The sequence below is a fragment of the Pseudopipra pipra genome, chromosome 26 (genome assembly GCF_036250125.1).
Source record: "Pseudopipra pipra isolate bDixPip1 chromosome 26, bDixPip1.hap1, whole genome shotgun sequence".
Taxonomy (NCBI): domain Eukaryota; kingdom Metazoa; phylum Chordata; class Aves; order Passeriformes; family Pipridae; genus Pseudopipra; species Pseudopipra pipra.
In genome coordinates this window covers 794876-907456 of record NC_087574.1, presented here as the reverse complement: position 1 = coordinate 907456, position 112581 = coordinate 794876, and the positions used below count along the sequence as shown (strand labels likewise).

Genomic DNA, 112581 nt, shown 5'->3' with positions numbered 1-112581 from the left:
GGTGCAACTTGAGGCCATTTCCTCCTGTCCTGTCCCTTCTTACTTGGGAGAAGACACAACAGCCACCTCGCTCCAACCTGTTTCCAGAAAGTGATAAAGAGTGATAAGGTCTCCCCTGAATCTCCTTTTTTCCAAACTAAATAAATCCGGTGACTCTCTACAAGGTAGACCATGGGTGGAGATTTCATCATGTGAGATTGGGGAGGGGCGAGAAGGCTGGTTGAGAGCTACCATTGTCTGTGCCCAAAGGAGCTGAGCTCTGCTGGGACAACCACTGAGCCGAGCATTCCTCCACAGAAAATAATTCATTCATGAAAACATGACATTTATTTGCCATATTGTCAAGGGAAGGACTCACAGCTGTTGCTTTGTGTTTGGGGGAACCAGCCTGACGACGGAATGGATGGAAAGCTGTCCCTTTGGGGTTTGAGGCATTCCTGAGACAATGCTGCCTCACCCTAACAGACAGGCCAAAAGATGCAAATTTGGAGAAAACACTCTGATCCCTTTCCAGAGAAGTAAAGGAAGGTGGTGGGCATGGCCTTTCTTCCTCATCCCATGCACAGACCAATTGACTCTCCACATGGAAGAGAGACCAGGCACGGCTCTTCAGTTCCTACAGGAGGGCAGCACCTCTGACCAATAATGAGAGGATGTGCTTGTGGAAAGGTCAGAGCACTTGGCCATGGATGCCAAATCCCAGTGCCCTCAGTCCCAGCAATGACCTGTCTCCCAGCTCTTGGGCTTGCATGTCATGGCCCTCCTCTTTCCTCCATAGGGAGTCCAAGACATCCAGCACCTTCCTGCTCTACTCACCAAGTCTCCATCTCACCCAGAGCAAAGAGCAGGCTCTGAAACTGGGCTGCTCATCACTGGCCTGGAGCCACTAAACATCAAGGCTCTGCAGAGGAGATGCAGAGGACCACCCTGGCAGGGCAGGACTCCAGCACACCTTGGAAGGACAGAGGACCCAGAGAGGGCACAGAGGGGGCATGACACGAAGGACCCAGTGCACTGATCTGAGAGTACAGAGTTGCCCCAATAGGGTCAACCCCCCAGCAGAAGCCCACTTGAGTATAAGAGTGACCAGCACAGAGACAAGGTGGAAGCAAAGGGAAAGGATGTGTCATGTCCCCTCCCATGGCAGTCCTTGGGCACATGTACAAGAAGCACAAGAGCAGTGTCCATTTCCTGACAACTTTGCCAAAGACAAGACCACAGGAATGACCTTGGGGCAAATCACCTGCCCTCAAGCCTTGCCAACAGCCCTTCATCTAAAACTTCTTCCTCTAATGGCATCTTTCTGCCCTACAAATCCTGGAGTCACTCATCCTGGCACTTAGAGAGATGGTGCTTCATGTAGGAAAGCACTTGGCATGTACCAGGAAATGAAAAGGCATCAGTGCAGGAAACCAGGACACAGCCCCTACCATTAGCTGGGATGGTTCACAACTGACATGAGCTGGTCAGAAAATTATGACTTGCACAAAGGTGCCTGTGGGCCTGGGGCAGTGCAGGACTGCTATAAAAGGCAGCCCAAGTCTCTGCTCTCACATCCACTTCTCTCACCTCCTTCTCCTCGGGAATCAGGTGAGTGGGAAGCCTCTTCTCCTTCTCCTCCTGCTACAAGACCATGTCTTTCCTCACTGCAGGTCTCAGCTGATATGGGCTGTGTTAGCCCAGGGCTGGGAGCTGCTTCTGCTGGGAGAGGGAAGGGGAGAGAAGGTGTTGTGCAGAGAGAGGCTGGGACTTGGCTGAGGAGGCTGCTGGGCTTTGGGCTGGGCAGTGTCATGTGGTGCAGGAGGTGCCTTGTCTGCAGGGGGGTTGGGTGCAGGGCTGCTTCTCATGTGTGTCTGCTTTGTGCTTCTCCCTGCCCCGTGTGCCAGGTGCCCCTGTGAGCCAGAGACATGTCGTGCTGCCAGCCCTGCAACCCCTGCTGCCAGCCCTGCGGCCCGACCCCGCTGGCCAACAGCTGCAATGAGTGCTGTGTCAGGCAGTGCCAGAGCTCCACTGTTGCCATCCAGCCCTCTGCTGTGGTGGTGACCCTGCCCGGGCCCATCCTCAGCTCCTTCCCACAGAACACCGCCGTGGGATCCTCCACCTCCGCTGCCGTTGGCAGCATCCTCAGCTGTGACGGAGTGCCCATCAACTCCGGGGGCTTTGACCTCTCCTGCATCACCAACCGCTACAGGTGTCGGCCCTGCTAAAGCTGCTGGCAACGTCCTGGGGCAAGGCCCTCCATGACCTCACAACATGGGGCTGGACTGAAAACAGAACTCCGGCACATTGTGTTTCGAGCTTCAGGACATTATTTGCTTTTCCCACTCTTCCATCTCTTTCCTTTGCTTCCTGTGTCTCCCCAGACCAGCCCAGAGGGATCTGTTGTCCTCTCTCCCTCTGCAGTGCAGGCAGATGGACACTCTGCAGGAGCTGCACTGCATCTTAGTGGCTGCTCCTTTTGCTCTCGGTGAGCCACCTCCTTTGCTTCTTTAGACTCATTAAAGTTGTTGTGCATTCAAGCCTGAGCCTCAGAGTCTTCTTTCAATCTGTGCAATTATTCCAGTATGTTTAGGGTAAAAGTTGCAGAAAGCAGAGTGTGGATCTCCCTGCATCCATTTTACTTTCTTCTTTTCACATTGGAGCTCTCAAAGAGATCCCTAGCTATTCCATAGGAAAAGGTCTTTATGGAGACTATGGCTCCAAAGCGTGGTAGAAATGGGGAAGAGAAACAACAGTGTCAGGGGACAGCTCACAGCCTCATCTCTTCCGTTTCCTCACCTCCATTACCCTGTTCAGGGTCCATGAGCAGCACACATGGCCAATGGCAGATGACACCCATACCTCTCACAGTCCTTCAGGCCCTGGCAGGGCCCAACTGCTCTCCAGACATCCAGGGCTGAGATAACTCTTTGGCTGCGATCAGTATCTGCCATGATCCGGCTACGCAGTGCAGTCTCCATTCCTTGAACCCAACACCCCCAGGGCCAACCACAGCTCCAGCTGAGCACCCAGTGCCCAAAGAGCCACTTTCTGGCCACCACACCTCCACTCACAGGCAAAGGGGAACTGGGCAGATGATGCATAGAGCAATCCCACAGTCACTTTGGCTCTCTGCAAGACAATTATCCCTTGTTTCCTCATGGATTTTTTTCAGGTGTCCATCTACCATGAATTGGAGCAAATGACTTTTCGCTTCCTCATTAATTCACGTTTGCGTATGGTTTTCAATGGCATCTTTTTACACCTCGGACTTCAGTCCCAAGAAAAACTCTAAATCCTGGCATCCCTTGGCTATCTGTGGTCTCCTGGCTGCAAAAAAAGGGACTCCTGAAGGCAAAGCTGGGCTCAAAATAATGGCTCAGGCACACAACACCCCATGGACCATGTGAAGTTCCCCTTGTGCTTTCCTGCACAGGCACCATCCTTGTCCACCTCACTGGGCACTGGGCAGCTTCAGTGGTACAGGACGGGCACCAGCCCTACCCCAGCACAAACACTGAGAATGACCCTGCTCGTACTCATCTTCCCTGGTTCACCCAGTGCTCTGAGGCAGGGCCAGCCCCAGCTCTCTTCACACCCCAGTGCTTCTCACTTCCTGGCCAGGCTGTGCCTGCTCTTCCAAGAGTCCCTGGCCACGGGAGATCTGTCCTCCAACACACCTTGCACTCCATGGGCAACCACATGGGAACACTGAGGGGCAGGGCTGTGCCGTCAGAGGAGTATTTCTTCTCCCCACCATGGGCTCTGCAGGGAACAGGACCAGTCTGGGCAGTTCCAATGTGTGGACCAGTACTCACACTAAGCCCAGGAAGGCACAGCCCAGAATTGATCCAAGCCACACTGTACTCTGGGCTTGGGAAATTGGACCCCAGGTACGCCAGGATGGTGCCCTTCCAAGTGCAGCAGGACTGGCCTCTGCAAGTGCTGGATAATCCATACATTCCTCTGGGTACCTCTATCTGCCACCTGAGACAGAAGTCTAATTGGTCCTGCTGACTCACCCATTGGTCGTTCTCATTTCTTTCGAGATGACAAGAGAAGTAGTTCAGTTCCACAAGCACTTTCTTGTTATTCCCTGTCACCAGTTTGTGTATCTTTAGGTGATCAATTCCAGGACATAAATAGAACATCAGCCAAGCACATCCCAATTTCTCCCAGCTATGGATATGTGTGTTCTCCACTGGGAATTCCATGGGTGAGTGAAGGGCAGGGCTGTGCAGAAGGGCCAGTAGTGGTGGGACAAAGGGGAATGGGGTTAAACTGAGAGATGGTAAGTTTAGATTGAATATTAGGTAGAAATTCTTCCCTGTGAGGGTGGTGATGCACTGGAGCAGGGTGCATGGAGAGCTTATGGATGCTCCATCACTTCAAGTGTTCAGAGCAGAGTGGATGGGGCTTGGAGCAGCCTGGTTGAGTGAAACTATCCTTTCTCTTGACAGATGGGTGGGGTTAGATGATAAATATAATCCACTCTATCCCAAACCATTCTATGACTCTGATCTGTGGGCTGTCCATTACAGACCACCTTTGTTCCCCAGTTTCTGTCTTCCTTGACTGCTCCTCTTGGGCATTGCTTTGTTCCAAGGATTCAGTCAGGAAGACATTGATAACAGACATCCATACATGGGAGGGATGTTTTCAATTACTAGTGAAGCCATAAGTCATCTGTAAAAATGCAGTAAAAAGTTATTTATCACTGCACAGCCTGAGTGTGGCTGATACCAATCCCAAGCTGTGAATTACCTCAGCCCTTCATGTCTGCACAGAGGCTTTGCCTGCCTGTGCTGAGGGACTGTAGGAGGTACGTATCTCATCTGCCTGTGCTCCTGTGTGCTGGGCATGGACTCCAGACAATGGAATGGAGGGGAGGAGAAGGAGGAGACAAGGTTGTGGGCTGTCTCCAGGAAGTGTTCTTTTCCTTCTCCACTCCTGATAGCCTTTGGGGTCAGTGTTTCCCTGATGGCTTTTGTCCGTCAAGCAGTCAGGGATATTTTGGACAGCTCCAACAGAAAAGGCACAAAGTAAAATGCACTACAGGGACTCCCAAGGTCTGTTTTGTGCAACATTTTCCTTGAGCACACTGCAAGAGTTGCCACAGAATAAAGGAGGAGTTCGGTGCCCAGGCTTGGATGCACAACAGATTTATTGAGTCTAAGGAAGAAAAGGAGGTGGCTCACAACAAGCCCCAGGAACAGCCACTAAGATGCAGTGGAGCTCCTGCAGGTTTTCCATCTGCCTGCCTTGTAGAGGGACGAAGGATAACAGAAAAAAAAGGAAAGAGATGGAAGAGCGGGAGAAGGAAACATCATCATGAAGCTCCAAATACAGTGTCTTAAAGTTCTGTTTTCAGTGCAGCATCATGTTGTGAGGTCTTGGAGGTTCTTGCCCCAGGACGTTGCCAGCAGCTTTAGCAGGGGGGACATCTGCCACGGTAGCAGTTGGTGATGCAGGAGAGGTCAAAGCCCCCGGAGTTGATGGGCACTCCATTACAGCTGAGGATGCTGCCAACGGCAGCGGAGGTGGAGGATCCCACCACGGTGTTCTGTGGGAAGGAGCTGAGGATGGGCCCGGGCAGGGTCACCACCACAGCAGAGGGCTGGATGGCAACAGTGGAGCTCTGGCACTGCCTGACACAGCACTCATTGCAGCTGTTGGCCAGCGGGGTCGGGCCGCAGGGCTGGCAGCAGGGGTGGAAGGGCTGGCAGCACGACATGTCTCTGGCTCACAGGGGCACCTGGCACACAGGGTAGGGAGAAGCACAAAGCAGACACACATGAGAAGCAGCCCTGCACCCAACCCTCCTGCAGACAAGGCACCTCCTGCACCACATGACACTGCCCAGCCCAAAGCCCAGCAGCCTCCTCAGCCAAGTCCCAGCCTCTCTCTGCACAACACCTTCTCTCCCCTTCCCTCTCCCAGCAGAAGCAGCTCCCAGCCCTGGAGTGTAACACAGCCCATATCAGCTGAGACCTGCAGTGAGGAAAGACGTGGTCTTGAAGCAGGAGGAGAAGGAGAGGAGGCTTCCCACTCACCTGATTCCCGAGGAGAAGGAGGTGAGAGAAGTGGATGGGAGAGCAGAGACTTGGGCTGCCTTTTATAGCAGTCCTGCACTGCCTCAGGCCCACAGGCACCTTTGTGCAAGTCATAATTTTCTGACCAGCTCATGTCAGTTGTGAACCATCCCAGCTAATGGTAGGGGCTGTGTCCTGGTTTCCTGAACTGATACCCTTTCATTTCCTGCCTAATTCCTCTTGCCCTCCTATATGAAAGCTTCTGGAAGTGCCAGGATGAGTGGGTCAAGGATTTGCAGGGCAGAAAGATGTCAGCACAGGCAGAAGGCTCAGATCAAGGCTGGTGGCATCTCTTGTTTACAGGTGATGTTCTTCTGGGTCATTTCTGTGTGGTTTATTTGTGGCAAAGATGACAGGAAATGGGCACCACTTTTGTGCTTTTTGCCCATATGCCCCAAGACTGCTGTGTGAGAGGCCATGAGTGCACATGTGAGGGATGCTGGACTTTTTGTCCTTCTTCCACCCTCCTCACTCTCTTATATATGCTGTCTGTGTCTGCTCAGCCACCCAAGTTGCCACCTGTAACCCTCCCTCCCTCTACAGGGCAGGCAGATGGACACCCTGCATGAGCTCCTCTGCATCTTGGTGGCTGCTCCTGGGGTTCTCTGAGCCGCCTCCTTCTCTTCCTTAATCTCATTAGGTTTGTTGCACGTCCAAGGCCTGGGCCTCTAAATCCTCCTTTGTTCTGTGGCAACTCCCCCAGTCTCCTCTGGGATGAAGTTTGACAAAGCAGAGGGTGGGCCTCCTTGCAGTGATTTTCCTTTGTGCCCCCTCCCTTGGAGGTGGATGGAGACATCCCTGGCTACTCCATGGCCAATGGCCATCAGGGAGAGCCTGACTCCAACGATTGGCAGCAGTGGGGATGGGAAAAAACAATGCCTTGGACCAGCTCACAACCTCATTTCGCTTCCTTCTCCTCCCCTCCATCACCCCGTGTAGGGTCCATGACCAGCCACAGGAACTGATGACTTGCACCTCAGGTGGTCCTTCAGTGCCTGGCAGGGCCCAGGGGTTGTTGATACAGTCAGGCCTCGGGGGATTCAGCAGTTCGGATTGGTAACAGTCACACTCCAACTGTGCCATGAAGTCCCTATTTCTTTGAAGCCAACATATCCAAAAGGCCCAGATGGCTTGCGTCAGGTGTCCATCTTCCCTGTGCATGTGACCTCTAGCCTCACTATTGATGACAACATTTATCCCTTTTTATTAAGACTTTCTCCTCAGACCCTGGCCTTCAGCCTTGAATAATGCTGTAATTTGTGTCATCCCTCAGATATCCGTGGTCTCCTGTGTGCAGAAGAGGAACTCTTGAAGGCACTGCTGGGCTCAAAATAACAGCTCAGGCACAGAGTGTCCCGTGAAGCCTGTGAGGTTCCACACATGCTCCTGCTGCCCACAGTTCAGGGCAGAGACACCACCTTTATCCACATGACTGGCCACCGGGCACATTATGCTGTCCAGAGACCGAGGCTTCACTTTCTCCTTCAGCTAGTGAGACCGGCTGCCCAAGCACTGGTGTCTGTTGCCAGCACCCAAATCATCTCCAGTTCCTCTTCACTGTGCCTGTGACCCCCACAGACAAACCCTGCACGTGGGTCCTTGTTCCGAGAAAGTCTCGGTCCTCTTGGCAGACCCCACTGAAGTACTAAAATACTGGGAAGAGGTCCTCCCCAGGTCTCCTGTTCTCCAGGGAGAAAGGCCACACTCCTTCAGCCTTTCCTCACAGCACAGGTTCTCCAGCTCTCTGGTCATCTTTTGAAAACACAATCTGGTGGGAGCAGCTGCTGGATCAGGATAAGCACCGGCCAAGCCAGGGAACTTGGGTCTCAGTGGTGTCTTTCCTGATGCAGAACAGCCAGCCAGCAGGAGAAACACCTGGGTTGAGATGACAACAAGCCCAATGTCCACGGGGTTGGGGCATGCAGGAAGCAGGTTTTGTTCTTCATGGGGGGGGGGGGGGGAATGGAGCGGTGTGCGGATGGTGACATCTCGATTACAGGACATCCCTGAGAGGATCATGAACTCAGTGGTAGCCAGGAAGAAGGAGAAAATGACGGTTTGCTGTTTCTTGCTGAGGTAGAGATAACTTCCTTCACAGGTTTTGGGATGGGATTATGTTTTGAATTTTTGCTCAAAACAGAGTTGATAATGCAGAGGTGTTTCTGCTATTGCTAAGTTTGCAGAGAGCCTAGGCCTTTTCAGCTTGTCCTGCTGCCACGCTGGCAAGGAAGTTGGGGGTACATGGGAGGCTGGGAGAAGACACAGCCAAGACAGGTGACCCAAAGTGATCCAAGGGATATTTCAGACCATGTGGCACTATACTCAGTATAGAAAGGTGTGGGAAGAAGGAGGAGGGGGGGACATTTGGAGACATGGTGGTTTTGTCATCAGAATGGGGCTGAACACTGCCCACTCCACCACTAACCCCTGTTCCCTCGTGCCACATCTAAGCTTTCAAAGATTTTCAGAGCAGAAGTTTATCCTAAGATCCAATCTTAACTTCCCCGGGTGCAACTTGAGGCCATTTCCTCCTGTCCTGTCCCTTCTTACTTGGGAGAAGACACAACAGCCACCTCGCTCCAACCTGTTTCCAGAAAATGATAAAGAGTGATAAGGTCTCCCCTGAATTCCTCCTCAGGGAGTCCAAGACATCCAGCACCTTCCCGCTCTACTCACCAAGTCTCCATCTCACCCAGAGCAAAGAGCAGGCTCTGAAACTGGGCTGCTCATCACTGGCCTGGAGCCACTAAACATCAAGGCTCTGCAGAGGAGATGCAGAGGACCACCCTGGCAGGGCAGGACTCCAGCACACCTTGGAAGGACAGAGGACCCAGAGAGGGCACAGAGGGGGCATGACACGAAGGACCCAGTGCACTGATCTGAGAGTACAGAGTTGCCCCAATAGGGTCAACCCCCCAGCAGAAGCCCACTTGAGTATAAGAGTGACAAGCACAGAGGCAAGGTGGAAGCAAGGGGAAAGGATGTGTCATGTCCCCTCCCATGGCAGTCCTTGGGCACATGTACAAGAAGCACAAGAGCAGTGTCCATTTCCTGACAACTTTGCCAAAGACAAGACCACAGCAATGACCTTGGGGCAAATCACCTGCCCTCAAGCCTTGCCAACAGCCCTTCATCTAAAACTTCTTCCTCTAATGGCATCTTTCTGCCCTACAAATCCTGGAGTCACTCATCCTGGCACTTAGAGAGATGGTGCTTCATGTAGGAAAGCACTTGGCATGTACCAGGAAATGAAAAGGCATCAGTGCAGGAAACCAGGACACAGCCCCTACCATTAGCTGGGATGGTTCACAACTGACATGAGCTGGTCAGAAAATTATGACTTGCACAAAGGTGCCTGTGGGCCTGGGGCAGTGCAGGACTGCTATAAAAGGCAGCCCAAGTCTCTGCTCTTGCATCCACTTCTCTCACCTCCTTCTCCTCGGGAATCAGGTGAGTGGGAAGCCCCTTCTCCACCTGCTTCATCTAACACAGACTGTGCTACTCCAGGGCTGGGAGCTGCTTCTGCTGGGAGAGGGAAGGGGAGAGAAGGTGTTGTGCAGAGAGAGGCTGGGACTTGGCTGAGGAGGCTGCTGGGCTTTGGGCTGGGCAGTGTCATGTGGTGCAGGAGGTGCCTTGTCTGCAGGGGGGTTGGGTGCAGGGCTGCTTCTCATGTGTGTCTGCTTTGTGCTTCTCCCTGCCCCGTGTGCCAGGTGCCCCTGTGAGCCAGAGACATGTCGTGCTGCCAGCCCTGCAACCCTTGCTGCCAGCCCTGCGGCCCGACCCCGCTGGCCAACAGCTGCAATGAGTGCTGTGTCAGGCAGTGCCAGGACTCCGTCGTTGCCATCCAGCCCTCTGCTGTGGTGGTGACCCTGCCCGGGCCCATCCTCAGCTCCTTCCCACAGAACACCGTGGTGGGATCCTCCACCTCCGCTGCCGTTGGCAGCATCCTCAGCTGTGACGGAGTGCCCATCAACTCCGGGGGCTTTGACCTCTCCTGCATCACCAACCGCTACAGGTGTCGGCCCTGCTAAAGCTGCTGGCAACGTCCTGGGGCAAGAACCTCCAAGACCTCACAACATGGGGCTGGACTGAAAACAGAACTCCGGCACATTGTGTTTCGAGCTTCATGATGATGTTTCCTTCTCCCGCTCTCCCATCTCTTTCCTTTGCTTCCTGTGTCTCCCCAGACCAGCCCAGAGGGATCTGTTGTCCTCCCTCCCTCTGCAGGGCAGGCAGATGGACACCCTGCAGGAGCTCCACTGCATCTTAGTGGCTGCTCCTTTTGCTCCCTGTGAGCCACCTCCTTTGCTTCTTTAGACTCATTAAAGTTGTTGTGCATCCAAGTCTGGGCCTCTGAGTCCTCATATCTTTTGTGGCAACTCATCTATCTGCTCATGGTAGAAACTGGTGAAATTATAGGTTGGAATTCCCTTGAGTAGATTTTGTTTTGTGCGTTTTGTGACAGAGATGTCAAAATCTTCCCCTCTAACTGCACAGTGAAATTGCACCTTTAGGGCTTTAGGGACACCATGGCTCAAAGGGTGGCAGCAGTGAGAAATGGAACCAAACTGCCTTGAACCAGGCCATTACCGCTTCTCTTCCTTCTCTCCTCCATTAGAGCCTTTAGGGTCCATGAGCAGCACACATGGCCAATGGCAGATGACACCCATACCTCTCACAGTCCTTCAGGCCCTGGCAGGGCCCAGCTGCTCTCCACACATCCAGGGCTGAGACAGCTCTCTGGCTGGGATCAGTATCTGCCATGATCTCCATTCCTTGAACTCCAGTCTCTATTCCGTGAACCCAACACCCCCAGGGCCAACCACAGCTCCAGCTGAGCACCCAGTGCCACTTTCTGGCCACCACACCTCCACTCACAGGCAGAGGGGAACTGGGCAGATGGCACACACTGCATCCCCAAAGCCACCTGGGCTCTTTCCAGGCTACTGACCCCTTGACTCCTCATGGCTTTTTTAAGGTGTCCATCTTACCTGAGGTGGAGAAAATTACTTTTGTCTTCATTGTCAATTCACATATTTGGGAACAGTTTTCAATAACCCCTGAAAATATCTTTTTTCACCTGGGACTTCAACCCTAGGCAAAACTGAAAATCCTGGCATCCCTTGGCTCTCTGTGGTCTCCTGGCTGTGGAGAAGGAACTCCTGAAGGCAAAGCTGGGCTCAAAATAATGGCTCAGGCACACAACACCCCATGGACCATGTGAAGTTCCCTTTGTGCTTTCCTGCACAGGCACCATCCTTGTCCACCTCACTGGGCACTGGGCAGCTTCAGTGGTACAGGACGGGCACCAGCCCTACCCCAGCACAAACACTGAGAATGACCCTGCTCGTACTCATCTTCCCTGGTTCACCCAGTGCTCTGAGGCAGGGCCAGCCCCAGCTCTCTTCACACCCCAGTGCTTCTCACTTCCTGGCCAGGCTGTGCCTGCTCTTCCAAGAGTCCCTGGCCACGGGAGATCTGTCCTCCAACACACCTTGCACTCCATGGGCAACCACATGGGAACACTGAGGGGCAGGGCTGTGCCGTCAGAGGAGTATTTCTTCTCCCCACCATGGGCTCTGCAGGGAACAGGACCAGTCTGGGCAGTTCCAATGTGTGGACCGGTACTCACACTAAGCCCAGGAAGGCACAGCCCAGAATTGATCCAAGCCACACTGTACTCTGGGCTTGGGAAATTGGACCCCAGGTACGCCAGGATGGTGCCCTTCCAAGTGCAGCAGGACTGGCCTCTGCAAGTGCTGGATAATCCATACATTCCTCTGGGTACCTCTATCTGCCACCTGAGACAGAAGTCTAATTGGTCCTGCTGACTCACCCATTGGTCGTTCTCATTTCTTTCGAGATGACAAGAGAAGTAGTTCAGTTCCACAAGCACTTTCTTGTTATTCCCTGTCACCAGTTTGTGTATCTTTAGGTGATCAATTCCAGGACATAAATAGAACATCAGCCAAGCACATCCCAATTTCTCCCAGCTATGGATATGTGTGTTCTCCACTGGGAATTCCATGGGTGAGTGAAGGGCAGGGCTGTGCAGAAGGGCCAGTAGTGGTGGGACAAAGGGGAATGGGGTTAAACTGAGAGATGGTAAGTTTAGATTGAATATTAGGTAGAAATTCTTCCCTGTGAGGGTGGTGATGCACTGGAGCAGGGTGCACGGAGAGCTTATGGATTCTCCATCCCTTCAAGTGTTCAGAGCAGAGTGGATGGGGCTTGGAGCAGCGTGGTCTAGTGAAACTATCCTTTCTCTTGACAGGTGGGTGGGGTTAGATGATAAATATGATCCGTTCAATCCCAAACCATTCTATGACTCTGATCTGTGGGCTGTCCATTACAGACCACCTTTGTTCCCCAGGGTCTGTCTTTCTTTGACTGGTCCTCTTGGGCATTGCTTTGTTCAAAGGTTTCAGTCAGGAAGACATTGATAACAGACATCCATACATGGGAGGGATGTTTTCAATTACTAGTGAAGCCATAAGTCATCTGTAAAAATGCAGTAAAAAGTTATTTATCACTGCACAGCCTGAGTGTGGCTGATACCAATCCCAAGCTGTGAATTACCTCAGCCCTTCATGTCTGCACAGAGGCTTTGCCTGCCTGTGCTGAGGGACTGTAGGAGGTACGTATCTCATCTGCCTGTGCTCCTGTGTGCTGGGCATGGACTCCAGACAATGGAATGGAGGGGAGGAGAAGGAGGAGACAAGGTTGTGGGCTGTCTCCAGGAAGTGTTCTTTTCCTTCTCCACTCCTGATAGCCTTTGGGGTCAGTGTTTCCCTGATGGCTTTTGTCCGTCAAGCAGTCAGGGATATTTTGGACAGCTCCAACAGAAAAGGCACAAAGTAAAATGCACTACAGGGACTCCCAAGGTCTGTTTTGTGCAACATTTTCCTTGAGCACACTGCAAGAGTTGCCACAGAATAAAGGAGGAGTTCGGTGCCCAGGCTTGGATGCACAACAGATTTATTGAGTCTAAGGAAGAAAAGGAGGTGGCTCACAACAAGCCCCAGGAACAGCCACTAAGATGCAGTGGAGCTCCTGCAGGTTTTCCATCTGCCTGCCTTGTAGAGGGACGAAGGATAACAGAAAAAAAAGGAAAGAGATGGAAGAGCGGGAGAAGGAAACATCATCATGAAGCTCCAAATACAGTGTCTTAAAGTTCTGTTTTCAGTGCAGCATCATGTTGTGAGGTCTTGGAGGTTCTTGCCCCAGGACGTTGCCAGCAGCTTTAGCAGGGGGGACATCTGCCACGGTAGCAGCTGGTGATGCAGGAGAGGTCAAAGCCCCCGGAGTTGATGGGCACTCCATCACAGCTGAGGATGCTGCCAACGGCAGCGGAGGTGGAGGATCCCACCACGGTGTTCTGTGGGAAGGAGCTGAGGATGGGCCCGGGCAGGGTCACCACCACAGCAGAGGGCTGGATGGCAACAGTGGAGCTCTGGCACTGCCTGACACAGCACTCATTGCAGCTGTTGGCCAGCGGGGTCGGGCCGCAGGGCTGGCAGCAGGGGTTGCAGGGCTGGCAGCACGACATGTCTCTGGCTCACAGGGGCACCTGGCACACAGGGTAGGGAGAAGCACAAAGCAGACACACATGAGAAGCAGCCCTGCACCCAACCCTCCTGCAGACAAGGCACCTCCTGCACCACATGACACTGCCCAGCCCAAAGCCCAGCAGCCTCCTCAGCCAAGTCCCAGCCTCTCTCTGCACAACACCTTCTCTCCCCTTCCCTCTCCCAGCAGAAGCAGCTCCCAGCCCTGGAGTAACACAGCCCATATCAGCTGAGACCTGCAGTGAGGAAAGACGTGGTCTTGAAGCAGGAGGAGAAGGAGAAGAGGCTTCCCACTCACCTGATTCCCGAGGAGAAGGAGGTGAGAGAAGTGGATGGGAGAGCAGAGACTTGGGCTGCCTTTTATAGCAGTCCTGCACTGCCCCAGGCCCACAGGCACCTTTGTGCAAGTCATAATTTTCTGACCAGCTCATGTCAGTTGTGAACCATCCCAGCTAATGGTAGGGGCTGTGTCCTGGTTTCCTGAACTGATACCCTTTCATTTCCTGCCTAATTCCGCTTGCCCTCCTATATGAAAGCTTCTGGAAGTGCCAGGATGAGTGGGTCAAGGATTTGCAGGGCAGAAAGATGTCAGCACAGGCAGAAGGCTCAGATCAAGGCTGGTGGCATCTCTTGTTTACAGGTGATGTTCTTCTGGGTCATTTCTGTGTGGTTTATTTGTGGCAAAGATGACAGGAAATGGGCACCACTTTTGTGCTTTTTGCCCATATGCCCCAAGACTGCTGTGTGAGAGGCCATGAGTGCACATGTGAGGGATGCTGGACTTTTTGTCCTTCTTCCACCCTCCTCACTCTCTTATATATGCTGTCTGTGTCTGCTCAGCCACCCAAGTTGCCACCTGTAACCCTCCCTCCCTCTACAGGGCAGGCAGATGGACACCCTGCACGAGCTCCTCTGCATCTTGGTGGCTGCTCCAGGGGTTCTCTGAGCCGCCTCCTTCTCTTCCTTAATCTCATTAGGTTTGTTGCACGTCCAAGCCTGGGCCTCTAAATCCTCCTTTGTTCTGTGGCAACTCCCCCAGTCTCCTCTGGGATGAAGTTTGACAAAGCAGAGGGTGGGCCTTCTTGCAGTGATTTTCCTTTGTGCCCCCTCCCTTGGAGGTGGATGGAGACATCCCTGGCTACTCCATGGCCAATGGCCATCAGGGAGAGCCTGACTCCAACGATTGGCAGCAGTGGGGATGGGAAAAAACAATGCCTTGGACCAGCTCACAACCTCATCGCTTCCTTCTCCTCCCCTCCATCACCCCGTGTAGGGTCCATGACCAGCCACAGGAACTGATGACTTGCACCTCAGGTGGTCCTTCAGTGCCTGGCAGGGCCCAGGGGTTGTTGATACAGTCAGGCCTCGGGGGATTCAGCAGTTCGGATTGGTAACAGTCACACTCCAACTGTGCCATGAAGTCCCTATTTCTTTGAAGCCAACATATCCAAAAGGCCCAGATGGCTTGCGTCAGGTGTCCATCTTCCCTGTGCATGTGACCTCTAGCCTCACTATTGATGACAACATTTATCCCTTTTTATTAAGACTTTCTCCTCAGACCCTGGCCTTCAGCCTTGAATAATGCTGTAATTTGTGTCATCCCTCAGATATCCGTGGTCTCCTGTGTGCAGAAGAGGAACTCTTGAAGGCACTGCTGGGCTCAAAATAACAGCTCAGGCACAGAGTGTCCCGTGAAGCCTGTGAGGTTCCACACATGCTCCTGCTGCCCACAGTTCAGGGCAGAGACACCACCTTTATCCACATGACTGGCCACCGGGCACATTATGCTGTCCAGAGACCGAGGCTTCACTTTCTCCTTCAGCTAGTGAGACCGGCTGCCCAAGCACTGGTGTCTGTTGCCAGCACCCAAATCATCTCCAGTTCCTCTTCACTGTGCCTGTGACCCCCACAGACAAACCCTGCACGTGGGTCCTTGTTCCGAGAAAGTCTCGGTCCTCTTGGCAGACCCCACTGAAGTACTAAAATACTGGGAAGAGGTCCTCCCCAGGTCTCCTGTTCTCCAGGGAGAAAAGGCCACACTCCTTCAGCCTTTCCTCACAGCACAGGTTCTCCAGCTCTCTGGTCATCTTTTGAAAAACACAATCTGGTGGGAGCAGCCGCTGGATCAGGATAAGCACCGGCCAAGCCAGGGAACTTGGGTCTCAGTGGTGTCTTTCCTGATGCAGAACAGCCAGCCAGCAGGAGAAACACCTGGGTTGAGATGACAACAAGCCCAATGTCCACGGGGTTGGGGCATGCAGGAAGCAGGTTTTGTTCTTCATGGGGGGGGGGGGGAAATGGAGCGGTGTGCGGATGGTGACATCTCGATTACAGGACATCCCTGAGAGGATCATGAACTCAGTGGTAGTCAGGAAGAAGGAGAAAATGACGGTTTGCTGTTTCTTGCTGAGGTAGAGATAACTTCCTTCACAGGTTTTGGGATGGGATTATGTTTTGAATTTTTGCTCAAAACAGAGTTGATAATGCAGAGGTGTTTCTGCTATTGCTAAGTTTGCAGAGAGCCAAGACCTTTTCAGCTTGTCCTGCTGCCACGCTGGCAAGGAAGTTGGGGGTACATGGGAGGCTGGGAGAAGACACAGCCAAGACAGGTGACCCAAAGTGATCCAAGGGATATTTCAGACCATGTGGCACTATACTCAGTATAGAAAGGTGTGGGAAGAAGGAGGAGGGGGGGACATTTGGAGACATGGTGGTTTTGTCTTCCCGAGCCACCATTCATCAGAATGGGACCATGCTCTTCTGGAGATGGCTGAACACCTGCCTGCTCATGGGGAGCAGAGAATAATTAATTCTTTGTCTTCCTTTGCTTCTGTACACAGATTGTGCTTTCCCTATTAAACTGTCTTTATCTCAACCCACAGATTTTCTAGCTTTTCCCCCTACCACTTCTATCCTCAATCCTGTTGGTGGGGGAGTGAGTGAGTGGCTGTTAAGCCTTGGTTACTGGCTGGGGTTGATGTTTAGTTGCCAGCCAGCAGGCAAAACAAATGGTTACCCGGGTGACAAGGAAGGTCTTCATCGCCTTGGATGCAGCAGTGGTGATGGACCAGATCTCCACATGGGAAATCCAATGGGGAAGAACAAATGCACGAAGGTCTGCAGGTACTGATTGCTCCACACAGTGACAAGGAGGAGGCCATTCCGCACCAGGGTTAGAAGATCCATGGAGAAGAAAAGGCTCATTGCATGTGTGGTAATTCCTGGTTGCACTGACTTCTTCATTCCCTCACAATTATTTGTTCAATTCAAATGCCCACTGCTGCTGGTAGCTACACAGTCATAGAAGGAGGAAAATGCTTTTAGGATTGTGGAGTCCAATTGTAAGCTGAACACTGCCCACTCCACCACTAACCCCTGTTCCCTCGTGCCACATCTAAGCTTTCAAAGATTTTCAGAGCAGAAGTTTATCCTAAGATCCAATCTTAACTTCCCCGGGTGCAACTTGAGGCCATTTCCTCCTGTCCTGTCCCTTCTTACTTGGGAGAAGACACAACAGCCACCTCGCTCCAACCTGTTTCCAGAAAGTGATAAAGAGTGATAAGGTCTCCCCTGAATCTCCTTTTTTCCAAACTAAATAAATCCGGTGACTCTCTACAAGGTAGACCATGGGTGGAGATTTCATCATGTGAGATTGGGGAGGGGCGAGAAGGCTGGTTGAGAGCTACCATTGTCTGTGCCCAGAGGAGCTGAGCTCTGCTGGGACAACCACTGAGCCGAGCATTCCTCCACAGAAAATAATTCATTCATGAAAACATGACATTTATTTGCCATATTGTCAAGGGAAGGACTCACAGCTGTTGCTTTGTGTTTGGGGGAACCAGCCTGACGACGGAATGGATGGAAAGCTGTCCCTTTGGGGTTTGAGGCATTCCTGAGACAATGCTGCCTCACCCTAACAGACAGGCCAAAAGATGCAAATTTGGAGAAAACACTCTGATCCCTTTCCAGAGAAGTAAAGGAAGGTGGTGGGCATGGCCTTTCTTCCTCATCCCATGCACAGACCAATTGACTCTCCACATGGAAGAGAGACCAGGCACGGCTCTTCAGTTCCTACAGGAGGGCAGCACCTCTGACCAATAATGAGAGGATGTGCTTGTGGAAAGGTCAGAGCACTTGGCCATGGATGCCAAATCCCAGTGCCCTCAGTCCCAGCAATGACCTGTCTCCCAGCTCTTGGGCTTGCATGTCATGGCCCTCCTCTTTCCTCCATAGGGAGTCCAAGACATCCAGCACCTTCCTGCTCTACTCACCAAGTCTCCATCTCACCCAGAGCAAAGAGCAGGCTCTGAAACTGGGCTGCTCATCACTGGCCTGGAGCCACTAAACATCAAGGCTCTGCAGAGGAGATGCAGAGGACTACCCTGGCAGGGCAGGACTCCAGCACACCTTGGAAGGACAGAGGACCCAGAGAGGGCACAGAGGGGGCATGACACGAAGGACCCAGTGCACTGATCTGAGAGTACAGAGTTGCCCCAATAGGGTCAACCCCCCAGCAGAAGCCCACTTGAGTATAAGAGTGACCAGCACAGAGACAAGGTGGAAGCAAAGGGAAAGGATGTGTCATGTCCCCTCCCATGGCAGTCCTTGGGCACATGTACAAGAAGCACAAGAGCAGTGTCCATTTCCTGACAACTTTGCCAAAGACAAGACCACAGCAATGACCTTGGGGCAAATCACCTGCCCTCAAGCCTTGCCAACAGCCCTTCATCTAAAACTTCTTCCTCTAATGGCATCTTTCTGCCCTACAAATCCTGGAGTCACTCATCCTGGCACTTAGAGAGATGGTGCTTCATGTAGGAAAGCACTTGGCATGTACCAGGAAATGAAAAGGCATCAGTGCAGGAAACCAGGACACAGCCCCTACCATTAGCTGGGATGGTTCACAACTGACATGAGCTGGTCAGAAAATTATGACTTGCACAAAGGTGCCTGTGGGCCTGAGGCAGTGCAGGACTGCTATAAAAGGCAGCCCAAGTCTCTGCTCTCGCATCCACTTCTCTCACCTCCTTCTCATCGGGAATCAGGTGAGTGGGAAGCCTCTTCTCCTTCTCCTCCTGCTACAAGACCATGTCTTTCCTCACTGCAGGTCTCAGCTGATATGGGCTGTGTTAGCCCAGGGCTGGGAGCTGCTTCTGCTGGGAGAGGGAAGGGGAGAGAAGGTGTTGTGCAGAGAGAGGCTGGGACTTGGCTGAGGAGGCTGCTGGGCTTTGGGCTGGGCAGTGTCATGTGGTGCAGGAGGTGCCTTGTCTGCAGGGGGGTTGGGTGCAGGGCTGCTTCTCATGTGTGTCTGCTTTGTGCTTCTCCCTGCCCTGTGTGCCAGGTGCCCCTGTGAGCCAGAGACATGTCGTGCTGCCAGCCCTGCAACCCTTGCTGCCAGCCCTGCGGCCCGACCCCGCTGGCCAACAGCTGCAATGAGTGCTGTGTCAGGCAGTGCCAGAGCTCCACTGTTGCCATCCAGCCCTCTGCTGTGGTGGTGACCCTGCCCGGGCCCATCCTCAGCTCCTTCCCACAGAACACCGTGGTGGGATCCTCCACCTCCGCTGCCGTTGGCAGCATCCTCAGCTGTGACGGAGTGCCCATCAACTCCGGGGGCTTTGACCTCTCCTGCATCACCAACCGCTACAGGTGTCGGCCCTGCTAAAGCTGCTGGCAACGTCCTGGGGCAAGGCCCTCCATGACCTCACAACATGGGGCTGGACTGAAAACAGAACTCCGGCACATTGTGTTTCGAGCTTCAGGACATTATTTGCTTTTCCCACTCTTCCATCTCTTTCCTTTGCTTCCTGTGTCTCCCCAGACCAGCCCAGAGGGATCTGTTGTCCTCTCTCCCTCTGCAGTGCAGGCAGATGGACACTCTGCAGGAGCTGCACTGCATCTTAGTGGCTGCTCCTTTTGCTCTCGGTGAGCCACCTCCTTTGCTTCTTTAGACTCATTAAAGTTGTTGTGCATTCAAGCCTGAGCCTCAGAGTCTTCTTTCAATCTGTGCAATTATTCCAGTATGTTTAGGGTAAAAGTTGCAGAAAGCAGAGTGTGGATCTCCCTGCATCCATTTTACTTTCTTCTTTTCACATTGGAGCTCTCAAAGAGATCCCTAGCTATTCCATAGGAAAAGGTCTTTATGGAGACTATGGCTCCAAAGCGTGGTAGAAATGGGGAAGAGAAACAACAGTGTCAGGGGACAGCTCACAGCCTCATCTCTTCCGTTTCCTCACCTCCATTACCCTGTTCAGGGTCCATGAGCAGCACACATGGCCAATGGCAGATGACACCCATACCTCTCACAGTCCTTCAGGCCCTGGCAGGGCCCAACTGCTCTCCAGACATCCAGGGCTGAGATAACTCTTTGGCTGCGATCAGTATCTGCCATGATCCGGCTACGCAGTGCAGTCTCCATTCCTTGAACCCAACACCCCCAGGGCCAACCACAGCTCCAGCTGAGCACCCAGTGCCCAAAGAGCCACTTTCTGGCCACCACACCTCCACTCACAGGCAAAGGGGAACTGGGCAGATGATGCATAGAGCAATCCCACAGTCACTTTGGCTCTCTGCAAGACAATTATCCCTTGTTTTCTCATGGATTTTTTTCAGGTGTCCATCTACCATGAATTGGAGCAAATGACTTTTCGCTTCCTCATTAATTCACGTTTGCGTATGGTTTTCAATGGCATCTTTTTACACCTCGGACTTCAGTCCCAAGAAAAACTCTAAATCCTGGCATCCCTTGGCTATCTGTGGTCTCCTGGCTGCAAAAAAAGGGACTCCTGAAGGCAAAGCTGGGCTCAAAATAATGGCTCAGGCACACAACACCCCATGGACCATGTGAAGTTCCCCTTGTGCTTTCCTGCACAGGCACCATCCTTGTCCACCTCACTGGGCACTGGGCAGCTTCAGTGGTACAGGACGGGCACCAGCCCTACCCCAGCACAAACACTGAGAATGACCCTGCTCGTACTCATCTTCCCTGGTTCACCCAGTGCTCTGAGGCAGGGCCAGCCCCAGCTCTCTTCACACCCCAGTGCTTCTCACTTCCTGGCCAGGCTGTGCCTGCTCTTCCAAGAGTCCCTGGCCACGGGAGATCTGTCCTCCAACACACCTTGCACTCCATGGGCAACCACATGGAAACACTGAGGGGCAGGGCTGTGCCGTCAGAGGAGTATTTCTTCTCCCCACCATGGGCTCTGCAGGGAACAGGACCAGTCTGGGCAGTTCCACTGTGTGGACCAGTACTCACACTAAGCCCAGGAAGGCACAGCCCAGAATTGATCCAAGCCACACTGTACTCTGGGCTTGGGAAATTGGACCCCAGGTACGCCAGGATGGTGCCCTTCCAAGTGCAGCAGGACTGGCCTCTGCAAGTGCTGGATAATCCATACATTCCTCTGGGTACCTCTATCTGCCACCTGAGACAGAAGTCTAATTGGTCCTGCTGACTCACCCATTGGTCGTTCTCATTTCTTTCGAGATGACAAGAGAAGTAGTTCAGTTCCACAAGCCCTTTCTTGTTATTCCCTGTCACCAGTTTGTGTATCTTTAGGTGATCAATTCCAGGACATAAATAGAACATCAGCCAAGCACATCCCAATTTCTCCCAGCTATGGATATGTGTGTTCTCTACTGGGAATTCCATGGGTGAGTGAAGGGCAGGGCTGTGCAGAAGGGCCAGTAGTGGTGGGACAAAGGGGAATGGGGTTAAACTGAGAGATGGTAAATTTAGATTGAATATTAGGTAGAAATTCTTCCCTATGAGGGTGGTGATGCACTGGAACAGGGTGCATGGAGAGCTTATGGATGCTCCATCACTTCAAGTGTTCAGAGCAGGGTGGATGGGGCTTGGAGCAGCCTGGTTGAGTGAAACTATCCTTTCTCTTGACAGATGGGTGGGGTTAGATGATAAATATAATCCACTCTATCCCAAACCATTCTATGACTCTGATCTGTGGGCTGTCCATTACAGACCACCTTTGTTCCCCAGTTTCTGTCTTCCTTGACTGCTCCTCTTGGGCATTGCTTTGTTCCAAGGATTCAGTCAGGAAGACATTGATAACAGACATCCATACATGGGAGGGGTGTTTTCAATTACTAGTGAAGCCATAAGTCATCTGTAAAAATGCAGTAAAAAGTTATTTATCACTGCACAGCCTGAGTGTGGCTGATACCAATCCCAAGCTGTGAATTACCTCAGCCCTGCATGTCTGCACAGAGGCTTTGCCTGCCTGTGCTGAGGGACTGTAGGAGGTACGTATCTCATCTGCCTGTGCTCCTGTGTGCTGGGCATGGACTCCAGACAATGGAATGGAGGGGAGGAGAAGGAGGAGACAAGGTTGTGGGCTGTCTCCAGGAAGTGTTCTTTTCCTTCTCCACTCCGGATAGCCTTTGGGGTCAGTGATTCCCTGATGGCTTTTGTCCGTCAAGCAGTCAGGGATATTTTGGACAGCTCCAACAGAAAAGGCACAAAGTAAAATGCACTATAGGGACTCCCAAGGTCTGTTTTGTGCAACATTTTCCCTGAGCACAATGCAAGAGTTGCCACAGAATAAAGGAGGAGTTCGGTGCCCAGGCTTGGATGCACAACAGATTTATTGAGTCTAAGGAAGAAAAGGAGGTGGCTCACAACAAGCCCCAGGAACAGCCACTAAGATGCAGTGGAGCTCCTGCAGGTTTTCCATCTGCCTGCCTTGTAGAGGGACGAAGGATAACAGAAAAAAAAGGAAAGAGATGGAAGAGCGGGAGAAGGAAACATCATCATGAAGCTCCAAATACAGTGTCTTAAAGTTCTGTTTTCAGTGCAGCATCATGTTGTGAGGTCTTGGAGGTTCTTGCCCCAGGACGTTGCCAGCAGCTTTAGCAGGGGGGACATCTGCCACGGTAGCAGTTGGTGATGCAGGAGAGGTCAAAGCCCCCGGAGTTGATGGGCACTCCATTACAGCTGAGGATGCTGCCAACGGCAGCGGAGGTGGAGGATCCCACCACGGTGTTCTGTGGGAAGGAGCTGAGGATGGGCCCGGGCAGGGTCACCACCACAGCAGAGGGCTGGATGGCAACAGTGGAGCTCTGGCACTGCCTGACACAGCACTCATTGCAGCTGTTGGCCAGCGGGGTCGGGCCGCAGGGCTGGCAGCAAGGGTTGCAGGGCTGGCAGCACGACATGTCTCTGGCTCACAGGGGCACCTGGCACACAGGGCAGGGAGAAGCACAAAGCAGACACACATGAGAAGCAGCCCTGCACCCAACCCTCCTGCAGACAAGGCACCTCCTGCACCACATGACACTGCCCAGCCCAAAGCCCAGCAGCCTCCTCAGCCAAGTCCCAGCCTCTCTCTGCACAACACCTTCTCTCCCCTTCCCTCTCCCAGCAGAAGCAGCTCCCAGCCCTGGGCTAGCACAGCTCATATCAGCTGAGACCTGCAGTAGAGGAAAACCATGGTCTTGAAGCAGGAGAAGGAGAAGAGGCTTCCCACTCACCTGATTCCCGAGGAGAAGGAGGTGAGAGAAGTGGATGCAAGAGCAGAGACTTGGGCTGCCTTTTATAGCAGTCCTGCACTGCCCCAGGCCCACAGGCACCTTTGTGCAAGTCATAATTTTCTGACCAGCTCATGTCAGTTGTGAACCATCCCAGCTAATGGTAGGGGCTGTGTCCTGGTTTCCTGCACTGATGCCTTTTCATTTCCTGGTACATGCCAAGTGCTTTCCTACATGAAGCACCATCTCTCTAAGTGCCAGGATGAGTGACTCCAGGATTTGTAGGGCAGAAAGATGCCATTAGAGGAAGAAGTTTTAGATGAAGGGCTGTTGGCAAGGCTTGAGGGCAGGTGATTTGCCCCAAGGTCATTGCTGTGGTCTTGTCTTTGGCAAAGTTGTCAGGAAATGGACACTGCTCTTGTGCTTCTTGTACATGTGCCCAAGGACTGCCATGGGAGGGGACATGACACATCCTTTCCCTTTGCTTCCACCTCATCTCTGTGCTGGTCACTCTTATACTCAAGTGGGCTTCTGCTGGGGGGTTGACCCTATTGGGGCAACTCTGTACTCTCAGATCAGTGCACTGGGTCCTTCGTGTCATGCCCCCTCTGTGCCCTCTCTGGGTCCTCTGTCCTTCCAAGGTGTGCTGGAGTCCTGCCCTGCCAGGGTGGTCCTCTGCATCTCCTCTGCAGAGCCTTGATGTTTAGTGGCTCCAGGCCAGTGATGAGCAGCCCAGTTTCAGAGCCTGCTCTTTGCTCTGGGTGAGATGGAGACTTGGTGAGTAGAGCAGGAAGGTGCTGGATGTCTTGGACTCCCTATGGAGGAAAGAGGAGGGCCATGACATGCAAGCCCAAGAGCTGGGAGACAGGTCATTGCTGGGACTGAGGGCACTGGGATTTGGCATCCATGGCCAAGTGCTCTGACCTTTCCACAAGCACATCCTCTCATTATTGGTCAGAGGTGCTGCCCTCCTGTAGGAACTGAAGAGCCGTGCCTGGTCTCTCTTCCATGTGGAGAGTCAATTGGTCTGTGAATGGGATGAGGAAGAAAGGCCATGCCCACCACCTTCCTTTACTTCTCTGGAAAGGGATCAGAGTGTTTTCTCCAAATTTGCATCTTTTGGCCTGTCTGTTAGGGTGAGGCAGCATTGTCTCAGGAATGCCTCAAACCCCAAAGGGACAGCTTTCCATCCATTCCGTCGTCAGGCTGGTTCCCCCAAACACAAAGCAACAGCTGTGAGTCCTTCCCTTGACAATATGGCAAATAAATGTCATGTTTTCATGAATGAATTATTTTCTGTGGAGGAATGCTCGGCTCAGTGGTTGTCCCAGCAGAGCTCAGCTCCTCTGGGCACAGACAATGGTAGCTCTCAACCAGCCTTCTCGCCCCTCCCCAATCTCACATGATGAAATCTCCACCCATGGTCTACCTTGTAGAGAGTCACCGGATTTATTTAGTTTGGAAAAAAGGAGATTCAGGGGAGACCTTATCACTCTTTATCACTTTCTGGAAACAGGTTGGAGCGAGGTGGCTGTTGTGTCTTCTCCCAAGTAAGAAGGGACAGGACAGGAGGAAATGGCCTCAAGTTGCACCCGGGGAAGTTAAGATTGGATCTTAGGAAAAATTTCTCCTCTGAAAATCTTTGAAAGCTTAGATGTGGCACGAGGGAACAGGGGTTAGTGGTGGAGTGGGCAGTGTTCAGCTTACAATTGGACTCCACAATCCTAAAAGCATTTTCCTCCTTCTATGACGGTGTAGCTACCAGCAGCAGTGGGCACTTGAATTGAACAAGTAATTGTGAGGGAATGGAGAAGTCAGTGCAACCAGAAATTACCACACATGCAATGAGCCTTTTCTTCTCCATGGATCTTCTAACCCTGGTGCGGAATGGCCTCCTCCTTGTCACTGTGTGGAGCAATCAGTACCTGCAGACCTTCGTGCATTTGTTCTTCCCCATTGGATTTCCCATGTGGAGATCTGGTCCATCACCACTGCTGCATCCAAGGCGATGAAGACCTTCCTTGTCACCAGGGTAACCATTTGTTTTGCCTGCTGGCTGGCAACTAAACATCAACCCCAGCCAGTAACCAAGGCTTAACAGCCACTCACTCACTCCCCCACCAACAGGATTGAGGATAGAAGTGGTAGGGGGAAAAGCTAGAAAATCTGTGGGTTGAGATAAAGACAGTTTAATAGGGAAAGCACAATCTGTGTACAGAAGCAAAGGAAGACAAAGAATTAATTATTCTCTGCTCCCCATGAGCAGGCAGGTGTTCAGCCATCTCCAGAAGAGCATGGTCCCATTCTGATGAATGGTGGCTCGGGAAGACAAAACCACCATGTCTCCAAATGTCCCCCCCTCCTCCTTCTTCCCACACCTTTCTATACTGAGTATAGTGCCACATGGTCTGAAATATCCCTTGGATCACTTTGGGTCACCTGTCTTGGCTGTGTCTTCTCCCAGCCTCCCATGTACCCCCAACTTCCTTGCCAGCGTGGCAGCAGGACAAGCTGAAAAGGTCTTGGCTCTCTGCAAACTTAGCAATAGCAGAAACACCTCTGCATTATCAACTCTGTTTTGAGCAAAAATTCAAAACATAATCCCATCCCAAAACCTGTGAAGGAAGTTATCTCTACCTCAGCAAGAAACAGCAAACCGTCATTTTCTCCTTCTTCCTGGCTACCACTGAGTTCATGATCCTCTCAGGGATGTCCTGTAATCGAGATGTCACCATCCGCACACCGCTCCATTTCCCCCCCCCCCCATGAAGAACAAAACCTGCTTCCTGCATGCCCCAACCCCGTGGACATTGGGCTTGTTGTCATCTCAACCCAGGTGTTTCTCCTGCTGGCTGGCTGTTCTGCATCAGGAAAGACACCACTGAGACCCAAGTTCCCTGGCTTGGCCGGTGCTTATCCTGATCCAGCAGCTGCTCCCACCAGATTGTGTTTTTCAAAAGATGACCAGAGAGCTGGAGAACCTGTGCTGTGAGGAAAGGCTGAAGGAGTGTGGCCTTTTCTCCCTGGAGAACAGGAGACCTGGGGAGGACCTCTTCCCAGTATTTTAGTACTTCAGTGGGGTCTGCCAAGAGGACCGAGACTTTCTCGGAACAAGGACCCACGTGCCGGGCTTGTCTGTGGGGGTCACAGGCACAGTGAAGAGGAACTGGAGATGATTTGGGTGCTGGCAACAGACACCAGTGCTTGGGCAGCCGGTCTCACTAGCTGAAGGGGAAAGTGAAGCCTTGGTCTCTGGACACCGCAAGATGCAGAAAAAGTTGCCACAAATCAAAGGAGGATTCATAGGCCCAGGCTTGGAGGAACAACAAATGTAATGAGATTAAGGAAGAGAAGGAGGTGGCACAGAGAGCCCCATGAACAGCCATTAAAAGACAGAGGGACTCATGTAGGGTGTCTATCTGCTTGCCCTGCAGAGGGAGGGACGGTGACAGGACCCCACGAGGGTGGCTGGGAAGACACAGACAGCAGATGTTAGTGTGAGAGGATGGTGGAAGAAGGAAAAAAGATCCAGAAACTTTGTAATGTCCCCAAACATGGCAGTTCTTGGGCATGCAGGAAAGAAGCAAAAGAGTGATGCCCATTTCCTGACACCTTTGCCACAAACAAGACCACAGGAACAACCCAGGTGAACATCACCTGCCCACACGGAATGCCAACAGCCCTTGATCTGAGTCTTCTGCCTGTGCTGACGTCTTTCTGCCCAAGAAGTCTTTGTGCCTCCTATTCTGGCACTTCCAGAAGCTTTCATATAGGAGGGCAAGAGGAATTAGGCAGGAAATGAAAAGGCAGCAGTGCAGGAAACCAGGACACAGCCCCTACCATTAGCTGGGATGGTTCACAACTGACATGAGCTGGTCAGAAAATTATGACTTGCACAAAGGTGCCTGTGGGCCTGGGGCAGTGCAGGACTGCTATAAAAGGCAGCCCAAGTCTCTGCTCTTGCATCCACTTCTCTCACCTCCTTCTCCTCAGGAATCAGGTGAGTGGGAAGCCTCTTCTCCTTCTCCTCCTGCTTCAAGACCACGTCCTTCCTCACTGCAGGTCTCAGCTGATATGGGCTGTGTTACTCCAGGGCTGGGAGCTGCTTCTGCTGGGAGAGGGAAGGGGAGAGAAGGTGTTGTGCAGAGAGAGGCTGGGACTTGGCTGAGGAGGCTGCTGGGCTTTGGGCTGGGCAGTGTCATGTGGTGCAGGAGGTGCCTTGTCTGCAGGGGGGTTGGGTGCAGGGCTGCTTCTCATGTGTGTCTGCTTTGTGCTTCTCCCTGCCCCGTGTGCCAGGTGCCCCTGTGAGCCAGAGACATGTCGTGCTGCCAGCCCTGCAACCCTTGCTGCCAGCCCTGCGGCCCGACCCCGCTGGCCAACAGCTGCAATGAGTGCTGTGTCAGGCAGTGCCAGAGCTCCACTGTTGCCATCCAGCCCTCTGCTGTGGTGGTGACCCTGCCTGGGCCCATCCTCAGCTCCTTCCCACAGAACACCGTGGTGGGATCCTCCACCTCCGCTGCCGTTGGCAGCATCCTCAGCTGTGACGGAGTGCCCATCAACTCCGGGGGCTTTGACCTCTCCTGCATCACCAACTGCTACCGTGGCAGATGTCCCCCCTGCTAAAGCTGCTGGCAACGTCCTGGGGCAAGAACCTCCAAGACCTCACAACATGGGGCTGGACTGAAAACAGAACTCCAGGAGATTGTGTTTCAGGCTTCAGGACAGTATTTGCTTTTCCCACTCTTCCATCTCTTTCCTTTGCTTTCTGTGTCTCCCCAGGCCAGCCAAGGGGGATCTGTCTCCCTTTCTGCCTCTGCAGGGCAGGCAGATGGACACTCTGCAGGAGCTCCACTGCATCTTAGTGGCTGCTCTCTGTGATCCACCTTGTTTTCTTCTTTAGACTCATTAAAGTTGTTGTGCATCCAAACCTGAGCCTCAGAGTCCTCCTTCAATCTGTGCATCTCTTTCAGCCTATTCAGGGAAGAAAGGTGGAGGAAGCAGACTGCAATGGGTTTTGTTTTGTGCATTTTGTGATAGAGCTGTCAAAGTCATCCCCGCTAACTGCACTGCTTTAGGGACACCATGGCTCAAAGGGTGGCAGCAGTGAGGATGGGAAACCACAGTGTCTGGGGAAAGCCCACAGCTTCATCTCTTCCTTCTCCTCTTCTCCATTGCCCTTTCTAGTGCCCATGAGCAGCACACATGGCCAATGGCAGATGACACCCATACCTCTCACAGTCCTTCAGGCCCTGGCAGGGCTCCTCTCCAGACATCCAGGGCTGAGACAACTCTCTGGCTGGGATCAGTATCTGCCATGATCCGGCTACGCAGTGCAGTCTCCATTCCTTGAACCCAACACCCCCAGGGCCAACCACAGCTCCAGCTGAGCACCCAGTGCCACTTTCTGGCCACCACACCTCCACTCACAGGCAGAGGGGAACTGGGCAGATGGCACACACTGCATCCCCAAAGCCACCTGGGCTCTTTCCAGGCTACTGACCCCTTGACTCCTCATGGCTTTTTTAAGGTGTCCATCTTACCTGAGGTGGAGAAAATTACTTTTGTCTTCATTGTCAATTCACATATTTGGGAACAGTTTTCAATAACCCCTGAAAATATCTTTTTTCACCCGGGACTTCAACCCTAGGCAAAACTGAAAATCCTGGCATCCCTTGGCTCTCTGTGGTCTCCTGGCTGTGGAGAAGGAACTCCTGAAGGCAAAGCTGGGCTCAAAATAATGGCTCAGGCACACAACACCCCATGGACCATGTGAAGTTCCCCTTGTGCTTTCCTGCACAGGCACCATCCTTGTCCACCTCACTGGGCACTGGGCAGCTTCAGTGGTACAGGACGGGCACCAGCCCTATCCCAGCACAAACACTGAGAATGACCCTGCTCGTACTCATCTTCCCTGGTTCACCCAGTGCTCTGAGGCAGGGCCAGCCCCAGCTCTCTTCACACCCCAGTGCTTCTCACTTCCTGACCAGGCTGTGCCTGGTCTTCCAAGAGTCTCTGGCCACGGGAGATCTGTCCTCCAACACACCTTGCACTCCATGGGCAACCACATGGGAACACTGAGGGGCAGGGCTGTGCCGTCAGAGGAGTATTTCTTCTCCCCACCATGGGCTCTGCAGGGAACAGGACCAGTCTGGGCAGTTCCACTGTGTGGACCAGTACTCACACTAAGCCCAGGAAGGCACAGCCCAGAATTGATCCAAGCCACACTGTACTCTGGGCTTGGGAAATTGGACCCCAGGTACGCCAGGATGGTGCCCTTCCAAGTGCAGCAGGACTGGCCTCTGCAAGTGCTGGATATTCCATACATTCCTCTGGGTACCTCTATCTGCCACCTGAGACAGAAGTCTAATTGGTCCTGCTGGCTCACCCATTGGCACTTCTCTTTTGTCTTGGTTATCACAAGAGAAGTTCCCTTCCTCAAGTCCCCTTGTGTTACTCTGTATTTGTACTTAATTAGATGCTGCTATTTTTTGGTCTGTGGTTGGTCCAGCCACCCGTGAGAATTTATTCTTTTCCTGCCAAGTGATGTGAAAACAAGCACTGATAAACGAGAACTTTAGTCTTTGAAGGGAGCATCTTGTATAAACTGTAATTAATTGGTACCTCACTATTGGCTGGTGGCCCTTCAAGGGCATTTGAAGAAGAAAGTGAAGAGGAGGAGGATGACGTAAGCCCCCAGATTCATTTAGGAAAGCCCCCCTGAGGTGCAGCATGCAGGTGCAGGGACATTCCAGAGTACCCACACATGTGCAGAAGAGATGCCACTTGTATAACGGAGGGAGAGACCGAAGGCCTCTAGTTGGGCGGTGCTGGCCACACCTGCCCAGGTAGAACGTCATCAATTAATTGTATAAAAAGCAGAGAGCTCGTGCTGGGAGCAGAACTCAAACTTCACATCAAAGGACAATGCCGCCTTTTGGGGGACACCCGCTATCTTGTGAGCCTGCTGACACTCTGAGGGTGCAGCTCCTGCTATGGGGAATTCTAGGCATTCTGAGGTTGGTAAGAAAACTTCGTAAGCATCATCTGAGTGAGAGGGGGAGTCGTACTGAGGGCTTATTTTCCTCCCCTTTCGTCTCTCTCGTGTTCTTGTTTTGTTGGCCACCTCTTGGTAATAAATATTGTTTTTGTTGAGCTTTCAACCGTGTATGGTTTCAGTTTTGGCATCCTTCGCCGCTCCATACTCCCTGCCTGCAGTGTATGGCATCTTCATGTCATCAACACCGGGAGATAAATAAGACATCAGCCAAGCACATCCCAATTTCTCACGGATATGGTTATATATATGTTCTCCACTGGGAATTCCATGGGTGCACTAAAGGGCAGGGCTGTGCAGAAGGGCCTGTAGTGGTGGGGATGTAGTTAAACTGACAGATGGTAAATTTAGATTAAATATTAGGAAGAAATTCTTCCCTGTGAGGGTGGTGATGCACGGGAACATGAGGGTGCATGGAGAGCTTATGGATGCTCCATCCCTTCAAGTGTTCAGAGCAGGGTGGACGGGGCTTGGAGCAGCCTGGTCTAGTGAAAAGCATTTTTGCCCTCAGCAGGTGGGTGGGATTAGATGATTCTTTCAATCCATTCTATCCCAAACCATTTTATGACTCTTTGATCTGTGGGCTGTCCATTACAGACCACCTTTGTTCCCCAGGGTCTGCCTTCCTTGACTGCTCCTCTTGGGCATTGCTTTGGTCAAGGGATTCAGTCAGGAAGACATTGATGACAGACATCCATATATGGGAGGGATATTTTCAATTACTAGTGAAGCCATAAGTCATTTGCAAAAACTCAGCCAAATGTCATTTACCATTGCATAGCCTGAGTGTGGCTGATACCAATCCCAAGCTGTGAATTACCTCAGCCCTGCATGTCTGCACAGAGGCTTTGCCTGCCTGTGCTGAGGGACTGTAGGAGGTACGTATCTCATCTGCCTGTGCTCCTGTGTGCTGGGCATGGACTCCAGAGTGGGTAAAGCAGGGGGGAGAAGGAAGAGGTGATGTTGTGGGTTTTCCACTGACATTGTTGTTTCCCTTCCTCACTCCTGCCACCCTTTGGAGCCATGGGGTCCCTAACGATCATTGGCTGTGGAGCAGCCAGAAATGTTTTCTCCAGCTCCAAGGGAAAGGGCACAAGAGGGAGTTCCATTGTCTGCTTCCTTCACCTTCTTCCCCGATCAGATTGGAAGAGCTGCTAAAGAAAAAAAGGAGCATGTGGAGGCCCAGGTTTGGATGCACAACTTTAACGAGTCTAAAGAAGCAAAGGAGGTGGCTCACAGGGAGCAAAAGGAGCAGCCACTAAGATGCAGTGGAGCAGGGTGTCCATCTGCCTGCTCTGCAGAGGCAGAAAGGGCAATAGATCCCCCTTGGCTGGCCCAGGGAGACACAGAAAGCAAAGGAAAGAGATGGAAGAGCGGGAGAAGGAAACATCATCATGAAGCTCGAAACACAATGTGCCGGAGTTCTGTTTTCAGTGCAGCACCATGATCAAATGTCTTGGAGGTTCTTGCCCCAGGACGTTGCCAGCAGCTTTAGCAGGGCCGACACCTGTAGCGGTTGGTGATGCAGGAGAGGTCAAAGCCCCCGGAGTTGATGGGCACTCCGTCACAGCTGAGGATGCTGCCAACGGCAGCGGAGGTGGAGGATCCCACCACGGTGTTCTGTGGGAAGGAGCTGAGGATGGGCCCGGGCAGGGTCACCACCACAGCAGAGGGCTGGATGGCAACAGTGGAGCTCTGGCACTGCCTGACACAGCACTCATTGCAGCTGTTGGCCAGCGGGGTCGGGCCGCAGGGCTGGCAGCAAGGGTTGCAGGGCTGGCAGCACGACATGTCTCTGGCTCACAGGGGCACCTGGCACACAGGGCAGGGAGAAGCACAAAGCAGACACACATGAGAAGCAGTCCTGCACCCAAACCCCCTGCAGACAAGGCACCTCTGCACCACATGACACTGCCCAGCCCAAAGCCCAGCAGCCTCCTCAGCCAAGTCCCAGCCTCTCTCTGCACAACACCTTCTCTCCCCTTCCCTCTCCCAGCAGAAGCAGCTCCCAGCCCTGGAGTAACACAGCCCATATCAGCTGAGACCTGCAGTGAGGAAGGACGTGGTCTTGAAGCAGGAGGAGAAGGAGAAGAAGAGGCTTCCCACTCACCTGATTCCCGAGGAGAAGGAGGTGAGAGAAGTGGATGTGAGAGCAGAGACTTGGGCTGCCTTTTATAGCAGTCCTGCACTGCCCCAGGCCCACAGGCACCTTTGTGCAAGTCATAATTTTCTGACCAGCTCATGTCAGTTGTGAACCATCCCAGCTAATGGTAGGGGCTGTGTCCTGGTTTCCTGCACTGCTGCCTTTTCATTTCCTGGCACATGTCAAGTGTGGTTCATTTCTTTATGTGTCCAATTAGAGGCCAAAGCATTTCCAGGGCAGAAAGATGTCAGCAGAGTCAGAATGCTTAGAGCTGGTGACATCCTCTGTGAGCAGGTGATGTTCACCTGTGTTACTTCTGTGCGTTCATTTATCCTAAAGTTGTCAAGAAATGGGCATCAATCTTGTGCTTCTCTCCCACATGCCCGGGAACTGCTGTGTATAGGGACACGGCAGCATCTTTGCAGAAGAATTTCCAATTCCTGAGGTTTTCCTGGTCTTATATCAGCATACATACTTTTGCTTGGCTCCATGCAGACATGCATTTGTCACATGACACATTTGTCAGTCTGTGCTTGTGAGACCCTCATCATGACAGCATGTGCAGGTCAGACAGTTTTGCTGGTGACTGGGATGAGACACAGGCTCCTCATGTCCAGGCCAATGCCAGATGCACTTCTACAGCTCATCATCCTGGTGCTGATTGAGGCAGTGGCTGCACCTCTCCATGTCTGTGATGGAAGAACATGAGACTTGCCCAAGGTATCTTTTCCCTTGGATCCATGCCATGCACCCTACCTCTGTAGATGGGTGAGAATGTGAAGAGGAGAAGGGGACTCTGGGCTCAAGCCAAGGTTATTTCTCTCTTATTGCCATCTTCTGTCTGAGCCTTCTTCCACAACACAGCTCCACCCAGAGCAAGAGGAACTCCCTTCAGTGATTGTGGTCCCCTGACCTCCCAGGAGTCCTGCAGCACCAGGGTCCTCCCAAGAACACAGCACAGGTTGGGCTCACCATCAGCAGGGCACGTTCCAAGGACAAGGGGAACATTTCTGGGCTGAGATTCAGGGGCTGATAATCACTGGCTGTGGAGTAGCCAGAGCTGTTGTCCTCACCTCCAAGGGCCAGGGCCTGAAGGAGGCCAACAGACAGTGTGTCCTTCCCTTCTATTACACTAAGGAATGAGAAAGGGTCCACTTGCTTACCCATTTGTTTCCTTACAGCATATCTTCCTTCTCCCTGGACAGCTTTAGTGAGAATCTAAACAGGAAAGAACCCAAAGCTTGGATGCAGAAGAGTTTGTCTCTGTGAAAACACCGGAGTGAAAGGATCATCATGGGCAGGCAAGGGTCAGTGTCCTACACAGGGAGAGAGACAGGCAGGTCCACCCTAAGCTGGTATTGGTGGGGCTTCAACACTGAGGGAGTAGAAAACAAGAAAGGACAAGGAAGGAAAAGGGAGGTGGCAACATTCTCCACCTTTCAGTCTGACATCAACTTCTTGGTTTCCAGTGCTCCTTGTCTTGTCTGTCACCAGTGGCTTTAGCAAGGGGGACACCTTCTGCTGCCACAGCAGTGGATGGTCTTGAATTATGGTCAAATTACAGGAAACATTGGTTAACACGTGTTGTTTTGCACCTGTTTTCTCTAGATGCCATTACTACTTGAAAATTTTATAAAATAAGAGAGAGAAAAAACATCTCCTTATTATCTCAGACCCCTTATCTTGTTTTTTTTTCTCCAAATAATTCTGCTTCTCCCTTTGATCTATCTGGACCCAGTTTTTAGCAGACAGGTGTGAAGAAGAAGTGTTGTAGAAGCCCTTTTCTCTCTCTGCAGTACGTATTTTCTTACCTTTAAACCAAAACAAGCCAGGGGAGGGAGGGGACGTGTCTGTGCAAGGCTGAGCTCAGGGAAAGGTGGGCTCTTCTCTTACAGAATTATTTCCTTAGTGCACCCAGAGACCTCCAGGCCATTGTGTTCTTCCAGAAGGGGTCAATGTTCATGGCTTGAGAAGCAGGAGAAGGTGGTGAAAGAACCCCTGCTTTGGAACTGGTTTCTCTGTGTGCACCCTAGGACAGGAAAATATTTGTCATGTGCTGTACAGAGAATGCCTGTCCATTCTCCTCTCTGTGTGCTCTGCACAGCACCAAGGGCTGGAAGGAACCAACTTGAGCCTTGCAACCGGTTCCTGTCAAAAAAGCTTCTTTTTTCTCTGAATAAAAAACTTCATTTTGTTCTCCGAGTTTTCCTCAAAACCCCATCAGGGTGGACCTTCCCACAGTAGACTTTTCTTGAGAAGATAATGGTGCTGACACAGAGCTCCAGAAGAACTGCATCCCCTAACTTCCATGAAAGTGGAAATCCCTAAATGGAGAGGAGCATGAGCACTAAGGTTTCTTAGTGCCTTTGACAATGCCTGTGACGATTTCCATCCCTCTATTCTGTCCAGGCTGAGCACAGGAGAGCATTCACATGAAAATTCATCTTACAGCAGACATATTTTTCTCAGGTCATTGTGGAGGCTGAGTTCAGCAGTGTGAGATGATCTGAGTTCTGGCTGAACTTGAAATCCTTCTTTTGAATCCTTGTAGGTCTGCAAAGGACTAATGTATATCAGATATTGATGCTTTCAGCCTGGCAGGATCAGGAATGCATGTGTGCATGCATAAGACTGTCATGGGGTATATGTTGATAGGTCTTGGTCCATGGAGAAAAGAACACACACACAACACGGTGATGAGACAAAGGGATGTCTGCTGCTCCAGAGAAGCAGCAGCTTTTATTTAGTTCGCTCGCTTCTACTTTCCCACACACACAGAATATAAACATATTCTTGCAAAAACACCCAGGAATGTAACACCTGCACACAGCCAAACAGCTTTGCCCCTGTACTCCTTAAAACTCAAGGCTGTGTCCATGGAAACATCCAATTAGCCTCACTGTTCTCTTGGGAAAAGGCCTAACTCTGTAATATTTTAAACTCTTCAAGCCCCACGGATTTCGTGGAGCTGCCACTTCTCGCCACATAAGACTTCTCTGGACCAGAGAGCTTCTTTGCACAGAGGGACAGGCCTCAGCCAAGCAGGGCATATGCTGGCAGGGATATTTTGCTTCCCATGTACTTCTGATACTTCCTGGCCTTGTGCCCCTTTAGGGACACCTCGTTCTACTCTTGCTCTTGCTGCATCTCTGGCTTCTCCCGCTCCTTCACCTCACCAACGAGGAAGGGGAGAGGATTTGAACCAAGCCTAATGACAGCGTGAGGTCTGTGACACCAACAGCCCGATCTCAGACGGGGCCACCCACCTGTGGCGGTTCATATTACAGGAAAAGCGTAGCAAAGCATCTTGGGACCTGTAGTCCTTGGTACTCTATCGCACATGCGCAGTGGCATGCTTTAATGCCATTGGTTAAGAGCTCACGTGTCACGACTCAAGCATTGTATTTAAACGCGTTCTTTGTAATTAACTCAATTCAGGTTGGGTCCACTTGTAGTTTGGGTTCGTGCCAAAACAGGTATCACACCCATCCTCCTTTGGAGCAGTTTTGATATCTCCTCTGTGGCTGATAGGAATAACTACAGATCTTACCACTTCCTGGTGGCCTGGTAATATTCTTAGGAGTGAAATGGTGTTCTGGGACCAGCCCCAGTTCCTATGGAGGCAGCAATGCTGCACTGACATGCTCTTATGGCTGGGCTTGGGGCAAGCTCGGCTCCCAGTAAGCTGCTGTCACCACCACGGGGAGGGCTGGATGAAGATATTGGAGTCCTGGCACTGCCTGACACAGGGCTCATTGCAGCTGTTGGCCAGCGGGGTCGGGCTGCAGGGCTGGCAGGACATGTCTGGGGCTGGAGCTGCACCTGGGAGAAACACTTGAAATGAATTAGAGCACTGAGACACGTGAGGAGCAGTTGGTCACAAGTCACAAGCCCATCACCCCACTGTGAATGTTTCAAAGGCTAGGAAGTAGAGGCTGGGTGGTGAGACAAAAAAGTTTCTTGGCCTCATCCAAACACGATACTGCAAAGTGTCACCAGGCCCAGTGGGGCTGCTGCCTGTTTCTTCAATGAAGGGCCTCCTCAGGCAAATTCCAGACAGTCTCTGAGTCAGATCTTTGCTTTTTTCCCCTTCCCATGATAAGGAGCACCAAAATCCCGGATGGAAGCGTTGGATGGAAGATCATGCATCTGCATGACCAGAAAATATGTTGGGAGGAAAGGACTTCAGACTCACCTAGATTGCAAAGGAAAAGAAGAAAGAGAGGTAGATGACAGAGCAAGGAGTTGGACTGGCTTTTATGGTGGCTCCAATCTGCCCCAGGGCCAGAGGTGGCTGTTGTGGAAGTGGCAATTTCCTAGGGTGCTCAGGATGAATGGAAAACCTCCCAGCTAATGACATGGGTGGTTTTTCTCCCCAACACTACCTGTTATTTTCCTGGTGTATGTCACACACATTCCCTCACAGAGGCTTCTGAGTGCAGGGATTGAGAGGCTCCAGGATTTCCAGGGCAGGATTATTTTATGCCAGCAGAAGACTCAGCTCAAGTGCTGGATGGCTGCAGGGCAGGCAAGTGATGTTGGCCTGGAGCTCGCTAGTAGTGTTGCCTGTGACTGTATTGAGAGGAAGGGGCCCTGAAATCCTTGGCTGGTCACCCTAGGGATTTCCTTATGTGAGGACATGCTGTGTCTCCCTTCTCTCTCTCCCTCCCTCCCCAGTGAGGATGTTACCCTGTGGAGGCTGCCTTTTGCACTCCCAAGTTCTGAGACAGCTTTTGAGAATCCATTTTGGCCCCCACCCTCAAATGCAACAGGGGCAGAGGAACTGAAAGTCCATTTCACAGCCTCCATGGAGCACTTTCGTCAGTGGCACTGGCTGATCCAGAGGCTGGAGCTAGAGTTTTACAATCAAACACTCAACTTCCCTGCCAGACCATTGCCTTTATCTTGACACAGACCCTGTTACATCTCTGAGTCAGTCAGGGGACTGGGATGCCCCTGCTCAGTGAATTGACAGGCAGGGTCTTGGCAGATGAATATATTGTGGATTTTGTGTCACTAGTCCCTAAGCCCCTATGGCTTCTTGCAGTCTAGAGCAAAATATAACTTTGAGGTCAAAGGCATCACTTTAAATAACATAACAAATAGAGGAAAGATCTGTCTTGAGGCACTGAGGTATCCTGTGTTGGATCAGTCACAGTGTTACAGTACTACAGTGTAAATATAGACAGTAACAACCCTAAAAATATTGTGATAGTGCACCACTGTATCACTGTATCACCAGAAACAAGCAGAAGCGGGCAACAGACACCAAGGCCCCTTTGGAGGATGCAGAAGGTGATTTATGACCAAAGAGTACAACATGAAAATTTAAAAGCCGCCTCCGTAGATTTGGGTCATGGGCGTGCACTGGAAACACTCCTTCTCTGCTATCTTGGAAGTCCAGAGCAACTGTGGGAAAAGTTATTTTGTAAAAAGCCCTTTGGAGAACCATTTCATGGGATGGTTGAGGTTGGAAGGGGCCACCTAGTCCAATGACCCTTCTGATTCAGGGCAAATAGAGCAAGTTGCCAAGAACCATATCCTGATGGCTTTTGAAGATCTCCAAAGATGGAGACTCCAAGACTTTTCCAGACAATTTGTTTTCCAGTGCTCAGTCAGTGTCTTGTTGTTCCAGACACAGCCTCCTGTGCTTCAGCCTGTAACCATTGCCTCTGGTCCTGTCATTGGGCACCTCTGAGAAGAGTCTTCTTTGCACCTTCCCCTCAATTTTTTATATAAAGAGTGTATCTGCTTTATGTAACAAGGTTTTGGTAGTGAAGGGGGTCCCAGGGGTGGCTTCTGTGAGATGTCAGATGAAGACAATTCCACTGGCTCCAAGGTGGACCCACTGCTGGTCAGAGCTGAGCTAAGCTGTGATATTGGTACTGCTTCCCTGATATCATTTTAAGAAGAGGTAAAAAACTGCTGTGCAACAGCAGCTGGGAGAGAAGGGTGGAATAATTAGAGAAAACAGCTGTGCAGACACCAAGGTCAGTGAAGAAGGATGTGGCACGAGAGCCCCAGGCACTGGAGCAGAGATTTCCCTGCAACCCATGGAGGTACACAGTAGAGCAGGTATCCACCTCATGACAGAGCAGATGGATGTACCCTGAAGGAAGCTGTGACACCATGGAGATCTGGAATAGGTTCCTGGCAGCAAGTGTGGCCCTATGGAGAAAAGGCTTTGCTGGAGCGGGTTTGCTGGTAGGACCTGTGGAGGAGCCACACTGGAACCCAGTCTGTTCTTGAAAGGTTGCACCCTGTGGAAAGGATCAGTGCTGGAGCAGTTTGTGAAGAATTGCAGCCTGTGGGAAGGTCCCATGTTAGAGAAGTTTGTAAAGGAATCTTCCCATGCTAGAGCTGGGAAAGAGCATGAGGAAGAAGGAGCAGCAGAGACAACACACTGCAACACCTTGTCCCCCTGTGCCACTCAGTGGGAGAAGGTAGAGAAGTCAGGAGTGAGGCTGAGATTAGGAAGAAGGGAGGGGTGGGAAGAATGTGGTTTTAGATTTGTCCTTATTTTATATTATCCTGCTCTGATTTTGATTAGAAATAAATTTAATTATTTTCCTGGAGTCTACTTTGCATATAATGGTAAAGTCTAGGTGATCTCTCACTGTCCTTCTCTCAAACCATGAGCCCTTCATCATATTTTCTCCCCCTGTCTAGTTGTGGAGGGCAGTGGTAGAGCATCTTGGTGGGCATATGGCAGCCAACCTGTCTTCAGTCCAGCACCAGGATTGGATGTTTTGGAGGTTGTTGAACAATGTTGCCAGGGGCTTTAGCAGGGGGGACATCTGCCACGGTAGCAGCTGGTGATGCAGGAGAGGTCAAAGCCCCCGGAGTTGATGGGCACTCCATCACAGCTGAGGATGCTGCCAACGGCAGTGGAGGTGGAGGATCCCACCACGGTGTTCTGTGGGAAGGAGCTGAGGATGGGCCCGGGCAGAGTCACCACCACAGCAGAGGGCTGGATGGCAACAGTGGAGCTCTGGCACTGCCTGACACAGCACTCATTGCAGCTGTTGGCCAGCGGGGTCGGGCCGCAGGGACAGCTCTGTGCAGGACACGTCTTGGGGCACAAAGGGCACCTGGAGAGAGGGCAGGGAGGAAGCAAAAAATGGGGATGTGTGAGGAGCAGCTTGTCACCACACCATGAGGGAGACAAGACACAAGACAAGCCAGGAGGTGGAGGCTGTGCAGAGATGTACGAGGGCTTATTGCCCTCATCCTGCCAGGGCCCAAAAAGAGCCCCCCGCTCCTATGCAGCTACTGCTCAGCCCCCGAGTGCAGATGCCACCTGCACACAAGTCCCAGCCTTCCTCCATTTCTGACCTTCTCCCTACTTCTCTCTCCCATGAAAAGCAATCCCAAGAGCCATCCTAGAAGAGAGCTGGAATCAATTGAGAGGTCCATGGAGGTGAGATCTCCTTTAGAGAAAGCAGAGAAGGAGAAGGGGCTTCAGACTTACCTGATTCCTGAGGAAAAGGAGGCGAGAGAAGTGGAGAAGCTGAGCAAGCATTTATTATGGACCTTTACTTCCCCAAGCTGCCAGAGGCATCCCTGGTAGACATGATCATTTTCTGAGAAACTCATCTTGATTGCAAAACATCCCATTTAATATGCAAAACATCCCATTTAATTCTATGGTTTGTGGCTTGGGTTCCTGAATGTCTGTGTTTCATTTCCTGCTTTGTTTCAGGCACATTTCCTTGTGAACGCTTTTCTTTGCTTTTTTGTGTGACAAGATGAGAGGCCCAAGCCCTTCTGGAGCAAAACACATCAGTGTAGGCAGATGACTCAGAGGACTCATCTCACATGCTGGAAGAGTCTAGTAAAAGCAAATTATGTCAGTCTAGATCACTGCTTTGGGGGTCTTTGGTGCTCCTGTTGGCAAGAAGTGGCTCAGCTCCTGGATTTTGCTCTATCCTGCCTAAAAATGAACCCAGAAAAATTCTGCTGGACTGTTTCTCATACTTCTCTTATTCTGCACCTGAGAGGTCTGTGAGGCCCATGCCTTGTTCTTCTTCAGAATGCTCTAGCCCTGCCACTATCATCTCCACTTGTCTACTGAAGAGGCCACAGTTCACTGTGATTCTTTCACAGAATATTCTGAGTTGGAAGGGATCCACAAGGATCACGGAGTCCAACTCTTAGCCCTGCACACCATGTGCCTGCAAGTATCATCCAAACACTTATTGAACTCTGTCAGATTGAGGCTGTGCCCAACCATCCTGTGGGGGAAGAAGCTTTTTCTAATATCCAATCTAAACCTGCCTGACACAACTGCAAGCCATTCCCTGGGATCCTGTCCCTGGTCCCCACAGAACAGAGTTCAGGGCCTGCCCCTTCTCTGCCCCTCCCCAGGAAGCTGGAACTGCAATGAGGTCTCCCCTCAGTCTCCTCTTCTCCAGCTGAACACACCAAGTGCCCTCAGTGTCCTCACACGCCTTCCCCTCAAGATCCTTCCCCATCCTCGTGGCCTCCTTTGGACACTCTCTAATGGCTCAATCCCTTCCTTCCATTGTGTCCCTCCAAACTGCCCCAATATTGAGGTGAGGCCACCCCAGGTCAGAGCAGAGTGGGACAATCCCCTCCCTGGCCCAGCCAGCGATGCTGGGCCTCATGCCCCCAGGATAGGGTTGGCCCTCCTGGCTGCCAGGGCTGCTGACTCATGGCCAACTGGCACCCACCAGGACCCCCAGGGCCCTCTCCTGACACTGTTTTCCAGCATCTCATTCTCAGTCTGTCCATAGATCCAGGGTTGCCCCATCCCAGGGGAAGATCTGGCACTTCCCCTTGTTGAACTTCCTATGCTTGGTGATTCCCAGTCCTCTGATCTATCGAAATCTCTCTGCAGGGCCTCCCTGCCTTTAAGGGAGTCAACAACTTTTACTGTTTATTGTCTGTCTGTTAATTTACTGTCATCTGCAAACTTGCTCAATGTCCCTTCCAGTCCTGTGTCCAAGTCATTGATGAAGATGCTGAAGAGCACAGGGCCCAAGATGGAGCCCTGTGGAGCCCCACCAGTGACAGGTACCCATCTGATGTCACCCCAGTCACTTCCACCCTCTGTGCTCGCCCCATGAGCGAATTGCTCACCCACCACATGATGTGTTTATCCAGCTCTGAGCTGGACAGTTTGTCCAGAGGGATCCTGGGAGAGACAGTATCAAAAGCTTTACTGAAATCCAAAAAGTTTACATCAAAGGGCTTCCATTGATCAACCAGGTGGGTCACCTTGTCGTAGAATGAAATCAGATTTGACAAGCAGGACTTTCCTGTCAGAAGCTGTGTTGTCTGTGACTTTCTGTGTCCTGTGTGCAGCTGGGATTGTGTGAATGTACACAGGTGCAAAAATTTGTGCATGATTCCACTTTGATGTGCACAAGTGTGCATGTATATGTGTCCCTCCTCGTGAGAGATTGCTCTACTCATGGCAGTGTCACTCTCCACTGCTCTGTCAATAAGCTCCACAGAGCAGCCAGAGCCAGGGGGAACTTCAGTGCAGCTGAACAAGAGAACAAACCTGGCAGATAATTGTCCTCACCACAGGCACTGAAATGCAAGCTTCTGTATCTTCAGTCCTCCTTTTCCTACTCCTTCAAAGCTCACAGTCTGATGATGATGATTCCAGGCCCCAGCAAGGATGTTTTCACACTGTTTTGGACCCTTAGATTAATTCAGTGTAAACAATATTGGGAATGCTAAGCATGGCTTGCAGTCCCCGCTCCCTGCTTCTCCAGACCAGGACATGGCTCTCCCCCAATCTAGGGACTTCAAAAGTGTGAGTTTTGTTCTGTGGACAGTGAGAAAGGCTGAGAAGTTCTGCCAGATTCATCCAGGCTATGCCCGAGTGAGTTTGCATTCGCTGCAGTGTCAGTGCTGTCTGGTGTGAGACAAGTCCCTGCCTCATGTCCAAGCCAATGCCAAATGTACCAGTGCAGCCCATCAGCCTGGTGCTGTGTCAGGCAGAGGCTGAGACCTTGGAATCAACATGTCCTGAGCTAAAGGAACACGGCATACGGAAAAGAAAGTGCTCAATAGATATTTGTACTCACTTTTTATTGGGTCGTGGAAGGAAGAGGAAGATGGAGTAGAAGTCACGATCCAACATGAAGGCTGTTCCTCAAATTCCAACTCCTGATATTCTACAGAGCAGATTGTGTCCAAAACCCTCACACTCACCCCCCCAGTGCAGCTCTGGCCATAACAAGAGGAACACTCTTCCTGAAGAGCTCATGGGGCTGCTAAAGCTTCAGGGTCTCCCAATTTCCTGGGAATTTATGGGGAGAGACACATCAAAACAAGGCTTGATGGTGTCTGGAAGCAGAGCAGCCAGGGATGTCTTCCTCCAAGGGATGGTTCCTTAAAGATCTGCTCCTCCATGGTGCCCCAAAAGGCCATTCCTCTGTGAATAGGTAAGGGTCTCTTATATGCTCAGCCCCTTCCACCACTGAGCAACACCTTTCTCCTTTGGCATTCAGGAGTATAACCAGAGGAAAGAACCACATGGAGACCAGACTTGAATGCAGCAGAATTTTATTGAAAAAAAAGACAGAACCAAGGTTACTGCAAGTGCAGATCAGCGGTGCAGGGAGTACCAAGGGCAGCAGAGAGTCTATGTTCCTTGGCTGTGGAATAGTTCCTGCATGATATTTGTCTACCTGTCCCAAAAAGGGGGGAGAAAACAGATGGTCCCCACCAATCTGGCATTTGGAGAACATTACAGCACCGATGCAAACAATGAAAAGGGAGAGAAAGGCAAGTTCGGTCAGCTATCCTGCAAACAGCACCCAAAGCCTAGATCCTCTGCCTGACACCATGTTCTGAATTTCTCAAGATATCTCATCAGGGCTTTCCCAGTATCTTTAGCAGGGGAGGCCCCTCCTGCCACCATAGCGCCTGGTGATGCAGGAGAGGTCAAAGCCCCCGGAGTTGATGGGCACTCCGTCACAGCTGAGGATGCTGCCAACGGCAGCGGAGGTGGAGGATCCCACCACGGTGTTCTGTGGGAAGGAGCTGAGGATGGGCCCGGGCAGGGTCACCACCACGGGGGAGGGCTGGATGACCACGGTGGAGTCCTGGCACTGCCTGACACAGGGCTCATTGCAGCTGTTGGCCAGCGGGGTCGGGCCGCAGGGCTGGCAGGGCCGGCACGGGGTGTAGCAGGACATGTCTTGAGCTTGGAGCTGCACCTGGCACACAGGACAGAGAGCAAACAGAGCACAAGGGTGGATGGGTGAAGAGCAGCCTGGTTATCCCATCACAAAACTGCAAAGGCCATCCATGAGTGGATGCTGGAGACTGTGCCAGCAGCCACACAGTCTTCATCGCCTCATCTGGCCAGGGCGCTACTAAGAGCCTGGCCCAAGGAAGCAAAGCTCTCTTCTGGTGCAAAAACCAAAAGCCACCACAGTCGTGTCTCACTCAGTCTCTCTCTGTGCCAACCTCCTCCCCGCTTTCATCTCTCATGAAAAAGCACTCCAAACCCCAAATATGAGAAAGCCAAAATCAGCTGAGATGTCCATCAAGTGATGGAGACCTCTGTTTGGAAGAGGAGGAGAAGGGACTTCACACTCACCTGGTTCCCAAGCAGAAGGAGGCAAGAGAAGTGGATGAGAGAGCAGGGACTGGGGCTGCCTTTTATACCTACCCTTCACTGCCTCAGGACCAGGGGCAGCCTTTCCAGAGGTAACAATTTCCCCACAAGCTCATCTTACATGCAAACCAGCACAGCTGATGATATGGGCTGTGCTTTCATTTCCTGCACTGCTGCCTTTTCATTTCCCGGTTTGTTCCATGCCCATTTCCCAATGAAGGCTTCTTCTGATCCCTGGGATTAAAGGCCCCAGGATTTCTAAAGCAGGAATGCAGCACTGCAGGTGGAAGATTCAGTTTATGTGCTGGATGGGACCAGAGCAGGCAAGTGATCCTATCCTCATCACTCTGGTGGGGTTGTTTGAAGTGTTGTTTTCAGACAGAATCTGCAGCAGTCATAGAATCATGTAATCATAGAATGGCTTGGGTTAGAAGGAACTCCCTCATCACGGACAAGGATGCCACACACTAGATCAGGCTGCCCAGGGCCCCATCCAACGTGGCCTTGAACTCTTTCAGGAGTGGGGCAGCCACAGCTTCTCTGGGTCAATGGTTCCACTGGCTCACCACCGTTTGTGTAAGAATTTATTCCTAACGTCTAATCTAAATCTTTCCTCTTTTATTTCAAACTGTTCCCCTAGTTGTCCTATCAGTATCTGCCTCTGTAAAAAGTTGCTCTCCATCTTTCTTATAAGCCCCTTTCACATCCTGAAAGGCCTCAATGAGATCTACCCAGAGCCTTCTCTTCTCCATGCTAATAACCTCAAGTCTCTCAGCCTGTCTTCAAAGGAGAGTTGCTCCAGCCCACTGAGCATCTTTGTGGCCTCCTTTGGACCTGATCTAACAGGTACACGTCTTTCTTCTGCTGAAGACTCCAGGTCTGGACACAGTACTCCAGGTGGGGTCTCATGAGGGCAGAATAGATGCAAAGATTCACTTCCCTCAGCCTGCCAGTCACACCTTTTCTGATGCAGCAGAGGATGCAGTTGGCTTTGTGGGCTGCAAATGCGAACTGTTGGCTCGTGTACATCTTTTCATCTACCAGAACACCACAGGGCTGCTCTTAATGTGAATGTGACTCATGTCCCAGTCTGTACTCATGTCTGGGATTGTCCTGATATAAGTGCTGCACCTTGCATTGAATTTCTTAATTTTCATGAGGTTTTCATGTGCTCACTTCTCAAGTTTGTCCAGGTCCCCCTGGATAGCCCTATCCTTCTGTAGTGTCATCTGTACTGCTCAACTTCTTGTCATCTGCAAATGTGCTGAGGAGGCACTCAATCTCATGTCTCTATCATTGAAGAAAAATATTAAAAAGCACTGGTCTCAAGACGGAGCCCTGAGAGACATCTCTCATGATTGGCCTCCACCTGATCATAGAGCCATTGACCAAAACTCCCTGTCTGTGTCCATCCAGCCATTTCCATATTCACAATAGTACACCCTTCAAATCCATGTCTCTCCAGTTTGGAGATAAGGATGTCGTGTGGGACCATTTCAAAGACCGGACAGAAGTTCAGACAGAGGACATTGGTCAGTCTTCCTTTGTTGACTGTTTCAGTCCCTCCACCATAGAAAGCCACCTAGTTGCTCAGACACGAGTTGCCCTCAGAGAAGCTTTGCTGGCTGTTGTGGATCACCTCCTTGTCTTGTATGTGATTTAAAATTGCTTCCATGAGGATCTGCTCCATGATCTTTCCAGGCACAGAGGTGGGGTTCACCAGACTGTAGTTCCCCATGTCTTTTGTTTCCCCTCTTTGAAAATCCAGTCTGCAACTGGATGCCCAAGGACTTCTGTGCATGAAGATGGTCCATGTCCTTCTCTATCCCTCCCTCCTCAGCTCACCCTGATGGGTGATCCTGTGTTATCTCCACATGTGTGCATTGGGCTGCTGATTTTGACTCTGTCCTGCCTAACACTGCCCTCAGGAAAAATTTCAGGCTTGTTTTGACTTATCCACTCTCTGGTGAGTACATAAACATTGCCATGGGCTTGCCTGGGGACTTGTCCTTCCCCACAACGCTCCAACCCTGCCTTGGTTGTCCCCAGGTGTCCTCAGCAGAGTTCACAGTAGGCTGTGTTCCTACATGTGTGTATGTCTTGGGTGATTTGTGTGCAGCCAGACTTGTATGAATGTACCAAATATTTGACAGGTCTACAAGAGCTTATGTCTTTTTGTGTCTCTCCTCACAAACAGACTGTGTTGCTCATGGCAGGGGCACTCTCCATGGCTCAGTTCATGAGCTCTGCAAAGCAGCATTTTCCCAGCATCAGCAGGAGCTCAAGTGCAGTTGAAAGGCAATGGCATCAGCCTCCTAGAAATCTCTCCAAGAGGCACTGTAATCCAACCCCTGTTTGCTGAACCCTCCTTCTGTTCTTATGAAGCTCACACTCCACTGCTGCTGATACCAAGCCCCAACAAGGACCATTTCCCACCAATTAAGATCCTTAGTTCATTTCAGTGTACCAGCACTGGGACTGCCTCAGCATGGTGGGCAGTCCTCCTCTGCCTGCCTCACCAGGCCAGGGCACAGCTGCTAGAGAGTTTGAAAGGATGGGGTTGGCTTTATGGATCTGGAGAAAGGATAAGGAATCCTACCCTCCTTGTGCAGGCCATGTCCAAATAAATCTACTTCCAGTGAATTACTGGTGCTTTCAGGTGTGGGACACAGCTCTCCTTCATGCCAAAGCCGATGTCAAATGTATTTGTGCGATTCATTGACCTGGTGCTGTGTCAGCCTGAGATCTTGGCCCAAACAGATACAGAATTTAAGAATCACTGTACGTGATATCACTGTGCACTGGAGTGAAAGGGCAGAGCCACTGCATGTTGCCCAGGGAAAGCCAGGGAGGTGCTGGGGCTACTGGGTAGACAAGTGTTGGTGGGGATGCCCCAACATTTGCTCTGTGGTTGGGCTGGTCCCTGCATGTGCCATTGCATCCCTGGGGCAGGGGTGGTGCCAGTGCCCTGGGGCACTGTGGAGCAGAGAGAGAATGGGGGACTCCAGGAGTGCCAGGTAGAACAAGGAACTGGATTGCCCATATATTGCCAATTCACCCAGTGACCGCGGTGCAGCTCTTGTGGGGGAGAAGGTGAGGCATGGGCATCACAGGAACATGTCCATTGGCCAAAGAGGTGGAGGGGTTCAGCGACTTTGCCCCAAATTTCCGGCAGGAAGAATGTGCAGGGAAGTTTCGCTGTTGGTCCCTTCATGCAAAATTTAGCTTTGCCTTCATCAGCTCCTTCCCTGCATCCAGGCAATTGTAGATGTCTGAGATGTGCCAGCCTTTTAATCGATCCCTTAAGCTGAGAATGAAGGTTGAAAAAGAAATTTCAGAGTAGTACACAGAAAAAATCCCTAAGTGTCTGTATTAATAGTGAAGCCAGATGTCCTTCACAGAAACTCAGAGAAGATGAATGCCAGGAGCATGTCATGGAAAGGAAGAGGAATGTGGGGCACTGATAGGCCCAGCTTTCTGTAGGGATACTCTGTGCTGTGCTGTCATCAGCCCTGTTACCCACCATCTATAAATTGTGAAGGGATGGCTAAAAAGCAGGGATTTCCAACAGATGTGCACAGGGTACAGATATTTTGTGGCACTGAGGCCTGCAGAACTTGGCTTACACAGCCTCCATCAACCTTATTGCCAAGAGAGATGTGTTCAGCACCTTGATACCTCTGTCATCCTAGTTCACCCCTGGTCAAACAGGCAAGAGGAGACAATGTTGTCAAAGGAGTTCACAACCTGACCCTCTGGAAGAACAGAGCATCTGCCTGCATTTCAAGTTCCCAGATGGGGAAAGGGCAATTTACACAGTCTCCCTTGTGGATGGAAGGATGGACGGATGGATTCTGTTTATCAGGCTCTTCCTGACTGAGGTCTCTAAAGTGCTTTTGATCAAAGTGCCCAAGAGCATCAGTCTAAGCAAGAGGGACTCCCATGGACAAAACTTGTCTGCCACAGAGAGCTCACAGATACGACTGAGTGTGTCCCATTGTCACCTCCACAGCTCAAGGGGTCTAGAATGACCTTGCACAGAGCTTTTCTGGAGCAGAGCTGGTTCTGACGCAGCAGGACCTTGCAGGTGCTGAGCTTGAACATAGCTGCTCCACCCGAGCTTGGGAGTGACAAAGCTCCACTGGTCAGTGATGGGCCTGTGGGCACCAATTACTGTCCTTGGACTGCCCTGGCCCGTGGGATTCCCGGGGACCCAAGCGTGAGACCCAGAGTGGTTAATCCCAATACTGACTTGTGAATGAGCTCTGCCTGCCTGCCAAAACCTGGCTCCTGCCATGGGCCTCAGCAGTGGTAGGGCTGGATAGGGGAAGTGACCCTGGCTGCCCATGCCCATGTGTGCTGGCCAGGCCCCAGACTGGGCAATGGAGGGGAGGAGAAGGAGGACATGAGGCCATGGGCCATCCCTGAGGCAATTCCACCCATCCACAGTCCTGCTTTCCTTTGGGAACATCTTCTGTCTCCCCTGCCACAGCACTGACCAGAGCAAGAAGTGCCCCATTCCCATGATCCTACAAGGTGGCTTGTCTCCATGAGCTTCCATGGAATTCTAGCTGTCACTTGAGGACAGTAGAGGTTCTTGTAGGACCTGTGGGGAGATGTCTGGGCAGAGACACTGCAAGGCAAGGGCTGATTGCCACTTGGTCTGGGGTAGCTGAGAATATTTTACATACTGCCCTAGGATAGTGCCCTGGAGAGGACCCTCTGCAGCATGTCCCAGTCTCACATTTTTCTGGGTGAAGGATCTCCCTACATCGTCACCTTGACAGGATCAACACCATTACCCCAAGGCCATACACTGAGGGAAGGACCAGCTGGAGACTCAGGCTGAGATGTAAAAATCTTTATTGAGTTGAAAGATGGAATCAAGGTCACCACAAGCACAGGACCTCAGTGCAGTGGTCTGGAGGGACAAGAGACTTCACCTCTTGGTCATGGCGAAGTCCGTGCAGGGCATCCATTTGTCTTTGCTGTAGAGTGCAGGCTGGCTTGGAGGAGCCTTGCAGCCCAGGGAAGCAGAAGAAAAGAATGAAAAATGAGAAAAGGAGGTATGTAGAAATATCAAAGGAAAGACATGGGCCATGTTTTCAAAGTGCCCAGGAAGGCTGGCCCCTTCCTGCCAGCGTTCTTAGGAGGAGCTGAAGATGCTCAGTTCCTCCGAAAGAAATGACCTGAAGATTCTCTCTTTGTTCTAGATGTCTGGAGATCTTGGGGAAACCACCCAAGACCTGTATATGCTCAGCAGTTTTAGCAGGGGAGGCCCCTCCTGCCACCATAGCGCCTGGTGATGCAGGAGAGGTCAAAGCCCCCGGAGTTGATGGGCACTCCGTCACAGCTGAGGATGCTGCCAACGGCAGCGGAGGTGGAGGATCCCACCACGGTGTTCTGTGGGAAGGAGCTGAGGATGGGCCCGGGCAGGGTCACCACCACAGCAGGCGGCTCAATGACCACAGTGGAGTCCTGGCACTGCCTGACACAGGGCTCATTGCAGCTGTTGGCCAGCGGGGTCGGGCCGCAGGGCTGGCAGGGCCGGCACGGGGTGTAGCAGGACATGCCTTGAGCTTGGAGCTGCACCTGGCACACAGGACAGAGAGCAAACAGAGCACAAGGGTGGATGGGTGAAGAGCAGCCTGGTTATCCCATCACAAAACTGCAAAGGCCATCCATGAGTGGATGCTGGAGACTGTGCCAGCAGCCACACAGTCTTCATCGCCTCATCTGGCCAGGGCGCTACTAAGAGCCTGGCCCAAGGAAGCAAAGCTCTCTTCTGGTGCAAAAACCAAAAGCCACCACAGTCGTGTCTCACTCAGTCTCTCTCTGTGCCAACCTCCTCCCCGCTTTCATCTCTCATGAAAAAGCACTCCAAACCCCAAATATGAGAAAGCCAAAATCAGCTGAGATGTCCATCAAGTGATGGAGACCTCTGTTTGGAAGAGGAGGAGAAGGGACTTCACACTCACCTGGTTCCCAAGCAGAAGGAGGCAAGAGAAGTGGATGAGAGAGCAGGGACTGGGGCTGCCTTTTATACCTACCCTTCACTGCCTCAGGACCAGGGGCAGCCTTTCCAGAGGTAACAATTTCCCCACAAGCTCATCTTACATGCAAACCAGCACAGCTGATGATATGGGCTGTGCTTTCATTTCCTGCACTGCTGCCTTTTCATTTCCCGGTTTGTTCCATGCCCATTTCCCAATGAAGGCTTCTTCTGATCCCTGGGATTAAAGGCCCCAGGATTTCTAAAGCAGGAATGCAGCACTGCAGGTGGAAGATTCAGTTTATGTGCTGGATGGGACCAGAGCAGGCAAGTGATATATCAGTCTGGATCACTCTGGTTTGGTTGTTTGAATTGCTGTTCTAAAGAAGTAGTTTCAGGAATCCTCAGCTGGATGTCCAAGGACTCCTCTTCATGAGGATGTGTCCTAAACTTCTCTTTCCCTCCCTATGGTCACTTCTTCCCTCTCCGTGTCCATGGACTGTGCTGCTGGCTCCAACCTGTGTAACTCTGCCCTCAGGAAAAATTTCTGGCTGGTTTTGACTCATCCCTTCTCTGTGCAGCCTGTGAGTACACAAACAATTCCCAGAGCTTGTGTGAGGCCTTGTTCTTCCCCACACTGCTTCTGCCCTGCCTTGGTTGTCCCCAGGTGTCCTCAGAGTCCACTGTGTGCTGTGTTCCTACAACATTGACTTTTACAGGGTAGAGAGGTGGGCCCATGCAAAGCTCATGAAGCTCAACAAGTCCAAGTGTAAGGTCCTGAATATTGGTTAGACCACTCCCAAGCACAGGCTGGGTGATGAGTGGACTGAAAGTAGCCCTGCCAAGAAGGACTTGGGGGTACTGGTGGTTGAGAGGCTGGACATGAGCTGGCAATATTGTTTGCAGCCCTGGAAGCCAATTGTATCCCAGGCTGCATCAAAAGAAGAGTCACTACCAGGTCAAGGGAGGTGACTCTTTCCCTCTACTCCTCTCTTGTGAGACCCCAGCTAGAGTGCTGTGCCCAGTTCTGAGGCCCCCAACATAAGAGGGATGTGGAGCTCCTGGAGCAAGCTCAGAGAAGACCACAAAGACACTCAAATGGCTGGAGCCCCTCTGCTCTGGAGACAGGCTGGGAGAGCTGGCAGCGTTCACCTGGAGAAAGCCCTAGGGACAACTTAAAGCCCCTTCCACTACCTAAATGAGCTCCAAGAGAGCTGGAGAGGGACTTTTTACAAGGGCATGGAGTGACAGGACAAGGAAGAATGTCTTCACACTGAAAGAGGATAGATCCATATTACTTATTAAGAAGAAATTCTTCCCTGTGAAGGTGATAAGGCCCTGGCACAGGTTGTCCAGAGAAGCTGTGGATACCCCATCCCTGGAAGTGCCACACTGGCCACAACCTGGCCAGTCAAGGCCAGGTTGGATGGGGCTTTGAGGAACCTGGTCTAGTGGAAGGTGTCCCTGCCTATGTGGCAGGGTTGGAACTGATTATCGTTTAGGTGCCTTCAAACCCAAGCCATTAAATGATCCTATGATTCTATGAAATTTGAGAGGTGGTCTGAGGAGCGATTCCCTCTGTGCCACCACTTACACGTAGCTCTGATCTCAGCCTGCCCAGCAGTGGCACCTGGGGACAGTGGGGAGGCAGGGCTGGGCTGGGCTGGCCTTCTGCTGTGAAACACTTATGCAACTTTTACAGCTGCTTCTAGATCCAGGGATTTTGATGATTAAAACTGTCCAAGAAACCTAACTTGGTGCAGATCCATTGGAAGGCTACACCATAAACAAGCCAAACCACCCTTGTCAATGCCCTCTGCTTAAAATAGGTAGTAAACTGGAGTACTCAGGGCAAGTAACCTACAGCTCTTCTTCCTGTTCCCTTTCCATGGGCCTCCACTGATGGCCACAGATGAGGAATGCAGCCTTTGGTAGGCCTTTGCTTTTATGGTTTTGCCATGTGGTCACAGTAGCCCAAGAAGTGAAGAGCCCTTCCTTGCCCTGCATCAGCAAGTGGAAAACAGTCACCAGCCAGGCTCTGGACAACATTCTTCCTGCACTCATCCACTGCCAGAGAGAGGTCTCACTCTTTTTCATGTATTTTCTTCTTCTCAGGGAAATCCCCAGAGCTGGAGGGAGCTCCTATGTTCCTGAGTCCATGCTAGTTTTTCTGTCCAACAGCTGGTAAGCATATCTCAGTGATCTTTCTTCCTCCCATGAGCGAAAGGAAGGGTTCTGGGAACACATTCTCAGGTAACAGCATTGCTTATGGAAGCTCAGCTTAGGGGTGCTGGCTTTCCAGGTGGATCCCACTCTTTGAATTGGAGTCTGTTGCACATGAAACATCATCCACTTCACTTGAGAAACCTAGGGGTACTTGTTTGTTTTCCTACTTCTCTTCCAGGGTGGTCTGCCTCTCCCAGGTGATGTAGATCTGCTCTGACAGCCCTCTTTGAGGCTTTGCATGCCTCTGTTTATCTCAGAGAGCTTCAGGCAGTGCTGATGAGGAATTCACAGCATCTCTCAGTATCCTGCACTCTGCTGTGTCTCGGATTTCTTGGACATTCCAGCTCTAGCTTTTTGTTGCTCTCCAGGGCTGCAGAGGCCTTCAACACTCCACAGACACAATTCTCCCCAAACTGCATCATTCCCAGGCAAGAATGACAAGCAGTGATGTCCACCTGAGGATAAATCCAATCTCAGGCTTTTTCTGCAGCCTCAGTGGGCTGTGCCAGGGATTTTCCCAAATGCCACTGGGAAAGAGAGCACAGCTGACAAGGGTGGGACTCAGCCTGTCCTTGGGCAGTGGTGCCTGGGCCTGGATGCAGGCTGAAGAGCCAAGTGCCCAGGTGGATCCAGGAGGTTGGTGAGTCTCCCTAGAAGTGCCTTTGCTTCTAGAAGGAGTAGATGTTCAGTTCAGACTCAATCATCTCAGCTGGGGAGCTCCACACTCAGGTGAAATCAATCCCACACTCTCCATAAAGGCATGTCTGTCATGCTGATGCCTCCTCTTTATGAAGTGGCCGCATGGACTCTTCACGGTCAGTGTGCAGAAAGAAAAGCTTTGAGAACATGACTAATCTGTTCTGAAATGAAAATTGGGAGGGAAAAAGCAAGTGGCCTTTGGAAGTGCTAATATCCTCCCATTGAGTGTGAAGGGAGACTTGCTTCCCAGCCAGCCTTCCAAAGCTCTGCAGTCTGAGCACTTTGCCGTGACATTACAGTTTTTCCACAACAAAGACCAAAATGGGCTGTTAAAAATGATGTGGGTTTTAGATGTGGAAATGATCTGACTCATCCAGTGTGAAGCACACTATTTTGCATATTTTTAATTAAAATTAAAAGAGTAGATTCAGATATTAAGGAGAGGAAAGAAGAGGAATTATGTAAAATTTGTTTACAGTCTTATGCTAGGAATAGTGACTGCAGGTAGAAATATTAGACATTGTCAAATTTTATCTTGAATCAGAGTATGATTCAATGAAATAGCCACAAGAATGGGGCATAGATACATCCAGAAAACATCAGACTAAATGGAGAAACACATCTATTTCCTAAACAGTTAGCCAGTTGCTGGGATTTCTTTAGGGGATTCAGACAAACCCTGACAAGATGAAGCACTTGGCAAACTAGAATGGAAACCTGTGATAGGACCACTCCTCCAGCTCTGTTAGCTTATTGATGGGGCTTGTGACCCTTTCCAAGCACTGCTCTTTAAAGCACTGGGATGCATGCTGGATTCACCTCAGAAGGAACAGAGGGTGGTGGGAGCCGTAGAATTGAGGCTCGGCCCAACTTGAGCTGGCTGTGAGTGAGATAAGCTGGGGAACTGGAGGCTTCTCACTGCCTGGGGTGCCCACACACACACACTCTGTGAGGATCCTCTGCAGAGCAGAAGTCAGGGGAGGGAAGGGATCAATCTGTTTGCTCACACTGGGGCCTTTTGAAAAGCCACTTCACTTCTTCTGGAAAGCCCGTCCCAGAGCTTGCTTCACTTCTTTGTTTCTGAGTGTGTAAATGAAGGGGTTTAACAAAGGAGTTACCACCGTGTTAAAGGTATTCACGAGTTTGTTCAGATCCAGGGAATTCTGGGCTGATGGTTTGACGTAGAGGAACATGGTGGAGCCAAACCAGATGGTGACGACACTGAGATGGGCAGAGCAGGTGGAAAAGGCCTTTTTCCGGCCATGGACTGACTGGATCCTCAGGATAGAAGAGATGATGTACATGTAGGAGACCAGGGTGACTACACAGGAAGCCACCACAACGATTATGGAGACAAGGAACGTTGCCAGCTCCACGGGCCATGTATCACTGCAGGAGAGGGCAAGGCAGGAATCTATATCACAGAGAAAATGATTGATGACATCTGGTCCACAGAAAGTCAGCCTGGATGTCAGAAAGGCCAGCAGGGAGACAGCCAGAAAGCCTCCCAGCCAGGAGCTGAGCACCAGCCAAGTGGAGAGGCCACTGTTCATGAGGGAGCTGTATCTCAAGGGGTAGCATATGGCTAAGTAGCGGTCATAGGCCATGACAGACAGTAGAAAACACTCAGTGGCACCTAGAGAGAGAATAAAGAACAACTGGAGGATGCAGACCCTGAAGGAAATGGTCTGGCTAGTCCCCAGCATGACTCCTATGGCTTTGGGAACAACACCCGTAGTGTACCAGATCTCCAGAAAGGAGAGATTGCTGAGGAAAAAGTACATTGGGGTGTGTAGGTTGCTGCTCATCCACACGAGACCTATGATGGATGCGTTGCCTATTACTGTCAGGGAGTACATCAGTGTAAACACCACCACAAGGGACACTCGGGAATGCCACGTGCCTGGGAAGCCAAGAAGGACAAATTCTTCCACATTTGTCCCATTTGCCATGTCCTTCCATCTGTTGAGGTCCATCTGCAAAGAAAGAAAAGTTTCTCTGAGTTTGCTTGCCTGTGCTGGCTCTTCAGATGCTACTGGTAATGAAACAAAACCACCATCCCTGAAAATTCACAGTATGCAAAAATGGCATCTATCCTCAGTTAAAATTGTCAGGGAAATCCTCCTCTGCTAAAACATGTTTGGACAACTAGATCTGATCCTGAAAATCAGGCCTACGCCAGCAAATGAACATTTGGAGAATTATTTGTTGGATCAGGTACCTCATCTAGAAGACAGTAAATGTAGTCACTTCTGTGAGATAAGAAACCAACATAGGAAAGTATGGACAGCAGGCTGAGGCTCTCCAGCCATAGGAAAAGCCTTTGCAAGTCAGATTTCTGCTGACCAAGTTGAAATATCTAACATAAAATACTGGTCAAGGACTCCTGGTCTTGTATATTTGCTTTCTTCCAGGTCTTAGCACAGGAAGCTTTGGTAAATATCTCCATGTCCTCCACTGATCTCTGCTTCTCAGCAGAGCTGCTAGAGGTAGGATTCACCTCTTTGTAATTTTGCCATCCCAGGGTCAGGGGAAGAATTTCTACTGACCAAGTTGAAATATCTATGGAGTAATACTCTTATCTCAGCTCCTCAGCTTACCCTCCTTCTTTCTCCATGGACAGAGAAAAAGCATGAGCGACACATGGCTCATTTTGCCTCATATACAGGATAAAAGCCCTCTAGAAGTGCCAGGTTGTCTCTGAGGTCTAAGGCAGGAGTTGGTGAGCACCTTAGATGGATGTTGCACATCTCAACTTGTGCAGAGGTATTCCAAGCCTCAGTGATTGAAGGCAAAATCCTCTGAGGTGAATTCCATTTAAGGGAGCTCTGCTGAACTGCAGGGTATAATTTATATCCTCCCTGCAGACAAGGCAGGATTCTTCATCAGTTGTCTAGGGGAGTACATATGTCATTCTCAGGTGATTGTGTAAGACAATGTTCCTGAAACACCATCTAAAGGATCTCTTTCTCTCCTATCTTCCTCCACAGCAATATGCACCAGAAATCTCATGTATTTAAAGGGTAGAGAAATCCTCCTTAATCCAGCTCTCCTTAAACATGCAAGGCAGTGGAAGTCTATACTCGATGTCTTGGGCAGGCTTTACTCACCACAGCTGCCAATGGAAGTGATCCGAATGACATCTTTTCATGCACCATCCTCCTGAGGAAGCCATGGTCCCCTTGGCTAAAGGAGAGCATTGGAGACAGGTAGATTTATTGGGCGAACTCTGGGTTTGGTGATGTTAGGAGATGAATGGAGGAGCAGCTCTCACCTTGCTGACTCACTTCAAGCTGTACACAACTGCCTGACCGAGTTTCGTGTCCATCCACCTGCTAGGAACTGACAGCTTGTTCTCCTGAACTTTTTCCTCTCACAGCCACCACTGCACTTCCACTAAAGGGAGCTTTGTGTGCACACACAGAGTGTAAACTCTCTTCAGTTTAGCTTCATATGGTGAGATCATACCCCAGAGAGTTGCCAGCATCATTAGCATGAGAACATCCCCACACCCTCCTCATTAACACACTGAAGCTTGAGCTGGCCACACCTAGGAGACTGTTCTCTGTTTTCCTTCTATATGCCACAGGGAGTTTGACCTTTGGGAGGCCTTAGGGGCTCGTCAGAGATGGATAGTACTCTCTCTTCCTCAGGCCGATTAAAGAACAGCAGTGCAATTCCCTAAGTGCCTATTTGCTGGGTGTTTGCTTCCTGCCTGCAGCTGTGGTATGAGAACCTTGTCAGGAACTCAGTGCTCTCTTGTGTATCCATTTGCTGACATGCAGATGTCTGAAATAGTCATGTCCCAAGAGACTGGAAGTGTCAAGTATTTGGTGATGGATAGTAAGGTGGTCGTGAAACCTCCAGGGTGGGAGATAACTAAAGGCAACTATGGGCACATGAATACAGAGGCTTTAAGGGATTCACCTACCTCATTTCAGAGCCTCTAAATTTAGTTAAGGCCTATGTCTTCAGTCTTAATTGAAGAACTAAGCAAAGATCTCAGTTCAAAGTCAGACAAAACCTTAGTAGAAGAAAATTGATTTCCTCTGCCTTCAGATAAGGTGTCTCCAGTTGAGGTCCTTGTCTTTGCTCCATTAATCATCAGTGGAGAGAAATAGGCACTCTCAAGCCTCGGTTCAGCCCTTACAAAATATGCTGTCTCCCACAGTTCAGGCAATCCAGGCCTTACAGACACCTGTTTTTCTTCAGTTGACACTCAAGATAAGCTCGACAGATAGCTTATCACACACAAAGACACACACATGTCTCATCCCTTAGGTATCTGGAGTCACCTCCAGAGAGAGGCTGCCTAAACTGTCCAAGGCCACCACACAGGTGTTGGACTTGACATTTTCTGCAAGTCTTGTGTCCCAGGCTTCAGTGAGGTTGAGACAAAACTGACCTGTGCTTGGTGTAATGTAGAGCTGCAGCTAATGAGAGTAATATGCTCAGCTTGAGCCTGTTTGCTGACCATGAAACCATGTCCCTGCTCTCTATGTGCCCTATCCATGGACATGGGTGTGGGGTTGGAGGCCATGGCATGGAGGTGTTGTAGGCTCTGGCAGGACAGCCTGTGGGTTCACTTGTGATCCCATGATGAAACAACCCACGCACATGTGACCAGGTTTGGGGGCCCTGCTGTGAGTTTATTCTAGTGGGGAAGTTCAGAGGCCATTACTAGTCGATTGCAGGATCTGTGTCCCCAGAAAGAGGATTCCTGCCATTTCCTGTGCACATCTGCTTTGGGCTGACACAAGTCCGGTGGGTGAGCTGATGTCTCTTTACTGACTGTGGAAAAAGTCTATGGAATCTGTTAGGGCAAGTCCTGAGGAGGGCCATGAAAATGATCAGAGGATTGGAACACATCTCGTGTGAAGAAAGGCTGAGAGAGGTTGTTCAGTCTGGAGAGGAGAAGACTCTGGGGATGCCTTGTTGTGGCATTTCAGTGTTTTGTAGGGGGCTTATAAGAAAGATGGAGAGAGACATTTTAACAGTAGTGACAGGAGAAGTGGTTTTCAATGAAAGGAAGGTAGATTTAGATTAGATTAGATTAGATTAGGTTGGATTGGATTGAATTGGATTGGATTAGATTAGACAGAATCAATAAATTTTTTAAGATGAGAGTGGTGAAACATTAGAAGAATTTGCCCAGAGAGATGGATGCCTCATAATTAGGAGTGTACAAGGTCAGGTTAGGTGGAGCTTTGGCCAGGTGATTCAATGACAAATTGACAGATGTCCCCGTCCGTGACAAGGGGATTGGCCTAGATGGTCTTTCAAGGTCCCTTACAAGCCCAATCATTTTATGATTCTATGATTCTATAAATGGTGCCAGTAGCAAAGATGGTTTGGTGCGGTCCTTTCCTCCAAGGCAGGGAGTCTGGGCTCAAAGAGCTTCTACATGGGAATATCTTTGAACTCCAAGTTGGTCCCTGTGGAGGTTTGGGCTAGGCCTTCCTTGGTGACCAGTTTGTAACCAAGGAAGGGCCCAGATTTACCCAGTATTCCCTACGATTTTTACATAAGCCAGATTATAAGAAGAAAGGAGGAGAGGCCTTCGCTCTCTTTCCTTCCAGCTTTGGAGGTGCAGGTTCCCTGCTGTTGATCTGCCGTGTTGGGGAGCGAGGCCTGGTTGGGCCTTACCGACCTTGGGAGACGGAGGGTGCTGGCGATCGTTCCGGAGCGACTCTCGGTTGTCCCAGGAGAGTAGTGAGATATTTCTTTGCTAACTCTTTTAGTTGTTAGATATTGGGTCACTAATTGGGATATATATATATTTTTTTTTTATTTTAGTTTTGTTCCCTTTCCCTTCCCCCTTCCCTTTCCCTTGTGAAATTGTATATTTTAATTATATATAAGTGTAAATATATTTATATATCTCACTTTGGTTGTCTCTCTCTCGTTTCGGGTTTTCTTAGGTTTTTTTTCTCCCTCTTCTCCCTGAGGTTTTTTTTTGGGGGGGAGTGGGGGACTTCTGGTGGTAAGGTTTGGAGACTTGGCAGGGAACCAGCTTCAAAACATATCAGTCCCACAGGGCTGGACGGGTGTATCCCCTGAAGGGATCTTGATCCATTTCAGTGTCAACTCCATAGTTACCTTTGCTTACACAGAGTGAGATGCAAAGTCTGGCACAGAAGTCAGAAAATAATTCTTCTCCCTTGAGAGCTCATCTGAGTTCCTGCTTGGCAGGAGTGGGGTGCAGTAGACTCAGCAGCTTTGGCTTCTGTCCCCAAAGGACCCTCTTGGAGCATTCAACTGATCCTGCTGGTCCTGCTGGTCAGTGGTGCTCTGTTTGACACGGTGAAGCAAGAGCATTTTGGCAAATGTCTGCCAAATTCAGAAGGAGAAGCTAAAAGTGGGAATGGAGGGGCAGGTCTATCAGAGCCTGAAGAGCAAGGATGGCACAAGGGGTAGAAGAGGTAAGCACAGCATACCAGGAGAGGCTCTCACACTTCCCCTCTGGCACAGGTGGTGCTGTAGTTACACGTCTGCTACACAGCTCCTGCTCAACAAGAGGAGGCAGATGGTGCCTTCTTCAGGCACTTGGGGGAAATCTCACAGTCAGAGGCCCTGTTACCTGTGGGTGACTTTTACCACCTTAGTATTTGCTGTGGGGGCAAAATGACTGGGTGCAAACAAAGTAAGATATGTCTGGAGCATATGGAAGACAAATTTTTGATGCAGATTATCTGTGAATGCAAGGACTCTGTTTACTTGCCAGTCATTTTTATCCCAGAAGGGGATCCGCTCAGGGCACCCCTTGAAGACAGCCAAAGAATCATAGTAAATATAAATGGAGTCAGAACTTTTAGATTCATGGTTAAAAACACTTCAAACTGCTACCAATTCTCCCACTTGTGCATGAGCTTTTCCTTCCGTTATTATCCTGTCTTCTGTATTTACTTGTAAAGCTACAGCACAATATTTCCAGACTTTACCTCCCAGCCTGTACTGGTGCCCAGGTTTGTTCCTCCCCAAGAGCAGGACCTTGCATTTTCCCTTGTTGAACTTCAGAAGGTTCTTCTTTGCCAGGAGAGGCTAAACCCGGGGTGCTGAGCCCAGAGGGATGTTCTGCCTCTTGTGCCCCTCGACCATTCTTACAAGCACGTGCCCTGGAGGACAATTCAGGAGTCCCCAGGTACCAGCAAAGGAGGGATGTGAGGGAAGAGATGATGGCGGTGAAAGGAACTCATGGACTGTCAATCTTGATCTCCCCGATACCAACGCGCTCCCCTGCCAGCCAGCCCGGCCCCGCCGCCTCCGCAGTGCAGAGCCCCGACCGCCGCCGCGCTGCCGCCGCTCTCGCCTGCCCTCGGCATCCAGCCCGCCCCCGGCGAGAGCCCGAGCGGCGCCGGCGCAGGGCTCAGCCCCGGGGCGGAGCTGGCGGAGGAGGGCAGGGGAGGGAGAGGAAGGCAGAGGAGGGAGAGGAGGCGGAGAGGAGGCGGCCCGTGCGGAGCAGAGAGCCGGGGCTGGCGGGGGCAGCGAGGCGCGGGCGGCGGAGCGGCGGGATGCGGCGCTGGCGGGGCGCGGGGCTGGCGGCGCTGGCCGCGGTGCTGCTCGGTGCGCGGGGCTGGCGGCGGGGGACCTGGGGGTCGGGGCTGGGGCTGGGGTGGCCACGCAGGTCTCTGGAAGCTGCCGTCCCCTCTGGCTTCTTCACGGACCTCTGTCCCTGAATCATCCTCCCATCCATCCCTCCCTCTACACCATCCCACATCCCCTCAGAAAATTCACGCCTCTCTTCTTTGTCCAACTATCACTGCACCTTCCTTTGCTGTCCGTCTTTCTTTCTTTTGCCTATTATTCACACATTCATGTCTCCACTAGTGATTGACATTTCTATTACTGCACATGTTGACATCCTCTGGATACTCTTCTCATCATCTCTGTATGTCCCTGACTGCTTCTGCAGGATTTCTTCTGAGAAACAACTTACAGGACAAAAAGAAATTCTGATATTTTTCTTCTTTATCTCTGGCAGTGGCTGCGGGCAGAGCCCAGGTGCAGCAGGAGCCGTTGGCACAAACCCCCGAGGGCACGGAAATCACCATCAACTGCTCACACCCGACCATACGGACTGGTTACTATATCCACTGGTACCGTCAGCTCCGGGGCCGAGGCCCCCAACTCCTCGCACTTATTGTTCAAGGCTCCAAAGAGCTGCCGGACAAGGCGGGCCAGGTGTCGGTGTCGCCAGACCGTCGCTGGAGCACCCTCTGTCTCTCCGGGCCCCGTGTTGGGGACGCGGCGGTGTATTACTGCGCCGTGGGAGACACGGCCAGAGGAGCCGGGGCTGCGGCCGGGCACGAACCGCCGCGGGCGGGGCCGGGCGGGGCCGGGGGCACAGCGCCGGCCGGGGCCAGCAGGGGACATGCTGCAAATCCCACCTGAGCTCAGGTTCACTGACACCATTGTCTTTGGAGCTTTTCATTGTGTCTACAGCTGAGCAAAGAAACATCCCTGCGAAAATGGCATTTCACTCCTACCTAAAGCACAGGCTTGAATGTCTGGGTGCCAAGTGACATACACAGCACAGCACAAATCTGGGCATACTCCAGTCAGCTGCAATGTGTGTCCCTGACTCCTCCTGAGAAATTCTCCTGGATACTCTGATCCACTCCAGGCAGGCACTGAGATTCACCGATTCATGAAGACCTTTTTTTTGTCTAAGGGGAGAATTCTGGCCTTGTCCAAAGTGTAGAAAAGGGACAGTCAGAGTCTACAGCGCTTTGAGTGCCACTGATCAAGGATCTGAGCACTACATCTCAGAGGTGTGCTGAATAAGGTGTGAAGGCAGACACTGTGATGGAGCGAGGTACAGACAGGCCAGACCGAGTGTTAGAGGTGGTGAGAGAGGAGACAAAAGTAGCAAGAAAGGAGAGACTTTCAGCCATGTGGCCCTGCGGTCAGGAAGGATGGTTGCAGGTTTATTCTCTCAGTTCAGATGCAGACTCCTCACCTTCCTGTAAAAGTGTTATCTCTGCCCTGATGCCTAAGAAGGCAGAACCATGTCAGCAACCCCTAGGAGGGTAAGCTTGATGCTGCTTTTCCACTGGGAAGACTGTGACAGCCTCATGACCCTCCACTTCCCTAGAAATCTCCTTTTACACCAGGAGGATGTGCAGCACTTCCATGAGGACCATCTCCCAGTGCCCCTCTGCTGTTTCCTCAAAGTGGAAGTAACAGCAGCCTAGTCCAATATCGCTGGTCACCCACAGGACACTCGTACAGCCCAGCAGGAAACAAGAGCAAGAAGAGGTTGTAAATCTGGGAAGGACGATCTGGAGCATGTGGGGGTGCAGTAGCGGTGGGGAAGGATGAGCTCTGCAGTGTGAAGTGGAGTGGTGTGGGCCAAGGCGGTAGGAGAGCAGAGGCTCTTTTCCATACTGCCTCCCCCTTCTTGTGTCCCCGAGGGGCCACGGCCCCGGGGGGGCCGGGGCGGGTCTGTGGGGTCGGGCAGAGGCGCCGGCGCTGCCCCGGCGAGGCGGGGCCGGGCAGGAGCGGCCCGAGCGCGGCTCCGCTCGGCTCGGGGGCGGCTCCCGCGGAGCCCTCGGCCGCGGCCGGGCACGATGTCGGCCGGGCTGGGGCCGTGGCTGCTGGGCTTGGCCTTGGCCTTGGGGCCGGCAGGTGAGAGCCGGGCGGGGAGGGCAGCGAGCCCGGCGCTGGGGAAGGAGGGAGCGGGAGAGGAGAGGCGGGAGCAGGGGCAGGGACAGAGGCTGGAACAAAAGCGGGGAGGCGGCAGGGGCGGTGGCTGTGTCTGTGCCGGGTGGTACCGGAGCAATGGGGGAACGTCCTCGATCCGTGGTCGCGCCCTGCCCGATTCCTGCGCTCTCCCCCACAGGGCTGTGGGCACAGTGGAGGCTGGAGGAGCCAGTGGAGGGCAACGAGCTCCCGAGGAGTCCGTGCTCCTCTCCCGCCACGGCTCCGGATTCAGCTTCGGGGGTTACAGAATTCGATGGTACCGTCGGGCACCGGGAGGCGGCCTCGAGTGGGTGTCTTCCATCAGCTCCTCGGGCAATGTAACGAAGTACGGGGCAGCAGTGGAGGGTTGAGCCACAGCCTCCCGGGATGGTTTCCAGCCTCAATCATCTCTGTCTCTGCAGGCCCTGCACCCCCAGGACTCTCCCCGATACTTCTGTACCTTTGCATGGAGACAGGAAACCCAGATGAACTTTAACACAAACCTGCTGGGGCCCAGCACAGGGTGTGTTAGATGTGGGGAAGGGGAGAGTTGCCAGGGGCCAGGAGTGGATGGCTGCTCCCAAGGATTCAGGTGCAGCAACAAAACACGTTGGCCCCACTGAATCCCCTCTTCATCCCAGCCTCACCTTTAATCCTGCATTCCTGAATTCTCTGCCTCTTCTGTCCAAAAGTTTCAGGGGCAATGGGGAGTGGGGTGACGGGTCAGTTCCTAACGCTTCACAAATGGCTCCACTTCCCCAGGGTCACGACCAAAGAGCTTGTGAAGATCTCCAAGCATGGAGACTCCACAACATGCCTGGGTAACATGTACCAGGGCTTGGTCACCCTCACGCCGTGAGGCTGCAGTCTGTGTACCACATGCCACAGCTCCAAACAGACCCTTTCCTCCTTCTTTCCCTGAGTTATATTTCTGAGAATGATGTATTACTGTATGGAGTAATCCTTTACTCAGTTGGCATCAGCTGTCCTGGCTCTTTCTCCTCTCAGCATCTCCTGCATCCCAGGCCTACTCACTGTTGGGGCAGCATGCAAATCAGAGAAGGCCTTGATGTTCTGTGAGCACTATTGAGCTGCAGCTAAAACATCCCCCTGTCAGTGTCATCAGCACTGCTTGATCACAAATAGAAAACACAGCACTGTGCAAGTTACTATGAAAAAATTAACTCTACCCCACCAAAAAACTAGTACAGTTTGTTGACCTGCCTCAGGTTCCTGTCAGCCCATTTCTCCAGCCTGACGAGGTCCCTCTGGGTGGCAGCACAACCATGTCATGTCGCAGTCTGACAAGGGAGAATCAAGCTGTTCTGCTGCTGAAGCCAACAACCATGTCAAACCCCCTCCTCAGGTGCCAAGCCAAGACCATTCCCCCTCCCATTAGGTACACTGATCAGAAATAAAAGATATTTATGACTAGAGCCACTCAAACAAAAAGAAAATTGTATAAAAGTAAACTGGGGGTAGGAGGAAAGTGGGAGAAGACCTCCAGCAAAACTGCTAGGGTCAGTCAACAGGATGAGCCCATCTTCTCCCTCCATAGAGGGACATCTTGGGTGAGAAATACATTCTAAGTCCGTTGAATGCTGCTTTTAGAACTAGAGCTTGTGTTTGCACTCACCCCATGGCATATTAGTAAATTGCTTTGTATTAGAGCTTGTGCTTGCTTAATATATGTATCAGTATATTACTTTAAAATGTATATTTGCAGTAGACACTATCACTGACAACCTTCAAAACTTATTAACCTGTCACAGTTTGTATTAAAAAAGTGCTATTCCATGAACTGCTGAAGTGAGTCCTTACACTTGCCGGCAGTGGAAAACACCTTGGCAGGACCTGCTGAAGGGTTTTCGCTTTGTTGAGCCCCCACTGAAAGGGTGGTTGAAATGACCTCCAACCTTGTGAATCTGTTGGTGAAGGGTCTCATTATGAGATGCTGACAGACTGTCAGGTACCAGGATTTCAACTTTCCTGGGGGTACCAACAGGCAAAAATCTAAACTCCCACCTTTCACATGACAGGATTCTTTTAATCCATCCTCAAGATCACGGCTGAAGATGTTAAAGAGGACTGGACCCAACACTGACCCCTGGGGTGCATTGCTAGATCCTGGCCTCCAGCTACATCTCATGCCACTGACCACCATACCTGGGGACCATCTGTCTGTCCATTGTTCAGTCCAGGTCACCAGCGGCTCATTCACTTGAGACTTCATCAGCTTCTCTAGAACAACCTTATTTTGGAGGACAATATTGAAAGCCTTCCTGAGATCAAGGCAGACAATACACACTGCTCTCCCCTCATCTACAAAGCCAGTCATTTCAGTACAGAAGTTCATTACCAAGTCTGTCCAGCATGAGTTCCCCTTGGTGGATCCTGCCAACATTCTTGTCCTTCATGTGCCTGGAAATAATTTCCAGGATTAGTTGCTCCATCGTCATCTCAGGACTTGAGGGAAGTTCCCTAGGTCCTCTTTCTTGCCCTTCTTGAAGGTAGCAGTGACATTTGCTTTCCTCCAGCAGTCCTCAGGAACCTCCCCAAAACACCATGATCTTTCCAAGGTGATTGAGTCTCCTTTCTCCAGACTGTCTCCCTGATTTTAATCCCTGAAGACCCTCCCTGATGCATGATGTTTTGCCCCTGGAGGTGTTGGCTCTCTCTAAAGCTAGAAGAAATTGCATTAATCTCTCAGAATACAGAACTCTTATTAACATCCCAGGAAAGGTGATAGGAAGTTATGAAGTCTTACATGGAGGATGATGCTGGGAGCCCCACACTGTCACAGCATCAGGTGGGATTCCACTCAGGACCCAGCAGACTGCACAGATCCTCATCCTGCTGATGATCTGTGCTGTTGCAGTCTTTGGTATTTTGGTAAGGTTTTCTTAGAAGTTCTGTGGTGCAGAGGCAAAGCTGCTGCTTCCCTCCAAGTGAAATCCAAGGCTATTGCACTGCCCTCACTGCTGCTGCCAAGGGCTCGCTGCCTCCGGGCATTTTTTTGTGATTAGCTGGCTGTGTTCATCCTGCAAGGAGGGATGTGTACAGCCCAGCCCAGCACAGGTGGGAAGGTCAGGTGATATGAGCAGTACAGGAGGGCACAGAATAAACCTGTGTCGATTCCAGAGCACTTGTGAAGTGCATCCCCACATCCCCTGTGGGTGAGGCTCTGGCTCCTGGCACCACTGCAGTGCACCAGTTGACCCACATAGTGCTGACCTGTTTAAGGGTACTTTAATTTCCTGGTTAGATGCAGAAGCTACCAGCTCTTGCTGGCAGCCAAAAGGTTTCTTCCATACAGAGCAATTACTGTAAATATTAATACCAGTGGAGTGGTGTGGGGGGAAGTGACAGGCCCGTTGAACCCCTAGAAGTTGAACCCATAGATGAGCATAATATATTGGATGGCATAAGACCATTCCCGTGAGAGCAGAGAAGCTAATTGACCATTCCCATGAACAGAGCAGCCTTGAGAAGTTGGGAGTTAATTGGAAAGCTGATAAGTAGGTTTAGGGAGGATAAAATGTACAAGGACGAGAATGTTGGCTGTGTTCATGGTACAGGTGCATGGTGGTAGTGTTTTGTAGGAATTATGTTATTTACAGAAAGTGTATGAGAAAATGTGGGCTAGCTGTCCTAATAAAGGATGCTGCTGCGCTGACGTGGCAGACAGCTCTTGTCTCAACTCCTTGTGCAGTGTGTGTGTGTGCTTTTCTATCGGCCAAACCTAACTACTACGACAAACCTAACTAACAAAACTACTACGACAAACCTAACCCTGCGACAGAGTGGCAAGTGAAAAAAATAATGGGCATGAGAACGGGTGTGGAATGTAAGTGGTGCTGGAGGTAAAACCACCAGAGATGGCCCAGCACTTGGCAACAGCAGTGTGAGCTGCTCATTCAGCAGACTTAAGAGCTCTTCCTTATTGTGTTGGTCATCCAGTTCCCACAAGGACAGTGTTTCATGGTCCAAATTTCTAGAAGAAGGAAGCCACTAGTTTCTAACATTTTGAGAAGATTCACTATAGCTGAATTAACTGCTGGCATTATGTTTTCTGTCATTCTATTTATAGTAATGATTGTTATTCTATTGTTATTACTGGTACTGGTTCTATTTTATCTCATTATTACTGTTCTCTCTGTATAGAAAGGCTCTCTCGTGGCCACAGCAGGTCCATGTGTGCAATATGAGTGAAGTCTGACTATCACTAGACTAACAGAGGACGACTGCAGTAGCAATCTTCCCTTTCTGTGGAATGTTGTTTCATCCTGTAGGGCTGTTAAAGTGCATGTTTGCTGCCTGGTTCAGGATGTGCAAGGGTCTTCTCTGACACCATTTCAACAGCTTTTAGCTACAGCCCCTTGGTGACATCTTTGAATGTCTACTGAGATGGTATGAGCGGATGTAGAAGGGTCTACCCACGGAATAATTAATGCACATGTCCAAAGACTTTGTGCCATTGTCACCTGCAGGACAATGCCTACACGTACTGTGTGACCACAGAAGCTCATCAGTCCCTTGGGTTCCCAACACTGAGGTTGTGTTGGTGGAAAGAGTTGTCTTAGAAGGCCTTGGCCTACAGAAGTGAGCAGCATTTTCCAAATCCTGGAGAGACTGGCCAGTGGTGACTTCCATAACTTGGCCACTCTTGTTTCACAGCAGCCCATTGCAAACTTTGACATGAGATCCCTATGACCGTTGTTTATGCCTGATGCCCTGGCATGTGCCCCTCCAGCCCAGCATTCTCTGGGCAATGCGCTGCCTGATGCTGCCAAGGTGTGGCAGAAAGGGTTAACAGTATCTAAGAAGAATGTCACAAAGAACCATGGGAGATGTACTGGCCACAGCAAGCCCCTGGAGAGAGTATGCCCACTGAAAGGATTGACTAACAACTGTGGGAAATATGTGATGTCACAGGAGGTATATAAGGACTTGTTAGCGTGTGAATAGTTGATTTAACAACCATGCTTGATTCTGCAGATAGTGGACGTCCAAACATTGGCACCTCATCAATTATGTCTTAGTGTGATGGAGAGATGTCTGCGATGTCCAGCACACCTGTGTGATGCCCAGGGCAGAATGCCAAACAGACCATCGACTTGTGTGCTGTAAACTTAACCTCAATCTTAAATTCAAATCTAAAAGGGGCAGCATCCCAAGGAGGAGACTCCAAGTCAACGATCTCCAATCAGCCACAGTGAGAAACAAATTCCAGGCTAATCTTCAAACTAGGCTTGATAATCATCCCACAGATCCTACAGATAGCTCTCCTGTAACACTCTGGCACCATATTAAAAACAGCAGCCTGCAGTCCTCTGAAGAAATCTTAGGGTTCTCCCTCAAGAAGGACAAGGACTGGTTCGATGAAAACAATCAAGAGATCCAGAAATTGTTGAGGAAGAATAGAACTGCTCACCAAGCACATCTTGCACTGCCATCCTGTCACATAAGAAAAACAGCTTTTCGCATCACATGCATCAAGCTCCAACAGAAACTCCGTGCAATCCAGAACAAGTGGTGGATCAGTCTAGCTGAAAAAACACAATTATGTGCAGACACGGACGATCACAGAGGGTTCTGTGAAGCCCTGAAAACAGCATATGGGCCTACATACCAAGCTCAAAGTCCTCTACTCAGCACTGATGGTCAAACACTTCTAACAGATAAAACCTCCATTCTGAATCGATGGTCTGAACACTTTCAGACCCTTTTCAGTACCAACCGTGTAGTCCAAGACACAGTCATTCAGTCCATCACACAACAACCAGTGAAGTAGGAATTGGATACTGCCCCCACTTTAGGAGAGACCCTCAAGGCCATACAGCAGGTGAAAATTGGCAAGGCAGCTGGGGTTGATGGAATTCCACCTGAAGTCTGGAAACATGGGGGCCATGCACTCCATGCTAAATTTCACGAGTTCTTACTATGCTGTTGGGAACAAGGCGAACTACCATCAGACCTTCGAGATGCAGTCATCATCACTTTGTATAAGAAGAAAGGAGTTAAATCAGACTGCTCAAATTACTGTGGTATTACTCTGCTCTCCATTGCTGGCAAAATCCTGGCAAGAATACTCTTAAACAGACTAATACCCACTATAGCAGAAGGAATTCTACCTGAAAGTCGGTGTGGTTTCAGAGCCAACAGGAGTACCACAGACATGGTGTTTGTTCTCAGACAACTGCAAGACAAGTGTAGGGAACAGAACAAAGGTCCCTATGTAACCTTTGTTGACCTCACCAAGGCTTTCGATACTGTGAGCAGGAAAGGTCTATGGCAGATTTTGGAACGCTTAGGTTGTCCCCCCAAGTTCCTCAAAATTATCATCTCCATGAGAACCAACATGGCCAAGTCAGTTATGGCAATGCACTTTCTGAGCCCTTTCTAATAACTAATGGTGTGAAACAAGGCTGCGTTCTCACACCAACCCTATTCACAATCTTTTCCAGCAGGATGCTCCAAAGGGCCACGGCAGATCTCAAGGATCAGGATGGTATCTACATCTGATATCGTACTGATGGAAGCCTTTTCAACCTAAGGCAACTGAAGGCCCACACCAAGACCTTAAACCATCTTGTCCGGGAGCTGCTTTATGCTGATGACGCCGCCCTTGCTGCCCACACAGAAGCAGCTCTGCAGCGTTTAACATCCTGCCTGAGGCTGCTGAGCTCTTTGGGCTGGAACTCAGCTTAAAGAAGCCTGAAGTTCTCTATCAACCTGCCCCTCAGGAAGTCCCCCATCATCCCCAAATCACCATTGGCCAATCAGAGCTCAAATCAGTCCAGCAGTTTAATTACCTAGGTAGCCTCATCTCCTTGGATGATAAGATCGACGGAGAGATAGACAACAGGTTGGCAAAAGCATATAGTGCTTTTGGAAAACTCCATAAAAGAGTTTGGCAAAATAAACACTTGAAGAAAAGTACCAAGATCAGTGTTTACAGAGCCATTGTGCTGTCTACTCTCTTATATGGATCCGAATCATGGGTCATCTACCGCCACCACCTGCGACTCCTGGAACGCTTCCATCAGCGCTGCCTCTGTTCAATCCTAAACATCCACTGGTCAGATTATGTGACCAATCCATCCGTTCTAGAACAAGCAGCAGTCACAAGTATTGAGGCCATGTTGCTGAGAACACAGCTGTGCTGGGCAGGGCACGTCTCCAGGATGAAGGACCAACCACCGCCTCCCTAAGATCTTGCTCTATGGTGAACTTGCCACCGGCTGCCGCAAGAGAGGAGCCCCAAAGAGGAGATACAAGGACTCCCTGAAACAACATCTCAGCCTTGGTCATATTGATCAACATAACTGGTCTACTCTGGCCTCCAACTGGGAGGTCTGGAGACACACCATCTATAATGCTGCTGATGCCTTTGAGAACGCACACAGGATCACCCTTGAGGAGAAAAGGCAACACAGAAAGAATCGTGCCCTGCAGAATTTACCATCTAAGGAGTCTTTCTGCTGTGCCTTTTGCAATCGGACATGTCTATCTCGTATTGGCCTTTTTAGCCACCAGTGCGCTTGTGTCAAATGTGGGTAGAGTCCTTCCCAAATCTTCGTCCACGAAGCCCAGCCATGATGACAATACGTTGATTTAACAGCTACACGTGCATCTGTTTTGTCTGTGCCCATACAAACGCTATACCAAGGCAGCTGTTCACAGTCTGGCTGCTGCAGGTGCCAACGTGTGGATTTGCTTTGCCACCAGCAGACTGACCTCTTGTGAGGAAAAATGGGCACCTATATTTCAATCCCAGGAAACACTGTCTTTGTTTCCTTTTCGGCAGTTTCCCATGTGGGCGGGGCAGTCATAGGATGAGCAGCCACTACAGATGGCATCAATCTATGAAACAGTGACAACGTTCAGCCAGCCAGCTAATGCACCAGGGTAGTGGTTTCCCAGCATCTGAAACTGTGGTAAAGATAAGAACACGCATCAGGACAGACACCACATGGGTGGCAGTTCCAGGCACGCCCACTAGGATTTGCCAGCTCAGTTTATCCTGCGTCAGGGTAGTGTACAGCACAGCTCATTGCAGATTGTCCTGAGCTGGGTGCAATCCAATATAAGCCTGTGCCCTCCCATGTGTCAGCTTATTAAAGGTTTCTCAAAGGTGTCTCTGGAAAACAGCCTTCTGTGGTTAGGACCACTGAGGGCACTCAAAACACTTGGTCTGTTGCCATGAGCAGGTTGAAGTGATGATGCTGCATTTTCAGGCGTGTTTCTGGGTGAGAGGATCCAAATGAGGTCTGCCACGCAGGGATGAGTAGGGCCTGTACTGACTCTGTGATGTACTTTCAATCCAATGGCTGCTATATTGCAGTGGCCTGGTCCTAGAAACATCTCAGTGGGTTCATGCAGCACATGATGCTGAGGAAGGGCCAAGGTCTTCCAGCAGCCTCACAGGTCCTGTTGCCCTCAAGAAGTTTTCCCACAGGGCCGACCATAACTGCTCTATGCTGGGCATCACCCCACTGGAACTGAAGTACACCTTCTATTGTCCTGGGGTTGACAGAAAGGACACCCGAGGGTGCCCTGATGATGTCAACTACTTGCTCTTTAGCACCTCCGGGCATCAGAGTTGCCACAGGCCAGAGCAGTGCCGAGGCAGAACGAGGCTGTGCCTGGAGCACTGTTGGGTGATGGTGGGCCAGGGTGGGGTGAAAGGGGTGCAGACAGGCAAAATGTGGTCAGAAGCCACAGAAGGTGAGAGGAAGCAGTTGTGGCTACGTGGACTTCCATCTCTGTGTGTTTTTTCCCACCCTAGGAGGACCCAAATCCTAAGGATCCCAGCATTTCCATGAAGCCCCAGCACCTCCCTATCAGCAGTTCCCACTATCCACCCAGACCTGCTGTTTTTCTGTGTGGAATGGGGCAACAGAGGGCCTAGTGACATGGGTCCCCGTCAGGACAGGCCTGTAGGACACAAAGACAGCAACATGGCGCAAAGGATGGGAGGGAAGATTAGGAGTTAAGGGCTGGGTGATGGACAGGTAGCTGTGTCCTGTGGGGAAGAAGAGTGTGGGCCACGGGAGTAGGAGTGGGAGGGTCGTTGCCACACCTTACACAACTTACCTGCAAAGCCTTGAATGTGCCTATGAGTGTTACAGAATCACAGCAAGATTGAAGTTGGGAAGTACCTCAGGAGGTCATCTGGTCCCTCCTGCCTGCTTGAGCAATTGCCCAAGACTATGTCCAGACAGCTACAGAATATCTCAAAGCATGGAGACTCCACAAACTCTCTGGGCAACCTGTGTCAGTCCGCAGTCATCATCATGGTAAAAATGTGCCTCCTGATGTTCAGAAGGAGCATCCTGTGTTTCAGCTGGGGTGCATTGCCCCCTGACCTGTGAGTGAGCAGCACTGGAAAGAGCTTGGCCCCGTCTTTGCATTCCCTCTTCACGTGTTTCTATACAGAGATAAAGCCTTCCCTTCTCCAGGGTAAGCAGTCTTGACTATCCCTGACCTGCCTGTCTCCTGGTCCCCAGGGCAGGGCATGGGGGCGATGCCAGGGCGGGCCGGGAGTGCGGGGCAGGAGGAGGGTCCTAGAGGGGACGCTGCGGGCCGACAGCCCGTCCCTTGGCCGGGGATGGGGCCGCCCCGGCTGCACGGGGCCGAGGCGCCGACACCTTCTGAAGGGCACATAGGGCGAGAAGGCGGGACAGCACTGGAGCCGCGCTGGGAGCCCCGGGACAGGAGCCTTCATCTCTCGGGGCGCTGCTCCTCCGCCTACGCTGCTGCCCGCGTCCCTCGCCGCGCCCCCCTTCTCCCGAGTTCCCCCTTCTCCCGAGTTCCCCCTTCTCCCGCGGCCCCGGGGGGGGTCCGGGGCGGGTCTGTGGGGTCGAGCAGAGGCGCCGGCGCTGCCCCGGCGAGGCGGGGCCGGGCAGGAGCGGCCCGAGCGCGGCTCCGCTCGGCTCGGGGGCGGCTCCCGCGGAGCCCTCGGCCGCGGCCGGGCACGATGTCGGCCGGGCTGGGGCCGTGGCTGCTGGGCTTGGCCTTGGCCTTGGGGCCGGCAGGTGAGAGCCGGGCGGGGAGGGCAGCGAGCCCGGCGCTGGGGAAGGAGGGAGCGGGAGAGGAGAGGCGGGAGCAGGGGCAGGGGCAGGGGTGGGACAAGGACAGAGGCTGGGACAGGGACTGAGGGATGGGGGCGGTGGCTGTGTCCGTGCCGGGGCTGAGGGCACCGGGGCAATGGGGGAACGTCCTCGGTCCGTGGTCGCGCCCTGCCCGATTCCTGCGCTCTCCCCCGCAGGGCTGTGGGCACAGTGGAGGCTGGAGGAGGCCGGCGGGGGACACCGAGCGCCCGGGGAGTCCGTGCTCCTCTCCTGCCGCGGGTCCGGATTCAACTTTGGGCTTTATGTCGTTTACTGGTACCGTCAGGCACCCGGAGGCAGACCCGAGTGGGTGTCTTCCATCAGCACCGATTCCTCTGTCAATCGAAACGGGACAGCAATGGAGGGTCGAGCCTTGGTGTCCAGAGACAACTCCCAGTCCAAGTCATCCCTGTCCTTGTGGGCCCTGCAGCCCCGGGACTCTGCCCGATATTTCTGTGCTGTTCCCACGAGGACAGGAAACCCAGCTGAGCTTTAACATAAACCTGCTGGGGGCTGGCACAGGGTCCATGGCATTTTGAGATGGAGAATTTTGAGGTGGTTCAGGGCTGTTCCCAAGGAATCAGGGGCCATCACTGTTCTCTGAAGGCAGTTTTGGCCTTTCTTCCAGAGCTTCTTTACCCAGAATGATAAATGGCATATCCTGAGTCCCAAATACAATGTTTTATTCCATAGAAGTGGTTCAAGTGCTTCTGTCACCCAGCCAGCCTAGTCATTCTGCCTGGCTCCAGCCCCTCTCTGCCTTCCTTTGATCCCCTTCTTCTGTGGGGCCCCCAAAGCACCTGGGCTTTAACAACACCTTTGCCTGCTTTCTTTGACCCTTTTGGGCCATCTCCTGGCACCAGAAAAAGCAAAGTAGTGATGGAACAGGCCCGCTTTTGTTTCAGATGCATTTTGGGGTGATGAGGTCCAACCAACAAGGTCTGCAGTGTGGTGGCCAGCAGGGAATACTGGGACCTTACGATGCACTTACAGCTCCAATGCCTCCTACATTTACGTGGCCTGCTATCAGCAGCGTCCTGGTGGACCCCTGCAGTACTTGCTGCAGTGCCAGGGCCGTGGAGGCTCCTACAGCCACACAGCCCCTTTTGCCCACAGGAGGTTTTCCTGCCAGGCTGACAAGAGCTCTGGGACACTGAGCATCACGGGGCTGGAGCAGGGGGACAGTGCATCCTATTGCTGCAGCCTGGAGGCACCACAGCGAGAGGCACCCGGGGTGTGCCTCAACGACATCAACTTCCTCCCCTGCTGCCTCCCCTCCTGCATGTTCAGGTGGGACACAGGCCCTGCAAGGGGGGAGTCAGTGAGTGGGCTGTGCCTGTGGTCAGAGAAATGGGGTCTCGTTGTGCCTGGGTGCTCCCAGTGGAAAGGAGGGGAGGGAATGGCAGGGGAGAGGCAAGAGAAGAGCATTTCAATTAAAAGGGAGCTACAATGACCATCTAGTCCAACTGTCTGACTACTTTCAGATTTGAACTAAATTAAAAGCATGTTTCAAAAGAAATTGTCCAAATACCTCTTAAACACTGACAGGCTTGGGGCATTGACCACCTCTTCAAGATACCTGTTCCAATGTGTTACCAATCTCTGAGTAATGAAATGCTTCCTAATATCCCACCTAAACCTCTCCTGGTGCATCTCTAAACCATTCCCACACCACTGTGTAACATGGAGAACCTCCCTCTCCACTTCCCCTCCTCAGGAGCTGAGAAGGTTGAGGGACCTCCTCACATTTCTTTCCTCCAAGATAAACAAATCCTCCATGGCCTTGGGACCACAGGGAACCTGGCATGTCCTACAATGCCGGAGCAGCCCCAAGTGTCCCAGGGCACCACAGCTCTGCCTGGCCCTGCATCCCCCTGCTTCTTTTCCCAGCCTCAAGCCTCCACTCTCAGTGGGCTCCTCTACCCTCTCCAAGTCCCTTTTCCCACCCCTGTCCTGACAATCCCATCCAAAAGGGACCATGTTCTGTTACCCAGGAAAAGAGAGGGGAAGGAATGGATTCAGACAGTCTGTGCAGGGCCACTGTGGAGTGGGCAATGCTCCCCAAAAGGGTCGTGGCAGCCAGGATGGTGACAGTGTGTCAGGGCTCACAGGTGTCACATCCTGTGGTCACAGGGAGAGCTCTGGGTTCCTGCTGAGTAGGAGGACACAGGGAAGGGAAGTATCCTGGCTCTGCTGAGCAGCTCCAACAGCCTGGTCCCTGCTGAGTCCTGGGCTGCCTTTGCTGCTTGGGGGGATCTGGGAGGGCTTTGAGAGGAAGAGGCAGCTGGAGAAGTGTCATCACAGGGAGGGAGAGGGGTGCTGGGGCAGAGTGGAGGGAGCAGGGTGAGGAGCACTTCTGCCCTAAGGGTGCCCTTTCCAAGTGGAACTGGGATCCTGGGGGTCCCATGTGGGAGCAGCAGCTCAGCAGCAGTAAGGGCCAGGAGCCCAGGGGAAGGACAATGTGCCACCCTCCCAGGGGAGCTCCAAAGTCCCAGCAAACCCTGCAAAACTTCCTCGGGGAAAGGTCAGGTTTGCCCCACAGCAGCACCTCACCTTTTGCACAGCAGAGCTTTTCCTGCCAAATGAACACTCTGTTCTTGCACCTGCAGGGTGAGAGACACCTGGGAGTGCACCAACAGCTTCAACTTCTGCTCCAGCAGCCCCCAGCTCTCACCCTCCCTGTTGTCAGAGACAGAGGGAGGGACTGGGAGGGGCTGGGCCTGAGTGCAGTGACAGAGGCACAGGCAGGGAAGGTGTGGGTAGAGTTGTTCTGCAGGCAGAGAGAAGCTGGAGAGAGGTGAGACAGATGGGCCTGGCCATGTGGACTGTCCTGTGTGTGGGGTTCTTGCCCATTGTAGGTAAGTGAAAGGAAGGGGTGATGCCCCCCAGGAACTGAGCGTGCCCCTGTGCTCTGCACGGCTCTGGGGAGCTGTGCTGACCCCTTGCAGCCTGATCTGCTCCCTGGCTCGACCTGTCCCACCATCCCTGTGGAGCAGGGTGAGAACAGCCCTCCTCCTCTTCTAGCTGGGAGTTGATCACCTCCATCCCAGCTGCCTCCTCTGCAGGGTGGGGACAGCAGGGCATGGCCCTGCTGCACTCAGATCTTGGGCCAGAACACTTTGCACTTGGACTGGACACTCTGCTCATGGGTCACTGCAACTCATCTTGCAAAGCCCAGCTTGAGGATGGCAGCACAGGGCCCTAAGCCCCACTTGCCTGTGAGAGGTATTTGCCTCTCTCATGTGACTTCACAGAAGTTTCAAGGACAGGTTAGGTTTGTTCCTCACCATCTAGGAGTGGTCATGGCATGTTCTCTCTCTCTGCAGCAGTCACTGGCCAGGTGGTCTTGGAGCAACACCCCAGGGAAGTGACTGTGGGAGAGGGAGATAAAGTCACCTTGCAGTGCAGCATGACACAAGGTGTTATGTGGAATTACTACATGTACTGGTACCGTCAGGACTCACATGGCACTCTGGAATGGATTTACATGGAAGGTGATATCTATGGAGAAGGTTTCCAAGATCACTTTAAGGGATCAGTGGAGAGCTCTGAGAACAGAGTCACACTGCAGATCCTGGCAGCAAAGCCAGGGGATGCAGCAACGTACTACTGTGGTGCAAGAATCACCCTGGAGCAGCTCTGCAGCAGAGTGGAACAAAAACTGACTGATGGGAGAACAGATCTCTCAGCATTTCTTTCCAGCAGCTTCTCCCCAGGGGCTGTTGTCAGGCAATGGCAGGTGCAGGAAACAGACCTCTGGCTTGGTGGCAGTCCAGGCAGTGGAGGGAAGTGTGGTAGAAGGGCTGGTACCATTTCTGATGCAGGAGGATCTTTTCTGGGAACTTAAGGGACTGTTTAAGCAAGTGCAGTTTTAGTGCACTTTGCCTGAGCCTCTCTCCAGCACAGCCTCATTCTTCCTCTGTGGCTTGTCCACGGAGCCATGGGATCATGGAGATGTGTTGTGGTATCTTCCAGTTCCAGTTCTGTGGAGGATGGAGCCAGGCTGTTCAGGAAAGACAGAGCAACAGATGACATTGCTCTGGGTGGCTGCTACAGATCACCTGATCGGGAAGAAGAAGTAGAGAAGTAGAGAAGATGTGGTGGGTTGACCTTGTCTGTCCACCAGGTGCCCACCAAAACACTCTCTCAGTCCCCCTCCACAACTGAGCAGGGGGAAAGTTTACGATGAAAGACTTCTGGGTCAAGATCAGGACAGGGAGCTGTCCCAGCAGTTCCTGTCATGGGCAAAGGTATGGCCATGGGGATATGAATTTCATTTATTGTCAATAAAATTAAAGATGGATAATGAGAAATAAGGACAAAGCTAGAAACATCCCCTCACCCTGATCAGGGCACTGGGATGGGGAATGGGGCTTTCAGTCAGTTGATAACACATTTTCTCCCCTCTGAACTACTGATACTCATCCAGAGTAATGGATCTCTGCAAAAGGTTTCATTCAATCATCCTGCTTAAAGCAGGGTCAACCAGCAAAGGTGTACTGGTCTGGTTTGGTGGGGATTAAATTTCTCTGTAGCAGCCTGTCTGGGCAGCTGCTCTGTTTTGTGCCAAACCCATGCTGATAACACAGCAATGACTTAGCAACTGCTGAACAGTGCACCAAGTCTTCTCTGCTTCTCATATTACCTGCCAGCTGTACAGCTGACCACAACTGGCCAAGGGCCGATTCCATACCACATGGCGTTGTGGGGCCGGCAGGTGAGAGCCGGGCGGTGAGGGCAGCGAGCCCGGCGCTGGGGAAGGAGGGAGCGGGAGAGGAGAGGCGGGAGCAGGGGCAGAGGCTGGAACAAAAGCGGGGAGGCGGCAGGGGCGGTGGCTGTGTCTGTGCCGGGGCGGGTGGTACCGGGGCAGTGGGGGAACACGCTCGGTCCATGGTCGCGCCCTGCCCGATTCCTGCGCTCTCCCCCGCAGGGCTGTGGGCGCAGCTGAGGCTGGAGGAGGCCGGCGGAGGGCACCGAGCGCCCGGGGAGTCCGTGCTCCTCTCCTGCCGCGGGTCCGGCTTCACCTTCGAGAATCATTATGTTCACTGATACCGTCAGGCACCCGGAGTGGGGGTCGAGTGGGTGTCCTGGATAAGCCATTTTTCATCACAGATTCAGTTTGGGCCAGCAGTGGAGGGTCGAGCCACAGCCTCCCGGGACAATTCCCGCTCTGAGGCATCTCTCAGCCTGCACCTCCTGCACGCTGGGGACTGCCCGCTACTTCTGTGCTGTTTGCACAGAGATACGAAATCGGCTGAGCTTGAACACAAACCACCCGCCAGTGTCCCAGCCTCGGAGCTGGAAGGGGCTGTGTCCCACAGATGTTCAGGGTTGGTCCCAAAGAGTCCTGTAGTCACAGCATAGAATTTTCAAATGTTTGATTCTAACAGGGTCATCCTACCTTTTGCTGTCCCCTAATGAGCTCTAACCCTTATGCTTGTTTTCTTCTCATGTCTCTTGTCGACTTACCTCCCACCCCACCACACTGCCTTTAGAAGCAACTTTTCCTGTTTCCCTTGGTTCCCAGTATTACGGGTACCCAGTGCAAATGGTGAGGTGTGAACAGCCCTGCTGTGGTTTTGGGCAGGGCTCATGTTCACTCAGTCTAGCTCATGAGTTTTGCTCCCTGAGGGGTGAAAAGAGGAAATGGGGAAATTCTGGAAGGTCATTAGGGAGCTCAAAGGGAGAAGGGGGAAGCTTGTGTTTCTCTCAGATCTGAGATTCTGAAGGGAGCAAGAGTTGGCAAGTGTGTGTGTTTACAGATGCTGGATCCTGGAGATCACAAGCAGAAACCCAGGGATGTGGTGGAGCAGTTTAAGTGACTGCTTAAGCTGTTCCTGTCTGTTCATCCTTGTCTCCTGGGGTTGCAGGTGGCCTTTCCCAAGTGCAGACAAAGGCCTCAGGCCCCACAGGAGGGAAGATGTCAGAGTCTGTCTCGCTTACCTGTCACATCTCTGGTGTCCCCATCACCGACAGCAGCTATGCATGGGACTGGATCCGGCAGACTCCTGGCAAAGAGCTGCAGCACATAGTGCTGCAATATCCTTTCACAGGGCTCCAGCACATCGCTTCATCCTTCCAGACCCGAGTCACCAGCTCTGCAGACCCCTCCAGGAACCAGCTGTTGCTGGAAGTGCTCTCACCAACAGCTGCAGACACGGCCACCTATTTCTGCAGCACTCGAGAACTTGAAAAGGGCACAGTACTTGAAACACAGGCAGGGCCAGGGCAGAACTGGAAGGAGGGGCTTTAATCCAGTGGGGTCTTTTGGGGTTGCTGCAAGGCAAGACTCTTCCCAGACTTCTCAAGACTAGTCTGGGCTGTCTTTTCCCAGAAACAGATGCAACAGTAGCAATAACAGCAGCAGTCTCCCACAAGCACACCCCAAACCACGAACATGTTGTTAACTTATCCTTCTCAGTATCTCCCACAGGCAGAAAGAGCCAGGGAAACAGGGTGTTTGGGGATTTGTTTTTGTTTGTTTCTTTGCTTTTATTAAATAATGTGCTGATTCTGGCTGGAGTACATTTCTTTATAGTACCTAGAATGGGACTATATTTTGAATTTGTACTGGAAACCGTGTTGATAATTCAGGGGTGTTTTAGTTATTGCTGAGCAGTGCTGACAGAGAGTCAAGGCCTCCTCTGCTCCTCCTACCACCCACCGGGGAGTAGCTGTGGGTGCACAAAGTCTGAGAGGGAGCACAGCTGGTTCAGCTGACCCCAACTGACCAAAGGGGTATTCCAGACCATATCACATCATGCTCAGCATTTAAAGATGGGGGAAGAAGAAGGAAGGGGGGGACATTGAGTGATGGCATTTGCATTTCCATGTAACTGCTGTGCTTTTCTGGAGTAGGCAGAACTCTTGGGTGTTGATGGAACTAGTGAATGAATTCTTTGCTTTGCTTTGCTTGTACTCACAGTGTTTGCTTTATTTATTAAACTGTTGAGTTCTTTATTAAACCCATGAATTTTCTCATTTTTACTGTTTCAATTCTCTCCCCTGTCCAACCAAGGGGAAAGGAGAAAGCAGCTGTGTGGTCCTGAGTTGCCATCTGTGGTGAAACCATGACAAAGAAACAAATGAGCATTGAATGAGTTAAAATTTTAACATGGAAAGGCAGAAGTCAACTGCATTTGGACACTTCATATTGTTTAGGGAGTCTCACAGGAATGTTGCAGCAGCCCATAACCATAGTAAATTAATTGTATCTTAGAAGAGAGTGGCCCTGCACCAGGAACTGCACTGCCAAGATGTTTTTTTCCCAGGAGATGATTAAAAAAATTCCTTCTCTGCACTCCTGTCTTTGGTTCCATGTGAATAAACACAGGTGTTCTTATTCTGAGGACTGACCACTCATTTCTTTACTTGGAAGTGTAGATTTTCAGGGAAGGTATTTGGAGACCCATGCAAATGCATCCATGTGCTTGTGCACATGGGCACAGTGCCCGAGGCATCCTCTACAAGAGCTGAAGATGCCGGAGGGTCATTTGTCCCCAGACTTTGCCCCCCATTTGGCTCTGTGGAAGAATTGCTGCAGTGGATTAATCTAAGAGCCATTCAACACAGGAGACTGTCAGGCCATTGTCAAATGTCTTGCAAAGGCTACAAATACAAAGGAAAGGCCACTTTATTTCTTCTGTTACCACCCTCTTTTCTTGTAGGTGTCAGCAGCTCAGGGACTTCCCCCAACAGACATTGTAGCTCACTTTTTCAAATCACTGCTTTTACCTGTCCTCTCCACAGGGAATGTTGTGACTTACTGTTTCACCTTAAATATCCAGTTTCCTATGATCCCTTATAGTGTCTCTAGAGAATCCATGACCAATAACATCTGTTTTGGAAGAAAGGTTGAATGGGATGGTTCTGTCCACAGAAGAATAGAATTTCCAGCACAGCCTTTAAGAGAAAAGTTGCCTTCTTGACCCAGGTGTTCCAGAACCAGCTCTCCATCAATAAAAATCCACGGACACAGGCTCTTGTAAATGTGTGATGAAATCAGGTGGATGTGTGTGAAAACAGGCTCAGAGTGAGCTGGTCCCCCCCACATCTCCCCACCAAAAAAAGGAGAAACTTTTGTTAAAATACAAGTGGAGATTTTGGAGGGAGCAAGAAGAATTATGCTGGAAGGGCCAGGATACTTTCTTCTGCAAAACAGCAGTGTCAACCTTTCATCAAGGACTGAAGGAATTCAAACAACCTCTGAAATGTATCTTCATCTGCCTGTGACACATTTCTAGAGGAGAGGGGGACTCCCTCTGTTCCCATTTCCTCTGAAGCAGAACTCAAGGAGGGCTCTTCAGTATCATGTAGTGGAACACAAACATCCTCTCCAACATGTCACTGACAGTACTGGGGCACCTCCAGTAATTTTTTGGAGGGCCTGCACCGGGACAGACATAGACAAAAGAACGGCAGAACTCAACTTTAAGCCAAAGGGATTCAAGCGTGTGGCTCGTGGGAGGCTGTGAGCACAGCTGTGCTCTGTGGCACTGCAATGGGAACAGGCTGTTTAACGGCCTCGGAGATCTCAGGGACGAGCAGGGCGAGGTCTCCCTGCTGGGGAAGATTTGCCAGCGAGTGAAGGGTGTGTGAGAGGCACCTGTGTGAGCCCAGGCCTGTTGCAGGAGGTGTTTTGAGCTTGTTCTCTTTGTCATGCCAGGCTGAAGGTATCACATCAGCACATTCCACAGCTTTCCCGGAGCAGTGAACCAATAAGGAGGAGAAAACAATTTGACACACTAAAGGGAAGAGCAGATGAACCTGCCCGTGTTAACAATGGAAAATAGCAGCACTGGGATTAAAAACTGTTGATTACAAATGAGAAATACACTTGGTGACAATGATAATGCAAACAGGATGAAATAATGCTATATTGGTTTTGTATCCTAGAACTGGATCTGAGGATTAGGAAACTGCTCCACAATTCCAAGTTACCACTAATAAAAATCACAAAAGTAAGATAAAAATCAAATTAAAAGCCAACTTCAGTCAACTATAACCAGATGTTCACCACCTTCAAACCCAGTGAAAGGCACATACAAATAAATCAAAACTCTGAACCACAGACAACTCAGTGGTCAAATAATCAGTTCATAAGATTAAAGAAATTGAGGGGAGAAATGGTGCATATAATCAGAGAAAATACCCACATGACCCTTAGAAAAATGGCACTGTCTTGGTTTGAACTGCCCCCCCTGGATTCAGGGGGGCCCTGGGCCTAGAGGTGATTGGTCCCAGGAGAATTCCCCCTGAGGGACCAGTCGGAGCTGTTCTTTTTCGCTCCTGTGAAAATTAGACATCAACAACAGCTGGAAGTTGTTGGCAGTGTCGGAGTGTGTGACCATGTGTGTCTGAGAGCGTGTGAGAGAGCTGAGGGGTGACAGGGCCCCCCAGCCCTGGCTAAGCCAGGGCTGAAGGCAGCGTAGAGTGTTGTGAGGGAGAGAGAGACTCACAACCATGAGGTAAGAGGGGGAGAGGCAGGGCCCCCCCAGCTAGATGGCAGGGCTTGGGATGGTTATAACTGAACTGGGTACCCTGTAGCCAAGGTGAGGGGGCTTTCTTTTTCTTCCCCCACTGCCTGGGAAGGTGGTGGTGTGGATTTAAGGCATGCTCAGTACTGGAGCCAAGCCAAGAGATGGGTCAGAGAGGCTCACAGTTGTGATTTGTTGCAAACAGTTGGAAGAACTCCAGGCAGAAACTGGAGACGGGCCAGAGAGGGCTCAGAGGTGCTCTACGTTGGGTTTGGACGTGGACTACTGAAACTGGAAGCTGCAGCAGCTAAAGAAGAGTGAGAGAGCCAAACAAGCAGGTTTTTCTGGGTAAGGACTTTAAAACTATTTGGGGTAAAAGAACTGAGTAGAAACCCAGAGCCTGCAACCTGGAGGGTGAGAATGGAACATCTTACTCTCTGGGGAGGAAACCTTCATGAACCAAGGAGGAAGGACTCAGAGCTATCTCCTTGGGCCTCATGATGAAGATAAGACCTCAGCAAAGAGCTGAGGGCTGGTAGGGGTGCAGAAGAGCGCCTTCCCCTGATACCCCAATGAGAGAGAGAGACTGTTTAACTATCGGCCTGAGCTCTTCTCCTGGACTGATAAGGGAGGGCTCAAGGGGTGGTAGAGACTGTTAATATTGTATATAATTGCCTATAGTATTTATTTGTGTATAGTAATAAATTGTATATATATTCCCTTCCCCCTATACTGAGTGGTGCCTGCCTGAAAATGTCTCTTCAGTGTCGAGGTAAATTGTGGGGGGAAGCTTGGAGACTGGATTTTTGTGGGGTCAAACCCCCCACACACTCAAACAAAAAGTACTAAAAATAAAATAGCTGAGTAAATAAGCAACTTTACACATTAAAGGAAACAGAGTCCATTAAACCAGCATCAACTAAACCAAAATAACTTCTGGACAATTCTTAAACATAGACTGATTTTTTTTTTCTCATGAAAACAGACATTGAGGACAGAAATGCTCAAAGGTCCAGAAAGAGTTAGGAAAGGTAGAATGAAAATACATTGAAAATTAATAAGCCTGGGCAGCTGCCCCCCAGAACTCTGTCCGTGCTGGAGGGTCATGGGCTGCAGTTCACTCTGGGTAATCAAGGGTTATTCTCCACTGCAAGGTCACGTGAGTGATTTACAATCCTCCTCACCTCTTTTCTGCTCTTAACCCATTCCTTCCAACACTCCCAGAGCCTGCCTGCTACTTCCCAGGACTGCCATGGCACTGTCATTAATACCCCCAAGGAAGAGAAGGAGGGGTAATGGACTGCAGGTGCAATAAGTTGAGCAGGTCCATTAAAAGTGACCCCAGTTTGAGTCCATGGCAAGGAGATGACTGGTCCAGCAGCTTGGAGCCTTCCATTGCTGTCACTCACCACTTTTTCTGGTGCTCCTGTGTGGCTCCTGGGCGATGGGCTCAGACACCTTGTTCGGCAGAGCTCCCAGCTCCTCCTTTGCCAAGACAGCACAGAGTCTACTCTGTGGCTGCAAATCTTCATGTGAAACAAGAGCCTTCACCTTGGTGCCAGGAGCTCCCAGCCTCTGTCACCATGGCAACCTCCATTTCCCATCCTAATGGGCACAGACTCAACCTGCCTCTCCTTTGGTAGAAAAGGGAGAAGTGGGCTCTTGAAGCTGCAGAGACTCAGAGGTGGAGTCCATCTTTTGCCATCAAGGTCCAGATTGTGTTAATGCTGCACAAGTTGATCATCATGAAAGATTTGATAATTCTGCAACAGCTCCTTTAATCTCTGATAGTCACTCCCATGGCTACAGTGCCTTACATAACAAAGGACCATCATTTTCTTAGACCGTTCCTTCAAAGCCATATTGTGTTTCTTCATGTGGTATGTTGGGTCTTGAACCACTTGAGAAGTCACGTGACTCCCTGTATAATCCAAAATTCTGTGTAGTGGAAGAGGGGCAGTTTTTGCAATGAAATACACCACTGTGTACAGGGGCTGGCGGGCCACAATGATATAAACAGCACAGGGCCCTGTACAAAAACCCAGAGAAGGTAAAAAGGCAATATATTTTGGGAAGGAAAAGAGGTGAGTGATTGTGATGATTAAAGAGACAAATAGAATAATCTTTTTATATTTCTGTTTATCCTGGAAAGATAGAACTCACAAGGTTTCTAAAAGATTGAAGAAAGGGTGAACTTGGAAGTTCTGTACTTGATCAAGCTATTTGAAATCACTGAACTATTTAATTGTTGTTTTTCCTTTTCCAAATTTGGAAGACACCCTCTGGACACCCTCAAGAAGTTGCATACATGGATAATTAGGACAAATGTATGGCTCTTCATCTCCTGTTTTTACAACCTTTTTGAATATCATGTGGAAAGAGTGATTTATTGCAATGAGTATTAGCAGTGTGAGGATGATAAGCTTGTATTTGGACCAGGGACCACCATCACAGTTGTACCAAGTAAGTACTTTGTTTTATTTATTTCTAAAATTGTGTTACAGTTAAGGTGGGGGAAGAAAAAGGAATCTAATGGTTTGGGTTCACTGCAAGAATTTTCTGCTGCAATAACCCCTTGAGTGCACTCTCTCTCTCCAGCCAGGCTTTCAAGCCAAATCCTCAGCTTGGAGCTGCTTAGGAAGGTTTCACAGGAACAACTGGCCTAACTCTGTGTAACACCTTCATTCCATGATCCCCAAACACCAGGTGTGCACTACTGAACATGTTACAATTTATTCCCAGTTTGGACACCACTCTGGCCCAAACTGACTCTGAAGGCTCCTCTTCTCCAGTGATCTTCACTGACTCCCTCTGGGCAGGAATGCACAGCTCAGTGGAGAGCTCACAGTGGGGAGAAGTTTTGAGACAGACCTTCAACTGTCTGGTTGGAGAAGTTTTGACACTGGTACCACACTCACAGTGTCCCCAGGGAAGCAATTCCACTGGAGACAGAGGAGGAAGGAGGATAAATATCCCTGGCCTTCAGTTTTCACAGGTGCCTCATATCCAAGACCTCCTAGAATGAAAGACAACTGGCTCCCAAGTTGTCTGGGCTTTGAAAACACAGGTGTGGAGAGTAGGGATGATAACAAGCCATAGTTGTTATTCCTGTCTTTATTTGGACTTTCCTGATGTACAAAAAAGGTGGATGTCCCACCCTATGGGAATGTGAGTGTTGGGGTGTCAGAGGAGATTGTCAGGTTGCTCTGTGTTATCCTGAAGATAACACAGACTTGTTGCTGTGCTTTCAGAGATCTGCATGTCTTTATAGTGCTGCAAAAATGTCTCATGTCATTTTACATTCCTAAAACACCCTGCTCTCATTTCAGAAGGGATTGGGACTGCCTGAGGTGCTGCCTAATATCTGCCCATGCCTGTAGGAGATGTTGCATGGGAATAAATGTCTGTTTTGGAACAGTCTCAGTCCACTTCCAAAGGGGCAAAGGAATGCCAAGTTATCCTTTTGAAGAAAAACCTATTCTTTCTGTGCTGTTAATGATTTTCTTTTTGTAGCTAAAGATGAGATATTTTCAAAGCTGCACAAAGACTTTCAGATTATGTTTGACAGTAAAAGATATTGAGTCTTAAGTATCTAAACTCTTTCTGTCAAGGAAGGATGATAGAGGATTCCTTTCATTTCCATATTTTTACTATAATTCAAATGGCTAATCTGAATTAGTCCTGACACTGGTACATAAATCATGCTGGATTATCCATGTCTGGGTTACGTGAAAGCAAAGATATTTTGGTTTTCTTTTAAACCTCATGGTATCACAATGATTTGTTGGCTACTAACTCCTTTTGAGACTACCTGCTTTCTTTAAGGGCATCTCCTGCAAATTAAACAATCTTGTATGTCTTACAGGAAATTTCCAGAGAAGGCTTCTGCTATACCATTGAAATTCAGTCTGTTTCAGTTGTCAACCTCTTGTCATTCATGTATTTCCAGGGGAATTCAACTCTAAAATTCTTTCAAAACTGAAAAAATACATCTAACATTTCAGAGTAACCAAATTTCTGACAGATCTCAAATCCTGTGAAAAGTTGTCAGCATCTTTTAGATTCTAAACTCTCGTTTTCATGTCTTGATGTTTGTTGGTATTTTAGTGCTAAAGGACCACCACTGAAGGTTATTACACTACTCGAAGGAATATTGTAAGATTTGTCCATGAACATCATGTTTGTAACCCCAGGATATTCTTTCCCTCCAATCAGTTTATTAAACTCTGCATTACACTTCCCACTGCTCCGGAGCCGTGGGTCTGACGACACGGCACAGCACAGGGGTGAGAATGGTCACACTTTCTGGAACAGGCACAAGAGTTGTTGAACCAAGGACCAATCCTGTTCTCTCCTCATCGCCTGCAGACTGGTTGGAATGTCTTACACCTTGTGCAATGTCTAGGGGGGAAAACCTCCCCCACAATGAAAGTTCTTGGCCTTGTCAGGAACTTCTGGAGCAGAACTAGTGAGTGACATCGCTGCCCATGGCAGGGGCTGGAACCAGATGGCCTTCAGGGTCCCTTCCAACCCAACCCATTCTGTGATTCTGAGATTCTGTGTGGAGATATACAATTCACAGACTTTTGATTGCTTCTCTCCTACTTTCCCATCTTACAGACAGAAGTCCTTCTTGCACCTGAGCATTTGTTATGGAAAAGCTCAGCCTTGTCCCCCCCTGCAGCAGCAGGACTTCATTTCTGCAAGTAACGTCACTCAGAGGGGGAACCTCGCACAGCAGTGAGGCAACAAACTGACCTCTGCTCTCCCTGCCACTCCTGCTGTGGTTGGACCTTTCAACCACAACAGGAGATTTGGGGAGGGGAGGGAGAGTAAAGGGAAAAACAGTTATTCCCTCATGTCTCACGAATATGCAAGGCAGTCCTCATAGAGTTGACATTGTTTGGAATTAAATTGTTGAGAAAGCAGAATAATTGGACTCTTGGAGTGACATGCACAAAAGTTCCCTTCTCCTTTGCAGGTCCTTAATTTATAAAATGAAGAATTCACTTACAGGCACCAGCTTTGGCAAAAGGAAGCTGAGATTCTGTGGAATTAAATCTTCTATAAAATACCTGCTCTCATACACTGTTTTTGTCTCTAATTTCATCTTTTGGAAACAACAGCAAGAAGTAATGGCAAAAAAAAAAAAGGCAGTTGGTCATTGATAATGCTACAAATCAGTCCCAGGTGGTGTGTCTATTAATTTTCATGACTTAGCTCTCAGGCAGGCTTGCAGTAAAATCCATCATGCCCAAACCATACTTTTTTTACAGGCAGTCCAAAACATTCTGTCCCACAAGTCGTTGTGATGAAATCAAAGAAACTGGAAGAAGGAGGCAGCACTGGGAAAGCAGCTTGTTTGGCAAGGAATTTCAGTACAAAGAACATCAGCTTGGAGATGTCCTCTGATGAGGTCGTGTATGAACAGAGCACACCCATTCTGGCGTCAGAGGGGCTGTACAGTGCAATGAAGGTGGTCAGTGTGACAAAAGACACAGAGGTGACCTGCAAGGCCCATTTGGACATTGGCACCATTACAGCATTGTCAGGTACAACTTGGGGGCACAGCTGGAACGTATTTGTGGAGACAGTGTCTTGTGGTGCTGCTCTTCCCTGATAGTCTGCACTGCCCAGGGTGGGCAGCAGAAATGAGAGAGACAGTTGGTACTTAAGCAGGGAAAGATGAAAGATGTTTAAAAGCATCTAAAAGAAATGGTCTCAACTGTTTAATAAATTGGAGAAACTTCTCTTTTGATGGGGGAGGAGAGAAGGCACAATCCATTTTTTTAAAATGGGAGTTTATTTTATTTGCAGCAGCAAACCTCCTGGAGCACAACCTGAAACAGCCTTTCTAAAGCCAACAAAAAGTTAAACTGGTGGTGTGATTTGGTTTTGGTTTTTACTAAATCACTTTTTCCTATTTGAATGACCTTCAAGATGACAAAAACAATCGCACAAAATATAAAAACAAAACAACCTAGAAATTCTTTTGTTTCCTGCAACTGCGGGGAGAAATTGTCTCCTCAGATTTATGTTGGAATTAATGACTGATCATCTGAGCCCCAGACTCTACTTCCCACATGTCCCTGTGGAAAGGGCCGTAGGAATAGTTTTTTAATACTTTCTAAAAATTGGATATGGGTTAAAATGCCTTTTCTTTATCATTCTACAGAAAAGGAGGCTGAAGAACCAGTAACGAGGCCCAGTAACAGGGTTTGCAACAGCACAGACACCTCTGCCCAAGGTTAGTGACCGAAACAGATTGTGAAGTTACATTGCTGGTTGGGGGATAAATGCATAGAAAGGTAATTTCTCGAGGGGAGAGGAGGCAGATTATGACATATTTATCAAACACAAGCTGCTTTTTCAAGGTTGCTGCTGTAGGAACACACAAGCAACAGGAAGTAAAAAGCAATGGAGACAGACACCCTCCTCCCCTGGTGTTGCCATGTTCTCTGGCATCTCTTCCTCTGCTGCTGTTCCTTTCCCTGAAGCTGTTACCTGTGGCTTTTTCCACTTTCTGCCAAGATCCCAACATCCAGACTTAGGCTATGGTCTCTCTCCTCTTTTTGCTGTCCCTGAGCAGGTACCACAGTGCAGAGAGTGAACATGCTGTCTGTGGCTGTGCTGGGTTTGAGAGTCCTGCTGGCAAAAAGCATCGCCTTCAATACACTCATGAGTATCAAGTTGGTTCTTTTCTGAGGTAAGGAAGCACTCAGCTTGATTTGTAGAGATACTGGAAGCATGTGCCTGTCTGTGTGTACTTCTCTAACCCCACAGGTAACGACACCTATTCATCTGCTCCTGATTCCATTGAATAGCTCTTGCAGGTTTCTGGGGAAAAAAACAACAACGATGAGCAAAACCCACAAAAAGCGCCCACACCAGGCCCCCTTCCCAAAAAATAAAACAATTAATAGAAGCCCACCCTGCCTCCCACGTGACAAAGGGAACAACACTTTTCTATATCCAGAGCTCAGTTCTTGGTGGCTGGTTCCTAAATTTTCTTTGCCCGAGCAACTCAGGTATTGCCTGAAGAGCCTAAGAGGTACCTCCTTCACTACTTCAAGTGCCAGAGCACAAAGCCTGGAGAAAACTCCAAATAAATAGGGATTCAGAAGCAAGGATCCCAAAACACAAACCTGTGGGATTAAAGAGAGGGGAGGCAGGGGGGATTTTCAAATTAAAGTGTCCAAAGAGGCACAAAAGATAGTCCAGCTAGTTTTGTAGTGTACCTGTCTTGACTGGACAGCTCTCAAACAGTGGTTTATTGCTCCAGTTGCATTAAATGTGGTTTAAAACACCCTTTGCTCTTCCAGACATGTGGAGTCAAGGCAAGAGGGACCTGAAGAACTGCAGGAAAGAACGTGAACCAGCAGCACAACGGGCTGGACAAGCAGTGTCACATCTGCTGACTGAGCACCCAGAACACAACACAGCCCCTTCCCCTTTAGACATTTGATGCTGTTCAATCCTGCCCAGACAGTTAATTTAGATTTAAGAGTTGTAACTGCTTTTGCTATTTCTTTTTCTCTGTGCACTGAGGAGAGTGCATTTCTCCTCATCCTCCTGCTGAGTAGATCTCCCCACTGTTCTGGCATTTACACAGGAATGTCCAACCTGCCTCAATAGTTGTAGAAAAACCCAATCCTCACTATCAATACATATAGATATATAGAGAGCTATGTAACATTTTAAATCAGGTTTCACAGGCATGTTGTGTTACTGTCTGTAGAACTGGTGTGTTACTGCAGAGACAATTCAGGCACAATAGTTGCCATTTATAGCTTTGGTTTTTAGACCGCTTTATTAACAATAATTTCCTATTGTGGTTGAGAAGACCTGTGTTGGATCTGAAGTGATCCAATTCAAACAGATAATGTTCAACCATAGAAGAATTTCTTTCTTAAACCTGTATTTCTTCTGCAAAATATATCCCACATGCATTTTAGTTTCCTGTAATAGTGATGAAAATAAAATTTTCCTTGACCAAAATGCTGTGGTTTGTTCTGTGCTTTTTCTTATGAATTTGGGATGGACATTGCTGAAACCCAACTGTCCTAATGACCACTGAGATTAGAAATACAGCTTTGATAACCCAGATTTCCTGTTGGCTGGATTTGTCTTTTCTAGACTTTGTGCAGGGAAGTATCTCTTGGGACATTCAGAAGCTTCAATTAAGAGATAGCTTGCTGAAAGCATGAGGGAGGAAAACACACAGAGCAGAAGAGAAGAAAACATGCTGGTTTTTTCCACTCAGTGATATGAGGAAGAGGCCAACAGGAAATAATATGTGAATGTTTGATGGGGTGATAGTTTCCACAGCAACTTGGTTATGAACTAATAGACCCCACCACACACATGCCCCAGCTCACCTTTTTGTCCCAAGCAACGGGCAGGATGTTGTGGCCAACATTTCTGACTCAGTTGCACCGTGCAAGATTAACCCTCCCCTTGTTTGGAAAAACAAGTTCACCACATCCTGGAGGAGAAATAAGGCTTTTCTCATACTGGCTGAGTTACTGATGGCTTCAAGACAGGCTCTGCAGAGAACATTGCAAGGTCTGCTTCATTAAGCTTTGTCAGGTTGTCCCTCAGACCCTGCAGACCCCTGGAGGAAGACCCTCACCCTATGCAGAAGAGAAGTGAAATTTGCCTGGCAAATCCAAATCCAGTAAAATGCTTGTTTAGTGCATCCTACCACCATAATGTAAATCAGGGGGAGTCGCTCACTAGTATTTTTATCCTGATTTTCTGATGACACTCTGAACGTTTTCATCTTACACTCCACACCTTTTCCCAATCTCTCAGGCAGATTTAACTTTTAAGAACACTCCCTTAGAGAAAAATGCTGAAATCAGGTGGACAGGAGGGAAAGCTCAATGATTGAGTGCTGTTAAAAACCTTTGCATAAACTGTTGATCAAGTCTGGGACTAGGAATGGTTCGATCCACACCTCCCCTGAGAGGCAGTTGAGAAAACAAGGGGGTCCTTTCTGTACCTTGTGACTCAGTGGGATGGTCTCTCTCTAACAACTCTACCTTCTTTTTGCCCCCCCCCCCTTCTCTGCAGAAATCATTCTAAATTAATTCTAATTCGATGTTCCTGTGTATGTTTAATAAATAGAGTGACCATTGCTGTTGGACTTTGCTGAGCTTTTGCAAATTTCTATTAAACCTGCTTTTCCTGACATCTTTGACAGTGAGTGTTTAATCGACCTCAGCCACTCATTTCATGAGAGGCCTCCTCATTGCCTCCCACTGAGCAGTGGCTTTTCACTTTACATTTGCATACATAGTTGAATTACAGGACATAGATCTTAAGAAAACAGGAGAATAGAATTGTTTCCAGAATAAACCCCATAATAGGGAGCTTTTGTACAGTCCAATAGTAAGATTGTGTTAGTGTGGCTAATTCCACAGAAGAGGACAGAGTCTGCAGCTCTCCCAGCTCATATGATCTAAGGAAAGCTTTTGTAGGGAAATTGTGCTCCACAGTAAAATACTCTCTGTTAAAACTAGCACCTTTGCATTTGGAATTATCCCAAAATCAGAAAAAAACAAATTGTCCAGTGAGGGAACCAGAGATACCAGAAAAATGGAGGACGATTCTAAGCCGAACTCTTTGGTACAATACCTTTTAACAGTACTATCTATATTCTCCTTGAGATTTAATTGTGTCCATATTTGATTGTGTTCAGAGAGCCTTTGAATATCTCCGGGGGTGGAACCACTGTCCCTGGAGATATTCAAAAGCCATCTGGACATGGTCCTCGAGAAACAGCTCCAGATAGTCCTACCTGAGCAGGGGAGACCAGATGACCCCCAGAGGTCCCTTCCAACCTCAATCATTCTGTATTTCTGTGATATCTTCCTCATACAAAGGATGTTTGCCTAGGAATTTCAAAGAAGAAAGCCCAGGTTATGAGTAGAATTATTTGGGTAAGAAAAGTAAATTTCACATTAACAGTACGATTCTGTGAGGAATTATGTGAAGCTTATCTTGCCTGAAAGCTCTATGTAGAGTGGTCAGGAGCCCTCACAGAGTCAAATAAAAGCACAAGAAGATGAGTAAGTCATGAGATAATAAATGTGGTAGGGGAACCGTTAGGGAAAGAGAATTTTCATGTCCCAAAAGACAACAAAACTTGAGACAGTCCCTTTCCCAATAGAACCTGGCTGCTTAAAGGCAGGATTTGTGGACAACATGCATACTGAAGATTGCCCCCAGATTGGACACAGATACATTATGTAGGACATATTAGACCATTGTTCTTTTTGTTACCACAAGCTCAAGGAGACAGATTAGGAATCAAAATATATGGTGATCTGATTAGAGAAAAATGATCAACTGATGTCTCTTTGGTTGGGGGACGTTCTCAAAAATGGGGAAAGGATGAGTGGCCCCCCAAGAGAATTATACAATGTTATGGACAAGTCACTTGGAATCCTAAGGAATTAATATATGGAGCAAGAGACCCTATTTATAATTTGAATCATATAATTAGACTTCAAGCTGGTTTAGAAGATATTACTAATCAAACGGCTACCACCTTAGATCTGTTAGCAGATCAAGTAACCCAGATGAGAAGTGCCAGCTTGTAACATCAAATAGTTTTAGATTATTTATTAGCAGAGGAAGGAGGGGTATATGGAAAATCAAATTATTCAAATTGTTGCCTGTAAATCGATGCCAATGGAAAAGTAGTAAAACAGATAACAAAAGAAATTTGGAAGTTAGCCCATGACCCAATTCAACCTGGAAAGGGTGGGACATTGATATGTTTTTATGCTTCTTGTCGGATGGGGAATAAAGAAAATATTATTTCTTGTTCTTTGTGAACTAGCTACCTTGATTTCTTGCCTTGTATAATCCTTTGTTTTATGCAACTTATCACACGTGATAAAGGCAATGCAATTAGTAGTGATGCCCAGTGATCCTGAAATGGTGACTAAAGGACAGAAAATAATGGCCCTGAAGATAATGCTCCAAAGAAAATTATCAATTACTCACTCTCAAGAAACTTTAATCTTAAGTAAGTAAGTGGATCAAGAGACAATTATCAAGAAAATGATACTCCCTTTTTCAAGAACACCATCACAGAAACATGATGGGATGACTCTCATGACTGGAGTGCTGGCATGGGTGGTTAACAGCTCTTCAGAAAGGGCAGGCAAGGTAGGAGAGGTGGAGGGGTGGCTCTGTATGTTAGAGAGTCTCTTCACTCTGTAGAACTTGAAGTCGGTAACGATAAGGTTGAGTGCCTTGGGTCAGAATCAGGGGGAAGGCCAACAAGCCTGACATCCCAGTGAGAGTCTGTTACAAACCACCCAACTAGAATGATGAATTATTCTACAAGCAGCTGGCGGATGTCTCAAAATCACCAACCCTTTTTCCTGTAGGTGACTTTAACCATCTGAATGTCTGCTGGAAACTCAACACAACAGAGAAGAGGCAGTTTAGGAGATTCCTGGAGTGTTTAGAGAATAATTTCCTGCTCCAGCTGGTAAATGAGCCTACCAGGGATGGAGCCCTGCTAGACCTGCTGTTCACAAACAGAGAGGGGCTGGTGGGAGATGTGGTGGTCAGTGGAAATCTGGGGCACAGTGACCATGAAATAATAGTTTTCAATACTCAGGGATGCAAAGAAGGCCATCAATAAAACTTCTACCCTGGACTTCCAGAGGGTAGATTTTGGCCTACTCAGAAGACTGGTTCAGAGGGTACCTTGGGAAACAGCCCTTGAAAACAAAGGGGTCCAGGAGGGATGGACATGCTTCAAAAAGCAAGTCTAGAATGCACAGGAGCTGTCCCAGTGTGCTGAAAGGCAAGCCGGTGGGGAAGACAATTGGTCTGACTGAACAGGGAGATTTTGAAGGAAATTAGGGTTAAAAAGAGAGCTTACCGACTATGGAAAAAAGAGCTAGCTATTCATGAAGAGTTTAGGAGTACAGTTAAGTCACACAGAAAGAAAATTAGAGAGACGAAGGCACAATTTGAAGTCAATCTAGCCACTTCTGTTAGGGATAACAAGAAGTGCTTCTCCAAATACATCAATAGCAAAAGGAGGGGCAAGGAAAACCTCCATTCTTTGTTGGACATGGAGGGAACATAGTCACCAAAGATGAGGAAAAGGTTGAGGTATTTAACACCTTCTTTACCTCAGTTCTCAACAGTAAGACAGGTTGTCCTCAGGACAAGTGGCCTCTGGAGCTTGTAGACAGAGACAGGAAGCTGAACGACCCCCTGTAATCCAGGAGGGAACAGTCAGCGACCTGCTGAGCCACTTGGATCCTCACAAGTCTATGAGATCCATCCTAGGGTGATGAGGGAGCTGGTGGAAGAGCTCGCCAAGCCACTCTCTATCATCTACCAATAGTCCTGGCTCACTGGGGGGGTCCCAGATGATTGGAAGTTGGCGAATGTCATGCGCATCCACAAAAAGGGCCTGAAGGAGGACACGGGAAACTACAGGCCTGTCAACCTGACCTCAGTGCCTGGCGAGGTGTCATAGTTTGAAATTGGCCCCCCTTGAGAGGCTAGGGGGGCTCAGGGGTGATTGGGTGCCAGGACAATGTTCCCTGGAGAGCCAATCACCATCCATGTTGTTCGCTTCTGCTCAAAATCATATATCGCAGCACCGGAAGCTGTTGGCAGGGCAATCTTGGTTGTTTTGCTGGTGGTGTCTGCTGCGCGTAGGTAGAGAAGGCCAGGGGGTGGCTGGGCTCGCTCTCTCCCCCTCTGGGGGGAAGAGGGGAGCCCTGCGGCCCCCTAACTCTGCCTAGGCCAGAGTTGGAGACAGCACTGGAATGAGTGCATGTTTGTGAGGGACACGACTCACAAACAACTGGTAAGTGGGAGAGAGAGAGAGAGGTAGGCCCTGCGGCCAGGCCCTCTTCTTCCTTCCCCCCCACCTTTGCAGCCAAGCTGTAGAGGAGGGCTGTTTTTCCCTCTCGCTGTTTAGTGAGAGTGGATGTGAGGCTCAGCACTGGAGCAGAGCCAGGTGGACGGGCCGGAGGAGGCTCGATTGCTAGGGAGAAGGATCCCAGGCAAAAATTGGAGATGGACCCCAGAGAGAGAGAGAGGGGCCCGGAGGATGTCTCTGCCATGAACTAAAATGCAGGACAGCTGAAAACCCGAGGAGAAATGAACATTCCAGGACACAGATGCTTGATAAGCTGAACTACACTGCAGCAGCCTACGAACCAAGGTATGAAAGAGAGAAATCACATAGCAGCAGAAGAGCAAGGACTCAAAGATATCTTCTTGGACTTCATGAGGAGAGAGACTGCAACAAGCAGCTGGAAGTTGGTGAGGGGGGAGCGTTCAAGCCCAGAACACTCCCACGGCAAAGACTCTGTTATGTATCAGCCTTGAAAAGCTGCTCCTGGACTAAAGTAGTTAAAAGGTGGGGCTTGAAAGGACTGACAGACAGAAATGTAATAAATCTGTTTTTAGTTTGTACAGTATATTTATTTGTGTAAATAAATGTATATACTTCCCCCTTCCCCTACAGAAGCCTCTAGCCTGAAAGTTTCTCTCTGGTGTTAGGATAAATTTTGAGAAGGTGTGGGGGAAGCCTGGAAAATTGGATTTTAGATTTCTAATGTGGCTCAAACTGCCACACAAGGTTATGGAGCAGATCATCCTAAGTGCAATCACACAACACCTACAGGATGGACAAGGGATTAGACCCAGCCAGCACGGGTTTAGGAAGGGCAGGTCCTGCCTAACCAACCTGATCTCCTTTTATAATCAGGTGACCCACCTGGTGGATGAGGGGAAGGCTCTGGGTGTGTCTGCCTGGACTTCAGCAAAGCCTTGGACACCATCTCCCATGGCACACTCCTGGAAGAGCTGCAGCCCATGGCTTGGACAGGGGCACTCTGTGCTGGGTTAGGAACTGGCTAGAGGGCTGGGCCCAGAGGGTGGTGGGAACAGTGCTGCATCCAACTGGGATCCGATCACCAGTGGTGTCCCCAGAGATCAGTGCTGAGCCCAATTCTGTTTAATCTTTATCGATGATCTGGATGAGGGGACTGAGTATATCATTAGCAAATTTGCAGATACCAAGCTGGGGGGGAGTGTTGATCTGCTGGAAGGCAGGAGGGCTCTGCAGAGGGACCTGGACAGGCTGGATCCAGGGGCTGATTTCAACGGGATGAGGTTCAACCAGGCCAAGTGCCGGGTCCTGCCCTTTGGCCACAACAACCCCCGGCAGCTCCAGGCTGGGCACAGAGTGGTTGGAGAGCAGCCAGGCAGAGAGGGAGCTGGGAGTTTGGATTGACAGGAAGCTGAACAGGAGCCAGAGTGTGCCCAGGTGGCCAAGAAGGCCGATGGATCCTGGCCTGGCTCAGGAACAGTGTGGCAGCAGGACCAGGGAAGTGATTCTGCCCCTGGACTCAGCGCTGGTGAGGCCACCCCTGGAGTGCTGTGTCCAGTTCTGGGCCCCTCAGTTCAGGAAGGATATTGAGGTGCTGGAGCAGATCCAAAGAGCAACAAGGCTGGGGAAGGGACTGGAGCACAAGTTCCATGAGGAGGGGCTGGGAGAGCTGGGTTGTTTAACCTGGAGAAGAGAAGGCTCAGGGGAGACCTCCTCACTCTCTACAACTACCTGAAAGGAAGTTGTAGCCAGTTTGGGGTCAGTCTCTTCTCCCAGGCAACCAGCAGTAGGACAAAAGGGCACCGTCCAAAACTGTGCCAGGGGAGGTTTAGCTTGGATATTAGGAAGAATTTTTTTACAGAGAGAGTAATCAGCCATTGGAATGGGTTGCCCAGGGAGGTGGTGGATTCACCATCCCTGGAGATTTTCAAGATGAGACTGGATGTGGCATCAGTGCCATGTTCTAGTAACCATTTGATCTAGATGATGTTGGATCAATGGTTGGACTTGATGAACTCAGAGGTCTTTTCCAACCTGGCTGATGCTATGATTCTATAACTCTAAGAGAGAAAAAGAAGGGATTATTAGGAATAAGTAGGTGTTCTTGCAAAATTTGTAGTGTAGTCACAGTTCGCAGTAAGAAGTGACAAGTTCCTGGTTGGTCAGTTGTCAGTTACAGAGGTGCAGTTTGCCCAGACATGGGGCACCAACCAGCAATAGAGAAGGATCAGGTGGCCATGTCCTCCATTCTGAACAATGTCAGTGACCTTCAGAGCCACCCAATAAGCACATAGTGTGGGACACACAGGAGGCATGTCGGGAAGGCTGTAACTCTGGAGTATCTCAGCCAATGGAGGAACAGGGAGGGACCAGCACTCCGGGCAAAGGGGATAAAAGGAGGCTGCAATTTCCACTGAGTTGAGTGACCTCAGTGAGACTTGTTCAGTGAACTTTCCCTTTTATTCGAATAAAAGTTTATTTTTTTTAGTTAGATCCTGTGTTTCCTGGCTATTTATCTGTTTCCCAATGCCTGGATTTTTGAAATAAGAATAACCACTGACAAAACTACAGAAGAATTGTTCTTTTATGCACTGTAGGGGATTTTTATTAAATCTTTTGTCAGTAGATGGTTCTAACTACCTCTTTAAGCCTTTTGAACCATATATATTTATTATGTATTGTGTATTTTGAACCCAGATACAACAGACCAGTGCAATCGAAACTAGTTTTCTTACCAAACAGATTAAAAACCTAGGTATTTATCCCCAAGAGACTAAACCCTGTGTGTTTAATCTCACACCTCACACAACTGGAACCAGTATCTGCCCAGATGTTTTTTGCCCTGGTGCAGCCACATAGCCATTTTAAGACATTTGACTCTGAGAAATAAAATACTTTTTATTTACAAAACAAACTTATAGGCATATCGTGAAGTTGTAAGGTATCCTGCCGCAATCAGGTCAAGACTCTCAATGCAGGTACAAAAACGAACTTCACTTTATTGATTACAGAGGAGTATATATATCTGAGTATACACTTCAAACAGCATCTGATTGGTTAGTTCTGAATACACAGCTGGTCTTTTTGAGTTTTCTTTCAAGTCCCTTTATCGTACTTAAACATCCTGGTCTGTGACACCCCTCAAGTTTTATGGCCTTGTTTACTTCGCTTCCTGCGCGGACAAGGTCACTTCGCCCTGGGTCAGTCACGACATCTTCTTGAAGAATGGTTTCCACATTACAGCGCCTGTTAATCCTGCAGCAGTATCCAGCTCCAAACTGGACTGAGTACCAGGGTCTTTTGCAGCTGTCCTCAGCAGAGTCCATGGCTGATTGTGTGTTCCTGCCTTGTGTGCTCTTGGAGCAGACGGGTTTGCATAGACACATGTGGGGGGACAAATCTGTGTGTGATTCCACACTGGTGTGCACATGCCTGTGTCTGTGAGTGTTTGTGTGTGTGTGTGTGTGTGTGTGTGTGTGTGTGTGTGTGTGTGTGTGTGTGTGTGTGTGTGTGTGTCCGTCCATGTGTGTCCCTCATGGGAAGTTCATTTGCTACCTATTCCAGGGATATCATCCTCTGCTCTGGCCCTGAACTCCACAGAACAGCAGGTTGCCAGGGTCAGAAGGCGCGTGGGTGCAGCTGAGTGCTGACGGCACCTGCCCCCTACAGCTGTGTCCAGGGAAAAGGCAGAGAAATGCAGGTTCTGCCTCCGGAGCCTTTCTCTTGCTGTCCGTCCACAGCTCTCGCTCCGCTGCTGCTGATTTCGGGCCAATAAGGCCGGTTTCACTGCAGCTTGGATGCTGAGTTGACCTCAGTGTAAGCAACACTGGCAGTGCCTCAGCACGCCTGGCAGCCCCCCGTGCCCCCTCCCCAGCCGTGAGGCTGCTGCTCTCAGCAGCGCTGCAGAGGTGAGGAGGGGCAGGTTTGCCTGGTGGGCAGGGAGAGAGGCTCCTGAATGGCGCCGACCGTGTGCTGCCAGTCCCGGAGTGGATGTGCTTCCGATGGCGTGTCGGGGGTGTCTGGGCTGGCCCCCAGCTGTGTGCTGTGTCTGGCAATGCCAAAGGGATTTGTGCTGCTGCTTGTGCTGGTGCTGTGCGAGGAGGGGGCTGAGCCCGGCCCGGGGCGGAGCTGGCGGAGGAGGGCAGGGGAGGGAGAATGGGAGGGGATGGGAGGGGAGGCGGCCCGTGCGGAGCAGAGAGCCGGGGCTGGCGGGGGCAGCGAGGCGCGGGCGGCGGAGCGGCGGGATGCGGCGCTGGCGGGGCGCGGGGCTGGCGGCGCTGGCCGCGGTGCTGCTCGGTGCGCGGGGCTGGCGGCGGGGGACGTGGGGGCCGGGGCTGGGGCTGGGGTGGCCACGCAGGTCCCTGGAGGCTGCCGTCTCTTCTGGCTTCTTCACGGACCTCTGTCCCTGAATCATCCTCCTATCCATTGCTCCCTCTACACCATCCCACATCCCCTCAGAAAATTCACGCCTCTCTTCTTTGTCCAGCTATCACTGCACCTTCTTTTCCTCTCTGTCTTTCTGTCTTTCTTTTGCCTATTATTCACACATTCATGTCTCCACTAGTGATTGACATTTCTATTACTGCACGTGTTGACATCCTCTGGATACTCTTCTCCTCATCATCTCTGTATGTCCCTGACTGCTTCTGCAGGATTTCTTCTGAGAAACAACTCACAGGACAAAAAGAAATTCTGATATTGTTCTTCTTTATCTCTCTGGCAGTGGCTGCGGGCAGAGCCCAGGTGCAGCAGGAGCCGTTGGCACAAACCCCCGAGGGCACGGAAATCACCATCAACTGCTCACACCCCAGCATAGGGACTGCTGACTATATCCACTGGTACCGTCAGCTCCCGGGCCGCGGCCCCGAATTCCTCGTGAACTTTCTCAAAGGCTCCAAAGATCTGCCGGACAAGGCGGGCCAGGTGTCGGTGTCGCCAGACCGTCGCTGGAGCACCCTCTGTCTCTCCGGGCCCCGTGTTGGGGACGCGGCGGTGTATTACTGCGCCGTGGGAGACACGGCCAGAGGAGCCGGGGCTGCGGCCGGGCACGAACCGCCGCGGGCGGGGCCGGGCGGGGCCGGGGGCACAGCGCCGGCCGGGGCCAGCAGGGGCCGCTCCTGCACCTCCAGATTTCTTTCTCAAACCATGTCCCGCCTTCCTGGGCCCCCTTGTTTCAAAGGGCTGCTTTCCAAGGGCCTTTCCGAATCGGTGTCCTCAACAGTCCCAAGTCCAACCTCCAGCAGTCGAGGGTACAGGTTTGGTTGATGCTCCCCCTTATTTCCCCAAGTATGGAAAACTCTATCATTTCATGGTCGCTGTGCTCCAGATGGCCTTTGATCAGCACATCTCTCACCAACCCTCCTCTGTTTGCAAACAGCAGGTCTAAGTGCTGTATAAACTGCCTGACAATCAAAAAAATTAAAATTCCACCGATGGCATTGATCTTTATGCCAGAGCAGATGCAGGAAATAAAACATAAGTCTGTAGTGGCTGCCAAGAGAAAGTTTCACCAGTCACAAGGGATGAGATGTACATGTTACAGCATCGTCTCCCCCAGACTGGCAGCCAACTCCTCAGCACGAACCCTCTGTGGGGAGCAAGGAAGCAGTGAAGAGCTCTGCACCCACCTGCAGCTCTGCTGGGAAGTGCAATCCCACAATCCTTGTCCTTGCTGATGTGCCCGTTCTCCTGTAGGTTCACTGTCACAGGGATGTCACCTCCCGCAGTATTTCACTGTCTCCCTGTCCCCACTCGCTGTGACAGCCCTCAGCTGCCCTCACCTGCTTTGCTGCAATTTCCAGCCTTGACTCATTCAGCAGCCAAAGGATGGTTCCCCTCAACAGAGGAGCCATTGCAGGCTGTCCCAACCTCCCATTCCTCTGTCGGTGGAGAAGGCTCTCCTTGTGCCATCACCCACTTCCACTGCTGAGAAACTCCTTTCCACTTTGACAGCTTGGAGAGTGTCTGCAGGGGTGGGAAAGCCAACACGGAGGCCAGGCTTGAATTCAGCAGAAAGATGTGAGGAGTCAAAAGGGGGAAAGGACATCCTTGCATGTGGAGGAGAGCAGTGCAGGGAGCCCGGGGGCATCTGAGAGCCTGTCCTCCTTGGTGGAGGAGAAGTTCCTTCACGGTGCCTGTCTGCCTGTCCCTTAGAGGGAGAGGAGACACATGATACCACCAGGCTGACCATGGTGGGACCTTGCTGCCGAGGGGAAGCAAAGCAAACAAAGAAAAGGGAAAGGCAAAGACATTCAGCTCTCCTGGTACCAACATGGAAAAATGTCCATCCTCACTCAGCCCAGCACCATGTTCTGAGTCCCCTGAGGTGTCTCCCTGGGGCTTTCCCACTATGTTCTTCAGGGGAGGGACCTTTTGCCACAATAGCATCTGAAGATGTGGGAGAGGTTGAAACAAAGAAGATAAAAATACATGGCTAAAGCTTAAGGCCTATGTTAACATAACCTTCAGAACTTAGCATAAGTATGACTCTGCAAAAGTAACTGCTTGCAAGCAGAAAAACAACATGGCTGGAAGGGGAAACACCCAACTGGAAGGGAAAGATAATAGCTGGAAGAAGTGCTTCAGGACACAGCAGGTGTAATCAATAGCTTTACAAGGGGTCTAAAGGATGGATGGGGGATGTTGGTGCTTCGAGTGATAATCTTCTGTAATAGCAGGTATAGAGAATAGGTAACCAAATGTAGAGTTAGACAAGACATCTACCCACCTAACTTTGTACTGAAACTTGAAGAAGAAATAATGCAGCTCAGGACTCAGCTCCAGGGCTGGATGGATCCAGAGCAGGCAAGTGATGTGTCAGTCTGGATCACTCTGGTGGGGTTGCTTAAAGTGCTGTTTTCAAGAAGAAGTTGTAGCAATCCTCTGTGGATACCCAAGGACTCCTGGGCATGAGGACTGGCCATGTCATTCCCTTTCTCTCCCTCCTCAGCTCACCCCAACAGTCACTGGTTGTTGCCTCTCTACGTGTGTGCTTTGGGCAGCTGCTTTGACCCTGTCCTGCCTGACACTGCCCTCAGGAAAGCATTCGGGTTTATTTTGAATCTTCTGTCTGTGTGCAGCCTGTGAGTACACAAACAATGCCACGGGCTTCCCTGGGGCCTTGTCCTTCCCCACAGTGCCCCAGCCCTGCGGTGTTGTCCCCAGGTGTCCTCAGCAGAGTCCGTCATTGGTTGTACTCCTGGTTTGAGTGCACTTGTGTGCAGCCAGGTTAGTGCGAATTCATGTGCGTGGGTTTGCATGGCGAGGTTTTGGTACTGGGGGAGCACTAAAGGGGTACCTTCTCTGAGAAGCTGTGAGAAGCTTCCTCCATGTCCAACAGAACCAATGCCAGTCAGCTCCAGGACAGACCCACCGCTGGTCAAGGCCGAGTCAATCATCGATGTCAGTGACACACATCTGGGACAACACTTGTAGCAGGGGAAAAAATGATTGTGCAGAGGAAACTGCAGCCAGAGGGGAAAGGAGTGAGATGGGAGCAGAAATCACCTGCAGCCCATGGAGGAGCAGGTGAATGCCTGAAAGATGGCTGTGAGCCTGTGGGAAGCCCATGCTGGGGCAGGCTTCTGGCAGGGACCTGTGGACCCACAAACAGAAGAGCACATACTAGAACAGGTCTCTAGGAGGACTCGTGACCCTCTGGGGGACCCAGGCTGGATCAGTCTGTTCCTGAAGAACTGCACCCCGTGGAAAGGGACCCACGCTGGAGCAGTTTATGAAGAAGCATAGCCCAAGGGAAGGACTCACACTGGAGAAGTCTGTGGAGGACTGTGGAGGACTGTCACCCATGGCAGTGACCCCAGGCTGGGGCTGGGGAAGGAATCCTCTCCCTGAGAGGGAAGCAGTGGCAGAAACAAGGTGTGATGAACTGACCGCAACCCCCATTCCCCACCTCCCTGTGCCACTGGAGGGGAGGAGAGAGAGAATTGGGAATAAAGTTAAGTCCAGGATGGAGAGAGGGGTGGGGAGAAGGTGCTTTTAGCATTTGTTTTGCTTCTCGTTATCCTGCTCTAGTTTTGATTGGTAAACAATTCAATTGATTTTCTTAAGTCAAGTCTGTTTTGCCCATGGAAGTAAACAGTGAGTGATCTCTCCCTGCCCTTAACTCATGAGCTTTTCATGATATTTTCTCTCCCCTGTGCAGTTGTGGAGGGAATGATAGAGCAGCTTCAGTGGGCACCTCTGAAGTGCCTCTTGCCTGTAGTGACCTTTGATGAGATCATTGCCAGGGAGCTCTACTGGGAGAGCTCAGCCAGGCCAGATTCCCCCTCCATGGAGATGCTCTTGGACTGAGGCACTCGTGGAAGTGAGAACAGAGCTCATTGAATCTCCCCAGATCACACCTCTGTGGAGATGGGAGGGCAGCACAGGTGGGCACCTAGAGGTTCACCAGACCCTTGACACCCTCTACCCGTACAGCCTCTGCAGGCTGGGAGCTGTCTGTCTAGGAAGCAGATCCATGGAACAGGATGAGGTGTTTTAGGAGACATCTGGCAGAACATGAGAGAGCAGTGCCCTTGCAGCAAGGAAGGTCAACTGCATCTTGAGCTGTGCTAGTTGATAAGCTGTGAGCAGGTTCAGGGAGGTGACCCTGCCCCTCTGGCTCATTGGAGGCCAAATATGGAGTATTTCATCCACCCTGAGGCTTCCCAGTCCAACAAGACCATCAACAGACTGCAGTGAATTTAACAAAGGCCACCAAGTAGATTTGGGCACTGGTCAAACATGACATGCAGGGGCAAGCTGATCAAATCGTGTTACTTGTCTTGGAGAAGAGAAACCTTTCCATTCCCCTCATAGTTTTGCAGGACTTCATCTTATCCCGAGAGTCACAGTTGCTTTCAGATCCGTCTCTCTCAGGTCGCAGTTGGCCACATTACCTTGTCATCCCTGACCTTCCACCTGTCCTAGCCCTGTGCTCCATGAATGCAGACTGCATCTCCATGACTCCAAAGCAGGTGGGAGATGCCATGCCATGTCGGGGGTTTCTCTGGGGAACGTACTTCTCCCATGCACTGCCTCACGGTAGCACTGGTGCCACAGCCCCTGGCAAAACCCCAACCGGGCTGTGTCCCCCCACGAAGTGCTCCAGCTGCCAGCAGGGATGCTCCCCGTGACAGGCCAGGAGAGGCTGAGGCCGGGGTGCTGAGCCCGGAGGGATGTTCTGCCTCTCGTGCCCCTCGACCATTCTTACAAGCACGTGCCCTGGAGGACAATTCAGGAGTCCCCACGTGCCACTGAAGGTGGGATGTGAGGGAAGAGATGATGGCGGTGAAAGGAGCTCATGGCCCGTCAGTGTTGATCTCCCTGATACCAACGCGCTCCTCTGCCAGCCAGCCCGGCCCCGCCGCCTCCACAGTGCAGAGCCCCGACCGCCGCCGCGCTGCCGCCGCTCTCGCCTGCCCTCGGCATCCAGCCCGCCCCCGGCGAGAGCCCGAGCGGGGCCGGCGCAGGGCTCAGCCCCGGGGCGGAGCTGGCGGAGGAGGGCAGGGGAGGGAGAGGAAGGCAGAGGAGGGAGAGGAGGCGGAGAGGAGGCGGCCCGTACGGAGCAGAGAGCCGGGGCTGGCGGGGGCAGCGAGGCGCGGGCGGCGGAGCGGCGGGATGCGGCGCTGGCGGGGCGCGGGGCTGGCGGCGCTGGCCGCGGTGCTGCTCGGTGCGCGGGGCTGGCGGCGGGGGACCCTGGGGGTCGGGGCTGGGGCTGGGGTAGCCATGCAGGTCCCTCGAGGCTGCCGTCCCCTCTGGCTACTTCACGGACCTGTCTCCTCGAATCATCGTGCAGTCCATCCCTCTCTCTGTGCCATCCCATATTGCCTCAGAAATCTCATCACTCCATAGTTTGTCTGACTCTCATTGTTCTTTTCTTTCCATTGTGATTTCCGTATTAATCACGCAGTCAGTCCTTCCCATTTGCTACTTTCTTTCCGTCTTTTCTTTCTTTGTCTCATTTTTTTTGCTACAGTGACCTTATCCTTCCACGTTTCGTTCACACATTCCTCTCTCCACTAAGGATCGATGAGTTGTGATCTGGGGAGACTCAATGGACTCTGTTCTCACTTCCACGAGTGCCCTCACCGCATGTGTTGACAGCCTCGGGAAACACTGCTTGTCCTCAACTCTGTGTGTTCTTGACTGTTTCTGCGGGGTTTGTTCTGAGAAACAGCGGGGAGGGCTGGGCAGAAAGCAGGTTTTGACGGTTTTTCTCTGTTTTCCTTCCCAGCAGTGGCTGTGGGCAGAGCCCAGGTTCTGCAGGACCCGTCGACAGAGACCATCGAGGGCACCGCTATCTCCATCAACTGCTCCCTCCCCAAACTTCAGGGTACCGCTTCTGTTCACTGGTACCGTCAGTCCCCAGACCAGGCGGTGCATCACATTGTAACGGGTTTCACTGGAGATAAAGCAGTGCTGCATCCTGTGGGACAGCTGTCGGTGTCGCCAGACCGTCGCTGGAGCACCCTCTGTCTCTCCCGGCCCCGGGTTGGGGACGCGGCGGTGTATTACTGTGCCCTGGCAGACACGGCCAGAGGAGCCGGGGCTGCGGCCGGGCACGAACCGCCGCGGGCGGGGCCGGGGGCACAGCGCCGACCGGGGGCAGCAGGGCTTTGTCACATGCTGTAAATCCCACCTGAGCTCAGACTCCCAGACACCGTCGTCTTTTGGAGCTTTTCATTGTTCCTACAGCGGAGCAAAGTAACGTCCCGATGAAAACAGAGCGTTTCACTCCTGCGTAAAGCACAGGCTTGTGACAGAATGTCTGGGTGCCAAGTGACGTACACAGCACAGCACAAATCTGGGCATACTCCAGTCAGCTGCAATGAGTGTCCCTGACTTCTCCTGAGAAATCGTCTCCTGGATAATCTGATCCGCTCCAGGCAGGCACCGAGATTCTCAGATTCGTGAGGATCTTTTGTTTGGGTAGGGGAGAATTCTGACCTTGCCCGCAGTGTAGAAGGGGGACAGTCAGGATCTGCAGAGCTTCGAGTGTCACTCTTGAGGGATCTGAGCACTACATCTCAGAGGTGTGCTGAAGAAGTTGTGAAGGCAGACATTGCAATGGAGCGAGGTACAGACAGGCCAGACCAAGTGTTAGAGGTGGTGAGAGAGGAGACAAAAGCAGTAAGAAAGGAGAGACTTCCAGCCATGTGGCCCTGCGGTCAGGAAGGATGGCTGCAGGTTTATTCTCTCAGTACGAATGCAGACTTCTCACCTTCCTGCAAATGTGTTATCTCTGCTTTGACGCCTAAGAAGGTAGAACCATGGCAGGAGCCCCTAGGAGGGTAAGCTTGATGCTGCTCTTCCACTGGGAAGACTGTGAAAGCCTCAGGACGCTCCACTTCCCTAGAAATCTCCTTTTACACCATGAGGAGGTGCAGAATTTTCATGCGAATGTTCTTATTAGAACCATTATCATTACTTCTATCATTATTCAAATCATTGTAGACGTTTTGTAGAGAAAAAGCCAATTTAGAGGTAACCCAAAGGAACAGTATGTTTTCTGTGGTGTGCCGGGTGCCTGGGATCGCTCTGGAGTTGATCTAGAGAAGGGGGTGTGTAAGAGATCGTTCCGTCTCTAACTCGCTGCTTTGTTTTTACATTGACCCGTGCAATAAACAATTGGTAATTGGCCGCTCTGCCCAGGCGCGAGAGGTGTTAATGGGGCAATTAAGCGCCTCGCTGCCTGAGGCTGACTACACCCGGTTCTCTCACTGGTGGTGGTAACTCTTTTTGCACTTTCCTCTTGTAGCTTTTCCTTTCCCTTATCTCTACCGCTTCTCCCCTTCCCCCCGGCCCCTATTTTCGCCTATTACTTATTGTTACAAATAAAGCAAATTGTCTGTTTGAGACCTAACGTGTGGAGTTTTTTGCCTTAATCTGGCCTTGGAAGTAATCATCTCAAAGAACCACGTTGCAGCCCCTGACCGGACTGTAACAGGGTGGGAGTAAGGGCGTCCATCTGCCAAGCCCGCAGCCCTTCACCTGCCCTTTCAGATGGGTGGGGCAGGGCTGTCCCAGCCCCACCCCTCGCAGGCAGCACTCTGGTGGGTGCCCCGTGTGCTCCCTGCCTGTGCGCGGGGATCACCTCCTGAGCCCTCCTCCTGTTCCCTGCTCATCCCTCAGCCCTTTCCCTCGGGAATATGCTGTCCTTGCCACCGCTGGGGCTGGGACATCCAGCAGCCCTGCTGGAGCCACGTTCCTCCCTCACACTGTGCATTTTCCCAGCAGAGCAAGGCACAGCCAGAGAGCCTGGGCTGCTGCCCAGCAGGGCCCATCTCCCGTTCCTGGGCAGCTGGGAGAGAGGCGTTTGTCCTGGGCAGATGAAGAAGGACAGGGGAGAAGCCACAGAGGCAGAGGAGACACGTGCTCCCCGAGGTTACTGTAACCAGCCCAGAGAGCTGAGGACAGCACGGCAAGATGTGAAACCTGAGTGGGGAAGAAGCCCCGGAGCTCCCAAAAGCCCAGCAGTGGGTGTGCAGCAGAGCAGGCGATTGCAGCTGGGGAGGGGAGGACTGCCCTGCGAGCTGACCGGGAACAGCCCCTGCCCGTGAGGGAGGCCCCAGAGCCAGGCAATGCTCAGAATGCCATCGGCTGAGGGAGCCACAGGGCTGCTGCTGGGGGAGGGAGAAACCCAAAGAGAGCATTTCAGGCACTGGAGGAACAGTTCATTTCTCTGCCCTCCTTCTTCCTTTGCTCCCCCAAGAGTGTTGTTTCTGGCAGCTCTGTTGTCTCGGGGCTGGGAGGTGGTTTCTGACTCTCTCAGCAAATAGGCAGGTTGGTCTCAGCATGAATCTCGGCTGTCTCGTCCTCACTGTCTGCCTGGGCCACCTCCTGGGTAAGTCCTGGCTTTTCATCAGTCAGCTTTCTTCTCTTCCCAGGAAACACTCAACAGCTTTATCAGGCCCCTGTGGGGAAAATCCATTGAATAGAGGGAAGATGCTGTGAACTGTCTCCTCATATTTGCCTGTTTGCTTTGTGTTTTCTCCAGAATCCTTTATCTTCTTAGAGGGAAAGGGAGGAAAGAGAAGGGAAACCTCAGAACCTGTCTCTGTCCCTTCTCTCTCCTTCAAACCATCTCCCTCTGCCTCTTTCTTTGGATTCCCCTGCTATCCCCACAGGAGATCTCCTCTTTGTAGTCCCACATTTCTCCTTTTTCGATGCATATTGGCAGACCCTGTCAAATCTGCCCCAGGCACTTTAAAGCTCTCATTTCTCTGACATCAACGGGGTGTCCCATTTTGCCTCCTGGCTGCCACAAGCTTCCAGTTTTCTCCACTTGGCAACACAGCCAGGGCTCCCTCTTTCCAAGCTCAGCATTCTGTGCACTCAGGGAGTGAGGAGCTGGTTCCAGCACACAAAGTTCAGGCGTGACAGGCTGTTCCCTGCTTCTCTGAGCAGGAGGAGCAAGAACATGGACACAGCGCAGCTCTCCTCAGATTCGTGCTGTGATAAGAGCTCTGAACCACTTTCCAAAATCACTCTCACCTGACTGTCTCCAGGTCTCAGGACTTCCCTGCAGGGCAGGCAGCTGTCTCCACCAGGGTTTAGCATCCAGTTTGCTTTATCTTGCCATAGTATTTCCCTGTGCAGCTGCTGACCTTCACTTTCTTCCAGGCACCATGGGGCAGACCGTTGTCACCCAGGAAGATGGAGAAGTCCTGGTGAAGCAGAAAGGCCTCTTCCAGACCACCTGTACATACCAGACCAATTACTTCAATGGATTGTTGTGGTACCAGCAGAGGAAAGGACAAGCCCCACAGCTGCTCTCGTCTCAGGCAGGGGCCGGCCAGAGGCAGAGCGGCCGTATCAGCACGGAGCTGAACACCACGGGGAAATACAGTGTCCTGCAGGTGGAGGAAGTGGAGGTCTCTGACAGTGCCTTGTACCTCTGTGCTGTGCGAGACACCCCGGTGCAGGGAGCTCCCTGGGCTGTGCAACAAGCCAGGGGAGGGAGGGGATGTGTCTGTGCAAGGCTGAGCTTGGGGAAAGGGACCCTGCGCTGTCCCCTGGCAGCGCTGCTTCCCCTGTACACCCAGAGATCTGCAGGCTGAGCCCCTCTTCCAGGAGAGGAGAGTGTCAGTGGTCGAGGGGAAAGAGAAAGAGGGGAAACAGATTCCAGATTGCTCATTGTCACTTATGGGTTCCGTGGTTCTTCTTCCCAGCATCTCCAGGGAGTTGTTGGGCAATTCAGGAGGCTGAGACCACTTCTGCAACGATTCCTTGTGCTGCTCTTGGCTTTCTGTTTTTCCCTGCTGCCCGTGGCTTCTGCAGGGTTTCCACTGGGCTGGTCCCTTATAATGCCTGCTCTGGGTTGTGTCCCTCAGAGTTCCGAGTTCAAAGTAGGGTGCAAAACATAAATAAGACGTTATCTGCAATGCTCCTTCCTTGAATTGCATGACTCCAATAATTTCTGAAAGTGCTCAGAAGTGCCCAATGAAAACGTCCAGTTGCTGTGTGGCAGAAGAGAAGTGGAGGAGAGAGCAGGAAGTTGGGCTGCCTTTTATACCTGCCCTTCACTGCCACACAAGCAGGGGCAGCCTCTGCAGAGCTAACAATTTCCTCACAAGCTCATCTTGCATGCCAACCACCACACCGAGTGCTATGGGCTGTGCTCTCATGTCCTGCACTGCTGCCTTTACATTCCCATATTTGTGCCACGCCCATTCCCCAGTGAGGGCTTAGCCCTGGGATGAAAGGCCCCAGGATTTTGCAGCAGGAATGCAGCAGTGCAGGCACATGACTCATCTCCAGTGCTGGAAGGATGCAGAGCAGGAGAGTGATGCATCAGCCTGGGTGACTCTGGTGGAGACACTTGAGGTGTCATCCTCAGGAAGAAGTTCTGCCACCCCCAACTGGACACTCATAGGCTGTTGTGCATGGGATGATGTCCCCTTTCCTTGTCTTTCTCTCTCTCCTCAGCTCACCCCGATGCTCACTTGTGGTTGCCTCCCCATGGGTGTGCATTGGGCTGATGGTTTTGATTCTGTCCTGCCCAACGCTGCCCTCAGGAAAGTGCTCTGCACTATTTTGTCTCATCTCCACTTTGTGCAGTCTCTGAATAAACACAGACTGCCCTGTGCTTGCCTGGCACCTTGTCCTTCCTCTCGATCCTCCAGCTCTGCTGCTTTTGACCTCAGGTGTCCTCAGCAGAGTCCACAGCTGACTGTGTGTTCCTGCCTTGTGTGCTCTTGGAGCAGCCGGGTTTTCACGGACACATGTGGGGGCACAAATCTGTGTGTGATTCCACACTGGTGTGCACGAGCCTGTGTGTGTGAGTGTGTGTGTGTGTCTGTGTGTGTGTCCATGTGTGTCTATGTGTGTCCATGTGTGTCCGTCTGTGTCCCTCATGGGAAGTTCATTTTCTGCCTGTTCAAGGGATACCGTCCTCTGTTCTGGCCCTGAACTCCACAGAGCAGCAGGTTGCCAGGGTCAGAAGGCGCGTGGGTGCAGCTGAGTGCTGACGGCACCTGCCCCCTACAGCTGTGTCCAGGGAAGAGGCAGAGAAATGCAGGTTCTGCCTCCGGAGCCCTTCTCTTGCTGTCCGTCCACAGCTCTCGCTCCGCTGCTGCTGATTTCGGGCCAATAAGGCAGGTTTCACTGCAGCTTGGATGCTGAGTTGACCTCAGTGTAAGCAACACTGGCAGTGCCTCAACACGCCTGGCAGCCCCCCGTGCCCCCTCCCCAGCCGTGAGGCTGCTGCTCTCAGCAGCGCTGCAGAGGTGAGGAGGAGCAGGTTTGCCTGGTGGGCAGGGAGAGAGGCTCCTGAATGGCGCCGACCGTGTGCTGCCAGTCCCGGAGTGGATGTGCTTCCGATGGCGTGTCGGGGGTGTCTGGGCTGGCCCCCAGCTGTGTGCTGTGTCTGGCAATGCCAAAGGGATTTGTGCTGCTGCTTGTGCTGGTGCTGTGCGAGGAGGGGGCTGAGCCCGGCCCGGGGCGGAGCTGGCGGAGGAGGGCAGGGGAGGGATAATGGGAGGGGATGGGAGGGGAGGCGGCCCGTGCGGAGCAGAGAGCCGGGGCTGGCGGGGGCAGCGAGGCGCGGGCGGCGGAGCGGCGGGATGCGGCGCTGGCGGGGCGCGGGGCTGGCGGCGCTGGCCGCGGTGCTGCTCGGTGCGCGGGGCTGGCGGCGGGGGACCCTGGGGGTCGGGGCTGGGGCGGCCACGCAGGTCTCTGGAAGCTGCCGTCTCTTCTGGCTTCTTCACTGACCTCTGTCCCTGAATCATCCTCCTATCCATTGCTCCCTCTACACCATCCCACATCCCCTCAGAAAATTCACGCCTCTCTTCTTTGTCCAGCTATCACTGCACCTTCTTTTCCTCTCTGTCTTTCTTTCTTTTGCCTATTATTCACACATTCATGTCTCCACTAGTGATTGACATTTCTACTACTGCACGTGTTGACATCCTCTGGATGCTCTTCTCCTCATCATCTCTGTATGTCCCTGACTGCTTCTGCAGGATTTCTTCTGAGAAACAACTCACAGGACAAAAAGAAATTCTGATATTGTTCTTCTTTATCTCTCTGGCAGTGGCTGCGGGCAGAGCCCAGGTGCAGCAGGAGCCGTTGGCACAAACCCCCGAGGGCACGGAAATCACCATCAACTGCTCACACCCCAGCATAGGGACTGCTGACTATATCCACTGGTACCGTCAGCTCCCGGGCCGCGGCCCCGAATTCCTCGTGAACTTTCTCAAAGGCTCCAAAGATCTGCCGGACAAGGCGGGCCAGGTGTCGGTGTCGCCAGACCGTCGCTGGAGCACCCTCTGTCTCTCCGGGCCCCGTGTTGGGGACGCGGCGGTGTATTACTGCGCCGTGGGAGACACGGCCAGAGGAGCCGGGGCTGCGGCCGGGCACGAACCGCCGCGGGCGGGGCCGGGCGGGGCCGGGGGCACAGCGCCGGCCGGGGCCAGCAGGGGCCGCTCCTGCACCTCCAGATTTCTTTCTCAAACCATGTCCCGCCTTCCTGGGCCCCCTTGTTTCAAAGGGCTGCTTTCCAAGGGCCTTTCCGAATCGGTGTCCTCAACAAGCCCAAGTCCAGCCTCCAGCAGTCGAGGGTACAGGTTTGATTGATGCTCCCCCTTATTTCCCCAAGTATGGAAAACTCTATCATTTCATGGTCACTGTGCTCCAGATGGCCTTTGATCAGCACATCTCTCACCAACCCTCCTCTGTTTGCAAACAGCAGGTCTAGGTGCTGTATAAACTGCCTGACAATCAAAAAAATTGAAATTCCACTGATGGCATTGGTCTTTATGCCGGAGCAGATGCAGGAAATAAGACATAAGTCTGTAGTGGCTGCCAAGAGAAAGTTTCACCAGTCACAAGGGATGAGATGTACATGTTACAGCATCGTCTCCCCCAGACTGGCAGCCAACTCCTCAGCACAAACCCTCTGTGGGGAGCAAGGAAGCAGTGAAGAGCTCTGCACCCACCTGCAGCTCTGCTGGGAAGTGCAGTCCCACAATCCTTGTCCTTGCTGATGTGCCCGTTCTCCTGTAGGTTCAGTGTCACAGGGATGTCACCTCCCACAGTATTTCACTGTCTCCCTGTCCCCACCTCGCTGTGACAGCCCTCAGCTGCCC

General features: G+C 51.0%; 13 protein-coding genes, 2 long non-coding RNA genes and 2 gene segments (V, D, J or C); 9 read left to right on the top strand and 8 right to left on the bottom strand.

The window, feature by feature from the left end:
- The first annotated feature begins 786 nt into the window (after window positions 1–786).
- LOC135402896 (feather keratin Cos1-2-like) lies at window positions 787–2221 on the top strand. Its single transcript, XM_064636424.1, has 2 exons — window positions 787–1590; window positions 1887–2221. Exon 2 carries the CDS (start codon window positions 1908–1910, stop codon window positions 2205–2207), a length of 300 nt encoding a protein of 99 aa, XP_064492494.1. The 5' UTR covers window positions 787–1590; window positions 1887–1907; the 3' UTR covers window positions 2208–2221.
- Window positions 2222–5407: 3186 nt separating this feature from the next.
- On the bottom strand, window positions 5408–5713 carry LOC135402805 (feather keratin Cos1-2-like). The gene has a single exon (XM_064636265.1). The coding sequence runs from the start codon at window positions 5711–5713 to the stop codon at window positions 5408–5410; it is 306 nt and encodes a 101-aa protein (XP_064492335.1).
- A 3474-nt stretch (window positions 5714–9187) lies between these two features.
- On the top strand, window positions 9188–10414 carry LOC135402898 (feather keratin Cos1-2-like). Its single transcript, XM_064636426.1, has 2 exons — window positions 9188–9521; window positions 9782–10414. The coding sequence occupies exon 2, from the start codon at window positions 9803–9805 to the stop codon at window positions 10100–10102; it is 300 nt and encodes a 99-aa protein (XP_064492496.1). The 5' UTR covers window positions 9188–9521; window positions 9782–9802; the 3' UTR covers window positions 10103–10414.
- A 2900-nt stretch (window positions 10415–13314) lies between these two features.
- Window positions 13315–13620, bottom strand: LOC135402804 (feather keratin Cos1-2-like). Its single transcript, XM_064636264.1, has one exon. It carries the CDS (start codon window positions 13618–13620, stop codon window positions 13315–13317), a length of 306 nt encoding a protein of 101 aa, XP_064492334.1.
- A 5381-nt stretch (window positions 13621–19001) lies between these two features.
- Window positions 19002–19301, top strand: LOC135402803 (feather keratin Cos1-2-like). The gene has a single exon (XM_064636263.1). It carries the CDS (start codon window positions 19002–19004, stop codon window positions 19299–19301), a length of 300 nt encoding a protein of 99 aa, XP_064492333.1.
- A 3200-nt stretch (window positions 19302–22501) lies between these two features.
- Window positions 22502–22807, bottom strand: LOC135402802 (feather keratin Cos1-2-like). Its single transcript, XM_064636262.1, has one exon. It carries the CDS (start codon window positions 22805–22807, stop codon window positions 22502–22504), a length of 306 nt encoding a protein of 101 aa, XP_064492332.1.
- A 4629-nt stretch (window positions 22808–27436) lies between these two features.
- LOC135402801 (feather keratin Cos1-2-like) lies at window positions 27437–27742 on the top strand. The gene has a single exon (XM_064636261.1). The coding sequence runs from the start codon at window positions 27437–27439 to the stop codon at window positions 27740–27742; it is 306 nt and encodes a 101-aa protein (XP_064492331.1).
- A 3922-nt stretch (window positions 27743–31664) lies between these two features.
- On the bottom strand, window positions 31665–31964 carry LOC135402800 (feather keratin Cos1-2-like). The gene has a single exon (XM_064636259.1). The coding sequence runs from the start codon at window positions 31962–31964 to the stop codon at window positions 31665–31667; it is 300 nt and encodes a 99-aa protein (XP_064492329.1).
- A 7133-nt stretch (window positions 31965–39097) lies between these two features.
- On the bottom strand, window positions 39098–42433 carry LOC135402799 (feather keratin Cos1-2-like). Its single transcript, XM_064636258.1, has 3 exons — window positions 42378–42433; window positions 41423–41473; window positions 39098–39407 (listed from the first exon to the last, which is right to left on the bottom strand). The coding sequence occupies exons 1-3, from the start codon at window positions 42431–42433 to the stop codon at window positions 39098–39100; spliced, it is 417 nt and encodes a 138-aa protein (XP_064492328.1).
- Window positions 42434–43056: 623 nt separating this feature from the next.
- LOC135402993 (feather keratin Cos1-1/Cos1-3/Cos2-1) lies at window positions 43057–44236 on the bottom strand. Its single transcript, XM_064636590.1, has one exon. The coding sequence runs from the start codon at window positions 43491–43493 to the stop codon at window positions 43188–43190; it is 306 nt and encodes a 101-aa protein (XP_064492660.1). The 5' UTR covers window positions 43494–44236; the 3' UTR covers window positions 43057–43187.
- A 4528-nt stretch (window positions 44237–48764) lies between these two features.
- Window positions 48765–51705, bottom strand: LOC135402884 (feather keratin Cos1-1/Cos1-3/Cos2-1-like). The gene has a single exon (XM_064636404.1). It carries the CDS (start codon window positions 49487–49489, stop codon window positions 49184–49186), a length of 306 nt encoding a protein of 101 aa, XP_064492474.1. The 5' UTR covers window positions 49490–51705; the 3' UTR covers window positions 48765–49183.
- Window positions 51706–51735: 30 nt separating this feature from the next.
- LOC135402883 (olfactory receptor 6F1) lies at window positions 51736–54913 on the bottom strand. Its single transcript, XM_064636403.1, has one exon. The coding sequence runs from the start codon at window positions 54809–54811 to the stop codon at window positions 53867–53869; it is 945 nt and encodes a 314-aa protein (XP_064492473.1). The 5' UTR covers window positions 54812–54913; the 3' UTR covers window positions 51736–53866.
- A 4983-nt stretch (window positions 54914–59896) lies between these two features.
- LOC135403171 (uncharacterized) lies at window positions 59897–63106 on the top strand. Its single transcript, XM_064636912.1, has 3 exons — window positions 59897–60398; window positions 60817–62462; window positions 62677–63106. The coding sequence occupies exons 1-2, from the start codon at window positions 60008–60010 to the stop codon at window positions 61224–61226; spliced, it is 801 nt and encodes a 266-aa protein (XP_064492982.1). The 5' UTR covers window positions 59897–60007; the 3' UTR covers window positions 61227–62462; window positions 62677–63106.
- Window positions 63107–78824: 15718 nt separating this feature from the next.
- On the top strand, window positions 78825–79979 carry LOC135403173 (uncharacterized). Its single transcript, XR_010425323.1, has 2 exons — window positions 78825–79620; window positions 79657–79979. It is a non-coding gene; the product is annotated as an uncharacterized LOC135403173 (long non-coding RNA).
- Window positions 79980–84057: 4078 nt separating this feature from the next.
- On the top strand, window positions 84058–90105 carry LOC135403172 (T cell receptor delta constant-like). The segment is given in 5 exon segments: window positions 84058–84570; window positions 87384–87659; window positions 88283–88354; window positions 88697–88813; window positions 89430–90105. Coding segments are annotated over 3 exon segments (429 nt in total).
- Window positions 90106–98916: 8811 nt separating this feature from the next.
- Window positions 98917–99801, top strand: LOC135402987 (uncharacterized). Its single transcript, XR_010425279.1, has 2 exons — window positions 98917–99289; window positions 99717–99801. It is a non-coding gene; the product is annotated as an uncharacterized LOC135402987 (long non-coding RNA).
- An 11183-nt stretch (window positions 99802–110984) lies between these two features.
- Window positions 110985–112069, top strand: LOC135402798 (immunoglobulin lambda variable 1-47-like). The segment is given in 2 exon segments: window positions 110985–111109; window positions 111528–112069. Coding segments are annotated over 2 exon segments (594 nt in total).
- The last annotated feature ends 512 nt before the right edge of the window (window positions 112070–112581 follow it).

What these genes read in the sequence shown, in the direction of transcription:
- LOC135402800 (XM_064636259.1), bottom strand. Translation starts at nt 31,964, where the DNA reads ATGTCGTGCTGCCAGCCCTGCAACCCTTGCTGCCAGCCCTGCGGCCCG.
- LOC135402805 (XM_064636265.1), bottom strand. Translation starts at nt 5,713, where the DNA reads ATGTCGTGCTGCCAGCCCTTCCACCCCTGCTGCCAGCCCTGCGGCCCG.
- LOC135402898 (XM_064636426.1), top strand. Translation starts at nt 9,803, where the DNA reads ATGTCGTGCTGCCAGCCCTGCAACCCTTGCTGCCAGCCCTGCGGCCCG.
- LOC135402804 (XM_064636264.1), bottom strand. Translation starts at nt 13,620, where the DNA reads ATGTCGTGCTGCCAGCCCTGCAACCCCTGCTGCCAGCCCTGCGGCCCG.
- LOC135402803 (XM_064636263.1), top strand. Translation starts at nt 19,002, where the DNA reads ATGTCGTGCTGCCAGCCCTGCAACCCTTGCTGCCAGCCCTGCGGCCCG.
- LOC135402896 (XM_064636424.1), top strand. Translation starts at nt 1,908, where the DNA reads ATGTCGTGCTGCCAGCCCTGCAACCCCTGCTGCCAGCCCTGCGGCCCG.
- LOC135402883 (XM_064636403.1), bottom strand. Translation starts at nt 54,811, where the DNA reads ATGGACCTCAACAGATGGAAGGACATGGCAAATGGGACAAATGTGGAA.
- LOC135402801 (XM_064636261.1), top strand. Translation starts at nt 27,437, where the DNA reads ATGTCGTGCTGCCAGCCCTGCAACCCTTGCTGCCAGCCCTGCGGCCCG.
- LOC135402884 (XM_064636404.1), bottom strand. Translation starts at nt 49,489, where the DNA reads ATGTCCTGCTACACCCCGTGCCGGCCCTGCCAGCCCTGCGGCCCGACC.
- LOC135402802 (XM_064636262.1), bottom strand. Translation starts at nt 22,807, where the DNA reads ATGTCGTGCTGCCAGCCCTGCAACCCTTGCTGCCAGCCCTGCGGCCCG.
- LOC135403171 (XM_064636912.1), top strand. Translation starts at nt 60,008, where the DNA reads ATGATGGCGGTGAAAGGAACTCATGGACTGTCAATCTTGATCTCCCCG. An exon ending in GCTGGCCGCGGTGCTGCTCG is followed by an intron (nt 60,399 to 60,816) that starts GTGCGCGGGGCT and finishes TATCTCTGGCAG; the next exon opens with TGGCTGCGGGCAGAGCCCAG.
- LOC135402993 (XM_064636590.1), bottom strand. Translation starts at nt 43,493, where the DNA reads ATGTCCTGCTACACCCCGTGCCGGCCCTGCCAGCCCTGCGGCCCGACC.
- LOC135402799 (XM_064636258.1), bottom strand. Translation starts at nt 42,433, where the DNA reads ATGTTGGATCGTGACTTCTACTCCATCTTCCTCTTCCTTCCACGACCC. An exon ending in CTTCCACGACCCAATAAAAA is followed by an intron (nt 41,474 to 42,377) that starts GTGAGTACAAAT and finishes TGTCTCTCCCAG; the next exon opens with GATCCCTCTGGACAAACTGT. An exon ending in CTGGATAAACACATCATGTG is followed by an intron (nt 39,408 to 41,422) that starts GTGGGTGAGCAA and finishes CCCTCTCTCCAG; the next exon opens with GTGCCCTTTGTGCCCCAAGA.